The 144,179-nt window shown below is 43.6% G+C and overlaps 3 protein-coding genes, 1 long non-coding RNA gene and 2 pseudogenes across 4 annotated transcripts; 2 read left to right on the forward strand and 4 right to left on the reverse strand.

The window, feature by feature from the left end:
• Window positions 1-32,890: 32,890 nt before the first annotated feature.
• Window positions 32,891-33,634, reverse strand: LOC136469749 (uncharacterized). Its single transcript, XM_066467820.1, has one exon. The coding sequence runs from the start codon at window positions 33,632-33,634 to the stop codon at window positions 32,891-32,893; it is 744 nt and encodes a 247-aa protein (XP_066323917.1).
• Window positions 33,635-39,887: 6,253 nt separating this feature from the next.
• LOC136469750 (endoglucanase 21-like) lies at window positions 39,888-92,842 on the forward strand. Its single transcript, XM_066467821.1, has 3 exons — window positions 39,888-40,670; window positions 91,831-91,923; window positions 92,168-92,842. Exons 1-3 carry the CDS (start codon window positions 39,888-39,890, stop codon window positions 92,840-92,842), a joined length of 1,551 nt encoding a protein of 516 aa, XP_066323918.1.
• On the forward strand, window positions 52,622-54,351 carry LOC136473319 (uncharacterized). The gene is made up of 5 exons (XR_010762575.1): window positions 52,622-53,044; window positions 53,118-53,186; window positions 53,281-53,405; window positions 53,608-53,786; window positions 54,269-54,351. It is a non-coding gene; the product is annotated as an uncharacterized lncRNA (long non-coding RNA).
• On the reverse strand, window positions 66,432-81,773 carry LOC136475426 (uncharacterized; annotated as a pseudogene).
• Window positions 87,543-90,676, reverse strand: LOC136473317 (uncharacterized; annotated as a pseudogene).
• Window positions 92,843-110,480: 17,638 nt separating the features above from the next.
• LOC136473316 (chaperonin-like RBCX protein 1, chloroplastic) lies at window positions 110,481-113,661 on the reverse strand. The gene is made up of 6 exons (XM_066470984.1): window positions 113,348-113,661; window positions 112,304-112,398; window positions 111,340-111,457; window positions 111,206-111,222; window positions 111,054-111,116; window positions 110,481-110,812 (listed from the first exon to the last, which is right to left on the reverse strand). The coding sequence occupies exons 1-6, from the start codon at window positions 113,511-113,513 to the stop codon at window positions 110,732-110,734; spliced, it is 540 nt and encodes a 179-aa protein (XP_066327081.1). The 5' UTR covers window positions 113,514-113,661; the 3' UTR covers window positions 110,481-110,731.
• Between the last annotated feature and the right edge of the window lie 30,518 nt (window positions 113,662-144,179).

The following is a 144,179-nucleotide window of genomic DNA, read 5'->3' on the forward strand; positions in this document are numbered from 1 at the left end:
TGGGAGAAACTCAAGTGTTCGGACTAGATATTTTAAGAGACGCAGAAGAGCAAGTAAGGGTGATTAGAGATAACTTGAGAGTGGCTCAATCTCGATAGAAGAGTTATGTTGACACTCGGAGGAGAGAATTGGTTTTTGAAGTTGGAGATTATGTTTACTTGAAGGTGTCACCTATGAGAAGTGTTAGAAGGTTTAACATGGAAGGAAAGTTAGCACCAAGGTATATTAGACCCTTCAAGATTTTAGAGAGACATGGTGAAGTGGCTTATCAGTTGGAATTGAATGAGAGTTTATCCGGTGTACATGATGTGTTTCATGTGTCCCAATTGAAGAAGTGTTTGCGTGTACCCGAGGAGCAGATACTATTAGAGAAACTTACAGTTAAGGAAGATCTTACATATGAGGAATTTCCGGTAAGGATTTTGGAGACGGCAGAAAGGGTTATAAGGAGCCGAGTTATAAAGATGTGTAAGGTTCAGTGGAATCGGTATACAGAAGATGAGGTTACTTGGGAAAGAGAAGAGGATCTGAGGAAAACATACCCTTAGCTTTTTGAGTAAGCATCGTTCAAATCTCGAGGACGAGATTCATTTTAAAGGGGTAGAATTGTAACACCCTAAAATTTGCATGGTTTTAAAATAGGAGAAAAATATTTAATTATGCATTTTGTGAGCATTGAAATCTAGAAAAATAATAACTTTGTTAAAATTAAAATCAAATATAGTTCTACATACATGTATGTGCATTCATACTGCTGCATATTATTTTTGTATTGTGTGGTTTGAAATCAAACTTCAAATTGATTTGAATTTGCATTCAAAATTTGTTTGGAAAGTTGTTTAGAAAAAAGAAAAGGATTTCAATTCCCTCCCTGGTTTTCAGCCTAGTTGGCCCACTCTCTCCTCTGCCCTGCTCGGCTTTCCCTCTCCCGCATTCTACCCTTGGGCCATCCGCTCACCTAGTTTTTTTTGCGTGGCCCAGCAAAGCAAGCCAACAGGCTGTCCTGCGTCGACCGCGTTGTTCTTCTCTCGTGTCATGCGACACTGACAGTCTGGCCCCACATGTCAGCGCCATCTTCCTCACATGTATCCATGTCGGACTCCACCATCACCGCTGTAGCTACTGAATCCACGTCGCCTATGCCACGCCTAGCTTGACCCGCATGTCGGGGCCTGCATAAGTAGCGACCCCTGCACCTACCGCCCCATCTAGCAATCCACAACGCCTTTGTGCCCTAGCGCCACCAGGAACCCTAGCTCCATAGCCATCTTGAGCCGCCAAGAAGGAGCTGAAGTCGCCATGCCATTTGGCTGCTCCTTCGTCATGGTAAGCACAACTCAGAGCTTCGTGTGAAGTTCTTGAACCAGTTTAGCCCCGTATCCCTTTCTTTCTCCCTTTGTTGTGGCTTTCCTCACGCTGCAGTCGCTTGTAGCCACCATAGCTTGCTGGCCACAGCCTCTGCACATTTTTAGTTGCAATTGATCACTCAGATAAGTTCGCCGTGCCTCCCTCTTGCTCCCCGTCTTTTTCCCATGTCATATGGGGGTCGGATTTTCCCAAACCGACAACACTGGTGAGCTCCTCGTCGCCGTCCATGGAGGACCGCCGCGCCGGCCCTATTTTAGCTAGCTAGCTCTGTCTCTCCCCTCCCGCACTCAATCCAATCCGCGCCGCTCAAATCTAATCCAACGGCCGGTATCGCCCGATACCCCTTCGCCGGTTGTTTTTGCAAAAAAGGCCATTACAACTATTCAGATCTCAACCCGCCGTCCTTGTATTTTTTCTAAAGAGCCCCTCAGGTTTCTGATTATAGAACCCATAGTGCAAATCCTGAATGCGTTTTCTTCTTTAGAAAGCATAGTTTCCTTTGGATTAGATTCAAAATACGTTTTCATCTATTTACAATTTTGCCACTAATCTTGTTTTAGCCATAGAATCTCCGTTTTCACTCTGATTTGATCTGTTCAACTTGCGTTAGGTTTGTAATTCCATAATCTACATGTCCATACTATTGTGAGGTATGTTTTCAACTTTTACAATTCAAGGTTAGATTCAATCTATTATTTTACTAAAGGAAATCTTGTTTAATTCATAACTTCTTTATTTTAGCTCCGATTTTTTGTAATCTTCGCGTCTATGTGTTCATAGTGAGACGTAGATTCGCTTTACAAACTTTTCATCTTGATTTTATGCTGTTGGTGTACTGTTCTAATCTATAGCCTTTGTTTGCTATACATGATTGCTTCTGGATGCTTGTATGTTGCTGTGGTTATCGAGTATAGACGGTGAGCAATTCGTGGGGGATCAAGAATACTACTTTGACGAGTAGGATTAGCAGGAGCACTGTGTTCAAGGCAAGTATAGCATGGGATTATCCTTGTTTCCTATTAACTTTAATACCTATAATTCATGTTGCATGTGTCACTTTGATAGGGATTTCCCTAGAATTGAACTTATACCTTGTCTCCTATGGGATATGCATTGGGTAGCTTTGCTAGTGCTCAATTAACCATGATCTTGTGACTTGACTAATGGTATATGCAATAAACATTAAAATATAACTTTTTAGCAACATGGAAATAGGGGGCTAGAGTGTTTAGCTACTTTCTAAATGCTTCAGATTCCTCTCCCTAAGGACATATCTATAAGTGATCATCCGGGACTTACAGTACAGCTGTGAGGGCTACTTGGCTCTAGCTTGAGCTTAGTATGAGGACCTTTTATAGCTTGTTAGAGGTTACCTTTATTGGCGTAAGAATGGCTTGCCGAATTGGGTATAGGATAGCCTCTACTCTTATGTGTATAGCCATGATGGAATTGTGCCATTCGACAGGGGGGTTCCTATATCTGTTTGCTGAGTGAAACTAATGGCCCTAACTTGTTAGACAAACCTTTGAAAGGCTTCATAGTGACCCCTGCCTGCTCACCTTGGAAGTGTTTTGGGAGTAATTAACCCGGGCATATGGGTATCATGACTCACAGTAAAAGTGTACAACCTCTGCAGAGTGTAAAACTAGTATATCAGCCATGCTCACGGTCATGAGCGGCCTTGGAACATTTATGGAATAGATGATCACTAAGAATTATCCATTTATGCTATTCATTACTCATGTTTACATTGATCATGTGTTTTACTTTGGGATTGAAACAACTTGTTGCTACTCTTATGCTAAAATTGTGACAATTAAAAGCTGAATATTGTTAAACCTGTGTCAAGCCTCTTGGACCCCATGTTACACTTGTTGAGTACGACACATACTTATGCTTGTTTATTTTCATTATTTGGATAAAAATCCCAGATGGGTAACAGAGGGCTATGGTAATGATGACTTTCCTGAGGATTACTAGACTTGTGGTCAACCAGTTGACATCCCTGTGACATGGAGCTTCTGTGAGAGATCTTTTCTTTATACTTCGGCTACATGTGAAAACTATGTCTTATTATTCATGATGTAATAAGCACTTGTGATGATACTATTTAAAATTTGTCGACTTATGTGTGTGACTGATCTCTGGGCGCACATAAGATTTTGCATCCCATTTTATCCTTAAAATCGGGTGTGACATTGTTCCACCTCGGAGGCCTTATCATGTTTAGGGGATGAGGAGCTTGAGGATGAATCTTTCTTTTTACGCCATCTCTTTCTATTCTTCTTCTTCTTGACAGGTTTCTCCGACTCTTCAATCGGCTTTGGTTTCTTCATCTTGATTCTCTTTGGATGCTTCTTCTTTTCCTGTTTCTCATCAAAGAGGGGTTGTCTAGAGGCAAAAGAAAATATTTCTTTTCCTCTAGCAAAGTGGAATTAGATTTGCCTAGAAGCCACATATATGCAAGCATTTGCAGTATTGAGGAAAGGACGACCAAGGATTAAAGGTGTATCCTCGATGCTACCCATGTCTAAGATCATAAAATCTATAGAAATATAAGCACTTCTAACTTTAACTAATAAATCAGTGGCTACTCCCTCAAGATAATGGGTTGATTGATCAGCTAATTGCACGTAAACTGAGGTTGATGCTAGGGGAGTATAAAACAACTTATCATAAGTTTCGTTAGACATGATGTTAATACTAGACCCTAGATCACAAATGGCATTATGAAAAGTGTGGGGTCCTATGGAGCAAGTAATGATTGGGTTCTCTGGATGACCTTTCTTAATAGGAAATCCCCCAACCATTCTTAGAGAAGTCATACCTTGCCGTGATAAGGTTGGCTATCTCCATGGTTCCCTCAGGTTTGCTTGGAATTCTCTCTTTTTCATAGGATGGGATAGTAGCAGCAATTTGAGCTAATTGGGTTTCTATCATCTTATTAAAACTAAGTTGATTCTTTAAGATAGAAGAAAATTCATCCAATTTAGCATTTATGTTTTTTAACATCTTGTCATGAGCATGCAACTTTTTATTTATACTATCGGTCATTCTACCATTGCTATAAACAAGATCTTTCAAGAAAGCGTAACTATTATTACCTTGATTATTCAAATGAGAAGAAGAGTAATAATTGTTACCTCCCTGGTTGTTGGAGCACTAATTCCAGCCTTGATGTTGTGGATGGAACCCATTGTCAGTGTTGACGAAGTTGAGGTCCTCTTTGGTTTTAGGACAGGAATTGCCTGAATGTCCAACATCTCTACAGACTTCACAAGTCATGTGGGAATCCATGGCTTTGAGTGTCTCTTGGGCACTCACCTTCTCATAATGTTCCACTCGCTTCACGAGTAGATCCATCTTAGCTGCAAGCATGTCAATTTCTTTAATTGAATGCATACCTCATTTACGGGGTTGGAGTCGATCATCGCTCCATCCTTGGTTGGAGACTATCTTCTCGATCAGTGTCTTTGCACCTGCAACACTTAGCGAAAAGAATGCACCACCAGCTGCAACATCTAAATGGCTCCTATCTAACGGCACTAATCCATGGTAGAAGTTCTAGATCAAAAGCCAGTCTTCCATGCCATGGTGTGGGCATACCTACCTACTCTTGCATTTGTTCCTAGGCTCCAGGAATCGATTCATCTGCTAGTTGTTGAAAACTAGAGATCTTATTGCGTAGAGAATTAGTCTTTCCCATGGAGAAAAACTTAACTAGGAAAGCGTTGGAACACTTATCCTAGGTATCTACAGCATTGTGGTTAGAGTAAAACCATTACTTAGCCTTTCCTAACAAAGAGAAGGGGAAAAGGCGAAGACATAGCCTCTTGGCTCACTCCCTTAATTGTGAATGTCCTACAAATCTCAAGAAATGTTGGAGGTGAGCATTTGCATCCTCGTGGGCTTTCCCACAAAATGGACTAGCTTGAACAATCGTAATCAACGCTGGCTTAAGCTCAAAGTTAGTGTCCCCATTGATAACATTGGGTTCGATGGCTACATTAGCAGCCGAGGGTGCAGAAAAATCACGAATGGACCTATCACCCATGATCATGTAGGGTAGTGATAGGATATGAGGAAGAAAGGATAAACTACTTAGGATAACTAAAAATAACTTAGCTAACAAATTTAGCCTTATAAATTCGATACCAGTTGCCTTCCCCGGCAACGACGTTAGAAATGCTTGTTGATACTTCTTAACGACTATTGGAGGATTCCGCAAGCATACAGAACTATTGCGTAGCACTTCTATCGCGCCACCGATATCCATCCTGTTAGGAACCGATATCGAAGCCGATGGGGGTTGTCGAATTATCAACTTCGTGGCTCCCAGGAGCGCACTGAGCAACTCCTCTTCAGGATTAGGTTGAGTGGCACATAGTATTCCAATTATTAACCCAACATAGAACCAGTAAATGGAACTCAGTTGATATGGTTATATAAAAATTAATCAAACTTCCTTACACAAGTTCTACATCCCGGTCCACCCAATGGACCCGGGCACTCTACCCAACTTATGCTCATACTCATAGTTGCTCCATCAAGGAATCCAGAGTTAACTTGTAGCACGCTTGGAGTCATGCCCATTCCAGGTGCTACTATGCAGTGGTGGTCAAGCGATGGCTCGACATGGCCTACTGCACATACCTGCAAAACAACTTAAGGGCTACACCATGAGTATATTTCGTACTCACGGGACTTAATTCCAACATATAATATTTGGTGGATGCATAGGGTAATTATTGGGCATTTGTATAAGTGCGGAAAGCAATGATGTTCATTCAGAGTATGACATGCTATGCTCAACATAAAAGTAAAGGTATTTATCATTATAACAGAAGTGCTCATAATCCATCATTCATGCTACCATGGGTATAGAAAGAAAGAACAACCGAATAGATCCTTCCCGAAGGACTCCAGGCTTTCAAGACTCTGCAGAGGTGTACAACTGTACCCACATGGAGGTTGGGACTAACCACCATACCCGTGCTCGGGTAAGGGTTGCCTCACGCTTTCCAACCTTTCCCTAATCCGGCCCAAGTGTCACATGAAAGATTCAACTGGGTTCCCGGTCAATGTCCCAATCATTCCCGACCAACGCCACCCCCTTGCAAGTTTCATGGATAAACAGGTCGCAACTAGTTACTTGGCTTGTCGACCCCATACGTGGCATGTGGTCTATTCGGGTGGTTACTCAAACTTACGTATCCCAATACATGGTCCTTACTGCTCCATGAGCTATGTCGTCTAAGATCTCACACTCACGATGACCTACCCCTCGCATGAGCAAGATATCCAAGTTATCATCAGGATTATCATATTAGGAACATTAGTCCTTAGTCAGATTAGTTAGGTAAGTCAAGTTGTACCCTCATTGGTTTTAGTAGTTAATTATCCAGGTGTAGCATCCTACATGCGCAAGCATGAGTTCCCTTCTCATGCTCGACTTCTACCGTTTCCCAAGCAACTAAGCAATAAGCATTAAGCGTTCCCATTCCCATTGTTTAGATGAGAGGCTTCTATAGATGATTAAGCTACTCTAGGTGTAGTGTGAAGGTGATCATTATCCAAGACTACATGTAATGCATGACTCATAATGTAACTTGATAAGTATCCAAAGTAGGGTTCATAATAGTGGGGTGCCTAGCTGGTAGTGCTGCCAATCCTGATGACTCCAAGTTAGCGGAGATTCACACACGATCCTCATGAAATGAGACATCCGAGCCTAAAAGGAGAGGTTCCAAGGATTGGAGATGATAGCATGATAGATAGGGAAACTAGGAGTTCTACTTGGGTCTTGGGAGAGACATCTACTATGACCATATCGCCATAGGATGTAATCTAACCTTGGTGACCTATTGAGTATACTTGCTGACCGATCCTCACATTCATTGTGGCCATCGGACACTCCGTCCTACTGATGGACACTCCATTATGCCGGGTGCCGAGGTGGGTTGCCTCTGGTTTTGCTTTGTACTGATTGGCGGACGCTCGATGGGAATCATGGAGGCACCGATGGGAACTAGGTGCTCTCGGGTTCTCAGGTTATTGGTTCACTATAATTCATCGGACACTCCGATGTGGTGATGAACACTCCCATGTTTTCACTCAGTAAGAGACTTAGACTATTGGTGACTAAACTTCTGGTTTGGCGGACACTCCGTTCTACTGATGGACACTCCATTAATCGGGCGACAAAACCTATGCTCTTAGGTTCTTGGGTGAAAGCTTGGGGATCCATGTCTATTACTTGGGTAAAGGCCTTCATGCATGTGCAAGGTATTTCTAGGGTGACTTAGGTGATTTGCTAGACTCAAGGTAGCTAGGCTTGGCTTAGGTTAACTAGTGTACTAGTGATTCCCTAATGAAGAGAAATCCTAAAGATAAAGAGAGATTGGGATGTAGTATACTTGATCCTTACTCTTAGAGTATCTTTCCACCAAGCCATCCTCATGATCCATCCAAGCAAGAGAGAATACTTAGATTAGGGTTGGAGGATTGATCTCAAGATAATGAGAAGAGAGAGCTCCTAAGCTAACCATGGGATGAGAGGTTGTTGAAGCTCAAGTGCTTGGCCTAAGGCTGATCTAGTGGCCTTCTGGCATCTTGATTCTCTTCTCCATCATCATCTTCTTCTTCTTCTTCTCTTTCTCACTCTAGTTCATCCTTTCCTTCCCTTGTTCTTCCTTCTAGAGAGAGAGTGTGAAAGAGAAATGGGGAGAGGATGAGTGGAGCTGATGGTCTAGTGTTGGGAAATATCTCTCATTCATGCTGACTTGTGGGCCATGTCCCATAGTGGAGGACAACTCATTTCACACTCCACCTGCTGCCTCTGTATGTTTATCGGATGGTCTGGTACATTATCGGATTGTCCAGTAGTTTCTAGATTTCTTAACCAAGTTCAGATACCTGATCTCATAACTCTTGGATCCATTTTGAAGCTTATGGTGACCTGCTTGAGATTGTTAGGGAATTCCAATTAACAGGATCCCGGAGTAACCAAAATGAGAGTCTATGATGTAATGTGACTTGGGTCATTACAAGTCTCCCCCACTTGAATTCAAGCTCGTCCCCGAGCTTGTTAAGGGGTTGCTCGCAATTCCTCATGAAATTCTCTCCAAAAACCCTTTCTTTCATTCTAGTAGGTCTTGACCCTTGGGGCTTTCATTGTTATGCTTAGTCTGATGGATGATTCGGTCACCGTCACAGACTCTATGGTGTACCATTATATATAACTCCAACTATCAGGCTTAGTGACTTGGCGGACGCTCCACCGTTCTTTGCAGATGGTCCGATAGGTTTTGGCTATATATAGGCCGATAGTCCCTGTACAAGTCCTTTTATTTTCTCCACCCACTGGTCCCCCAAGCACACGCGCCCGTGCCGCCGCTCACTCCGCGATGACAACTCTTCGATGCTTCCTCATCAATTCCTTTGGTCACATGTGCACCCACGTGCCTTTCCAAGATGTGGGGTACCGAGTGAGTTCCTTCCCCTTTTGTGCTTACCTTTTTCACCATGGTTTAGAAGCTAGGGTTCGCCCGATCTAGGCAATGGCTAGGGTTCTTCCAAATATTTCTTGGGGATCTTGTAGAGCATGGTTAGGAGTACTTCTATATAGGGTTGTAAATGTTGACATTGGTTGAATCTTTGGATTTTGTCGATTGAGCATTGATACGTTACTGTGTCATTGAAATCTTATCGGATGATCCGTGACTATGTCGGGTGCTTCTACCATTCTTGAGGGACCTAGTAGATTTCTCTGTCTGGTTTGTGCTGGTCATTGGAATGACGGATGGTCCATGAACTTTGCGGTTGCTTTGTCAATTAGTCTGTAGCTGGTGAATGTTTGGTGTCATAGTCTGTATACTGTCGGAAGGTTCCGATGTCCTAACGGAAGGTTCTGATAGTGTCTGTCCAGTAGTGATCTAGCCTAACTTGAGTCAACCTACTGCTCCAACTTTGTGGGTGTCTTTCATATGTACTAGCGAGCTTATGTATATGTTGCCAATGATCTTGCCACTGGTGCTTATATCTGTGTTTGCACTTACTCCAATTTCTCTATGCTTAATCTCTTTTATCCAATACTTTTGCTTGTTTGCTCTTATCCGAGTCCTTGTCGACTTTTGCTGTTTTTCCTTTTATTGTAGGTGTTTGGTTCTTCATCTTCGTGGTGGTGGCTGAGAGAAAAAGAGGCCAAGGAGAGAGATTAGCAGTGGCCGATGTCCTATCCTTGATGATGATGATCCTTTGGACAGTGACTACGATATTGAGGAGAAGGTGGGCAGCAAGAAAGTAGTTCCACATAAGAGGATGTCCAAGAATGCCTCCAATGCTCAAATAAGCTGTCAACCATCTCCACATAAGCGTCATCATGAGCCTTCACCTCCATCGCCATCTTCAAGCTCAACTTCACAGTCTTTGTCTTCTTCTGGAGGTGACGATGGTGATAACAACGATGAGGATGAGGAGGAATGAGATAGAGATGAAAGTGATGATGAAGATGAGGAAGAGGAGGGTAATGAGGAGGAGAGAGAGGAGGTAGAGTCCACTGATGAGGGGTTGGAGTACAATCCAAGAACGGTCATGTATCCCATCGATGTGACAAGTGTGCCCAACAAGTAGAAGAGTTGGAAGGAAAATCACTACAAGGCCTTCCATGATGCCTATGACTTGAAGCAGTTTAGTCAGCCGCGGTCTTCTCAAATTCCATTCTTCCACACTCTAGATTAGTACGACCTCTTTTGGGGTAGATTCAAGCAAGCCTCAATGTGTACCAACTAGAAGTGGATTAGGTGGGATATCATGAGCAAACAAACTTCACTCTAGGGGCTGCTGTCCAAGATTGAAAATGCCAGGTTGAAGAACATTATGAGGTTTCGCCACAACTAGAATGAAGTCATGATCCAACAGTTCTATGCCACGCTTGAGGTGAATCATGAGAAAGAGACTATCAAGTGGATGACTAGGAGAGGCAAGTACCGAGCTTCCTTCGCTCAGTTTGCAGATGTGGTTCAGCCTGATTACAATGCTTGCAACTAGGGAGAGCTAACGGATAGTCTTCCCAAGGCTAACAAGAAGAGTGAGGTGGCCTGGTTCTATATAAATGCAAACTTCGAGTATAGCAAGTCCAAGTATCTGGCAATGGAACCAATGGTGCTGAACAAATTGCTTCGTTGTACCTTGCTGCCCAAGATAGGTAACACTGACGCTATCTGGGAGAAGTACTACGTGGCCATTAGAAGCATTCTAGATGGTACCAAGGTGAACTGGATTGATTTCCTCATTGCGGAGCTAATGTGGTGCAAGCATGAGGTTTGGGGTTCCCTAGGTTACTTGCCCTACATCATGGCGTTAGTTAAATGCTGGTCACTCTAGAGGGCATTGAGGGAGTTAGGCACAAATCCTTTAGTCCTTGCCTCGATGACCCAGACTTCTCTACCAAGGGCACGTCTCAGCCTCAAGCTCCTTTAGCTAAGGTAGGTGAGCCATCAGCTCAAGGTGGTGCTCGTGGTCACAGGAGGAATGCAGATGCTGCGATTCAGGGTTGGGTGCCTCTAGCTGGTTATTTTGAGCCATTCTTCGAGGGCATCCATGCTCAGGTCCAAGGGATAGTAGCATTATTGGCGGGAGACTTTGACCAAAGGTTTGAGCATGAGCAGAGATTCTTGCAGGAGAGCCTCATCAATTTGCTACAGAACTCCGTGAACACCTTGGCTGAGAAGATGGACTCGCTTGCCACCAGAGAAGAGTTACAGGGAGTCCATAGTGACATGGTGGCCAATGTCAAGAACATTGAGCAGATCAGGCAGTCATAGGTTAGCCTTGTCGCACACCTCCACCAAATCTTCCAGCCAGTGACTCTAGGTATTCCTTCGTTACTCGCTGCTCAAGTTATGTCCCTTGTGCGTTTCACACTTTAAGTTCCTTATTACACTTTTCTGACTCAAACTTAGCCTTTCTTGCAGGTGTGACCCTAGCATCTTATTCAACATCATACTCTAAGGGATATGTTGCGCCAGGCTTTGCTCCGGCAGGAATTAGCTCAGGTTCTCCTTTACCTTCTTGGATCTTACGAATTACTTAGTTCCCAACTCGAAGAACTCAATCCTAGCACTTGTTTCCTTGTCATTGTAGGTGTGTCTTTGACCGTGCCTACTATTGCCACTTTTCCTCAGGCACATCAGCAGGCGCCTCCATCGCCACACTTCTCGTAGCAATAGCAGCAGCAGCTTCCACCACCATAGTAGTGAAGCTCGTCTTGTGGTTCTAGTCATTCTATCGTGATGGCTTAGGAACTTTATGTCGGTCGCTTGCTTGTCGCTTGGCCACATCGGGCATGATACTTGTGTTGATACTCTTGCTACTTGATCGGTTGTGTGACCATCCATTGAGGTGACCAAGTCGCTACAATGGTCATGGTCGAATGGTTGAGAACTTGATGAACCTTTATGTCATGTTGGTGAACTAGGTCTATGGACCTCTTATGCTAGCTATGATGTTGGTTGATAGCTTTGCTTATGTGCATACTTGTCTGCTTGTTTTGTGATGGGGAGATGAGGCTAAGATACAGGGGAGATTCTACCGAAATTTCTAGATGAGATAAGGGATAAGAGCTGACTTTAGAGACAAAAGATTGGGATTACTACCGGTTCTCGGCTATTCTGCCGTTGCAATGTACTATGCATAGGGCGATTACAAAAGACAACTTGTCACTTAGGTCATCCTATAATCCCACCCCCATGTTAGCATTCTCAAGGTCATCGCATTTTATCGTTTTCTTTTCTAAAAACTTCCTAGGTGCTTAGCATTCTGTTAAGCGTAGGAGAAGGGCTAGAACAACTATTTAGATAAGGGTTACTTTTTAACCTTTAGGGTTTGGTCCTAAGAAATAGAAGTCCAGTTTTTTATTTCTATTTTTTTGAGTACCATGCACTAGTCAATGGAGGTTTAGTAAATGGATTACACGTACAAGACAACCATTGCTCCGATACCCGTCGGTCGTGCCACCGATATCCATCCCGTCAGGAACCGATATTGAAGCCGACAGGGGTTGTCGAATTACCAACTTCGAGGCCCCTAGGAGTGCACTGAGCAACTCCTCTTCAGGATCAGGTTGAGTGGCACATAGTATTCCAATTATTAACCCAACATAGAACCAGTTATATACAAATTAATCAAACTTCCTTACACAAGTTCTACATCTCGGTCCACCCAATGGACCCGGTCACTCTACCCAACTGATGCTCATACTCATAGTCGCTCCATCAAGGAATCTAGAGTTAACTTGTAGCACGCTTGGAGTCACACCCATTCTAGGTGCTACTATGTAGTGGTGGTCAAGCGACGGCTCGACACGGCCTACTACGCGTACCTGCAAAACAACTTAACGACTACACCGTGAGTGATAAGGACATGAGCTCCATGCATATGACCATGCTTGGAGATAGAGGACGAGGAGATCAGCGAGGGTGTCCTAACCAAGAAGAAGGCCCGAAGCTCATCCGGTTTGAGTCACCAAGGTGGAGGCCCAAATCAAGTTTGAGCCCATCTTGGGTTCTAGGACCAGTCTATCATAAAACTAGTCACACGGGCGTGTTCGGGCTCTGTTTTCAATGATCCACATATGGATGGAAATCTAATTAGATAAGGAAGCCAATGCAAGTGGTTTCACGTCAAAAGCCCTTTGGAATCAACGGGAATTGTTGAAACAATTCAGCGTCCAGAATCTGCCAGGGTGCTGCGACACCGTCTTTTGGTCTGTTGGACTGTGTATCATCTTAGAGCCCATTAGGGGGCACGTCCAGGGGGTGATGTCTGGGGCTCTATAATTAGCAGCCATCACTCTCCTTAGGGTTTGGGTTTTGTTTAGTTCTTGATTTCCTCATGAAACAGACATCTTTTTGCTGCAACTGTGCCGCCAAGGCCGCTTGTTGTGAACCAGGGCCCTAGTTCTCGATCTTGTTTGCCTATGGTGATTAGTCCTTTCAAATAAAGACCTGAACTCCTTCTCATTATCATAAGCCTCATATTTATTTGCAATTTTAGATTGCATTCATCCCATTCTTGCTTGTGTTCTCGATTTGCTTGCAGGAAAGCCTTCTCGGTGAGGTCAATCGAGTTCACGTGGTTGATAACTAACATAGCAGTGGTGTAATGGCTGCGAGGGTCCGAATCAATCTTGGTTCGAAGCCTAGATCATGAACGTCGAGTCTCCACCAATTGACGCTATCGTACCTATCGAAAGATTGGGCCTTGTCTACATCAGTGAGAATATTTCTTACTCACAAGACTTAATTCCAACATATAATATTTGGTGGATGTATAGGGTAATTATCGGGCATTTGTATAAGCGCAGATAGCAATGATGTTCATTCAGAGTATGACATGCTATGCTCAACATAGAAGTAAATGTATTTATCATTGTAACAGAAGTGCTCATAATCCATCATTCATGCTACCATGGGTATAGAAAGAAAGAACAACCGAATAGATCCTTCCCGAAGGACTCTAGGCTTTCAAGACTCTATAGAGATGTACAACTATACCCACATGGAGGTTGGGACTAACCACCATACCCATGCTTGAGTAAGGGTTGCCTCACACTTTCCAACCTTTCCCTAATCTGGCTCGAGTGTCACATGAAAGGTTCGACTGGGTTCCCGGTCAATGTCCTAAACATTCTCGACCGACACCACCCCCCTTGCCAGTTTCATGGATAAACAGGTCACAACTAGTTACTTGGCTTGTCGACCCCATCCATGACATGTGGTCTATATAGGTGGTTACTCGGACTTACGTATCCCAATACACGGTCCTTACTGCTCCATGAGCTATGTCATCTAAGATCCCACACTCATGACGACCTACCCCTTGCATGAGCAAGATATCCAAGTTATCATCAGGATTATCATATTAGGAACATTAGTCCTTAGCAAGATTAGTTAGGTAAGTCAAGTTGTACCCTCATTGGTTTTAGTAGTTAATTATCCAGGTGTAGCATCCTACACGCGCGAGAATGAGTTCCCTTCTCCTGCTCGACTTCTACTGTTGCCAAAGCAACTAAGCAATAAGCATTAAGTGTTCCCATTCCCATTGTTTAGATGAGAGGCTTCTATAGATTATTAAGCTACTCCAGGTGTAGTGTGAAGGTGATCATTATCCAAGACTACATGTAATGCATGACTCATAATGTAACTTAATAAGTATCCAAAGTAGGGTTAATAATAGTGGGGTGCCTGCCTGGTAGTGCTGCTAATCCTGACGACTCCAAGTTAGCAGCGATTCACACACGATCCTCATGAAATGAGACATCTAAACCTAAAAGGAGAGGTTCCAAGGATTGGAGATGATCGCTTGATAGATAGGGAAACTGGGAGTTCTACTTGGGTCTTAGGAGAGACATCTACTGTGACCTTATTGCCGTAGGATGTAATCTAACCTTGGTGACCTATTGAGTATACTTGCTGACCGATCCTCATGTTCACTGTGGCCATCGGACACTCCATCCTACTGATAGACACTCCGCTATACCAGGAGCTGAGGTGGGTTGCCTCTGGTTTTGCTCTATACTGATTGGCGGACGCTCCATGGGAATCACGGAGGCTCTAATGGGAACTGGGTGCTCTCGGGTTCTCAGGTTATTGGTTCACTATAATTCATCGGACACTCCAACATGGTGACAAATGCTATGATGTTTTCACTCAACAAGAGACTTAGACTATTGGTGACTAAACTTCAGGTTTGGCAGACACTCTATCCTACCGACAGACACTCCGTTAATTGGGTGATAGAACCTATGCTCTTAGGTTCTTGGGTGAAAGCTTGGGGATCCATGTCTATTCCTTGGGTAAAGTCCTTCATGCATGTGCAAGGTATTTCTAGGGTGACTTAGGTTATTTGCTAGACTCAAGGTAGCTAGGCTTGGCTTAGGTTAACTAGTGTACTAGTGATTCCTTAATTAAGAGAAATCCTAAATATAAAGAGAGATTGGGATGTAGTATACTTGATCCTTACTCTTGGAGTATCTTTCCACCAAGCCGTCCTCATGATCCATCCATGCAAGAGAGAATACTTAGATTAGGGTTGGAGGATTGATCTCAGGATAATGAGAAGAGAGAGCTCCTAAGCTAACCATGGGATGAGAGGTTGTTGAAGCTCAAGTGCTTGGCCTAAGGCTGATCTAGTGGCCTTCTAGCATCTTGATTCTCTTCGCCATCTTGTTCTTCTTCTTCTCTTTCTCACTCTAGGTCATCCTTTCCTTCCCTTGTTCTTCCTTCTAGAGAGAGAGTGTGTGAGAGAAATGGGGAGAGGATGAATGGAGTTGATGGTCTGGTGTTGGGAAATATCTCTCATTCATGCTGACTTGTGGGCCATGTCCCATAGTGGAGGATAACTCATTTCCCACTCCACCTGCTGCCTCTGTATGTTTATCGGATGGTCTGGTACATGTATCGAATTGTCCAGTAGTTTCTAGATTTGCTTAACCAAGTTCAGATACCTGATCTCATAACTCTTGGATCCATTTTGAAGCTTATGGTGACCTGCTTGAGATTGTTAGGGAATTCTAATTAACAGGATCCCTGGATAACCAAAATGAGAGTCTATGATGTAACGTGACTCAGGTTGTTACAACTTTGCTCGGTGAGTACCGAGTGTCGAATTTATATTTTTTTCCCATAGGAAGGCGGAAGGCAAGAATTTATATTGGACTAGGATTTGTTAAAGGTAGGTCTTAAGTTGATCCTAGGTAGGTGAACGATAGTGAAGGATGGGTGTGAACTACCTAAACTAACTACTAAATACAAGCTAACCAAAGATAGCTAGGTGGGAGAGCGAGCGATATATCTTTCTAGTAACTAAGGATAAACAAATAACTAGGAGAAATGCGATAGTACTTCGGGGCACAGCCCACCTACCAACTTGGAGAGTTTAATAGATAAGGTCTGCCATGAGCCCTACGATTTAATAACTAGACCTATCATGGTGGAATACAGAGGATGGACAAGGCTGTCACCACTTGCCACCTACCACAATCTATCTGGAGGCCTAGCCGTATCCATAGGTAATCTATAGCCCCAACACCATGCTTAATCTATAAACTTACTACTTTGATCCGAGCTTCGATGAAATGAGATCAAAGCACCCTAACCAGATGGTGGAATCGGTACTAATGAAAGACTACTAATGATAAGATAACCTATGCTACTAATGCCAAACAATAAGCATCTAAGCTCACTAATGACGAACACTAATGACTAAGTACTTGAAGTAAAGCAAGCAATACTAGAATAAAGTACTGAAATAAATACTAAATAAAGTAATGCAGAAATAAAAGAATTACAAAGGAGCGATACCAGACCTAGAAGACTCTTCCGGACTTCAAGGAGCTTCGCTCTTGCTCTACTCCACTACTAGACTACTACTCTATACCTAATGCTAAGCTAGAAAGCTAAGAGAAGCTTGGCGAACTTAGAAATCAATGGGGCATCCTTCCACCGAGCTCCACACCCACTATTTATAGTGTAGAGTGAGGGGATGGGTACTTGTATGCAGCAGGGAGGTCGGTGGCCATAGGGGGGCACCGGGCGGTGGCTAGGGGGTCTCGCCCGGCCCTTGGATGCACCACCGTTACATCCAAGGGTGCTGGTTGCTCCTCCAAGGCGGTTGTGAAGAGAGCACGTGGTGAAACTTGGTCGGTAAGTTGGTTGGTGAAGCTCCAAGTCTATGACAATGGGCCTATGGATCCATGGCCCCTCCATCGTGACCATCGGTTGAAACCAACTTAGATCAACGCTTCCTATTGGCTGTGGAAGAGCTCCCATGGATCGATGACATGGCAACGTGCCAAGTTGGCACCAGGTGGGGCCGGGCGCTGGCCTGTGGACCCAGGTGGCCCTGCCACATCCACTTGCTTCCTTGGTCCATGTTTGTCACCATTTTGGCCAAAATTTGCCATATTTCCTGCATACAAATAATTCTACAAGCACAAGTGGAACTAGGTGAAATTTAAACATAATTCTTCACATGTGATGATGATTTACCTCACTTTACCATGCTTTTGGGTGGAATGTTGATAATCAAAACAAGTGTTAGCAACCGTCGACAATCAGTACCCATCTTTTCCTCTTTTGCACACCGTTTCCGTAGCCGTTCGCCCCCTCCGGCGCCACCTAGCCTACACCACCTCCCCCCTCCACCCTCACCCCTCCACCCTTCACCCAACCCCTCCCTCCCACACACCAAAACCTCTTGCCCTGATGCTTCTGCGCCACAATGATCCACTGCGCCACGGCGATCTACCGCACCGCCATTTGTCAGCGCACCACTCCTCCAGCGAGCAAGCCAATTGAGATTGCCTTCTCACCTCAGCATGATGAGGTTGTCTATGATCTCCTCTTTTTTATTCATGAATTTATGGTGTTTGATGAAACGCATGTGTAATTTTTTTTGATTGTTGTAGATGGTGCGAGTTAAATCAAAGCGGGTAGAACTACCACATCGTAGAAAGAGTCCAATGCAGGCAACCATTCTCTGAGAAGCAGAGGAACAGGCACCACCACAGCCTAGAAAGAGCCAAAGTAAGGATCGCAGTGTCTCAGAAGCAGAGGAAAAAGTGCTACCATAGCCTAGGAAGAGGCAGAGGATGGTGGACAGTATTCGAGAAGCAGAAGAAGCAACCAAAGCTATGCTAGCCCTGGAGTCTAGGAATTCTTGCAGATGGACTCGAATGGCCCGCCGATAGGAGCAGTGTGAGGAGAGTGCTGAAATGGAACTCAGGGAGGAGGAGCTCACTAAGGAACAACTATAGCAAATGACCGAGTTCCACTCCAAAAACCATACCAGTCGCTTTGCACCTTCCTAGATCAAATTTGTAGCTACTCATGGGGCCACGCGTGCTCGCACTCATGAAGGTTTGATGTGTGCCACAATTGGTGGTACGAGGAGCAGTCGAGGAGGTAATTTGATGTTTGCCACAATTGGTGGTACGAGGAGCAGTCGAGGAGGTAATTTGATGTCTGCCAATGGTGGTATGAGGAGCAGTCGAGGAGGTTTGATGTCTGCCAATGGTGCTATGAGGAGTAGTAATATTGAGAGAAAGAAAGAGGTGGTTCAGTTCTATGAATTTTGGTATTATAGCTCAAAGAAGATACAGAGCATTAGGTTCTACGATATTGAGTTCTAGTTTCCACTACTCAAAGAGCCTATCACAAAATCATAGTTCTGGACTGTGGCTCAGGAGAGTTTCTTCAGGAGTTACTATGCTAGAGGGAAGACACTAGCAGACCAAAGGGTACTTGGTTGGGATGAGCTTGAGAGAGCAGCTGGTATACCCATCCGGCCCCTCTTTGAGCGGTTCCCGGGCTTCGTTCACCTTTTCAGTGAGGTTGATCGAATTGTGATAAGCTAGGTGCATCAGTTCTATGCAATAGTGTGGATTCATCTAGAGCATGACTACATTGATTTTATGCTCCATGGTCGGCCAGAGCGAATGGCCTATGACCGCCTATAAGAACTCCTTAGGGTTGACACTTCAGACAGGAAGCTCCACGAGATAGTCTATAGAGATGCTTTGCCTCCACGTCGTAGTAGGGCTGGAGGTACTTTTCCTATAGACTAGGAGATTTAGCCGCTCTTCATGGAGCCCTTTGCCGATGGCTCCTTGCATACACCAGATAGACTGCGTCTAGAGGCTTATGTTTTACACATGGCTTTGAGGAAGATAGTCCTTCCTTGTGGCGGCAACAGGGAGTCGTTGACTAGCTTGTAGTTGTGGCTGCTACTATCAATATGGAGAGGTGAGCAGTTTGACTTCTTACACTTTTTCATGTCTGAGATCGAGGATGTGATAGCTGATGCTATTAGTACTAGACGGCAGCAGATGTACCCTCACATCATCAGCTATCTGCTATGTATGATTGACTCTAAAAAGGATGGGCCGTTGTACAATGAGTCGACCTACGTGGTTATGACCTACATGCTAGCAAGTTCGGACAATCGTCATCATGGATAGCGTGCCCTTAAGTCTGTTCAAGAGCTGTTACCCATACAGGATAGAGAAAGACTTGAAACGATGGATGCAGCCCTAGAGCATGCAGAGCACCAGTCTGGGATTGGAGGAATCTTGAATGTACGAATGCAAGATTCAGACTTCGATGACATCGACTACCATGACCCTACATCAGATGACCATAATGAGGGAGGGTCATCCTCTAGTGGTGTGGTCGACAAAGAGATGGATGATGTTCCACCTACTACAGAGACATTATCCAAGTAGGCACCACCTCTAGTGTCCGTTCAGCAACCGTCGGAGCTTGGACAGATACTTGCTAGGCTAGTTGTCATCTAGGAAGAAAACTAGAAGCATATGGAACGTCAAGACAAGCATATGGAATGACAAGAGAGGTGTTTGAAAGCAAGTATTGATAAGCAAGCGAAGAGTGTGGTCCTTCTCAAAGAGTAGATGAGCCAGCAATCATCTGCTTTTTGTGAGGCCATCAACCAACGTGGCCAAAAAATTGACCTGATGTGCAATGTGTTCACCGGTTGCTTTAATCAACTATACATTTCCACAGGGGTTAAGGCCCTTGACTTTTAGACGCTTCCATTGCAATGTGGTAGTCAGGTCAACCCCATTGCTGGTTATCTGACTGGTCCTGATAATACAACTATCCACATAGAGTTACCCATTGCGACGATGCTACATAAGCAGAGTTCCACTTTAGGTCCTAATCACGCCGGTGATCCACCTTCTTCACCCCCTCAGGTCGAGGTGCAAGTCACCACAGAGGCACATATAGAGCCTCTCAGGGCTTCTTCAATGCCCAAGATACCTAAGCCAGCTTTAGGTTCTGATGAGGCAGGTGATCCACCTTCTTCGCGCCCTCAGGTTGAGGTGCAAGTGGCCACAGGGTCACATACAGAGCCTCTCGGGGCTTCTCCAGTGACCGAGATGCCTGAACATGCTAATGCTAATATTACTACAGTCAAACATAAGGAGAGTTCAGCTTCAGCTCATGAGGTAGCTGATCGACCTTCTTCGTCCAATTAGGCCGAGGGGCCAGATACTGTGTGTGACACCATAGGGGCACATACAGAGCCTCTCAGGGCTTCCCCAACAATCACGAAGCCTGATGCGACCACCAAGCCTACTAATCCTACCATTAATAGAGCTGAGTCAACCCAGGGTCTAACACTACTACTTCAGTTCAGCAGACCAGAGAGTCCACCATTCATCTTGGTAACCATGTCACTGAGCATGATGAGACATCGGGTTTGGATGATGAGATTTTAGCGTACTCACCAAGCGAGATGCACTCACCAGGCGAGTTCGACCTCAACAGCACCAACATGACTTCGATGCCTGCTTCGTCGTCATCACCACATCCTTCAGATGCATAGTCACCTTGATTCCCTACTGAGGAAGGGACGTACAAGAGATCGGTGATAGTTTGACAGTCGAAGGGAGGGATGCGGTAGAAGGTGAGGGAACGGAGGCATCAAAATTTGGATTTAGAACGATTCTTGATGTAATAATTGAAGTCTTGCTTACGACACAATGTCTATTTTATGGTTCTATAATAAGTTGTACATGTTGAACCCTTTTATCACTATGTTGCCACATAGGCATCGAAATTTGGATTTAAAATGATTCTTGATATAATAATTGAAGTCTTGCTCATGACACAATATCTATTTTACGGTTCTATAATAAGTTTTACATGTTGAACCATTTTTATCACTATGTTGCCACTATAAATTAAACCTAACATCTAAGTGCGATATGAGCGACATCTATCTAGTCTAACTACCTCATTGCAACTCGAGCCATTCCTCTTAAGAGAGAACTACAGGGTAGAACAACCCCATTGCAAGTCGAGGAGTCGCCCAGACACAAAATCTATTGTCCAACGTGTTACAATCATAGAGTAGGTGACTTTCTTTCGTGCGTAATCAAATCTTGCGTGCGCATTTAGAAAACAGTAATAGATATTGTTGGGCGCGTTACAATCACATAGCATCGTACTTTCTCATGTGTGCATTCTGAAAAGAGTAATACACATTATGCCGATGATTAACATTTACAATGCCTGACGTAGGTGGAAGCATTTAGAACAGAAATATGCGAAGTTACTAAGTTACCTATGGTGTTTTAGAAGAGGGAAGGAAGCTTCCCTAAAACCTAACTCCCTTTCAAGAGGGGAGGCAGGATCCGACCCATGACATCCTAATCACCTCATCCAGGCATGTCGGCCGCACAAGCCAATCGCATCGAAGCACAAGAAGCAAACACCGTGAAAGACAAAGCGACGCGCATAAGTTGCTCTTTGAATTAAAGTAACAAACTAGCCTTTCATTAAGATTGGAATGACCCTAGATACAATCTATGGCTCAAAGAAGGCAGTGAGGATGACGTCTCCTGCATGCGTGGCTGCCACAATGGCCTCCGCGGTGGCGGTAAAGTCGCCAGTGAGCTCCTCCTTCTCATCCTCATCGACGCCAACTAGAAAGCTAGGTCCAAGCAAGCGGAGATAGTGGCCGAAACAAAGCTGCGCCATGCCCAGGGCTAAGGCAACCCCATGGCGCACCCCGCTAAAGGCCACCATCCTAACCCAAGCTGGCATAGTCCATAGATGGTCCTCAAGCAGGACACCCCCTGTGTTCATGTCGTTGACGGCGATGAGGGCCACCACTCAAAGAGCGGCCAACTCCTCCTCTAGGGCTGATAACACTAAAAACCATCAAAACAAGGCCATAGACATTTGCACAGAGCTTCTCGATGAAGGAAACCTTACCAATCATCCTGGCTTGAGCACTAACAGCTACCACCTGGGCATCAGTAGTCTCCTGCTCTAAGGCAACAAGGGCAGTTTAGATGGCGTCAGTGTTATCCTAAACGCTAAACGGTAAACAGTCGGTCACCTACCATTTAGCCCATTATTTGGGCAAAACGGGTGTTTAAACGAGAAAACGGCCGTTTAAACGGTCAAAACAACTGATTAAATGAAAAATGGTGTACCACCGTGTAGCGTTTAAACGGTGTGTAAATGGGCTAAATGGACGTTTAGGCGAACAGTGGATGGCATCGAGGTAGAGCGCAAGCCGACTAATCTCGCCCCCGAGGTCGGAGCACGGGTCGCGAGCCGCATCCAGATTACGGAGGGGCTCATGGACTTCCCAGTGCCTAGGGGGAGAAGACCCCTCTAGTTTTCACAGGGCGCTCATCCGAAGAGCGGGCAGCACCAGATAACCACCCAACCTCTAGCATCGCAGTGTGAGAAATGGCCCTAAAAAGATTAAGGAGATCAGAACGGAATGACTCCAGCAACTAAGAACAAGACCACCTTACCCAAGGCACCGCAAATGGGAGCAAAGATGCTACGGAGGCCTGCTCCCCTCTAGAGGGTTCTCCACCGGGCGCTTCCCATGGTCCATCACTCTGGCCGAAGACGCGACTTACTCGAGGCTAGAGAGAAGGTGAAGGAGTACCATAGGAAGATAGAGAGGAGCAGTTGCCTCGCTCTTACCTCTCATAGATTTATGGCTAAACCAGACACACTGGGTTCTCTAGGTTTCATGCAAATTTAATACAGATTTAATTGTTGTGGATTTCCAAGCAACAGGTTGCAATGGGTGCAGTTAGAAAAAGAGTAATAGATATTGTTCGGCATGTTACAATCACATAGTATCGGACTTTCTCGCGTGTGCATTTAGAAAAGAGTAGTACACATTGTGCCAATGATTAACATTTATACAATGCCTGATGCAGGTGAAAGCATTCAGTCATTGTCCGACGTGTTACAATCATGTAGTTTTGGACTTTCTCGCGTGTGCATTCAGAAAAGAGTAATACACATTGTGCTAATGATTAACATTTACAATGCATGACACAAGTGCAATCATTCAGAACAAAAATACACTAATAAGTTACTAAGTTACCTATGGTATTTCATATGTTTCGTGGATTAGTTGGAGGCCATTGTGCATTTCACTGTCAATGGCAAGCAGATCTAGCATCAGGAGCTGCATCCACTCCTGGCACCAGGCCACGGCCTCCTCCTTTGTGGGTTGCGCATCGAACAACCAGCGGCATAGCCCATCGGTCCATTTCTCCATGAAGTGCTTCAGGACCTTCTTCATCATTGACTTCGGAGACACGACCGGCTTCCACCTAGTGATGAGCATGTGAAACACGTCGTACCCTTCATTTGGTGGGACGACACTAATGGCAACGAACCAGGACGCCAAGCGCGGTACAATGAGTTTGTCGACGAATGGCGTCCACCAATCGGTCCCACCGAAAGTGAGCTCATACTGTAGCACCATCTGCATAGGAGCACCCTACCAATCTTTTCTAGGGAACTCACCTTGTAGGAGGTCAAGCATTTTCTAGGGCAAAATCTCGGACGCCCACCTCATCTGGTGGTCAACCCATGCGTTCATAGCTGCCATTCCTCCCGGCGGTGGTTGTTGCAGACATTTCCAAGTCCACACTTCAGGTAAGGAATGATGACACCATCAACAAACCCGTTCCAAATGTTAGGCCAAGCCGCTTGCTTCCATGGCAGCACAATGTCATAATTTTTGTGTGTGTGTTCACTAGTACACTTCAACAGGAATTTCTGGACCACGGTCAGCACCTTGGTGAGCATTGGCTGTAGCAAGTCCTGGTCGATGGTCAACATCCATGGCTATAGAAATACGTTAACTGGAACAATCTCCTAGGAAGCATCATATCTATTAGTAGCACCGAAAAGTCTAGGCAACACTACATCATGCAGGAATTCTCTAGCATGAGCGAACTCTGGCGATAGGTCATGCAAGAACTGTACTAGTTGTTCCTGCTGTGGGAACCTGGTGGGAGTCTATGTCTCCTTCAACCATTTCATAATGGGGTCAACCACCAGTTCAATGAGTAGTCTAGCATACGACGAGGAATCAGACCTGTCATCGAAGAGTATGTACTTAAGCTTGCTCAACGCCTCCATATTCCTGTTCGGCTGCTCCAGCGGATCATACCATCTCAACCGCTTGAACGTCTCCTGCACGATAGGGACCAACATCTTACGCGCTGTGTCCGGTAGGGACATCTCCTTGTAATAGGAGGGATACTCAGTTAGCAACTTCATGAACTCACTGATAACCATATCCAAGATGACTTCAGTGTGGCTCTCCTACGGGCTTGGTGGTTGCATGACCTCATCATCATGAGGACTCAAATTGCTTGCGCCCTCGTCATCAGATGAGGTTGAATCATTGGAGGGATTATTGGTTGCAGGGATGATGTAGGAGGTGTTAGCATGGTCGATGATGAGATCTGAGTACCTATGGTGCAGTTGCACCTAGATGAGGTTGGCGTCCCCTTGGTGGTGTAGTCCAAGGCTGTGGCCAGCACTTTAGCTCATGTGTTCCATTATTCGGTGAACCACTAAGTTGTTCACAGCGGTCGTCGTCGGTGCCGTCGGACAAGGAGACACTCGATGCACATACAGCGGAGCAAAATGGCTAGACCACAATGCTAGGCCCCCGAAGAGAAACGGCGTGGGTTGCCTATAATCGATGATAGCAATGGGCATGGCATCCTCATCGGCAATCGTGGCACCATCACCATCGACAACTGTGGCGCCATCAGCATCGGCAACCACTGCGCCATTAGCATCGACAACTATGGCACCAGGGACAGCGCCAGTGTTGTGCTCTGCTAGCACCATATGCTAGATGTTGCCACTGGTGGGCTCGTTAGAGGCCATGGGAAGTGGTGACAGTTGTGTGGATGGATGTCACAGCAAAGTGGGCAGCGAAACAAGTTGTGCACTACTAACTTTTTCACTTAAGTATGGGAATGTTTTGTGGCAGTTCCAAATATTGGATGGAGGATGACATGTAACTGTTGCATCAATGCGGTTGAATTGAGATTGGGCCACGTCCATCGCATCGCCATGGGCATGGCAACTATCAAAGTTTGCCCTTTCTGATCGAAGGACGTGGGTGTACAGCTATTGAGATTTTTGGGACCCTAAGACAGTCCGACCCTATGAAATATAGATGCTTCAGATCACTGCAAGTCGATGAACAACAAAATACAGTGCTAGAAACTATTAGGGGCTATCCAACTAGTCCATAGAACCCAACTATCAGGGGCTAACAACTAGTTCTAGTCTATAGAACCCAACAATTAGTTCGCTTTTTTTTAGCCATGGCTAACTAGTCATAGTCCATCCAAATAGGGCCTAAGACAGTCGAATACTAGGAAATCTTGATAGGCTGGATAATAGTTCTAATGAAACAACAAAATACAGATCATGTCAACTCTTGCGCCGAGTTCACCGCAACCATCCGTCATTCATCTTGCGCACCTCTACCCTGAGCTTAGCTTCATCGTACTCCTGCACTTCCTCCCATTCCTCATCCTCGTCATCACCATAGGTGGCCTCGCGGATCACACTAAAGAAGCAGGTGTCAAGCCCATTGGCTAGATTAGGGTAAAGGACATCAAGGATAAAGCCAAAATCAATAAGCTAGCTTGGTATGTGCTTAATAACTGCAACGAGGTTGGACCATATGTGCAGTAAGTATGATTTTTATATGCTAATTTGTTATTTCCTATATTATGTATGAAATGTTACCAATAATAATGCTTATATGTGCTACAGAATATACAGATGAATTTTAGAGGAACAAGGGGCAAGTGATGATGTTGATAGTAGACTAGCAGCAGAGTTTCTAGCATGGTTTAAGTCTCATGTACATGATTAGCATATTTTAGTTCTGTTAGGCCGATCATTAGCAGAATTATACATCAACTTAGCGGTGACGGTGGTTTCATATTTGTGTGTAGATCGAGGAGCTACGTAGAGAGAAACCAATAGAGGTTAGTGAAGGTTTGTATGCACTATCATGTGGTCCTGATACCCGAGTATGGGTCTATGCAGCTTGCAGTATTAATGGTGTCAGGTATAGCACTGTTGACCTCGAGAAATCCCCGCATACACAAAACAGTGGTGTCATGACCATCCATCACACATGAAGGCCGATCAGTGGAATTTTATGGTGTCCTTAGACAAGTTATTCAGTTGATGTATAACTCCAACGTACAAAGCCATAGGACGGTGGTTCTTCTATGCTATGACTGGTACAATCTAGATGGCACTGCGAAGTCTGTATGCATTGACGATGACAAACATTTCAGATCCGTTGACATTAAATCATTCTGGTACAAGGATGACCCTTTCATTCTCGCGACACAGGCAAGAAAGATTTTTTATCTACAGGACACATCCTTGGGCAAAGATTGGTGGGTCGTGCAGAAGTTCAAACTTAGGGATATGTATGACGTGAATGAAATAGAGCCTGTAGTCCACCAAGATAATCACTGTTCTGACAACGAGCATGAAGTCCTGCTGGGTGATGGTGATTAGGTTATGCACGAAGCTAGTCATGATGGAGAAGACACTATCATTAAAGCCAATTTAGAAAACCTTCTAAGAGATAAGAGGGAAGCAATTGGCATACTTGAAGGCAGCAAGGATGAAGATGAGGATGAAGATGATACTCGATACCATTATTGCAGTGACGACAGTAACTGTGGCGACAGAGATCACATGTCTAGAGGTGACGATGACTTGTAGGAGATTTCATATATAATCTTTGGGAAAACATGTATTCTAAAGCTGCACTTTGCTTTGGATTTCTAGCTTTGTATTCTAAACATGTTCGGTATGCTTAGTTGTTATAAACTTGTGCTTCAGCGGACACATAGGATTTGTCCACCGGGTTCAGTACTACACTATGCGGATTGTCTATTGTGTACATGACTATTCCATTTAACTACAACTAGTACTTGTTATAGGTTCATATACATTGCATAAGCCATTGACATAAAGCATTCCTTTCACACAGCATGCTTCAACCACTATGGCGAGATCATTAATCAGTTTGACTAGCATGCCAAGTACGTATACTGATACGTGTCTAGTTTACCAAACCGAGGCACAAAGCAACCCTTGCGCGGTTGCTAATAGTGAATTGAATGCGGGAGGAAAGCCTCTATGGTTATTTCACTCTAAAAACACAGTCACAATAGTCCTAACCCCAGTTATATTTTGTTTTAACATCATCCATGAACCTCTCCCAAAATGCCAATGTCTCACTTTCTAAGTAAGCCTCCACAATTGATCCTTCCAGCCTGGCCCTGTTTCTTAATAAATTCTTCAACGTGCCTAGTCGCCGTTCTATTGGGTACATCCATCCATACTGTATGGACCCCCTAAGAAGTGCCTCGTTAGGTAGATGGACAGCTAGGTGCACCATAACATCAAAAAAGGCTGGTGGAAAAATCTTCTCAACCTTGCATAAGATGAGTGGGATGTCCTGTTTCAGCTTTTCCATGACTTCTTTCCTCAGAGTTCTACTGCATAGTTGCCTAAAGAAGTTCCCAAGTTCTGAAATAGCTTCATATACATCTTTGGGAACAAAACCTCTTAAGCCTGCAGGTATGATCCTCTAGATAAGGACATGGCAAGTATGCGTTTTTAGCTTGCCAACTACCTTGGTACCATCTGCACTTATGGATTTTGGTAGGTTGGCTACATAACCATCTAGAAACTTGACACCTTTAAGGAACTTGCAAAATTCTACTCTGTGTTTTTCCATCATGACATAGTGAGCTTCCAAGAATTTAAGCGAGGTGCCTTGCTGCACGCCTTGATATTGAGGCCTTATATTCATATCATGCAAATCTAGCCTAGCGTTCATTGTGTCCTTTGTCTTGCCCTTCACTTTCAGCAATGTCCAAAGAATGTTTTCACATAAGTTCTTCTCAATGTGCATGACATCAAGATTATGTGGCAGCAATAGGTCCTTCCAATACGGCAGCCCCCACCAAACAGATTTTCGATTACAAATCACTGGCTCTTCTCCAAGCTTTCGTTTCCATTTTCCACCATGCTTACCTGGGCAGACATCTTTCACCTTCTCGAGTTCCTCAAGGACCTCCTATAAGGTGAACTTTTCTGGCGCATCTCGGTCTTCAGTTTCTCCATCAGAATCCAAGCTCTTCCTCCAAGGGTGATCCCTAGGAAGGTAACGATGGTGTCCAAGGTAGCCTAGTTTCTTTCTTAGGCTCCTTGACAATGGATTTTTGTCACCATAAATACATGCATAATAACCTTTTGTAGTTTAACCTGACAAGGTGCTCAATGCTGGAAAATCGTGTATGCACCAAAGCACGGTAGCGCGCGCGTAGAGTGAAGCCTTTCTTATTATCACGATGTATTACATGAAAAGTGTCGACACCCTTCCATAGTTCTTTTAGTTCTTCTATAAGAGGCTCCAAGAATACATCAAAATCCTTTCCTAGAGAGGTTGGGCCCAGGATCAGTAAAGACATAAAGCAATTCGATGGGTTCACACATTCCCATGGTGGCAGGTTCAGAGGCATTACAAGAATAGGCCACATACTATATGTTGAGCTAAAGTTACCAAATGGAATGAAACCATCTGTGGCGATGGCAAGCCTCAAGTTCCTTGGATCATCTACAAAAGTTGGGTGCTTTCTATCAAAGTCCTACCATGCCTCCCCATCTATTGGATGGCTCATTTCACTGGTATTCTTCTCTCGCTTAGTCTCGTGCCATTCGGCGTCCGTTGTTGTTCCTCGAGCATGGCAACCTCAGTATTAGAGGAAAATGCCTCAAAACCTTATGAGGAACTTGCCTGCTACCATCTACATCCTCCCATCTAGACTCTTTGCATTTTGGGCACGCTTGCAATTTCTCACGATCACCCTAAAACAACACATAGTTGTTCTTGCATACATGGATACTTTCATAACCTTGTCCCAATTCTTGAATATATTTGTGTGCCTCCTCACATGATTTTGGTACACTACTACTAGGGAATGCATCTAACAGCAATGCCAATAGTGCATCCAAATAGCTATTGCTAACTCGATAGTAGGACTTGATATAAAGCAACCTGACAAGGAAGGAGAATCTTGAGAAGGTAGATCTAGAAGAAACTGATTGCTTCAACTCATCCAACACTCTTTCAAACTTTGAGACTCTTCCATCCCGCTCTTCAGATGTCAATAGGTTTTGAACTAAATCATCAAAATCTGGTAATATGTTATCGTCACGGTCCTCCTACTCCTCCTCTGTAATCCAACCATCATAATGAGATCCATGCACAACTGATGGCTCTATAATGTTAGTACCTCCTCCCTCTTCCCCATGATGAATCCATATGGTGTATGTGGGTGACATTTTGTGTATAAGTCAGTCATCCTTCACCTCCTACCAAGTTTTAACCACCTAGTTAAGACAATGTGTACATGGGCAAGGGATCTTTTGCTTTGGGTATTTTTGTTTAACCATATCCATGAACTCTTCAACTCCTGCGATGAACATCGGCGAGAATGGTCTCCCATTAGGAATCTAGGATCTGTCCATCTGTTGCAGCAAAAGTATGCAAAGTCCGTTAGAGTTTTGACCATTAGGTGGACAATGGCAAAACTAGCATTAGAACAAAGCATACAGTGTTTAAGATCACTAATCTGTGCATTTGTTCATATCATACTATGGGACAGTCTGATTTTCTAATTTTGTGTGACAAAAGCATTGATTTCATTTGAAATTCATACATAATAGCCTTTCTTTATGTGTTCTTTACTTTATCGTGTACAGAAAATAGAGTTCTATAATCACAGAAGAAGGTACTCATACCTTTGTTCTATGAACTGGCATGGCTCGGCTGCAAGCTGCCTCTGCCATAGCACACACCTAATCACATGGACGCCAATGCCACCACGCTCCACCGAAAGAGCCCTGCCACGCCACCAAAAGGACACCTGAGCCACCATAGCAGACCGGGGATCCTCCACCTATGCCTCTGCCGTCGCTGTCGCCCCCGCAAGTCCAGCGGGCATAGATTTGTTTCCACTTGCAGGGGACATAGCCAATTTACATCAACCTATAGGGCATCCACACAGCCAATAGGATACTATAGCTACTCCAAAGAGATGTCAGCAAAGCCAGGCATCTAGCGCAATGGTAAAGATGTTCCAATCCTTGGTCCAGATCCCGTGTTTGACTCCTAGGTATCAGACCTTTTTTGAGAAATTAAACCCCGATGGCAAACATGGTACAAGTGACACGTAAACCGTCGGGCCTCACAGGTCGAATGGAGATAAAGAAAGGTCCCACAGGTACACATGACACGTAAGCCGTCGAGTCCCACAGATCAGATATAGAAGGACCGAGCGGAGACTTTTATGATGAATTACAAGTGTCAAGTGACACGCAAGCCATTGAGTCCCACAGGTCGGATGGAGATGGGCCGTCGGGTCCCATAGGTCGGATGGAGATGGGCCGTTGGGTCCCACAGGTACATGTGACATGTAAGTCGTTGGGTCCCATAGGTCAGATACTGAAGGGTCCCGCAGGTACACGTCGGATGGAGAAAGAACCGAGCGAAGACTTCTATGACGAATTGCAAGCGTCACGGATGAGTAACTACAGGTCCCACAGGTACACGTCGGATAGAGAAGGGTCCCATAGGTACACGTCGCATGGAGAAAGGATCGAGCAGAGACTTTTATGATGAATTGCAAGCATCATGGATGAGTAACTGTAGGTCCCAACAGGTACACGTCAGATGGAGAAAGTACTGTATGGAGATCTATGAAGAAGCGTCGTTTGTTATAGATCGAATATTGTTCATCACAGATGTGTAATTAGTTCAATGATGAAGCCCTGTTCATCATAGTATTAAAGGAGATCATCATAGATGGGTCATGTGAGTGATCTATGATGAAACAATGTGCTCTTCTATGACGTTTTTTGTGATGATGCCTGATTTCATCAAAGATAGGGAGGGTTGGAGGATCGTCACCACTGATCTATGACGAAACTAAAATATTCGCCATAAAAAGCGATCTTCTATGATGGTTTTGGATTTGTCATTAAGATTTTCATCATAGAAGTGGATATTTCTATTAGTGAAAATTAGGAGCTGATGTTTTCGGATAGTTTCGGGAAGTTATGTTTGTTTGGCTGTTGATATAAGACTTGATTTAAACTCTTGTGGTTTAGCACGCAGGTTCCTGACGCGGAGCCTACGCAACCTATGGATATCTATCCGTTAATGATAAATTGCAACAGTTTTTTTGTTGGAGGTGCTTCTTGGTCTCGCCATTGCGAGAAGTTCCCGGCTTCTAGTATGACCGGTTTTTGAGGTCACGCTTCCGCCGCATGCTTAGAAAAGAAGATTTTCTTAATAGATTTTTCTATTTAGAGTTTGACTCGGCAGTTTTGGAGGAGCGAAAGGCCCGTCGCGAACAATCTAGGCGAGGCCATAGGGAGCCCTCGATGTCTGGTCTAAGGGATCCCAAAGAAGAGTCTGCCAAAGAATGACGCTAGATTTGGAGAATCGTCAATACAACTTTTATGTTTGCCCCGCTAGGGGAGGAGCATAGTTTAGTGTGTGGGCAATGCGCCTTGCTTGTAACCTCGCCTTTCTTGCTACTGTGTAAAACTATTTGTGTATATAGAATATTGGTCTTGTTACATACGCACTTTCGTTAGTTGTCTGTCTTGGAAAACAAGCGCCATCTTTTGCTTTTCAAGTGGAGAGCACCGTCCCGTCACTCTTGCAAGGTGAGGGGATGGGCGAATAGGCAGGAGCGCGATGTACTTCTATGCCAGCCCCTCAGGACATTTTGAATTGAGAAGACGCCGTCCCCCCCCCCCCCCCCCCCCAATCTTATGTGGCAAGGGGATTGCGAATAGGCCGGAGGGTGATGGACTTCTGTGCCAGCCCTTCGGTGCGTTTTGAATTGAGAAGACATCGTCCCCCCCCCCCAAACCTTGTGTGGCGAGGGGATTTGGCAAATACGCGAGCGCACGAGAGATTTCTATGCCAGCCCATTGGCACATTTTGTATCGAGAAGATGCCATCCCCCCAACCTTGCATGGCGAGGGGATTTTGCGAATATGAGAGCGCACGAGAGACTTCTGTGCCAGCCCCTCGGCGCATTTTGTGTCAAGAAGATGTCGTACCCTCGGTGCGTCCGTTAGCGAAAAGATGCACGCTCATTAGTGAAAATACGTCCCTGAATCAAAACTGGATTATTGCTTCATTCGTATTTGAAATATCGAAAGGATGCTTTTACATTTATGGTTGATGCCGAGTGTATTGGTAGATATTCGCAATCGGTATCTTCCCTTCTACTTCTTGGCTAGCAATATCTAGCTTGTCTTCTCTTCATCATCAGGGTTCAACCATATTTGGTGGTATCCCGAAAAACAATCTAGTAGACTCATCACTTCACACCCAGCCGCGATGCTGACTAACTTGTCGATTCTTGGGAGCAGGTACGTGTCTTTTGGACAGCACTTTCTTAAATCAGTAAAGTGGACACACATTCACAATTTGCCGTTCTTCTTTTTTACCATTACTACATTAGCTAGCCATTTCGGATATTGTACCGGTCTGATCACACCCACATCGAGTAATCTCTCTACTTCGGCTTCGCTTCTGCTCTTTCTGATGACATTTTCCTCAGCTTCTGCTTCCTTGGTTTTGCCCCTTTTGCTACATTTGGGTTGTGCTGGGCGAGCTCACGACTGACGGCTTGTAGATCTTTTGCCGACCAGGCGAATATGTCCTGATTCCCACGAAGAAAAACTAACAGGTTGTCGTTCTCCTCTTTTATGAGGTCAGAGCCTATGTGCATGCACTTTTCTGGCACCAATTTTGATAAGGGGGCTTTTTGGGTGTCTTCGGTGGCTTCTGCCCTTGGCTCGATTGCCTTTTCATTGTTTGTTTCTTCGGTAGGTGGTTTCTTCGCTACTTCATTTATGAGGATGTATCCTAGAATCGGGTTTCCCTCTATTTGCCTAGACGCAGCTTGATCTCTATGTACTGTAATTATCCCGAAAGGTGATGGCATCTTCATGCACAAGTAGCTTTGCTTTATCACAATCTCGAATTTGTTTAGGACTCCCCTGCCGAAGATGGCGGTGTACGGGTAATCCATGTTGACTATGTCAAAAGTTATCGTTTCAGTGTCGACCTTTTTGCCTTCTACAAAAGAGACCGGGATTGCTTTCTTCCCTAAGGCGTCTATCTTTTTTCCACCAAAACCGAACAATGAGTTCCCAGCTAGTTCTAGTGTTCGTCTGTCGAGGTTCATTTGCTCAAAAGGCTTTATGAAGAGAATGTCTGTAGAGCTTCCATTGTCTATGAGGATGTTATGTACCATAAACCTAGCTATATTTGCTGTCGCTACGAAGGCGTCTGTGTGTGGGAAATCTCATACTTGGAAGTCATTTTCATCGAAGGTAATTGGTACCATGGACCAAGCTAGCCTGTTGAGTAGTACCCTTGGCGAGACGGTGTGTACTCTCCTTTCATGGTCCCTTCTGTCCCTCTTGCTTTCATGCTCTTGATTTGATCCGCCTGTGATCATGAATATGTGGTGGGATGGGAGGATATTGTTCATGGCCTGATGCTCTTAGGCATTTTCTTGCTTCACGAGCTGAGGTTGGCTTGAATGTTGTTGCTCTTGCTGAATTGGTGAGGACATAGCAGCTGATTGCCTAAAATGCTGGGCGAGATGCTGATACATCAGGTATGCCGGTTGTTGCTAGATATATGGGTGCTGGGTATACCCATGCGAAAAGCTAGGGTGCTAGAAAGCGTTGCTGCTTGTCACCATGTAGGGGCCGTCGTAGCCTTGGCTGTTTAACATTTTGCGACTAGTGTTATGGAAAACATGGTTGGATGTTTCGCTGCTTTTCGCAACCTCATCTTTCTCCTTTAGCTCTCTTGCCATTTTGTTGTATATGCAGTCTTTTGTGAAATGACCCACGTTTTCACCACACATGGCGCAATAAGGTGTCCTCTGGTTTCTTCCCCTTCCTCTGCCATCATGTCCACAATGGGGGCCTCGTCCCGCTCGCCCGCCACGCGAAGCTTGATCAAAGCTTCTATACTGCTGGTTTGGCGGCGGCCCAGGGAAACCTTGCTCTGCTAGATTATGCTCCGGCTGTTCTTACAAGTTATTGATCGCACGAAAAGGCTTCATGTTTTGCTGCCCTAGGGGCGACGGTGTCCTAGGAGCCCTGCCTGCTTGCCTCCACAAATTGTGTGTTGCCTTTCGCTTCTTTAGGTCGTCATCTGACCTAGCGTATTGCCTCATTATCCTGAACAACTCTTTGATAGTTGTGGGGTAAGTTCTAGCAAAATGAGCTACGCACTGGCCTATAGCCAAACCTTCGACAGCCGCTGCTATCACTATTTCTTTTAGTGCATTCGGCACTTGTGCTTTGAAATGGATCAGTCTCTCTAAATTGCCAGACTTGTTGTATGCAGTTTAGCAGGTCCCTTGTGGTTTTTGTTCCTAGGTGATACCCCTGGAATGTGGACAGGAGTTCCGCTTTGACCTGGCTCCATGAGTGGATGGAGAGGGGCTTCAAGGAGGTGTGCCAATCATGGGCGATATCTTCAAGTGCCATAATAAGAGACTTGGCGAGAGTCTGAGCGTCCCCTCCTACTGAGGTGACGACGGTTTCATAGACTGCGATGAATTTCCTTGGGTTTGTCTTTCCGTTGAAAACTGAAATGCGTGGCTTGTAGCCCAGAGGCCATGGATGCAGCTAGAGCTCCTTTGGCAAGGGCGAGGTGGAATCGTATGCTTGTTCGTCTTCGTCTAGAAGGATAGTGTCTGGTATTATCGTGTTTCCACCTCCCCGACCAGCGTTCCCGCCTGCTGCTGCTCTGTGCGGCCCCTGGATCTCGCGTACCGGCCTTTCTCTTTCAATCTCAGCTTGCCTGATTGCTCACTGCGTTTGCTCTGCCCTGTTTCATGCTACTGCCTGCTTCAGCAACTGTTCCTTTCATGTTGCAGCCTGAGGATGTCCTGTTGATACTAGTCTAACTTTTTCAGGTCTCTTGCCTGCTCGGTGATTTTGCCTTCTTCATCTTCTTCGATCTCATTTCCGTTTTGGTCAAGCTCGACCTCTTTGACGTTGCCTTCTGGCGTTTCCGCTCGTGCTCGGTTCGCTGCAGCACCATCCAGCCGTGGCTACGGCGCAGGCGGCTCCATTGCCATTGCCGCTGCCGTATCGTTTCACACGGCTGCTTCGGCCGCCACAGCGGTGACTGCTGCCACGGATGGTTCTGCTCTATCCATCAATACCTTCAACTTCTTTGGTGGCATGATAAGCTCGAGCAACAACCACGGTGGGTGCCAATGTTGTTCTAGGCCCAAGCCTTCGAACACCGGGCTGCCGCATGGGCAAATTTAAATGCGAAATTAGTTGGAAACGGCGCGCATGCGAAATAGGAGAAATAGCTTCATTGATCTTGTACACCTCCCCCTTTACACTCCCCCGATGGGGGCTATTTATACACGCCCGTAGGCTTTCCATCGGACAATAATGCCCCTACAACTACTACACATTCGGGGAATATTCCCCACCGCTTTGGGTTTGCACGCCATTTGGAGTTGACGCCCGCCTCGGATGACGCCGACCCTGGGGGACCTGACCGGCCCTGCCTCATGTCGCTCCCTGACTAACCGTATGGGCCCTGGCGGTCGGAGACTGTCGGCTCCGCAAAGGCGGCTGACTCCTCTCTCGGCGAAACCTGCAAAACCTATAAAACGGATGAATGGCCATTCGCCTAGGCGAATAGCCTGAGTCGACTCAACGCCTCTAGCCGCATTGATCCAGACTGGGTCGCTCTTTTTGCTGAGGCGAAAAGACCTATCCCTGCTCAGCAGCGCTGTCGTCCCATTCGTTGATGCGAATAGGCGGGGCCGACCGCGAATCGCGGGCGATATGGCGGCAAGGGGGCCTAACATTTCGCATCGACGAGATGAGCCCAAGCCTACACGTCGTGAAGTGGTGCTCACGCTGCCGCCGTCATTCCGCCTTGGCGAAATGAGGGTCCTGCGGCACGAGCTCTCATCCCCCTGCTCATGCATGCTTGCCATTTCGCCATAGCGAAACGATGGATGCACTTTCATTTGCGAAATAGGGCGGCGTCCGGGACCCGCCGGGGTGCCTAGAGGCCGGTCCTGCCCCCAACAATACTGTTACTTTACTGTCACAAATATTGTGTTGTGAAAATAAAAATGCGTAGGAAGCAATATATGGTATAGATAAAAGTATTAGCAAAACTGTGATATAAACTTATGTAATAATTTCATCTCCTTATCTTTACAATATTATACCTATGTTAAATTTGAATCTTAGCAAGGATCTGAGGAATGGAACTAGTGGACAAGAAAACGAACAGATCTACTACATAGGTATTTTGAAATATATTGATCTGAATAAATTTATTTTGAAAATTAATTTATACTATAAACACATTCTAATAAATTCTACTTGTGATGCCCTCAGACGCTAATAACTGTGTTTTTCTAATATATTCTTCAAAACCAACAACTTCATAGGTCAACATATGCCGTTCAAGTCCTCTTAATCTATACCAATGTGAATCACTTAATTAAAAATTTGGAAAAAAAATTATTTGCATATGATGATTAAAGCTTCATATATAGCTGTCCATTAATTACTAAAAATATTATTGGACGATAGGAAATCTGTCATCATTTAAACCACAAAAAATGTAACTTACACTTTTGTGGTATACATATAAACAAATGCATGTATCTTCACATTTTTCTAATCAAGCCATGCATTTTGACTAAAAATTAGTCTCACAAGAATTCGCTTGTCTCCCGAGAAGTTGCCGTAATAATAATTTCAAGTTGTGATTGATCAAGGATGGAATAATGATCATCGATTGAAAAATTGTTCAATCGAAGCACTTACTCGAAATTTATATTTTTACGCATCTCTGACAAATGATCCAGCCAAGATTCCATGCATGTCGGGAAACGAACTTATTAGTGAAATAAAGTAATATGCATCGCAGTTTTGTCAATGATAGCATACATATATCTGCGATGGTTATGCTCCTCCACTTCGCTAGCTATGGTCTTCGTATATATGTGTACTACCTCTAGGCTGCAACAAACGCTGACTGGTTGCATCCTTCTTAGTGTGCACCTGATCGACGATGAAGACGCTCAAACCAACTACCGGTTTTTTGCAATATGGTGCTTGCATCTAGGGAGCAGTATACCACTTGGATCAATCCCCTGCTGCCTATTGGATTCAATGCATATTTGTAGCAGAACAAATACTTTACTAGGAATATGTTAAAACCCAAGGTGATTTGTTGAATATTATGAAATCAGAAGTCAGAAATAGCCCTTGTCATGTGTGCAACACAATGAAAGTAATTTATGCACCCTTCACTCCGAAAACAATGTAATTCTAGCGTAGTCGTACCGTACCAAGTCAAGTCATTTTAAGATTGATAAAGTTTCTCTACAACTAAAAAGTGGCAAATGTCCAGATGTACCTAGCAGGATGAACGAAGCCCGTCGTGAATTTTTCGTCCGACCACACAGCATGCATGCCACTACTCGGACTTCCCCAACCCTCCATATGCCACTCGTGGGACAATTGTTTCCCCACCCCGCACCATGCCACTCCCCGGCAATCATGTCCGCGCGCACATGTTTCCCTCTGGCCCGTCTGTTGCGCACCCCCTATTTTTCTAGTCAGATTTTCCTTCCATGTTATATTTTCCCTTTCCATCAAATTTCAGATCGGTAACTACACCATGTAAGGCACAACTGCACCACATCAATGCCACTAAGAATTTCGTTTCTTAGTCATGCCATCGATTAATAAGGATGTGAACAAGGGATTTGTTTTTATTTTGACTAAATATTGAAAGAAAGAAATTGTACGGTTGCCGCCCCCTCCACCTAAAAAAATAAAATTGCATTTCTGGCTCCGCCTCTAATCACGGTATGAACCAGGTTGTTTGCATTTCATATTAAAACTTGAATTATATTCTAATTGTTCATCCTTCGCAGAAACTCATGTAATATTGATGATTAACTACAGACTGAATTGCGAACCCTATGTTCAACGCATTATTTTTTATTAGTACAACACATGTTCAAACTCGAATTATCGTGAATTATCGTGGAATCATATAATCATTTTTTCCTGTTGCAAGACACGGGCATGATCCTAGTATATTAAAATGTCAATATATATGATATGTGCTATTTTTATTCATTATGTAACATAATTTTATAGTCTACCTATTTGACATCATAAATATTATATTGGTAGTCTTTTCTATTAACTTTGTCAAACTTTAGATGATTTGACTAAGAACACAACTAGAATTGCATACTTATTCAGACAGAGGTAGTAATGATCTAGCATGAGGGATGCCAAAAGGGAAAATAATATTGTTTGATGCCACATCAATTTGATTGCAATGGTCTTTAAACTTCAACGTAGAGTGCCATTCAGACCCATGCATATTCAAACGTGTAAAGTTCATAAACCAGAATGACAATCGATCTCTTACAAGTTTAAGGAACTGTTTAACTTCACTCTTGAAGTAATTATGAAAGGTTGATGGCACACAAGTTTAGCATAGAAGCGACGAAAGGAACTATGATCTTTTTACTTTTGGAGGGCAAGCTGTGAGTGCTGAGTTTGAGTTCTCTAATATGTAAGAGCAATTCCAAGAGATTATCTATATCCTTCCTAATTGTTAGGAATTGATATTTTGATGGAAAAATACCCTCCAACAACTTCTTTAAGTGGTTATCCAAATATAGCCATCATCTATTCTGGATTAAAAATGGCTCGCTACCGTGTACACAAGATGAAATGCTGTCGGAGAGTGGAAACATATATATGAAAACGGTTTTTTATGCAGATGACCCTCTAAATAATGATTTAGAGAGTGAATTTTAGAAAGACTCTTGGATATGCTCTAAGAATAAAAAGAATAAGTTTGGAAAGTGCTGCTTCAAAATAAAGAAAGGGGTTTGCGAAGCAAAAGGCTCCCCAAAACTGGACACGTGTTGATCAACAGATGAACGAGCTCAGCTCTGTTGCATGCTGTAGGCACCATGTACCTAGACTAGATGTGCATAAACATATTTGACCCAAAGAATGTGTCCAGCCGTGCAAGGCCTGCTGATGCAAGTCAAACCCTACAACCTACCGAGCACTGGTGGCACGTTCTTCCCAAACTTCCCATTGACAGACAGCCAGACACTACTCATGCTGTCATGCAGATGCACGCATCAGTTCCAACCTGACAGTGCGGCCCCACCACTGCATGCTTTACACTAGACTAGATCCCATGGACAGTTGTAAGCACCTGCCATTAAGACAGGCTTAACTACCAAATCACTACTAAAAGAGGTGTGGTGTGGTCTGAGTCTGACCAGATAATAGTCAACGAGGAGAGAGCGAGGGGATGGACAGCATGCATAAAAGGAGCATGACAGGATGATTGAGACGCGCGCACAGATCGAAGGGTAGACCGGACAAACTATAGCACGCAGAAAACCTTGCTGATCAGCGTCTGCGGCAACGGCGAGAACCATGACAAAGATGATCGCTTCTTACTGCGCCGTGCTCACGCTCGCGCTGCTCCCGTTTGCGGCGGCCGCCGCCGGCGGCGGCCAAGGCAATTTCAACTACAAGAGGGCGCTGCACAGCAGCCTCCTCTACTTCGAGGCGCAGCGGTCGGGCCACCTCCCCTACAACCAGCGCGTCAAGTGGCGCGGCCACTCGGGGCTCGCCGACGGGCTGCAGCAAGGCGTGGACCTGGTGGGCGGGTACTACGACGCCGGCGACAACGTCAAGTTCGGCCTGCCGATGGCGTTCACGGTCGCCATGCTGTCGTGGAGCGCCATGGAGTTCCGGGACGAGATCGCGGCGGCCGGCGAGTGGCCCCACGTGTTGGAGGCCATCAAGTGGGGCACCGACTACTTCGTCAAGGCGCACACCCAGCCGGACGTGCTGTGGGCCGAGGTCGGCGACGGCGACACCGACCACTACTGCTGGCAGCGGCCCGAGGACATGACCACGTCGCGGCAGGCCTACAAGGTCGACCGCGACAACCCCGGCTCTGACATCGTCGGCGAGACCGCGGCCACCATGGCTGCTGCCTCCATCGTCTTCCGCCGCTCGAACCCGCACTACTCGCACCTCCTCCACCACGCCGAGCAGCTGTTCGAGTTCGGGGACAAGTACAAGGGCAAGTACGACAGCAGCGTCAGCGAGGTGCAGCGCTACTACGCGTCGATGAGCGGGTACGGCGACGAGATGCTGTGGGCGGCGCTCTGGCTGCACCGCGCCACGATGAGGACGGAGTACCTCGACTACGCCGTGGCCATCACTGCTACACAAGTTAACTGTAGGGACGGCTCTAGAGCCTTTGTAAAGGCGGCTGCGCCAGCCGTCCTTCCCAGGGTGTTTTTATAGAGGATGTATTTGTAGGGACAGTGCCCTCTGTAGGGGCGGCTGATGTTTTCAGCCGCCCCTACAGTGCCCTCTGTAAGGGCGGCTGGTAATATCAGCCGCCCCTATAGTGGACTTCTCTAAGGACGGCTGTATCACCAGCCGCCCCTGCTATGCGTATTTGTAAGGGTGGTTCAATCAAGAACCGCCCCTACAGTAGATTTTACAGTAAAATAAATAAATAATTCAAATTCAAATCAGACCATATATATATATATATATATATATATATATATATATATATATATATATATATAATTCAAATTCAAATCTGACCGCCACAAATATACATACATATATATATATATATATATATATATATATATATATATATATATATATATATATATATATATATATCCACAAACACAAGACCATTATTTAGAACATCATCACAAGTCATAATTCACAAAAGTCCATAATTACAACATAGTCCATTATGAAGTCCATCATTATAACATAGTCCATTAAGAAATCCACAAGTCCACATGCAAAACAAAGTCCAAACCGTTCCAAAGTCTGATCCAAACCATACCACAAGTCCACATTGTCATCAACGGCCTAAGGCTAGCCTATCTGTCTCCCGAAGGTGTTGGTATAGAGGATTACTACCTAAGTCGGAAAGAAGATGATGGTAAGTGCCTTTATGATACACAATCTGGTCCATTATGAAGTTGCAAAGGTCACCGACCATCTCTAAGAGCTCGTCATCCTTGTATGGGTTCCTTCTCGTGTCTTTATCTTTCTCCAACTACAAGAGAACAAGTTTAGGTTTACTATATCACAACATATGCGAACTTTTCATACTACGAGCGAAGAGATTCAAACTTACCAGATTGGGATTTCTGTTGTAGCCACCAATGGTACTCATCATAATACATGTGTAGTATCCACAATGTAGACTCTCAGGCTTCTGCTTGGGGCACTGTGTGTTTTGCATATGGAGATGTTAAGTAATGCTATTGACAGACACGTAATATATGGAGTACCAAAGTAAATGACACTTACCACACATAGAGTTTTAACATACAACTTTTCCTTTCTATTTGGATGATGCCTCCCCTTATGTTCCTGGACATAGTGCCTGAATGCCCTGTTCCAATAGTTTTAGCAAATGTAACTTGTTAGTATCCCACATTGAACCTTACAAGTATGTATACAAACATAGTAGCTAAAATGAGGATTGTCAATATGTATACGTCTTGACAATCGCTATGAAGTCTTTGTATGTCTCAACTGGAAAATCCGCTGAATCAAAGACACATGCCATGTTTTGTGAGAGCCAAACGCCTATGCAAATCCAGTGATCGCTGCATGAATTTAGTCATAGAAGGAACACCTAAGCTCTTTTGCATCGAACAAAGTATATTGAACAAAGCTAAGTATACAGTTGAACTTACTTGAAGTGGTATGGTATCCATATATTATCGTGTTGTTGGAGATTTTTAAAACATAGGGCAATGTATGCCTCAACCTTGAGGGACTCTTCCAATATTTTCTAGTTCTTGATGTCCTCTTTCTTTTTAAGTGTCTTTTCAGCTCCTAGTTCTTTGCAATCTAGTTTCCACTCTTTAGGGTAATTAAAATTTGTTGATGCTATAGGTGAAGGGTCTATATACCCGTGTTTCAGAGCTGGCCTCTTTTTCACAAAGTCCACTTGCATTCTACAAATCACGGCGCGGGTTAGTTACAACAAAATTAAAAGATTATATTCATATCATATCGAGATGGCAAGGACTTACAGGCACCATATGCGAATTAGATTCATTTCCATTCGTCCGAGGTGGAAGCATGCTTGGATATCCTTAAACTCAACGGCAATTTGCCCACCTGGGGCTCCAAATGTGCCGGTAGGGATCCATGCTTATAAGATTTCTAGTTCTGTTATCTGAGCACGCAAGTACCAATCGTGGAACTTTCTCATTCCACGTGGCAAGCACTGTATGACTCGGTTTGGTAGGAAGTTCTTGTCTTTTTCATATTTATCCGGGCAATCATTTGACCATTTGAGGTTATCAACAGCTGGATACTTGTTAAACCCTTTATGCAGTTTGCTAGTGGTGCCCTCCTCAGTGGTGCCCTCCTCAGAAGCTGGTGCTCTGAATTCTTTTACTTGGTTCTTAGGCTTGAACTGGTCATGGGCCATCCACTTGTGCACCGACGAGACGTCATTAATGCCCACATACGATGGCCTTATCTTGATTGGGATTTTGTTTCGAGATTCCCATTCGGGCACGTCCTTGTCAACTTGTGCATCACCTGCTCCAGGGGCCACTTGTTCTTCACGTATCGGCTGTTCATGAGGCAATTGCTGTTCATGAGACACTTGTTGTTCATGTATCGGCTACGCTTGTTGAGAAGGATGTTGCATCTCATCATGCCTTTGCTCGGTACGAGCTGGAGAAGGACGTGGCATGTCATCATGCGCATGCTCGATACGAGGTGGAGAAGGATGTGGCATGTCATCACATCCTTGCTCGGTACGAGGTGGAGAAGTCTCTAGCATGTGGTGGTCATGGTCATGGGCCGGTGAGTATACCTCCCCGTCTGAAAGGGTCGAGATGGTGGACTAGAGGGGGGTGAATAGTCCTTTCTAAAATTAATCGCGTCGGCTAACCAAAACAAGTGTGGAATTAGAACTATCGGTCTAGCTAAGACTACACCCCTCTATCTATGTTCTCTAGCACCTTCCAAAGATACTAATTAAGCAATAAAGGTGTCGGGCTAGCTAGAGCTCACTTAACCAATTCTAGGAGCAAGGTCACACAAACCTATGCCACTAGTACTTTAAGCAACAAGGGAGCTCCTACACATGCTAGTAAGCAAAATCACAAAGCCACCTAATGCTTACTAACAATGCTCAATAATAAGGCAACCAATCCCAAATTAGAGAGCGCAATTACTTAACTACACAAATTAAGCAATGCGACTAACAAGGTTACACAAACCAAATTAGCCACGCAAGGGAGCTACTTCTATGCTATACAAGCAAGAAGATAACTAGTAAGCTACACAAGCTAACTAATTACAAGAGCAACTACACAAGCACAATGTATATGAAAGTAATTACAAGCTTGTGTAACGAGGATGCAAACCAACGGGAAGAACAAGGTTGACACGGTGATTTTTCTCCCGAGGTTCATGTGTTTGCCAACACGCTACGTCCCCATTGTGTCGACCGCTCACTTGATGGTTCGGCGGCTAATTGGCATCACCCGCCAAGCCCACACATCGGGCACCGCAAGAACCTACCCCAAAAGTGAGGGTAGCTCAATGACATGCTCAACTAGAGTTGCTCTTCGTGGCTCCTGTGGGGTGAGCACAATGCCCCTCACAAAGCTCTTCTTCGGAGCACCGCACAAGCTTCTTGCGGGCTTCGACGGAGACCACCACCAAGCCGTCTAGGAGGTGGCAACCTCCAAGAGTAACAAGCACCACCGGCTTGCAACTCGATCACATAGTGCCACTCAATGCAACCTCACGATGCAATCGCACTAGAATCGCTCTTTCACATAATCGAATGATCACTATCAAGTATATGTGAGATGGAGGGCTCCCATGCACTACTACACAAGCCACCAAGGCTCTAATGTGTTCAGCTACCGGCCCAATGCTGACCATGGCTTCTATTTATAATCCCACGAACAAATAGAGCCATTACCCCTTCATTGGGTAAAAGTCGGGACGATCGGACGCTCCGGTCTGATCGACCGGACGCTGGACCTCAGCGTCCGGTCGTGCGATGCACACCACGTGTCCCCTTCTTCAAATGCTGTTCATCCGATCTCAACGGTCATCTGACGACCGGACGCACCAGCTTGAACTGACCGGACGCAGCAACCCTAGCGTCCGGTCGTTTCCAGTAAGGTACCAGGCATGACTGGATGCGTCCAGTCGGTCGTGATCGGACACAGCACCAGCGTCCGGTCACCTCCAGCAACACTGCTCTGCCTGCGTCATCACACGTCACCTTGACCGGACACACCCTGTTAGCGTCCAGTCACTTCCAGCGCCAGCGTCCGGTCGAAGACCGACGCCTGCCCGCTGACTGCCACAACTGACCAGACGCTGGAACCCAGTGTCCGGTCACTACGTGACCAGTGTCCGGTCACTCTATAAGATTCTATCTTTTTTGAACAGGGCACCGGTGGCACCGTCGGACTGTCCACACTCTACGGGCGGACACTCCGCCGGTGGAGTTCCGAACCTTTCTCACCTCCGTTTTATCGCCGAGTTGATCCACAACAACTCTAACTTTATCTCCTTTGTAAATATGCCAACACCACCAAGTGTACACCATCATGTGTATGTGTGTTAGCTTTTCACAATCATTTCCCAAAGGATGTTAGCCACTCAACTTGTCACGCCACTCAATCCTAGCAACGATGCAAAGTTAGATCACTCGAGTGGCACATAGATGACTGATATGCAAACAAGTTTGCCCCTCTTGATAGTATGGCCATCTATCCTAAACCCGGTCACAAACTTCTCTACACACCTATGACCGGTGAAATGAAATGCCCCAGGTTATACCTTTGCCTTGCGCATTCCATTCCATCTCCTCCAATGTCGATGCAACACATGCACCAACACGATCAACAATGATATGATACACTTCATATTATCACGTGATCATATTGGTTCATCGATCTTGACTTCACTTGCTTTTCACCGTTGCCTTCATCCATCGGCGCCAAGTCTTGCTCAAGCTTCACCGCCACGTGGTCCATCGCTCCAAAGCCTCCAACTTGCCCTTCACGCTTGCAACCGGTCCATCAAGCCAAGTCTTGTCTTGATCTTCTCCACCTTGATCACATGACTCAATGTCATGTCTCATGTGCAATGAGCTCCTTCATCATCGCATGTGTGAGCTTTGCAACATTTCCAAGCCAATTTTCACCTTCATGGCATATGTTGCTCACACACATATATCTGTGGACTAATCACCTGTGTATCTCATATAAACACAATTAGTCCACCTAGGTTGTCACTCAATTACCAAAACCACACAAGGACCTTTGAATCTCCCCCTTTTTGGTAATTGATGACAACTCTACAAAGATATGGAAATTAAGCTCTTTTGGATTCATGTTGCTTGCCCAAGCAATTTTACCATGTGAGAATGATTTTTGGACAAGTACCACAAACCTGAGATAGTAGTATTAGCTCCCCCTACATGTGTGCTAGAGTGGTTGATTTTAAGCTTGCACATATGCTTAGATTAAAATTGTGGGAGAGTAATTACTACTAAATGATGCTAAGGTGTATAGAATAAACCTTTAAAGCGTGTACCAATCGGAGTAGCACCTTTAAGTTCATCCTTAGCACCATGGTTAGCTAGATATCACTTGGAAATAAAAGCACTAGATACCTTTGTGAGATCAACATTAAAAGCAAGGTACTAGCATTACTTGAAAAAGCATACCAAGTGTCTAGCTATCATCCTATGCATGCTAGTTATCAATTCATCATTCAAGTTTTACAACTAGCATACACCACACAAGCATGCATATTGAATTTGAAAGCTTATGCAATGCAAGCAAGCACATGAATATGCACATATCAAATGCAATCAATCAAAGTTCATGAGCTTGCTCCCCCTACTTGTGTGCTTCTCTTGTCCAAGAATTTTGATCCATCTCTTTTCTTCAATGTTGCTTGTAACACCTCGGGTGTTAGCCTTGCATAACTTGACTTGCATAACATGAACATGAGCATCAAGCATTCATAAACAAGCATTTGTAATTGAAACATTGGATTGAAACGTATGCAGCATTTGCTTGTTATTGCATGTTTCCTTGTACATATGCAAATGACCATGAGTGTACACATGTACTTGGTGGATGTGAGTCACAAAAACATGTAGCAACACCTAGGTTAGCAAATAGGACATTGTTCATGAAGGTCACCTTTCATGACCAAACACTTAAGATTTCATGTGATTAAACTAAATAGCACTATGAGTGACTAATACATGAAATGATTGTATGACCTTGCAATTAGCCTAAACATGTTTAGAGTATCATTATGAACAACTTTGATATTCATGGTTAGGGGTAAATAGGTCATTAAGCCCTGGTTGAAGGTCTACCATCCTTTAAATGTGACATGTTTGACCAAGTTTGAACTAGGTGTTAGAGACCTTGCATGGAGGTGGTCACTAAAGCAAAGTTGTAGTATTTGGCAAGGAGAACAACTTTTATTTTTGGGTCATTGATTGATTTATCTGCTAACATGCTTGAATTTGGATCACAAGAATCAGCAAAACCAACATTTCAACACTTAGCAATTTTACTAAGTCCTTGTTAACTGAACAGCCTGACAAGCTGAGCTTCAGGGTGTTGTAACTTGGTTTTGGCTGTGAATTAGAGCATGATTCCTTAACAAGAATTGGAGCTAGTACTTCGGGCTACAAAAATCATGTAGATCATTTATGCTTTGGAGCCACGGATTAGCGGTTACATCGACTTGAAAACACGCTGTCAGGCCACCGTCGCGCGACTGAATGAACTGCAACGCCGTTTCAGTGGCCGACCGACGTCAGTCTTCGCGTGCCGCGTGGTGGCTGGCAATGGCCGCGCGTCACCAGCGCCCCTTCGCGTGTGGCCAAGGTAGGCCAGAGAGCCCCTAATACCGCTAGCACCCGCCCGCACTACCCCGCGCTCACCATTTGCTTTGCCTCAGCCACCTTCTTCACCCACCGTAGCAGCCGCAGCACCGAGAGCCTCCGCCGTCGCCATCGCCGATGCCAGCTCGCCTTCGCCGCTTCTCCATCACCACAGCAGCTCCACCGCCACCCCAGCAACCCACTGCATCCACCCGTGCCCGCTGATAGCACCCGGTAAGCCACAGCACCACGCGCAAGCTCACCGGAGCTCCGCCACCACCCTCCGTCGCCGTGGTCCGACCAAACCCGACCATAGCAGGCCACAATAGAGCGCGCAATAGGTTCGACATAGTTCATAGATGCTCGTCCGAGCTCTAGGTTGAGCCGCAGTGGCCTCCTCCGACGTAGCGCCGTCGTTCCGCCCCGCTGAGCCGCCATGGCCACCGTCGTCGTCGTTAGCGCCGACGAGAAGGCCAGCCAAGTAGTGCAATCGACGCGTTAGGTCACGGGGATCACGTAGTGAAGATGTCACCGCCGGCGAACTCACCGCTGGCGAGCTCTGGCCGCGCAACCGTCGCGCAGCGCCGCTGCCCTGTCTCGGTGTCACTGACGCGTGGGGTCCTCTGTTAGCGGGTCCCACCGGTCAGTGGCAGTTAGAGAGTAGGATAGTTCATTTGATTCAGGGTTTCATGCTGTTTTGCAATATTTAGATCTCTAGTTTGGTAGCTTCAAAAGTTATGAAATAAACTTAGTAGTGTCCCTTAAGAAGTGTAGTATTTAGGAAAAATATATTCTTGACACTTACAGTATAAATTTTGGAAGATTTAAATGGAAGTTTGAAATGTGTTTTTGAATGCATGCAAACTTGTTTATTTTATATCTAGAGTTCCTGTGCTCCAAAAATTATGAAATTTTTGTGGAAATCTAGTATTAACATGTATGAGCTCTGGTAAAAATTTGAGGATTAGTGCATGTGTAGATTTGTAGTTATAGATTTTTCTTTTATAAATAGTTAGTCATTGTATGAATTTTTATAAATTATTTATGAATCCAAAATTTATGAAATTTGTTGGAGGTCATCCTAGTACCCTAAGGATGCCAAGAAAAATATAAAATCTATTACTTGACACTTTTCACTAAGGTTTTCTATTTATGCTATTTTAAGACTTTATGCCTTGCCTTTTTTGTATAGAATGTTTTACTATATAAAATGGCATGAAACTTTTACAGTAGTCTTTTGGTAGCATGAGTAAGGCACGGTAAAGTTTTTAGAATTTATGATGCACATTTGGTATATGTTTATTATTTAACCTATGTACCTAAGTAAAATAATAAAGGCATTTAAATAAATAGTTTTAGCTTCACCATTAAGTTTTCTTGAGTGTAATTGGTATGCTTAAACTGTTGGTAAACTTTATGTTGTCAAACTTTAAGTGATTACATAAAGTAGAAGTATTGTTGCTTCATAATGCGAATTGGAAGAGTTTCCGGACAGATTCTGTAGTTTGATAAGTTGCATGATAAAAATGATGTTTGCTATAAAAATAGTTAATAACAAAGTTGTAGATAACTTCATCATATGTCTTGTGTTAAAATTTTAGGACCATAGGTCAAACAGTTTAGTAGTTATAGCTGTTTAAAGTTAGCATTTCTGAATTGCTTGCTCTCTGGAATTTCTGGACAGCACTAATATGATTGTCTGTTTTGGCTAAGATAAGTTGTGAATTAGCTTTTGTGAATTAAATAAGAGTTGTAGATAATTTTATAAGCTTTCCAGAAAGTCTAGGATCACTGCATTTGGATAATTAGAACTCTAGTTATGAGTAAAACAAGTAGCTGCTATTTGTGATATAGTAGATGCATTGTTGAAGTAGTTAACTAAATAATCAAGAAGAGATATGCACCTACTCAGTAGAACATGATGCACTTGTTGTTACTTCAGCACCATGATGTAAAGAATATTTGTAAGAATGCATTCTTCATGTATCATCATACCATACCTGTTAACATATATGCATTCACAATATCTTATGCCATACTCATGCATCTAGGATCGACAGGGGAGATCACGTTGCTGGAGTTCGACGAAGTAGAGGAAGGGGACCAGCAGGAGAATCCTCAAGCCACAGCTTCCGAAGGCGAGGAGCAGAACCTTGAGGAGCTTCCGGAGTGCCCTGATCACCGCCCCACATCCTTTCTGAGAGGCAAGCCCCAGAGCATTCTAAGTCTCCCAGTATTTTACAAAATATTATTTGAGTCCTTATGATTGATGCATTAGGTATAAGAGTTGTCTGGAAAGACTTGATGCATGGAACTACCTTGTCCAATTATATACACCCTTAACCCTAAGTTGGTCCAGGATCGAATATTTGCTTAGCCCTGCTTAGACCGGTAGAAGTCGGGTGATTTCCTGTCACCTGCGAGATATAGGTGGATACTAAAGCACGGTCAGCTATATTTGCTATCATGGAAAAGAACCATGGGGTAAAAGTAAATTGAGACCGGGCGGGATATCGATAGAGAAGCAACAAGGCATGGAGGTCTTGGGTGTGGATCTATCCCCGTCTATGTCGATCAAGGACCATACCGTTGTTGGAACTTCTGACAAGATTGAACGCATGCCTATCACTTAGCTGGCCGGATAACTCGTTCCGACCGCGAAGCCGAGTAGCTCAACTCAGGCCGGGCCTCATTCTGTTGTGCGCTCCTTACGGGGGTGATCAGACTGAGCCCAAGGGCAGGCTAGGCTTGAACGTCCTGGCATTTGATGTCCCTGATTGTGCAGCGCGGTACGAACCCACGAAATGTGTACCTGAGTTGTACCAAAGGTGACCTAAGGCTACCTTCACGCGGTATGCCTGGGTTTGTGTTAGGAATAAATTTCCAGCTGGTTGAAATCGATTCGAATCGCCGTCTCTCCCGGATAGTGAGAAACTTGGCTAGCTCCAACATCGTAGCAACTGTGTTATTAAAGATATGAAGGCACACCGAATCGGCGGCCTTCTAGGATGTCCACGTTAGTCTTTTTTATTTGGTGCGTTAGATCAAAATTCCACGGCTCACATGAGATGCGTCACAGCCGGCCTTCATCCGTGCATTCCGCAGTAGATAGATGAAGCAACTGCACGCATTAAATGAAGTACGGCTTCTTCTGATTGTACGCGGCACGTAAATGGATGTTGGCGCATAGCATGGGACGGTAGATTCTCGACATGCTGATCGGTGCCTAACTCGGTGGTCGGCACGCATCCGAATACGCGTGCATCCATGCTGCCGGGACTGGCTTGCTTCGCAGAGCTAGGCTCCATCTCGGTCCTCTCATGTAAAATAAAATGGTGCTCTTCCTCTTTCTCTCTCTCGTGTAAATGGTAGGCGGCAGCAGCTCCGCTCCTCCCCTCCTCTCTCTCTCTCTCTCCTCTCCGTGCTCTCGCTCTGTCCCTCGCTCCTCGTCGCCACCGCCGAGGCTCCCCGCACCCTGTGCGCGGCGCAGCGGAGTCCCCTAGCACGGCGCCATGGTGCGTCGTCCAACGCCGGTGGCCGCAGCCGCGTCCGAGCCCCTGCTCTCCCCCGGCGCTGCCTCGTCCCACCGGTCCACGTGTGGTCGATGAAACCCTAGCTACCTCTTCCTCGTCGTCCCCGATGCGGGCCGCCCCCAGAGCGGCGGCAGGCGTCCTCTTCTTCTCCTCCCCCGACGCTGGCGGCTCCGGAGCGGCGATAGGCCACCCGGCCATGTCAGGCCCCTGCGCAGGTGGCGCACCGCCGTGGGTGGTCCCTAGAGTGATGGCCCCCAGCACGGTTGCCCCCTGCGCCACGCCTGGGCATAGGACCGGCGCTGGGCAACGGCGGCGGCTTTGTCCGCGGTGGCGGCGGCCGCGTGCAGCCGGCTGTGGCAACTGCCTGGTTCTCCCTGCTCCGCACGCCTCGACGCACTGCTCTCGACTTCTCCCTCCCTTGCCGTAGTTGTTCGTACTCCGCCCTCGTCTATCGCTGTCTTTGCCGCGTTCACCCTCGTCGCCGCCCCTCATCCATTCGCAGGTGAGTCTTCTTCTACTCTCCCTCCCTCCCCCTCTATCGCATATGTCTCCCTCAAATGGTTGTGGGCTTGGTGGGCGTCGATTGCGCGGCGAGTAGGCGACACTGCGAGCGCGGACAAGTGCGTCGTGGAGCAGCGGCGCGGCGGTGGGCGCGAGTAGCAAGGCGATGAGGTGGAGCGAGGTGGTCTACGCGTGCGTCCGACGGTGCGCGGAGGTGACGACGGCGTCGAGGGCCGTGACGGCGGCCGGGGCAAGACACTGCCGTGCGGCGGGCACCAACGTCGGCATGGGTAGGATTGGGTTTGGGATTAGATTTTACTGGGCATGTGGGCCAAGTGTAAAAATGAGTGGATTAGTTTATTGTTTGAGGTTTAGTGTTTCATTTTCCCTGATTGTTTGTTCCTGGTGTTGATGATTGCTATCCGTGTTGTGAATCTGTCTTCTTCAGAGCAACCTAGGAGGCATCTCTTTCAGACTTCAGAGTGGTTGGAGTGTTTTTGTTTGTTCCAAAAGGTTTGTTGCTGGAGACGCCTTCATTCCCCTCAGGTCTGCTGTGATTCCTGCCTACCTACCATGAAAGCAATTCCCGATCTGTGGTTCAATTTTGCTATTTTTTCAGTATTTGTTTTGCTGAAGTTCAGGTTAAGTTTAGTGTTTCCTATTTTCATTTGAAGTTCAGTTGAAGTGTAGTAGAATTTATTTTTCAGTTTTACTTTAGGTTCAATTCAATTTAGAGTTTAGTTTGTCCATCAAACAAATCTTTGTTTGACCATTAGATGATCTGCAGTTTGGCCATTCAGTCATATGTAGCAGGCTTCTATCATTGAGTTTGACGTTTCATAGTTTTAGATTTTACGGTCTTGCATCATTTTAGGCTTGCATCTCACCACGCTGCCTACTCATGGATAACTCTGATAACTGCTGCCTTCAGTATGGTTACATTTTTTCCTCTAGTGCTCAGTGCAGCAGCAACTTGATAGTAGACACTGCCCAACTTCATGTTCTTTTCATCAATTTCTAGAAGGAGAAGGGGCTGCAGCTCACTTTGTTTTTTTTTCCTGTGCAGGTAAAGCAGGTTAGCAGCATGCAAATCTTGTGGTATGTGCACATCCTTTTCATGATCTAGAGAAGCAATTTCAACTTATCTAATACATTTTTTTTGCTTCAAGTACAGTTCTCAGTTTAGGTCACCATGTGTCTTGGGTCTTATGTGCTGGATCTTTTTTAAGCTAAGCTAGGGAGCTTGAGTGCTTCATGGTTTTCAGAATTAAATGAAGTAGTCTTAGTCTTGTTAGATTGTTTTTTTGCTGGATCATTCTTTAATATTGTGTTAGTGATTTCTGGCTCTTTGATCTATAAATAGTTAGCTTGTTTCCAACTAAACGAAAAAGAAGGATGACTTGCAATTCTTCCCAAAAAAAACTTTTTGTTTAAGGTTAAGTGTTCCAAATTTTGGCGTGTTTAACCAAATTATTGTTATCTACATTCTTTTAGAAAATGAATCAGCATAAGAAGGTTGCCCAAGAAATCAATGGAATTTGTAATGATTAAGAGAAGGGCGTACCCAGTGCAGAGAGCTCCCGCTTTGTAATGATCAAGAGAAGGTTTGTTTTTTTATATCCTCATGTATTTGTTGATTTTAGGCAGTGTTTAACATTATATATTTGTACAAAATAGGCCCATGGTGAATCAACTGGATTCAGGGAGAAGCTTAACATGTACTTTGGTGAACATTTGCCTGCAAATGTAAAATATTTTCGTTCTTTTTTCTTTATCTGTTATCTTTTTTACTTGAGTATTTCTTTATTTGTCAATTTTTTTTGTATACCCTTTTGTTTAGGTGATCGATGAGTTATGCAAGCTTGTGCAGGAGAATTCATATGGCAAGTGCAGTTTATGTATGATGCCTATTGACGGTGGACTGAAATTTCTGTTTATGATATAGAGACTACTCTATTGTACCTGGTTAGTGCACAATGAAATCCAATAGGCTTCTTGCTCAAAGTTTTTCAAGGGCTTCATGCTCAATAGTTCTTTTTCTGGGCACTGGAATCTGAATTTGTTTGATTAAAACTAAAATTATTATCTACTGCACTAGCCTTAAATGACTGTACTTTGTACGACTGCTTCTTGTTTCTCAAATGTCCATGTTTATCTCATCTTTCAGATTACAAACAAGAGGGACCTCTGGTGCTGATGCTTGATAAGAGGACAGTAGTGTTTGGTAGGTTTCCTTCTGCTGCTTGCTGCTACTATCTAGTTCCCACATTGTCTTTTTTATGCAGACTTGTAGATAACACATGGAGATGCATATTTTCAATACATCACCTTTTTGTTGGACGGGAGGTATGTCTATCCTCCATGGTAACAAAAAATATGTTATATCACTTCCTAACATGCTCTTCTGTGTCAAAGAGTTGGGAAATCCATAAAATATACCCTCATTACTCCATATGATCTTTTGTACTCTGTATTCATTGTTCTAGATTCGTGCAGTCAACCTTCTAGAAGCCATAATTACAGATAAAAGGGTTTCTCAGTTTTCACGTAAAAATGGTATTTTGTACGCTTGCCATAAAAGTACTTTGGCATTGTTATGCTTCAATGGTTTTTGTTAACTACAATAAGGAAACTAATAATCGAAAGTTGTTATTGTTAAGCTAAATTTCTTCTATGTCTTAATGAATTGTGTAAATGATTGCCCTCCATGATGGTGTCCGTACATCACTTGTGAAATAATATACCATGTCAAATATAATGCAACAGTTTGGTTTATTCTCTTTCTAGAATACTGACAAATTTGTTTCTTCTCAGTCCCTTTATTATAGGGGAAATACGTTACTAGCCGAAATCTCCGTGACAGGTTGTATCGCGAGCTCGAAAGGAATTTGGCTATGAAAGTAGAAGATGGGGAAACTATTGATACATTTCTTGTTAGTGGCAGAGGCACACTGCATCTTACAATATTGATAGAGAATATGTAAGAACTTAAATTTGGTAGTTTCATTAATTCAGTGACTTTTGGTTGTCTTAAGAACAATGTGAGCTTTGCAGGAGGAGAGAAGGATATGAATTTATGATTGGACCTCCAAAGGTCATAAACAAGACAGTGGATGGAAAACTACTAGAGCCTTATGAGGTAGGTCTATACAGTCTCTTCTCTTTGGAAAGAGAAAATTATTTCTTACTTTATTAGGGATGTCTTGGATATAACTTGCAATGTATAGCTATGTTTTTTGTTGGCAGTGCCTCACAATTGCACGGAAACTACCTGATACAAGTGATGAAGCGATTTTAAAATCTTATGGTTTGGTCAGGTGCATGTCGCTTTCTGCAGGGACTCGTGGCCATCACATCACCTCAACTCGCTCCTATATATGCAGAGCATATTTCATCTTATTATATTATTTTTACTATTTTAGTTTAGGTGTAGATTCGATCTACATTTGGTGTAAATTATTTGTTCATAACTGGAAATGGCTAGAATTACTTCGAATAGTTATCTGTTTTTTTTTGCCTTGCCTTATTTTCTATGTGTTTAATTTTGGTTGAATCCGTATGCCTACTATGTAATCTTGCTTTGATGTTCTGCTAATGTGCCTTTCATAGAACCTATCTGTCAAAACTGTCAATTCTACAAAAGACTCCAGCTCTGTTCTCGTGACTTGTTTGATTACGAACCTTTCATCCATCATCTTTGCAAAGTAAACATTGTTTTTTCCACCCTGCGCATTCCATCTCTTGCAGCGACTTAGAGAACGTATGTGATCAATATCTTTGGGACAACATTTCTTTCTGAGCGCAGAAAAATGCTTTTCAAAATAGCAGATCACAGAGAACTTTGTTTTATCTGGAGAAATCGGTGAGTCATCATCAAAGGAAAACTTAAAATGAGTTCCTTTCGAATGCAAATGGTCTTGTTGAGAGGGTGAGGCCACCTCAAGTCCATGGCTGCTGATCTCAGTAGTATTTGGTAGATGAGAAAAACTCAACTAGAATTCAGTCTGTGTGTTACTTGTTGTACATATTCTTCTAATGTCATGGCATATGATATAATACTGGTGGGCTCATCATCATATACTGCCACGACAACATCTTCATATCCAATTTGGGGTAATAGTAACCATGCCCCATCATCGATCATATTTGAAGCAGATGAGATGTATGTGGGTGTGCGTGCAAGAACAACATTTAATTTCTCTATCACCCCAGAAGACCTTTGAGAACAGGCCCTTCATATATTTGCCATTGGGTCCTTCAGGATGCTTGTCATACCCCCAAAGTACTCAGCAGATTTGAATGATGGTACATGCAAAGAAGCTGGAGCTAATCCAATTCGTTCTCTCTGTCGTAACCCCAGTGTAGAATTAAACGAGTGAATTCTAACAGGGGTTACTATATTGGTGTAGTTTGGACTATCCAAATTAAAGGATACATTGCCATCAGTTTTGGTGAAAGCTTATGGAAGATCATGCTGCAAATCACAAGACCCAGTCCATGCCAAATCGATATTATCAGAAAAAATTGATGCAAGTGAGGGTAACCTCTCAACAGGTTCCAAACCATCAGTAGATTTAGATATAGGCCACTTTTTTCCTCCATTGAATTTGTTGTAGACTTTGTCAAGATCCTGTGCATCATCCATAGGATGACCCTCCAAACAAATCTCTAAATTTGTATCAGCAACACTGTATTCATTATCATTCAAATGGCCCTCTCTAGATAACAAAGATTTCCTTGGACTTCCTAAAGATTTCCCCATCTCAGTATCCCCAGAAAGCAAATCAGCTTTCCATTCCTTCAGTCTGGTGTATAAGAGAACATCAAGGTTGTCTGGATTGGTTTTTGAAACATGGCCATGTGTTTTAAGAACTGAGTCTACATGACAGCCTCCGATCCCAAATGTAGGCATCAAGAAGAAGACCATGCCTCAAGCGGTTGAGCTCTAGAATATCAATTGATGTCTGCATGGGGTGATTACTTTCACTCATGACTGGTAAAAGGAATATCTACAAGAAAAGGGGCAATAAATCAACATAGAATCACTCTAACTGTAGCGTGGGTGAGTGGCCACTGCCGGTGCGCGTGGCTTTAATTTGCATGCGGTCTTAGGTCAAACATACAACTTGAAAATGAAAGCCTACACTATGTTAGTGGGAGGTCTTTAATTTGTCAAAAGGCGGCTTTAATTTGTTACCTCCTTTGCGATTCATTTCCAATCATAGCTGGTCTGCTTGCATCTGAATGGTTGCTTTTCTTGTAACCCGTTTTTTTTGCCTCGAGAACCCTAAGTAGGTCTAACAAGGTCTAAGGGCAAATTGACATAACAAACACAACAGATAAAGCAAAATGCATGTCCAAAACGCTCTTATACGAGTACAACATACAGGCACTCCCTCTCCCATTCTCGACACATCGTTTGGCTCCTACAACCTGACGATTCTTAACATCTACGGATGAAATACAATGGAAAGATTACACCACTAGAGGATGGCGATGAAAAGCACTACTAACTATGGGTACATGTCCCCTAGGACAACTCATCTACTTCGTCGGACCAAACGGCTTCATTCCTGGCCTCGGTTGGTTCTTCTTCTGCACTGGCTAAGGATCTGTCTCCTCTCATGGTAGTGGCTGAGTGAGGGGAAACAAGGACTCTACTTCTGATACCTTCGAGGGTGGAGGTGCTGGTGGTACTGCAACACTGGTTCTCCTTCTTTCCGGTGGGTGGACAGGGATTCCCTCCAAGACCAAGGGTTCCTGCCTTTCTGTGTCAAGCGTCCTATGCTTAGCCCTTGTGACCAGATAAGCGTCCTCCAGCTGCTAGGTGTGCCGATCTTCAGCCTCCTTTAGGGCTTCCGCCATGGTAGTCTCACGACTTTCTGTGGCTGCCACATTGGCATGCGCCTCAGTGAGTTGCACTTCAAGCATCCTAGAGAAGATCTCGGCTTCCTCGGCTCAGTGGAGGCACTTCCTCATCTCCGAGGCCTGCCCGTCGTACTACTCATCCAGAGCAATCAAATACGTGGCCAGATGTACCACAGTTGGGCTGTCTTCTTGCGCGTCCCGCCCTTGCAAAGCCTCCATGCGAGCCCTCCATACCCATCGATTCTTTTCCAAAGGTGGAAAGAACTTCATGGGGGTATGAGCAATTGGCTCTTCATGGATCTGTCAAAGATGCCGCAAGGCTTTGCGGGCCACAACTTGGTAGGTGTCGACAAAGCAAAACTCGGTTGCGGTCACATTCCAGGCTTCAGTGATATGGAGGAACTCCTCGCTCTTCTCAATGTAGATGGTGATCTCACATCGCTCAGTACCATGTTTCTCATACCCACGACCCTCATACTCGGGGCGATCCTTGACTCTGAGTTTTTGCAAGGTGGCATATAGGATTTTGGGAAAACCCTCAGTGTTCAGGCAATAGCTGCAAACCCAAGCTCCTGCCATCCTTGGTGGATGATGGTTACAAGGAAGGATCGAGCGAGAAGCTTGCTCGGGAGAAAGGCTAGGTGAGCTGAGACTCACCGAGTGGTGGTACCAAGTGGCTAGGCTAGGCCTTTTGTAATGGAGGAGCGGTCATTGGGCCTAGCGCAGTCCACCATTTAGTCTAGCGCAGAGAACAATAAAAGGAAACCGGTAGGATTTTTACGCGCATGAGACGAGCAGTGTCCGAGGTCATTCCCTAAGCTATCCAGAAATTCGCTCAGTAAATTTAAAAACACTTAACATCTTCACCTACGTAGGGTGGGTCAAAAGCAAGTGGACACATTTAATGCCTCCCCTCCATGCTACCATCAGATAAAAACAAGTCGGGCAGGTGGACACATTTAATGCCTCTCCTCCTTACCATCAGATAAAAATGATTCATCGACCATGCAGGAACATTTGTACTTACACATGCATCCATGCATCTAAGACACGGAGGTGGTCGGTGGTTGGGGTTGGTCGCCAACAGGGAGAGAACGATGTGCCAAAAAGCTAAGAACGGTTTCCCTATATGTTGGCAACAGTGCAAGGACGTATAGGACCTGCATTCATGCATATCCTGTTTGTGCATTATACTATCGCATTGCTAGCAGATACGCCATCCATACGTGTCACGTGTGTCGTATTGTGCATCACCTACTTGTTCCTGTTCTAGAGTTAGGTTTGCATTGTGGCTTCGTCCTTCGCGTTCGCCCATGGTTCATGCCTGTAGGGACCCACATCTCCTCATACCCCTTTTCTGTGCTCTTGTCGGACCCTTGCCCTACAGTCGTACTACTTAGTAATGGCACCGCACGTCGCTCGCCTCGAACACGTGGAATTTGGTCGATTCATTCGTACTGATCCCACGCAGAAACCCTAGTGAATCGCATCAGGACCACTGACCGCTCTGCCTTTATAAGCAGAGCCTGGCTTAGCCATTGGTACCACCACTCGGCGCACTTTAGCTCACTAAGCTTTTCCTTTGAGCCAGCTTTTCGCTCAGCCTTCCTCACAACCACTGCCAGAAATGGCAAGAGCCTAGGTTAGTAGTTACTGCCTAAACGTTGAGGGTTTTCCCAGAATCCTGCATGCCACCCTGCAAAAGCTCGGAGTCAAAGATCATCCCGAGTATGAGGGTCGTGAGTATGAGGAGCAAGGCACCGAGCGGTGTGAGGTTACCGTCTACATCGGGAAGAGTGAGGAGTTCCCCAACCTCACTAGAGCTTGGAGTGTGACCACAACCGGGTTTAGCTTTATCGACACCTACTAGGTTGTGGCCCACAAAGGCTTGCGGTACCTCTGCCAGATCTATGAGGAGCCCATTGCTGGTACCCCCATGCAGTTCTTTCCACCTTTGGACAAGAATCGGAGGACATGGAGGGCTCGCATGGAGGCTTTGCAAGGGCAGGCTGCGTAAGAGGATAGTCCTACCATGGTGCATTTGACCACGTACCTTCTTGCCCTGGATGAGCAGTATGACTGGCAAGCCTTGGAACTGAGGATCTGCCTCCGGCGGGCGGAGGAAACTGAGATCTTCACCCGAATCCTCTAGGTGCAGCTCGCCGATGCGCATGCCAATGCTACAGCTGCTAAGAGCCGGGAGAGTACCATGTCTGAAGCTCTAAAGGAGGCTGAAGATCGACATGTCCATCAGCTGCGGGAGGCCTATCTTATCACTAGGGCCAAGCAGAGGACGCTGGCTACTGAAAGGCAGGATGCCCTGATCTTGGAAGGGATCCCTGTCCACCCGCCTAAAAGAAGGAGGACCGGTGTTGCAGTGCCGCCAGCACCTCCACCTTCGGAGGTGTCAGAAGTAGTGCCCTTGATTCCTCTCACTCAGGCATCACCAAGAGAAGATGTAGATCCATAGCCAAGGCGGTTGAAGAATCCGCCAAGCTCGGGAATGAAGATGCGTAGTTCCAAGTAGATTAGTTGCCTTGAGATGCTGTACCCATAGTAGTAGTGCTGTTTTTCGCTGTCTTCCGGTATTGTACTCTTGTTGTTGTTTTTGTCTGTACTGTTGAGATCGTCCATCGTAGGGAAGGTGAATGTTGTGTCGTGAATGGGAGACTGAATGCCTATATGATGTACCCGTATAAGACCGTTGGAATATGCATTTGGTTTATTTCCCTGTGTTTATTGCCTTTTTTCATAGATCTTTTTCATACAAGCAAAGAGTGGTGATGCCCATGTTGCATATTATCATAGTGTCCTATCAATTCTGAGCACCTACTTCAAACAGAAATAATAAGGCTTAGATTGTACCTACTATAGATAATGTGTTCATAGGCGATTTTGACTTTTTAATGATTTCTATTTTGTAATACTTTGAACATTAATTAGTATTTCGATTACAGAATATATATTTATGTGTTTGTTGTTCTGATGCTCCTTTTACACAATAATAATGAATGAATCAATTCTTCCAAGATGACCAGTTATTTGTGCTTAGCGCTCGCGGCATTTGCCGTGGGGTTCCTAGAATAGGCACCATGTAACATTGAGACCAACCTTCCGTACCAACAAGATGAGAAAACATATTAGACATGAGCCTCTTTTCTATACCAAGCAAATCACCCGTAGCGAAGTGCAGGCAGTAGTGGCTAGTGGAATATGATGGTTCGAATGAATATGGAATTACAATACCTGCTATGGTTACTATTGTATGCTTTTAAAATGACATACCACATGTTTGGCATAGGATAGTTGCTAATTTAGATGGATAGTCATAATTAATTGATAACAGAATTATAATTGTATAATTGAGTTAATCGCTTTTTATGCAAAAATGTTGTCAAGCTATCCCCACTTATACAGCCTTGCATAATCCTTGGAGTCGAATTATTTCTGGTTTATGACGGGTAAGTCTAGCTGAGTACCTTCACGTACTTAGGGTTTATTTCCCATTGTTGCAGATGGCACTGTGTATGATGGGTATTGCAAGAGTTGCTTCTATCCCACCGTGGATGAGGAGTGAGCCTGGGGCGGGCTTCTTTATTAAATCTTCTATATGCTTTTGTGGACCGTGATCATAATTTGGCACTGTATCAAACTATGTTGGAAACTTTATTTACGAACTCAAATTGCTTCCGCTTTATCTATTGAACTTGGTTTGTAATAACTTTTATTAATACTCTGATGATGGAAATGTATCTATGAACTTTATGTGATATGTGGCATGTATGTTGAATCATGTATGATCTTGGTTGTTGTAAATCGTTTATCGAGACCCGTCATGGTACTCGACGGACTACCGGGTTTATATGGGTTCAAGTATGACAGCTCGACCGCTTGTGGGACGCCATTGTACTTGTACTCTTATAAATTGGTCGGTTCTGCGATAGCTGGCATCAGAGCAAGATTCAACGTTAATTGTCACATGTGTATTTAAAACAAAAGTTTTTGTTTTCTAAAACCCTTTCTAGCAACTAATAGCTATGTTAATAGGTATTTGAAATCTAAAGTGTGCCAATGATCACTTTCCTTATGCCCAAATTAAGGACTATTAGGTGGCTATTTAAGTACTAACATGGGGGTTTTTACTTCGTCGTCCATACGGCGTGCTATTGTATGGATGCCATTCACTTGAATGGTAATGTATGGATCAAATGCCTCTACGCCAAGGTAAGATGATGAGTGGTATGACCGCAAGATGTGAGCGTGCGGTCGGGGAGAGTTAGCTTTGGTACGGCTATGTATGCATGCTTGCATGTGTATATGGTACGTATTTAATTATGGGTATGAACTGCTTTGGGTAGCTTTGATACGGAAGTATATGTATGGGTATACATATATGGAAGTATTTAAATTTACATTCTACATATTTCATTATGGGTTTGGGCTGAAATGAAATTCTTATGCAGGTACACTAACAACGAAACGTGTAGCTCGACTAGTTATGCTATATATGAGAGAACATATGTATGCCACCGTGTCTACCGTTAGAAATAATTTTCCTAAGTTTGTGAGGACATACGAAACAATGCATCATGTTAATTATCATTCAAATAATTACATTGTTCCTCCCCTTATAAAATTCTTACTCGGTTATGTAACTCTTATCCATTATGGCCTTATCTCACAAAGTTGTACGTGTTAAATGGTACAAATGGCAGCACCAGTTGGATGTGAGAATTTCCTAATGGTTTTCGGAACACCTACCCTATTGTGGAGAGTTCTGCACTTTGCGGGGTACCATGAACCGCCCCTTTATCATTGGATTGAAGAGTGCGTGGAAGGACAGCCATGGTATGAGGTGCGGCTCACTATACCAGCCCGCACACAACCGCCCTTCTGGCAGGAGTGGAAGGCAGAATCAGAAGGGAAGACTTCTTGGGAGGCTGCCCAAGTTGTAGCCTTTGAGGTTTTGAGGCAAATCTACCAGCAGCATGGAGATGCACTGACCGGCAGTGCAGCATGTATGTTTCCTTGGGTGGATCCCTCCACCACTAATTGGGAACAACATAATCCAAATGCTTTGATCAGAGATTGGGATGAGCGAGCAAATAGCTCTAATCCCTCCATGAGTGCAATGTTTGCGGTGATAAAGATGTTTTGTACATGCCAGGGCACTAGAGATTTCTGGCAGGAATCATACACCACCTGCATGGACAAACTCATGAGAGCTGAAGCCACGCAAAACAAGCTCAAGAAATGTGTGCGCAAGCAAAAGAAAGCCGCAAGTAAAGCCCGTTGGGAATCTGACAAAGCTTATGCAGCTTTGGGCACTCTCCATGCCCAAATGGAGCAAGTGGATCAACAGAGAGCAGCAGCCCAAGACGCTTGAGCCGATGATCAAGCTTTGCTTGCAGGACTAAGGGAGCAGTTGGAGACCGCTCGTGCGGAGGTGTCCACAGCTAGACGTCAGCGTGATGCAGTAGAAAACCATGTCGCTAACATAAGGATAGAGCGAGATAGGCACCGCGACATGAGCCACGCTTAGGATCGTGCTGAAAGGGTCCTACGTCAATAGCTTGCATGAGCTCAACTTCAAGTAATGAACCTTCAGCATGAAGTGCACTATTTGAACAACCAGCTAAACCCTATCCTTGATGGGGAAGAGGATGGTCCAAATATGGAAGAGGACGATGATGAGGATGATGAAGAGGAAGAGGTGGAGCCTGAGGAAGGAGATGATCCTATCTCTGACCTCGATGGTGATCATGATGAGGATTAAATCGCTTAGTACTTAGTATAAGTACTTAGTGTATCATCGTTGGTTATGTAATGGACCTGTAGTTTGGATTTGGTGTTGGTGTTTTGAACTATCATGTAATATGGTTATTTGCATGACTATCGCACGTTTGGTTAAACGCTAATGCGAATTCCAGTTGATTTATCAGAGATCATGATTTGAACATTGACGTGCTATGAGTCCGATAAGTGATAAAATTGGTGGTGTCATGTTATGAGAATGGATTATTATGCCTCTGTTTTTATTGTATGAATTTGAGATTGTCTCCAGTAATTTCAGTTTGGCATGATTATAAATTCATCTGCAATCTTGTGGCATCCACCAATAATCGCTTATTGTTGCAACTTCGCAGATGACGCGCACCCGTGCAGGAGCTAGTAGCAGTCATGATGGCAATGGTGATGACTTACCACCACCACCACCACCGTCTGCTCAGGAGTTCTTTGCTAATTTCTTATTTAGCCAAAGGACAATGGAAGAAGCTCTACACCTCATCGCGCAGAACACTGCTCGTGGCCACCCACAGCAACAAGGGGCCGAGCCAAATTAGCACAGTACATTCAAGGAATTTCTGGATATGAAGCCTCCTATCTTCAAGGTGGCTGAGGAACCACTATAGGCTGACGAGTGGCTCAACACCATTGAGCAGAAGTTTCGTCTGCTAAGGGTCACCGAGCATCTGAAAGCTGAGTATGCTTCTCATCAGCTGCAAGGACCAGCAGGGATCTGGTGGACACATTTCTTGTCGTCTCTACCTGCTAATGCGCGAGTGACATGGGAGCAGTTCAAGCTGGCTTTTAGGGGACATCATATTCCCCCAGGCCTAATGTGCATGAAAGCGGCTGAGTTTATGAGGCTCACTCAGGGGACAAAGACCCTCACAGAATATATGCACGCATTCAACAACCTATCTAGATATGCTCCAGGTTTTGTGGATACTGAGGAGAAGAAGATAGAGAGCTTCAAGAGGGGTCTAGGCACCAAACTAATGAAGACCATGGCCAATTCTAGGCGTGCCACATACAACGAGTTTATTAGTGATGCTTTGACCCAAGAAAACCACAATAACATGCATGCGGCTACTAAGGGTCGCAAGAGGGCATTTGAGGCAGGTGCCTCCGGATCTTCACATACTAGAGCACCTATCGCAGCTAGGCCACAATTCCATCCATCTGCATCCAAGTTTAGGCCTCCACCACCTAAAGCTCAGAATAGCAGGCCACAGAAACCATTCCGTAAGGCATTCACTATTGCCTTACCGAAAGGAAATGGCAGTCAGGACAGCTCCACTGGATTCAGGAATAATCAACCATGTTTCAACTACAATCAAGTGGGTCATTGGGCCAAGGAATGCCCCCACCCCAAGAAGAATGGCAACCAGAATCAGAACAATCAGAGGCAGGCGAATACCAGGGCACGTCTAGGATACGTGCATTATACCGCTGTTGAGGAAGTGCACACCGGAGAAGTTGTCACGGCTGGTATGTTTCTTGTCAACAAGCATCCCGCTATTGTTTTATTTGATTCGGGCGCTTCTCATTCATTTATGAGTCAAGCATTTGCATCTAGACATGATTAGGAAATAATTGAAGTAAGCAAAGGGGGTTATAATATAAGTTCAGCAGGGGCTACTATTGCTACAAATAAGATAGTCAAAAATGTGCTCATCTCTATACAAGGGAGGGAGTATACCACAGATTTGATAATATTGCCCGAGTTATCGATAAGTATAATCTTAGGCATGAATTGGATGAAGGACCATGGTGTTCTCATAGACACCAGCACTCGTACTATTATGTTGAGAGAACCCAGGGGAGGGAAGGCTTTTCTAGTACCACTCTCCCGCAACTTTGAACTCCAACACTTAGCTTGTTCTATCCAAACCACAACCCTTTGCGATATCCCTGTGGTTTGTGAGTTTCTAGATGTATTTCTAGAGGAGTTACCAGGTGTACCACCTGATAGGGATGTGGAATTTAAGATTGAGTTAGTGCCCGGTACATCACCCATCTCAAGAAGGCCCTATAGAATGCCATCCAATGAGTTAGCAGAACTTAAGATTCAATTACAGGATCTGTTGGACAAGGGTCTTATTCAACCTAGATCATCTTCGTGGGGATGTCCCGCATTATTTGTGAAAAAGAAGGACAAGTCACTAAGAATGTGCGTAGATTATAGACCACTCAATGTTGTAACCATCAAGAACAAATACCCATTGCCTCGCATCGACATCTTGTTCGATTAGTTGGCAAAACCAAAAGTATTCTCCAAAATTGATTTGAGATCAGGCTATCATTAGATAAAGATCAGGCCAGAGGACATACCTAAAACTGCTTTTTCTACTAGGTATGGCTTATATGAGTATTTGGTTATGTCTTTCGAACTAACGAATGCTCCAGCCTACTTTATGTACCTGATGAATTCGGTATTCATGCCCGAACTCGACAAGTTAAGTGGTCGTGTTTATCGATGATATATTGATTTATTCGGAAAATGAGTCAGATCATGAAGAGCATCTGAGGATTGTCCTATCCAGATTAAGGGAGCATAAGCTATATGCAAAGTTCAGCAAGTGTGAATTTTGGTTAAGTAAAGTACCTTTCTTAGGTCATATCTTATCAAGGGATGGAATCTCTGTAGTCCCATCAAAAGTACAAGAGGTCATGGATTGGAAAGCCCCAACTTCGGTTCATGAAGTTCAGAGTTTTCTAGGGTCAGCAGGATATTATCATTGTTTCATTCCAGATTTCTCAAAGATAGCTAAGCCCATGACCAGACTACTTCAGAAAGATGAGAAGTACAAATGGACACCAGAATGTGGAGCAGCTTTTCACACCCTTAGAACTTTGTTAACTACAGCACCTATGCTAGCACAACCAGACATTGAAAAGCCTTTTGATGTATTTTGTGATGCATCGGGAATAGGTTTGGGATGTGTGCTTATGCAAGAAGGAAGAGTTATTGCATATGCTTCTCGGCAATTGAGAAAGCATGAAGTCAACTATCCTACACATGATTTAGAACTTGCAGCAGTTGTTCATGCATTAAAGATATGGAGACATTATTTGTTGGGCAATGTATGTCATATATATACTGACCACAAAAGTCTCAAGTATATCTTTACCCAACTAGAGCTGAACATGAGACAACGAAGATGGTTAGAGTTAATTAAGGACTACAATTTAGAAGTGCACTACCATCCGAGAAAAGCTAATGTAGTAGCAGATGCACTCAGGCGAAAGTCTCATTGCAACACTATAGAAGCATTATTGGAAGATGGATTCAACTTGTTACACCCTGCTGTACTACACAATATCACGATCAGTTAATCACCTGAGAGCAAAATCATAGAGCTGCAGCAAACAGATGTAGGAATAAGTCACATCAAGAGAAAAATGCAAGAGCAAGAGACCAAGCATTTCAGATTGGATGAAAGAGGTGTGTTATGGTTTGAGGACCGACTTGTGGTACCAAAAGACCGTGACCTGAGGAACCAAATTTTAGATGAAGCTCACTCGTCCAAATTGTCTATCCATCTAGGTAGTAGTAAGATGTACCAAGATTTGAAAATCCGTTTTTGGTGGACTAAGATGAAGAAAGAGATCGTAGCCTATGTCGCTAGGTGCGACAACTGCAGCAGAGTAAAAGCTATTCATATGAAATCTACCGGATTACTTTAGCCATTGCCTATTCCAGGTTGGAAATGGGAAGAAATCAGTATGGACTTTATCACAGGCCTTCCAATGACACCACAAGGTCATGATTCAATATGGGTCATTGTAGATCGTCTCACCAAGTCAGCACATTTTGTACCAGTTCACACAACATATCACGTGGGGAAGTATGCCGAGATGTATGTTTCTCAGATCGTGAGACTACATGGAGTACCTAGGACCATAATCTCAAATCGAGGACCACAGTTCATAGCTCATTTCTGGGAGCACTTACATCAGGCTTTGTGAACTAAATTGATTAGAAGTTCGGCATACCATCCACAAACTTCATGACAGACGGAGCGAGTAAACCAAATCTTAGAAGATTTGCTAAGAGCTTGTGTTATATCTTCCAAAGGTTCATGGGAGAAATGGTTACCTTTGGCTAAGTTCTCCTATAACAACAGTTATCAAGCAAGTATCAAGATGGCTCCATTTGAAGCCTTGTATGGCAAAAAATGTAGAACTCCGTTGAATTGGATTGAGCCCGGTGAAAGGAGATACTTTGGTATTGACTTTGTCAATGAAGCTGAAGAGCAAGTACGTGTTATCCAACAGCATATGAAGGCAGCTCAATCGAGACAAAAGAGTTATGCTGATAAAAGAAGAAGACCACTGACGTTTGAAGTGGGTGACTATGTATACTTGAAAGTATCACCCATGAAAGGCGTGAAGAGATTTGGGATGAAAAAGAAGCTTTCACCTAGATATGTGGGGCCATACAAGATTTTGGAATGGAAAGGAAATGTTGCTTATAAGTTACAACTTTCACCAGAGATGAGTGCAATATTTGATGTCTTCCATGTTTCTCAGTTGAAGAAATGTCTTCATGTACCTGAAGAAGCTATTGCACCCACCAATGTACAACTTCAATCGGATTTGACCTATGAGGAAAAGCCAATTCGCGTATTAGAAGAGATGGAAAGAGTGACATGGAGTAAGATTATTAAGTTCTATAAGGTGGTGTGGAACAATCACAGTGAACAAGATGCCACGTGGGAACGAGAGGATTATTTACGAGAAGTTTACCCCACCTTTTTCCAAGAATGGTAGATCTTACAAATCTCAGGACGAGATTTTTATAAGGGGGAGGGGCTGTAACACCTCGGGTGTTAGCCTTGCATAACTTGACTTGCATAACATGAACATGAGCATCAAGCATTCATAAACAAGCATTTATAATTGAAACATTGGATTGAAACGTATGCAACATTTGCTTGTTATTGCATGTTTCCTTGTACATATGCAAATGACCATGAGTGTACACATGTACTTGGTGGATGTGAGTCACAAAAATATGTAGCAACACCTAGGTTAGCAAATAGGACATTGTTCATGAAGGTCACCTTTCATGACCAAACACTTAAGATTTCCTGTGATTAAACTAAATAGCACTATGAGTGACTAATACATGAAATGATTGTATGACCTTGCAATTATCCTAAACATGTTTAGAGTATCATTATGAACAACTTTGATATTCATGGTTAGGGGTAAATAGGTCATTAAGCCATGGTTGAAGGTCTACCATCCTTTAAATGTGACATGTTTGACCAAGTTTGAACTAGGTGTTAGAGACCTTGCATGGAGGTGGTCACTAAAGCAAAGTTGTAGTATTTAGCAAGGGGAACAACTTTTATTTTTGGGTCATTGACTGATTTAGCTCCTAACATGCATGAATTTGGATCACAAGAATCAGCAAAACCAACATTTCAACACTTAGCAATTTTACTAAGTCCTTGTTAACTGAACAGCCTGATAAGCTGACCTCAGGGTGTTGTAACTTGGTTTTGGCTGCGAATTAGAGCATGATTCCTTAACAAGAATTGGAGCTAGTACTTCGGGCTACAAAAATCATGTAGATCATTTACGCTTTGGAGCCACGGATTAGCGGTTACATCGACTTGAAAACACGCTGTCAGGCCATCGTCGCGCGACTGAATGAACTGCAACACTATTTCAGTGGCCGACCGGCGTCAGTCTTCGCGCGCCGCGTGGTGGCTGGCAACGGCCGCGTGTCACCAGCGCCCCGCCGTGTGTGGCCAAGGCAGGCTAGAGAGCGCCTTAATACCGCCAGCACCCGCCCGCACTGCCCCGTGCTCACCATTTGCTTTTCCTAGGCCACCTTCTTCACCCGCCGTAGCAGCCGCAGCACCGAGAGCCTCCGCCGTCACCATCGTCGGCGCCAGCTCGCCTTCGCCGCTTCTCCATCACCACAGCAGCTCCACCGCCACCCCAGCAACCCACTGCATCCACCTGTGCCCGCTGATAGCACCCGGTAAGCCACAGCACCACGCGCAAGCTCACCAGAGCTCCGCCGCCACCCTCCGTCGCCGTGGTTCGACCAAACCCGACCACCGCAGGCCACAATAGAGCGCGCAATAGGTTCGATGTAGTTCATAGATGCTCGTCCAAGCTCTAGGTTGAGCTGCAGTGGCCTCCTCCGACGTAGCACCGTCGTTCTGCCCCGGCGAGCCACCATGGCCGCCGTCGTCGTCGTTAGCGCCGACGAGAAGGCCAGCCAAGTAGTGCAATCGACGCGTTAGGTCATGGGGATCACGTAGTGAAGATGTCACCCGCCGGCGAACTCACCGTCGATGAGCTCTGGCCGGGCTACCATCGCGCAGCGCCGCTGCCCTGTCTCGGTGTCACTGACGCGTGGGGTCCTCTGTCAGCGGGTCCCACCGGCCAGTGGCAGTTAGAGAGTAGGATAGTTCATTTGAATCAGGGTTTCATGCTGTTTTGTAATATTTAGATCTCTAGTTTAGTAGCTTCAAAAATTGTAAAATAAACTTGGTAGTGTCCCTTAAGAAGTGTAGTATTTAGGAAAAATATATTCTTGACACTTACAGTAGAAATTTTGGAAGATTTAAATGGAAGTTTGAAATGTGTTTTTGAATGCATGCAAACTTGTTTATTTTATATCTAGAGTTCCTGTGCTCCAAAAATTATGCAATTTTTGTGGTAAGCTAGTATTAACATGTATGAGCTGTGGTAAAAATTTGAGGATCAGTGCATGTGTAGATTTGTAGGTATAGATTTTTCTTTTATAAATAGTTAATCCTTGTATGAATATTTATAAATTATTTATGAATCCAAAATTTATGAAATTTGTTGGAGGTCATCCTAGTACCCTAAGGATGCCAAGAAAAATATAAAATCTGTTGCTTGACACTTTTCACTAAGGTTTTCTATTTATGCTATTTTAAGCCTTTATGCCTTGCCTTTTTTGTATAGAATGTTTTACTGTATAAAATGGCATGAAACTTTTACAGTAGTCTTTTGGTAGCATGAATAAGGCACTGTAAATTTTTGAGAATTTATGATGCACATTTGGTATATGTTTATTATTTAACCTATGTACCTAAGTAAAATAATAAAGGCATTTAAATAAATAGTTTTAGCTTCACCATTAAGTTTTCTTGAGTGTAATTGGTATGCTTAAACTGTTGGTAAACTTTGTGTTGTCAAACTTTGAGTGATTACATGAAGTAGAAGTATTGTTGCTTCATAATGCGAATTGGAAGAGTTTCCGGACAGATTCTGTAGTTTGATAAGTTGCATGATAAAAATGATGTTTGCTGTAAAAATGGTTAATAACAAAGTTGTAGATAACTTCATCATATGTCTTGTGTTAAAATTTCAGGACCATAGGTCAAACGGTTTAGGAGTTATAGCTGTTTAAAGTTAGCATTTCCGAATTGCTTGCTCTCTAGAATTTCTGGACAGCACTGATATGATTGTCTGTTTTGGCTAATATAAGTTGTGAATTAGCTTTTGTGAATTAAATAAGAGTTGTAGATAATTTTATAAGCTTTCCAGAAAGTCTAGGATCACTACATTTGGATAATTAGAACTCCAGTTATGAGTAAAACAAGTAGCTGCTGTTTGTGATATAGTAGATGCATTGTTGAAGTATAGTTAACTAAATAATCAAGAAGAAATATGCACCTACTCAGTAGAACATGATGCACTTGTTGTTACTTCAGCACCATGATGTAAAGAATATTTGTAAGAATGCATTCTTCATGTATCATCATACCATACCTGTTAACATATATCTATTCGCAATATCTTATGCCATACTCATGCATCTAGGATCGACAGAGGAGATCACGTTGCTGGAGTTCGACGAAGTAGAGGAAGGGGACCAGCAGGAGAATCCTCAAGCCGCAGCTCCCGAAGGTGAGGAGCAGAACCCTGAGGAGCTTCCAGAGTGCCCTGATCACCGCCCCACGTCCTTTCTGAGAGGCAAGCCCCGGAGCATTCTAAGTCTCCCAATATTTTACAAAATATTATTTGAGTCCTTATGATTGATGCAGTAGGTATAAGAGTTGTCTGGAAACACTTGATGCATGGAACTACCTTGTCCAGTTATATACACCCTTAACCCTGAGTAGGTCTAGGATCGAATATTTGTTTAGCCCTGCTTAGACCGGTAGAAGTCAGGTGATTTCCTATCACCTGCGAGATATAGGTGGATACCAAAGCACGGTCAGCTATATTTGCTATCATGGAAAAGAACCATGGGGTAAAAGTAAATCAAGACTGGGTGGGATATCGATAGAGAAGCAACAAGGCATGGAGGTCTTGGGTGTGGATCTATCCCCGTCTATGTCGATCAAGGACCGTACCATTGTTGGAACTTCTGACAAGATTGAACGCATGCCTATCACTTAGCTGGCCGGATAACTTGTTCCGACCACGTAGCCGAGTAGCTCAACTCAGGCCAGGCCTCGTTCTGTTGTGTGCTCCTTGCGGGGGCGATTAGACTGAGCCCAAGGGCAGGCTAGGCCTGAACGTCCTGGCATTTGGTGTCCCTGATTGTGCAGCACGGTACGAACCCGCGAAATGTGTACCTGAGTTGTACCAAAGGTGACCTAAGGCTACCTTCACGCGGTATGCCTGGGTTTGTATTAGGAATAAATTCTCAGCTGGTTGAAATCGATTCGAATCGCCGTCTCTCCCGGATAGTGAGAAACTTGGCTAACTCCAACATCGTAGTAACTGTGTTATGGAATATGATGGTTCGAATGAATATGGAATTACAATACCTGCTATGGTTACTATTGTATGCTTTTAAAATGACATACCACATGTTTGGCATAGGATAGTTGCTAATTTAGATGGATAGTCATAATTAATTGATAACAGAATTATAATTGTATAATTGAGTTAATCGCTTTTTATGCAAAAATGTTGTCAAGCTATCCCCACTTGTACAGCCTTGCATAATCCTTGGAATCGAATTATTTCTGGTTTATGACGGGTAAGTCTAGCTGAGTACCTTCTCGTACTCAGGGTTTATTTCCCATTGTTGTAGATGGCACTGTGTATCATGGGTATTGCAAGAGTTGCTTCTATCCCGCCGTGGATGAGGAGTGAGCCTGGGGTGGGCTTCTTTATTAAATCTTCTATATGCTTTTGTGGACCGTGATCATAATTTGGCACTGTATCAAACTATGTTGGAAACTTTATTTTCGAACTCAAATTGCTTCCGCTTTATCTATTGAACTTGGTTTGTAATAACTTTTATTAATACTCTAATGATGGAAATGTATCTGTGAACTTTATGTAATATGTGGCATGTATATTGAATCATGTACGATCTTGGTTGTTGTAAATCGTTTATCGAGACCCATCGTGGTACTCGACGGACTACCAGGTTTATATGGGTTTAAGTATGACAGCGCGACCAGTTGCGGGCCGCCATTGTACTTGTACTCTTATAAATTGGTCGGTTCTGCGACATTGCTCCCTCTTTGTCCATGTCCATGTCCAACCTCTACTTCTTTGAGCTTTTATATCTTATCTCTCCCCCTTGTATAATCTCAATCTCAAAGCTTTCATATCTTTGTACAATCTCTCCCCCTTTGTCATCAATTTTCATAAAAGGTGTGTTTCTTATTGATGCAAAGGTATGCATTTGGGGTAGATGGTTGAGGCTTGAATCTTACAATTTTTATGGACATCATTTGATTGGTGGAATGACACCACTTGAAGATACCACCTGTAACTTATACCACTTGTATCTTGTGTAGGGCTTCTTGAGATACCACACATAGGATCTTTGATCTTGATATCAATTTGTGGTACACCTCCCCCTATGTGATAGCATGGGTCATCCATTTGATACACTTGAGCTCTTGTAGGTGAGGGATGCATTCTTTATTTGATAATCACTTAAAGTTGAGGATCACTTGTGGAACCATTTTCTTGCATGATTGATATTATGTGTAGATGTGATATTACTTGAAAGAATCTTCTAGTATGGAACCACTTGTTGGATTTTTCAATAAAAAAACATTTCTTGAATATTTGCTATCTTCATGAGTACCACTTATAGGATATCACTTGTGAGTTGATCTAGATATCATTTGTAGATTCTTGATAAAATACTTTGAGTCTAGATACCATTTGAAACAAACAAACTAGATAACCATTTGCATTGTTGTCTTGTGCTTGTACTCTTATCACTATCATGAGCTTCTATGATTGACTTGAACTAAATTGATTTTCCTAAACTTCCAAGTCCGGTTTGAACCAATGACAAGCTTCTTCACACCTCTTGCAAGGGTTATCTTGACAATGTTGTACTTGTCACTTGTTAGCAATCAAAATTGAATCAAGCACTTGGGTTCACTAGCTCATGAACAAATTCATGTACTAACCACTAGATCAAGTAATCATTCAAACAATAGTGGTAGGCTATGAATTTAAACATTTCATTTGTTATGCATGATCCTATGAAGCATGTACTATATACACTAACCGCATACTAGTAAGGGATGAAATGATCATGCACATCACAATGGTACCTTTGCTATGTTGGAGTAGAGGATAGTCACATAGATTCCAATTCATTACTCTAATAGCAATGTGAAGTCTCATTATAAGCTTGGTGAAGACCAATAGATACCATGTTGAATTCCATTCTTTACCCATATGAAATGAATACCACTTATTATCAAGTGCATTTTCTTGTTGTGGTTGGCTTGCTCTTTTGATCTTTGCTTGCATGAGAGCATCAATTTGAGAATACTACTTGAAATATCATGACTAGCTCTCTTTTGGGTGTTGCTTGCTTTTCTTGATCAATCCTTTTGATTGCTTCAACTAAGCATCTCAAATGTTCCTCGGATCACCACTTCCATGTTAGCCTTCCAAGTACCACACTTGGTTCACCTACACATAGGTGGCAAGCCCCTACACTAGGGAGAAGTGACATCTCTCCAAGAATCATTCTTGATACTCACTTGAAATGACTTGATTGATTGATCCAAGTGATGGACTTAACTTGGTGAGTAACCTTGATTCCTTCTTTAAGTCCTTTTCTTTCTTCTTGTTTAAGTCATTTTCTTTCTACCAAATGATTTCCAATAGTCACTAGAACTTTAAACTTCAACTTCATCTTGAGTTTGATCTTGATCTTTCAATTTGAGTACCGAATGTGTGCAAAGTACACTCCACAATCAAATAGCCTTGTACTCTTTGCTTGTCATGCTTCTAGATCATCTCAAAACCAAACTTAGGTACCTCAAACACTTATAAACATGTTTCCAACTTGAGGACCTTTCAATCAAAGTGACTCTAGATCAATCCAACATTTGTCACTTTTTCTGACAGATTTTGTACCCTTTAAAGGAATGAGCATAGTTTCCAAAGTACAAATCCAAAAACCACGAAATTTGGTAGAGATGTTCTTTACTAAGTTATCTATCAGCTCCATATTTCAATTCTTCCACCACTGCTACATGCTGAAAACTGATGCACTATAGCTGACAAGATCCACTCCAAAACTAAAGCATTTCTTATCCAATTCTCATGAAAATTTTACATAATCTTATACCATAAGTCTAGAGCATGTACATCAATTTTTATGCCAATCAAATAAGTGTTGATTGCTCAAACATGGCTAAGATCACAGCTAGCTCAGATTTTGCAATATAGGACAGATTTCAACAATTGAGCTATACTTCATCAAATATGAATCAAACTTGAAGCTAACTTGTTTGAATACTTCCATAAGACATATATCCATTCAAACCACTTACTAAATGTTATCTTATGAACTTATCCAACACAAATCAATCCAAACTTGACTACTAATCAATTATCCATTCAATCATCTCATAGCAAGCAACATTGCATATTTATCCAATTCAATCAACTCATATGCACCCAAATGAAATGATCAACAAGAGATATACCTTGGTTAGCTCATGATCATCCAACTTGCAAGCTTCAACTCAATTATTTGTAAACCATCAAATATATCCAATAAATTACCAACAACTTGAATTTGACACTTGTATGTTGTAGCACATTTGGACTTCACTCAATTTATCATGACATTGGGACAATAATCATCACTTAGCAATACTTGGCTCAACTACATAATCAACAAGATGAATATCATTTAAACCAAGCCTCCAATGCTGATGGTACCTACAAACAATCATCCACTTTTTGATGGTACCCAAACAACTTTGGGTCCTCTCAAGTTAGGAGCAACATACTTAGGCAACGCCTTAGTATGAGTAGCGGGATGTTTTGCAATAGCAAACATAGAGGTACCATTACCATCCTTTCTAAGCACATTATTATCAACAATTGAAATAGGCTTAGAAATGTCACCTAGGGGACATGAATGTGCCATGTGTCCCCTTTCCCGGCATGAGTAGCACTTTCTCTTTGCTTGAGCCTTCTCTTCTTTGCTCATGTGGTGCTTCTCATTGCCTTGCCTCTCATGGATTGCTTGAGCCTTCTTCTCAAGCTTGGTAGGATACTTAGAGGCAAAGTGTCCCACACTTCCACACTTGAAGCACTTGATCTGAGCATGATCTTTCTTCTCATCTTCATTCTTGCTCATCATCTTGGCATCTTGAGTTTGCATTGGATGCCTTGCCTTTCCACCCCTTCTTGTTTTCTTCTTCTTTATCATCAAATCACCACCATCTTCATGGTTGATCTTGATTTGAACTTGGGGTGTCTTCTCTTGCTCAACTTGTGGCTTTGGTTGAGGCTTCACTTGTTGCTTCACCAATTGCTTGGTTGGGCACATTGAGGTAAGATGACCCCAAGTGCGGCACTTGAAGCACTTGACATGCTTTAGCCTCTCTTCTTCTTTTATATTCTTTAGGTTCTCAATGTTAGGGCAACCATTTGCAAGGTGTCCTGTTTCATGACACCAGTAGCACATGGTATGAGAGAGCTTTCTTTGTTGTAGCTTCTTCATCTTTCTCTCTCTCTTTCTTTCACCCTTTGTCATCTTCTTCTTGAAGCCAAGGCCACACTTGTCACCATAGTTTCTTTGAGTCTTCAACATATGCTCAAAGGTGACTTTTGAGTTGTAGCACCTCTCTAACTTGTTGCTCAATTTCTTCACTTCATTTTTGAGCTCATTGTTCTTCTTCAAAAGGTTAGTCTCACAAGACATAGAAGTAGAACAAACATCTATTTGTGAAGAGCATGGCATTTCTAATAAATCATCACAAGAGGTGGATACATGCTTCTTGCCTACATCACAAGGGTTAGCAACATTTTGCAATTTATCATTTGATCCATGTGATGAGCTCTCATAATTTTTAAGTTTCTTTGTAAACACTTTAATGAGAGAAGCATGTTGTTCTAATAATTCATCATGAGATGCAAGTAGTGTCTCATGATTCAATTTTAGCTCATCATGTGAAGATTTATAAGCATCAAGTAATTTCTTATGTTCTTCACAAGAGTTCTTTAGAAATGAGTTTTCATTTTCTAAGTTCAATGTTTTAGCTTTCTTATTTTCTAAAGACATGGTCATGCTAGCAAGTCTACTAACAAGCTCATCATATGAATCAACATGATCAACCACATTATCATTTGTTACCTTGGTGTCACCTTGTGACATGAAGCAATGTGGTGATGTAGTTGGAGAGCTTGTAGTAGCATCTTCATCATGGCTTGAGCATGAACCATCATCACCAACAAGTGTGCATGGGGTAGCATCATTACTTGCAACACTTGTGGCATCATCATCAACCTTGTCAAGTGAACTTGTAGTGGATCGATCATCATCATCATCACTTGACCATGAGGTGGAGCAATCTTCCACAATCACCAAATTGTGATTATGCTCAACACACTCATGTGCCTCCTCCTTGGGCTCACATCATCATCGGAGACCGTCCCATATTTCTCATTGAGATAACTCCAAATCTCATGGGCGGTCTTCATGTCCATGATCTCTCCAAATATGCAATCATGCAAAGATCTATACATGATGTTAGTAGCATGGATGTCGAGATCTACGCATTTCTCTTGTGCTTGAGTTAGATTATCTTCATCCAACACATGAGAAAAACCTACATCTACCATCCACCACATTTGAGGGCATACATACTTAAAATTACATATCATCCAATTTTTCCATCGTGCAAAGTGTGTGCCATCAAAAATGTATGGACAATCATCTAGCCCATTAGACGCCATCCTCTCGGGTCAGTGAAGACCACAAATGAGAGACCTCGCTCTGATACCAATTGAAAGGAAAGGGTCGAGATGGCGGACTAGAGGGGGGGTGAATAGTCCTTTCTAAAATTAATCACATCGGCTAACCGAAACAAGTGCGGAATTAGAACTATCGGTCTAGCTAAGACTACACCCCTCTATCTATGTTCTCTAGCACCTTCCAAAGATACTAATTAAGCAACAAAGGTGCCTGGCTAGCTAGAGCTCACTTAACCAATTCTAAGAGCAAGGTCACGCAAACATATGCCACTAGTACTTTAAGCAACAAGGGAGCTCCTACACATGCTAGTAAGCAAAAGCACAAAGCCACCTAATGCTTACTAACAATGCTCAATAACAAGGCAACCAATCCCAAATTAGAGAGCGCAATTACTTAGCTACACAAACTAAGCAATGCGACTAACAAGGTTACACAAACCAAATTAGCCACGCAAGGGAGCTACTTCTATGCTACACAAGCAAGAAGATAACTAGTAAGCTACACAAGCTAACTAATTATAAGAGCAACTACACAAGCACAATGTATATGAAAGTAATTACAAGCTTGTGTAACGAGGATGCAAATCAACGGGAAGAACAAGGTTGACACGGTGATTTTTCTCCCGAGGTTCACGTGTTTGCCAACACGCTACGTCCCCATTGTGTCAACCGCTCACTTGGTGGTTCGGCGGATAGTTGGCATCACCCGCCAAGCCCGCACATCAGGCACCGCAAGAACCTACTCCGAAAGTGAGGGTAGCTCAATGACACGCTTAACTAGAGTTGCTCTTCGTGGCTCCCGCGGGGCGAGCACAATGCCCCTCACAAAGCTCTTCTCCGGAGCACCGCATAAGCTTCTTGCGGGCTTCGACGGAGACCACCACCAAGCCGTCTAGGAGGTGGCAACCTCCAAGAGTAACAAGCACCACCGGCTTGCAACTCGATCACCTAGTGCCACTCAATGCACTCTTTCACATAATCGAATGATCACTATCAAGTATATGTGAGATGGAGGGCTCCCAAGCACTACTACACAAGCTACCAAGGCTCTAGTGTGTTCAGCTACTGGCCCAAGGCCGACCATGGCTTCTATTTATAATCCCATGAACAAATAGAGCCATTACCCCTTCATTGGGCAAAAGTCGGGATGACCGGACGCTCCGGTCCGATCGACCGGATGCTGGACCTCAGCGTCCGGTCATGCGATGCACACCACGTGTCCCCTTCTTCAAACGCTGTTCATCTAATCTCAATGGTCATCCGACGACCGGATGCACCAGCTTGAACTGACCGGACGCAGCAACCCCAGCGTCCGGTCATTTCCAATAAGGTACCAGACATGAACGGACGCGTTCGGTCGGTCATGATCGGACGCAGCACCAGCGTCCGGTCACCTCCAGCAACACTACTCTGCCTGCGTCATCACATGTTACCTTGACCAGACACACCCTGTTAGAGTCCAGTCACTTCCAGCGCCAGCGTCCGGTCGAAGACCGACGCCTGCCCGCTGACTACCACTACTGACCAGACACTGGAACCCAGCGTCCAGTCACTACGTGACCAGTGTTCGGTCACTCTATGAGATCCTATCTTTTTTTAACAGGGCACCGGTGGCACCGTCGGACTGTCCGCACTCTACGGGCGGACACTCTGCCGGTGGAGTTCCGAACCTTTCTCACCTCCGTTCTATCGCCGAGTTGATCCACATCAACTCTAACTTCATCTCCTTTGTAAATGTGCCAACACCACCAAGTGTACACCATCATGTGTATGTGTGTTATCTTTTCACAATCATTTCCCAAAGAATGTTAGCCACTCAACTTGTCACGCCACTCAATCCTAGCGACGATGCAAAGTTAGATCACTCGAGTGGCACATAGATGACCGATATGCATACAAGTTTGCCCCTCTTGATAGTACGGCCATCTATCCTAAACACGGTCACAAACTTCTCTACACACCTATGACCGGTGAAATGAAATGCCCTAGGTTATACCTTTACCTTGCGCATTCCATTCCATCTCCTCCAATGTCGATGCAACACATGCACCAACACGATCAACAATGATATGATACACTTCATATCATCACGTGATCATATTGGTTCATCGATCTTGACTTCACTTGCTTTTCACCGTTGCCTTCGTCTATCGGTGCCAAGTCTTGCTCAAGCTTCACCGCCACGCGGTCCATCGCTCCAAAGCCTCCGACTTGCCCTTCACGCTTGCAACCGGTCCATCAAGCCAAGTCTTGTCTTGATTTTCTCCACCTTGATCACATGACTCAATGTCATGTCTCGTATGCAATGAGCTCCTTCATCATCACATGTGTGAGCTTTGCAACATTTCCAAGCCATTTTCACCTTCATGGCATATGTTGCTCACACACATGTACCTGTGGACTAATCACCTGTGTATCTCACATAAACATAATTAGTCCACCTAGGTTGTCACTCAATTACCAAAACCACACAAGGACCTTTCACTGTCCTCGACGGGTCGCTCTAGAGGATGAACTTTAGTCAGAGTTGGCGAAGACTCGGTCAATACAATGTCCCGTCTATGCTAGAGGATGAACTGGTTCATGACATCTCCGAGTAACACGAGCCCCTCGGGAGTAGGGTGTTCTATCTTCCAAGTCATGAACTCAGGCTTCACGGTATGCACCTCGACCCGAGTGTAGTCCTGCGGGATGTCCCTATTGTGCCACGTGCCACCCGGAGGATGTGCCACGCCCGTTGCCACCTCAATGATCACATTTTGCCTACCCATCAGAACCACCAATTTGCAACTGGTTGGCGCCCGTATGTGATCAACGGGGGTTACGGTTGCATTGGAACCTTGACTGCTGGGAACATCCGGAGGGCTACCAACTACCGCCAGTTCTCTGGGCGGCCTCATTGGTGTCTGTGGCTCCATCGTAGATAGTCCTTTCTCCACCAACATATTTTCAACTAGAGCCTTCACTTGGCGCTCAAGATTAGACTCTCGGTCTCTGCCATGTTTCTTGTACATGTGCCTCTCCTCTACAAATCCGTGCTTTCAGGACATCCTCTTCCCTAGCCCCCTGGTGCGTCCTGTGTGCTTGGGGTTTCCCAAGGCAACAGTAAGCTCGTCCCTCTCTCTAGAAGGGTTGAATGCACCCTTCTCCTTGTCTTCAGCAAGTTTCAGTATCTTTGATACTACCTCTTCGGTCTCTGGCTTAGCAAACTTGAGGCTACTACCGGATGAATCCACACTCCTCACGTATATCCACTGTTTGAGGCGTGGCTTCAACTTCGGCACTTCCATATTCCCGGCAGCTTCGGCCTCTGCGTCCATCTTCCTAAAGACCTCTTGCTTGCCAGCGTAGCCACCGGGGCCTAGACGAGGGTAGTGTTGGTTCTTCTTCGCCTGCTCGCTGTTACGGGCACTGAAGGCCAATGATGCCTCTGAAGTCTTCTCAGCCACGAGCTCCTCCCATTGACTAGGAGTTATGTTGCCATACTCGTGGAAAGGAGTTAACTTCTGTTGGATAAAGTTCTTGTTCAGATCTGACCACCAACGTCGAAAGCTCTGCCCCATTATCTTAAAAGCATTTTCTTGTACCAACTCGTGCGTTCCCTCCGGAAACCTGAAGTTCTGCTTCAGCTTCTCCCATAGGTCTACTTTTTGGCTCATAGGTACAAGATTCCAACCACGGATAGCTGGGTTCAACTTATCTCTAACTACAAACCTGATGTGATTACGGAATTTCACCCTGTATGTATATGGCTCAAGGATCTGCCTGTCTGGCCCGACCTCCGTTATCACATAGCATGCCTTGTCGTGATATTGGTTTAGCTTTCTAACCCCCCCTCGTTTCCTCTTTGGCTGGGCAGTCTCAGTCGTGGTTGTGTCCCGAGGTTGTGGAGCGGAGGCCTCATTGTGAGTATCTGTGGCTCCTTCCTCTGATCTCCTTTGCCTAGCTACGTATTGTTTGGCAAGACGAGCCGGAGGCCGACGTCGTCTTTTCAGAGGTTGAGTAGAGACGACCTGTGTATACGGCAGGTCAAAAGTGTTAGCAGAGGTAACATATAGCCATAGCATTAGCCAAATTTACAAGCTACTAAGGCTTTATCCGTACCTCGTCGTTCGGATCAAAATCCTTGTCCAACTCATCCTCCGTTGGCCTCCGTCTGGGTTCTCGTGCGAAAGTATCCTCGGGGCTTACATATCCCCCTGATGAGGTGTCGTCATCCTCATCCTCATCCTCATCATCATCTCCTTCTTTGCCTTGGGCATCCTCTCCGCCTTCTCTTCTCTGGGCTCCCCCCACTAGATTCTCATCATCGATAAGGTCCTCCTGAGTAAGCATCACTTCTAGACCCTTTTCTAACTCGTTATCGAACTGCTCCTGAGTAAGCTGGTCATCTAGTTCTTGCTCTCCTTGGGATGACTGCTCATCATTCATGGGGCATCGGGATGCACTCTTTGATGTTCGCGACATTTCGTGCCTTGTTCTAAGAGATGCAAGAAAAAAAGTAGTAGAAGTAGTAGTACTAGTGGTAGAAGTAGTAGTACTAGTAGTACAAGTAGTAGTACTAGTACTAATAGTAGTACTAGTAGTAGTAGTACTTGTAGTAGTGCTTGTAGTAATAGTAGTACTAGTAGTAGTATAAGTAGTAGTACTAGTAGTAGTAGTACTAGTAGTAGTAGTAATAGTAGTACTAGTAGTAGTAGTAATATGCTGAAGAAAACAAACTCGCTACTGGAAGATACATATTGGCATTCACCAGGTCTGGATCTCGCTACTGAAGAAAACAAACTCGCTACTGAAGAAAATAAACTCTCTACTGAAGAAAATAAACAAGTGCAGTGCTGCTAGTGAAAGCATATATCAGACTTGATCAGTACTGTAGGGATCGCTGTTGGCACAGCAACTTTGAACATTGTGCTCATGATACATGTGTTGATTGCTATGGTAATAATGACAGGAGTGCCAAGTGTGTGCTTCTTAGAGGCTTGTCCAATGCTAAAAATTTGGAGCTGGCAGTTCATTCAGTCTACATTCAGAATCGTGCAGCCCGGGAGAAGCCTCTCAAGGCTGCTCAGAGTCTTCCTCCGACATTGCCGCCGTCGAGAACTTGTCGATCAGGAAAGACATGGATCTCCTGGTAAGGTCGCTCAACACTGCAGAGATGAACATCGCCATATTGGGACGGAAACCTCACCAGGAGTTAAGGGTAGCACTTAGCAGTAAGCTCCTCACCACCTGCTACAAAGGTAGAGTTGGTGCCTGATGGCTCCTGACTCCTGAGGGGTTTTCCAATACAATGTTTCAAAGGTAGAGTTGGTGTGGAATTCCAAGTCAAGACCGAGAGAAGAGAAGGCATACACTTCTCTTTGCGTGTATATACAATTCAGTTATTAAGAGATAAGAGGTGAACAGAGTATGTCTGTCGCAATCGTTCTTCTCCAACAAAACAGGTTACTGCCACTCTTTGTATTGGTCTATTGGACAAACAAAGTAGACTGGTTTGTGTCTTTTTAGCGTGTCAAAAACGTCATGTATATTAATTATTACTACTATTAGATAGAGGGAGTCCAAAACCAACCAGTGAGACAATTCGCACTGCCGCATGCCTTTATTTCTCCTCTTCTCCTGCATTGACTAGAAAATTTGTTGCTTCTTTTTTTCAACATAATGGAAAGAGGTTTCCGGCTTCATCCTCTTTGAAGAGGATTAAGACCAACTTATTACAACTCAACGCATCAAAGCAAGTAAAGTTTTTAAGACAAAAACAAATCAAGACTCAATTCCAAACGACGAAGGCCATCCATGGACTGCAGAGTCCACTGCTGCAGTGTGCCATCGAACTTTAGAAGTTCTGACTAGATGAAAATATTTTTGAATTATCAGATATAAAATATTTCTGACAGTTCAAATTGCACAATGAGGGTAAAAGATGACCAGTAGAATATGGAAGATAATTTTGATTTGATTCAAATAAAAAGTTTCAGCCCAGAGGGCATAAAATTTTTTCCTGCAAGATCACAAAAGCAAAATTCAAGCTGAATGAATGCATGATCATAAAAGTTTCAGCCCAGAGGGCATAAATTTTTTTCCTGCAAGATCACAAAAGCAAAAAAATTTCCTGAAAGTTTCAGCACAGGTAAACATCTGCTGAATGAATGCATGATAAAGGCTCAATTCAAGCTGGAGTGTAGCACACGATCGAACAAAAGCAAAATTTCCAGGCGGTGATTCAGCGCTGTGGGTGTGGTGCAGACTGCAGTGGCAGGCCAGCGGTCATTAGCGCCAGCCAAGAAGAGGAAAGACACAGACAGACAGGCCGGGAGCAAAGCAAAGAAAAAGGAGGCTTAATCTTAGCTTTAGCTTCACCTGTTCACCAGCTAGCATAGCTAGCTTTATTTAGTGTAGCTTGAGGTTTCAGGGCCATGCAGTGCAACTACTCCTACTCCTACTCCTACTCCTACAGTCCTACTGCATACAGATGTAACCAAAAACAGAAAGCAAAGCTTGCTCAATCGGATTAAAGTTGCTATTTGCAGTACAGTACTATATATATGGTCTGAAAAGCAAAAGTTCAGTTCTGTTTGAAATCAAATCAAATCATCATCACGAATCAGCAGTGACCCAGGGGCACCAGTAATTAGCAAAGCGGGTCCGATCGACACCCGAGCCCAGCTTGGTTGCTGTAAATTGTCGGTCGCCGGGCGGTCAGCCAGTGAGCTACTCTACTGCTTTTGCTTGTATTGTACAGGACCACGACTCATTCTTTTTAACTCATATAACTATGGCATTGTTTAGTTTGCAAATTTTTTGGTGAAATGGTACTGTAGCACTTTCGTTGTTATTTGGCAATTAGTGTCCAATCATAGTCTAATTAGGCTTAAAAGATTCGTCTTGTGAATTTCGTCTAAACTGTGTAATTAGTTTTATTTTTTATTTATATTTAATGCTTCATGTATGCGTTTAAAGATTCGATGTGACGGAGAATCTTAAAAAATTTTGCAAAATGAAGTGGAACTAAACGGTACCTATGTAACAGTGGGTATTTTTCTTAAAGACATGCACTGTACATTCAGTAATCATTGGAAAGCACTTTGAATTTTTTTTACTGAGGGATGTAATATATGGAGGAACAAAAAAGGGTAGGACCTACCCATCTGTAAATACATATTTACACTACAGTCCAACAAGAACTAAACAAAAGGAAAAGAAAAACAAAAAACTAAAGTAAAAATATTCTCTATGAGAAATGAAAAAAAACTAATTTAGTGGCAAAGGGCATTCCAGTTGAATTTGCACATGAAGAATAACATAGGATATCACTTTTACATGACTCCTTCAGAATATGTGCCAGAGTAAAGAGTCTGCAATCAACCGAATATGTGCCAGAGTAAAGAGTCTGCAAGCAACCACCCATCTAGTTCTCGCCGAAACCCCAATCCAACCAAGCTAAACCAATAGCCGGCCCATAGTCCCATTGCCCACCCTGCATCCGGCCATCCGGCCGCACTCGCCGGAACCGAATCGAGACACGGGTAAAAGCCTCATCGGCCAGCGGATACCCTACGATTGCCAATCCACGAACTATCGTGCCAAGATCAGGGGCGGCGCGGCCCTGGGAGCGCCGGGAAACCACGCAAGTCGAAAGCGATCGATAGGGAGGAGATATTAGTGGGAAGTCATCTGGTGATGAGGGCGGACTGACCTCTGACTATCGGAGCGCCGGGGATCGACGGCTGCGAGATCAGCGGCGGCGAGACGGCGAGGGGCGTCGAGGTCGGAGAGGATGGTGAGGATGGGGCGGGGGCAGCCGCACGACGAACCCTAGCCGCGCGCCGTGGGAGCAGACGGACGGGCTGCGCCGAGGAGCGCTCCCAAACCCTAGTCACCGTTGCGGCCTGGGGAACGGTGGTGGATGGGGCGGGGGAGGCAGTTGGGATCAGGGAGACGGTGGAGGAGGCGGTGGAGGGGTCAGGGAGGGGCAGGCGGCGAAATTGGGCAGCCTGACGGTGTATGATTTCGCCCAAAGCGATTTCGCCCAAAGCGACGGTCACATGTAAATACCTCAGAGCCGCGGTAGGGGCGGCTGAGGTTATAAGCCGCCCCTATAGTTGAATTTTTTTTTTCAAAATTCTAAATCAAAATTAATTATTCACATGTAAATAATAAATAATACAGTAAAAAATTTTATAATTATTTTTATAGATATATTTACATATACAATAACTAAAACAACTACAACAGTTTAAAATTGCAAAATTAAAACTTTAAAATGGGAAAAAAATAAATTTTAAAAAATTAAAATCAAAACTACTAAAATAATTTTGAGACACCAAATGATCTAAAATGAAAATTTGATAAATATCAAAGTTGTAGAGGTCATGAAGATCTACAACTTTTATTTTGGTCATCTTGTCATTTGACAAAATTTGAACCTTTCAAATTTGAAATTTTAAAAAATGACAAGTTCGAACCAAAATTTGAGACCCAAAATGATTTCAACATAAAAAGTGATGAATACCAAAGTTGTTCAACTCATTAATATCTACAACTTTTATTTTAGTTATCTTGTCATTTGACAAAATTTGAACCTTTCAAATTTGAAATTTTGAAAAACAACAAGTTCGAACCAAAATTTGAGACCCAAATTGATTTCAACATAAAAAGTGATGAATACCAAAGTTGTTCAACTCATGAATATCTACAACTTTTATTTTGGTCATTTCTTCATTTAACAAATTCTTAGCACACATTGTTCACTAATCTTACACATGTCTCATATAGTTTATAAAACCTTATGAGAGATGGTGTCACATTTGTGAACAATGTCATTACCACTTTGTCATATAAAGGAATGACCAATACAAAAGTTGTAGATCTTGATGAGTTATTCAACTTTGGTATTTATCACTTTTTCAGTGGGTACCAAAATCTTGTCTTAAGTTGCATTTTTTAAAATTCAAAATTTAAATTGCTCAAACTTTTCATATGTATATATTGACAAAACCAACAAAATAAATTGATAGAGAATGATTTTAGAAAATTTTAGGAAAAAATCATCAAATTTGGAGTTAGTATGAGGAAGAAAAACTAGTTACAAAGTTGACCCATAGATTAAAAAAAGAAATCACACTATTCACTATGATCATGTAAGGATCATCTAGAACAGTGTGATTTCTCTTTTTAATCTGTGGGTAAACTTTGTAACTAGTTGTTCTTCCTCATACTAACTCCAAATGTGATGGTTTTTTTTCCTAAAAATTTCTAAAATCATGCTTCAGCATTTAAGTTTGATCAAACTTGGATGTGACAATTTTTTACACATTTTAAAATTTGAAATTTAAAATTTGACATGTTCAAACAAAAATTTCAAACCCTAAATGATTTCAGATGTAAATGTGATGAATACAAAAGTTGTTCAACTCATCAAGATCTACAACTTTTATTTTGGTTATCTTGTCATTTGACTAAATTTGAACCTTTGAAATTTTGAAATTTGAAAAAAGACAAGTTGAAACCATAATTTGGACCCCCAAATCATTTCAACTGAAAAAGTAATGAATACCAAAGTTGAATAACTCATGAAGATCTACAACTTTTATTTTGGTAATTTCATAATTTGATAAATTCTTAGTACACATTGTTCACACAAACATACGTGAATGTAGTCTCAAAGACACATACACATAAATGTAGTTTCAAACACACATACATAAATGTAGTCTCACATACATGAATGTAGTCTCGCACACACATACGTGAATGTAGTCTCACACACACATACATGAATGTAGTCTCACACACACATACATAAATGTAGTCTCACACACACATACATGAATGTAGTCTTACGAACACTGACACACTTACATAAACTAGCTAGCCCACCGTGACAACTTTCCCCTTGACACATTTTCGTTCTCATGGCAATACATCTTTGGGCAGGTTCTTTTCCACAGCCTCGATCTTCTTACAAAAGTCTGTGAATAGCGGCATCTCATCGCACTTATTATAAGCTTCAACATCGTCCACGCCATCAACTCCGATGATATGTTGTTTCCCGAAGGCCACCACGTGCTTTGTCTTCTTCTTTGGGGGGAGGTTACTTTGCGGGTCGGACATATAGAAGACTTGTGCGACACGTTCAGCGAGCACCCAAGGGTCGTCCTGGTAGCCTACATTCTGGAGGTCGACGACTCTCTGTCCGATCTCATTGAATTGATGTTGCTTGATCCAGCGGCATCGAAACAGGGCCACCTTTATATCCCTTCCATAGTCAAGTTCCCATATATCTTCAATTATGCCAAAGTACAGGACCTTTCGCCCCACTCCGTCGAGAGCCTCTATTCGGACGCCGCTATTCTTATTCATAGATTTCCTATCCTTTGTGTCGGTATAGTATGTGTACCCATTGATGTCATAAGCATTCCAAGACGTCACCTGTTTCGATGGCTCGGGCGCCAGCCGACTGATGGTAATAGAATCTATGGTTTCTCTAGGCTGTATGTTCTGGTCCTTCAACCATGATGTCAGGCGTTGCTTATGCTGTTTCATGACCCAATCATCTGAATGACCATTCCTCTCGGCCATAATGATAGCCATGTGTTCATCAATGTACGGTTGCATCACTGCCATACTCTGCAAGACACTGTAATGCGTCCGACTCACCTCTCTGTAATCATTGTCGAGGAACACTTTCCTACCACTTGTGCCCTTCTCAGCTAGCCTTCCCTTGTGACGAGAATCAGGATTACCAATCCCTCTCTGTACTTTTAGCCACTCTTGGCAGCACTCGACGACTTCTTCGGAATTGTAACCCTCTATCATGGAGCCCTCTAGGTGTGTTCGGTTATGCACGTATCGGCTTAGAACCGACATGAACCGCTCATAGGACCACATTTCATGCAAGAAGCTAGGGCCCAGCGCCTCGATCTGATGAACCAGGTGAATCATGAGATGTACCATTATATCAAAAAAAGTGGGAGGTAAACACATCTCTAGCTGGTTCTGGGTCTCCACCATGAATTCATGTAGGTCACTCAGCTCTTGCCTGCGAATCGTCTTCTGTGAGATCTTCGAAAAGAAGTAGCACATGCGGGTGATGGCCATCTTTAGGAACTCTAGCTTTATAGCCCTGATTGCAATTGGTAGGAACACTGTCAGCATCACATGACAATCGTGAGCCTTGCAGTATGTTAATGATAGGTCCTTCATCGACACTAGCTTCTTCGGGTTCACTAAAAACCCAGTCGGCACTCTGACCCCCGAAGGAAATTGCATATAGCTCTCCTCTCCTCTAGGGTTAGGTTGAAGCTAGCCACGGGAAGACTGTACTTACCATTATCCTACTGTACCGACCAAAGCTCCCGCATCATGTTCAGCTGCACCATGTCTTTCCGTGATCTAAGACCATCCTTTGACTTGCCCGTGTCCATCAAGGTAGCCATGAGACTATCAAAGACATTCTTCTGCACATGCATTGCATCAATGGCATGGGGGACCTCTAAGTCTGGCCAATAAGGCAGGTACTGAAAGAAGATCGATTACTTCTTGAATGGTGGTACGCCTTTGATGGGAGGTGTGCTTCTATCTTTGATCGTTCCATCCAGATTCTTCTTTCGATAAACGACATGTATGTTTTGGACCATTCTGAACACATGTTCTCCATTACGACGTCTCTCTAGAGGGGGTTCATCCTCCGGGATGTTGCCATAGTATCTTAGGTACAATTTGCCGCGGTACTTGTGACCTATCTTTAAGAAACGCTGGTTCCTTATGTAAACTATCTTCCTGGATCCATCTAGGAACACCCATTTAGTACCATCCAAATAGACTAAGCATCCAGTCTTGCCTTTGAACTGTCTAGACAGGGCAAACAGCGTGGGGTAATCATTGGTAGTAACAAATATTATTGCTTTGCATATGAAGTCCTCCCGCTGGAACGCATCGTACATCGGCTCCCCATACCTCCATAGCCTCTCCATTTCTTGCATCAGAGGCTCTAAGAACATGTCTATATCAATGCCTGGTTGTTTGGGACCGGAGATAAGAATGGTGAGAAGAAGGTACTTCCTCTTCTAACACAAATACGTTGGGAGGTTGTACATGGTCAAGATGACTGGCCATGTGCTGTGGTCGGTCATCCTCTCATTGAAGGGATTCATTCCATCGGTGCTCAAGCCGAACTATACATTATGTGGGTCATCACTGAATTCTGCTTTGTATTTGGCATCGAACGCTTGCCACTGGCTACAATCGGTTGGGTGTGCGATCGTATCATCATCCACCTTGCGTTCATCATCCCACCATGTCATCAGTGCGGCTTCGTTAGGGTTTAGGAACATACGCCTCAAGCGGTCGGTCACTGGCAAGTACCACATAACCAGGGCAAGAATTCTTCTCTTATTTGCATCGTTGCCTAATGGAGTTTCCTCTGAGGGCTGAGATTCTTGCACCACCTTCTTCCCACCCTTCTTCCTCTTTCCTGTGGAGGCTTCCACCCCACTTTGAAGGTCATTGTTCTTGTACCGACTAGCCCCACACCTAGGACATGTATCTAAAGTCTCAAACGATGTGCCATTCCAAAAAAGGATACAGTGGTTGGGGCATGCATGGTTTTTTTCAACCCCCAATGTGAGTGGACTTATAACCTTCTTCGCTTGGTATGTGTTGGCGGGAACTATGTTCGGCTGTGGGAGCAACCGTGACATGAGGCACAACAGATCATCGAAACTGCAGTCCGACCAGCCGTACTTAGCCTTCAGGATGAGTAGCTCAAGCACAAAACGTAGCAGTGTGAAGTATGTCGGACAGCCCTTCTCAGCATCATACACAGTCTTCTTCGATGCTTTTGTCACCCTCTCAAGATTTTCTAGACCTCTCTTACTCTTTTCTAATATTTCTGGTCCAAAGGCCCTAAGCATTTCGTCCAAGTTGTCACCGTCATCTGCATCCCCCTCACGTGCTTCGCCATCATTGCTCTCACCACCAGCATCATCACCACCTTATTCATTGCCAAAGCCATCACCTTGTTGATTGTCATAGTCACGATCCATTTGTTGCTCAAGATCGTCTGTGAATCGGGACAAGTATGCTTGGGTTTCAGCTTCATCAGCTAGATCATCGTCGCTGTCATCAACAACCACTGTTTCACCATGATGAATCCACACTGTGTAGTCCGGAACAAATCATCTCCTAATCAGATGTTCTTTGATGGTACTCACATCTCGAAATGCAATATGGTTCTTGCAATCTTTGCAGGGACAAATAATCGTGTCACTATTCTCTTTCAACGTCACTGCATGCTTCTCTACGGCTTTGATGAATTTGTCCACCTCATCACGGAAAAGAGCGTCGTATCTTAACGAACCATACATCCAAGAGTTCCTGTAGTCCATCTTATAGAAACAAAAACAACCAAAGAAAGAATATTACTCGAGAATAATTGTATATACCTGAGACACGCACCATGATAGTAGAGGATAGTTAATTAATTGACTATTAATGCATAAATATTTTAAAATATAAATTAATTGGTTCAAATAAATAATTTCAAAGAAAACAATTAGCAACATTTAATATTTCATCCACTACCTTTCATGCAAACTCCATTCCAATTTTATGGTAGAGGATAATTAATTAATGGTCTATTTATCCATAACTAATTAAAACACACATTATAGAAAGGAATAAAAATAAATATTAAATGATAATTAGTAGTCATGGTAGAGGATATTTTACACATTAGCAACAATTAAAATCTTACACATTCACCTACATGCAAACCCTAGTCACATAAATAAAAAATTGAAAAAGAAAAAAAAAATAAAATCCTAGATCTAGATCTAGATATAGGGTTTCTTGACACATGCATCAAACTTCACTAATACTACACTAAAATCAACAAAAATGTATTAACAAAGGGTGCAATCTTACTTCCCTACCTAATTTACCCTAGTATAGTGAAAATTAGGGTCCAATTTCACTCATAACTAGCTCAAAATCCATGGAAGAGAGAGAAAACCAAAAATCAAATTACTCACTAACCAACAAATTAAATTTCAAATAAAGAGTTGGAGAAGCATTTCCTTACCTTTTAGAGCCTCTCCACCAAAGGATTTGAGATCAAAACCTCCCCCCTTAGTAGAGCAATTTTTAGGAGGAGCCAAATACCTCCCAACCTTTTTTTAGAAGAGTATGTCCCGAGGTGGAAGAAGGAGTGGCTGCTATTTATTCGTGCGCCATCAGTAGGGGCGGCTGGTGATTCAGCCGCCCCTATAGTCGAACAGCAAGGGCGGCTGGTGACAGCCGCCCCTACAAATGGGTACTGCAGGGGCGGCTGGTGATTGAGCCGCCCCTACAGATCAGCCCCAACTGTAGGGGCGGCTCAGGTTACCAGCCGCCCCTACAGTACCATCTGTAGAGGCGGCTGGGCTGCTGGGGCCCGAGGACGCCTACTGTAGGGGCGCCCCCAACTCCAGCCACCCTACAGTAAAAATGCCCCCGTTTCTGCTGTGCGAATCTGACGTAGTGCATGGCCGATGAGTTCGGCGGCACGAGCTGGGCCATAAACGAGTTCAGCTGGGACGTCAAATACGCCGGCCTCCAGATCCTCGCAGCCAAGGTACTATACGGCCGGTGACCTTAGCTTGCTTGATCACTGTCATTAGCTCGTTAGGCGTGCCCTAACAATTCCCAGATAGCTAACAACTGACGTGCCTGCTACTAGTATGTGTAGTTACGAATGGCACGTAGCAGACACACTTGATCATATATATGTTCAACAAAAAAAGTCAGATTGACAAGGAATCTGCCTACAGTAATCTTGAACACGTTCTAATAACGTGTGCCACGCCTTGCATTTTCAGGTGCTACTAGAAGGGGGGCACCGGCCGGAGCACCGCACGACGCTGGAGCAGTACAAGTCCAAGGCGGAGCACTACCTCTGCGCGTGCCTCGGCAAGAACGGCGCCGCCGGCAACGTGAACTGCACGGCCGGCGGCATGCTCTACGTCCGGCAGTGGAACAACATGCAGTACGTCACCAACGCCGCCTTCCTCCTCACCATCTACTCCCGCCACCTCGCCGCCTCCGGAGCTTCCACGCTCCAGTGCCCGGACGGGCCAGTGCGCGCCGGCGAGCTGCAGGCGCTGGCGCGTGCTCAGGCGGACTACGTCCTCAGCGCCAACCCGGCCGGCGTGAGCTACATGGTCGGGAACGGGCAGCGGTTCCCGCGGCGGGTGCACCACCGGGGCGCGTCCATCGTGTCGCACCGCGCCGACGGCCGGTTCATCGGCTGCGTGCAGGGGTACGACCACTGGTTCCGCCGCGCGGGGTCCAACCCCAACGTGGTCCTCGGCGCCATCGTGGGCGGGCCGGACCACCGCGATAGGTTCAGCGACCGCCGCAGCAACTACATGCAGACGGAAGCGTGCACGTACAACACCGCGCCCATGGTTGGCGTCTTTGCTCATCTCCACAGTCAGTCAGGGCCGTCGGAGGCCGGAGGCGAAATGATCCATGACGGACGGGCAAATGGTTAGGATTTCTTAGGAACCTTTTTGTTATTAGGTCATGCAAAGGCCGGCATCGGAGCCTGCATGCACGTAGATTTTATTTGTTCTAGTCTAGTAGTCTCTAGAGTGTGTACGATGTAAATTTGTCAGATAAAAATTGAGTTTTTTTTACTTTGGGTTGAAAATGTCCACGTGAGCATCACTACGTCAGAATACCCCATCACTGCCGGTTCAAAATACCCCATCATTGTCGGATTTTGAACCGGCTCAACCATACCGGCAGTGACGAGGATAAGCTATCACTGTCGGTTCCTACAAACCGACAGTGTTCTTCAACTTCACTGCCGGTTCTTTACACAACCGGCAGTGTTTATTTCAACCAACACTGTCGGTTCATAAAACCACCCGGTAGAGCTCAGTTCTAACAACATTGTCAGTTTGTGTTTCAACCGGCAGTGTTGTAGTAAGAATCACTGCCGGTTTTGTTGCTAACCGACAGTGATGTTTACGACAACACTGTCGGTTTTCTGATAACCGGCAGTGATGTCACGTTCGCAATTTATTGTTTTATAATTGATTTTAATTTATATTTTTTGTGAAATCGGGTTTCGCTTTATATATGCTACGTAGACGACAGGTACATCAATATTAAACATTACAAATGTTACGGTTATAATTCAAATGTTTTTATCCACATCTCGATCCCTTAAAATAAAAAAGAAATGTTCTAAGACTTCGCACATGCTTCTCGGACTTCTTACAATAATCTGGTGAGCCGCTCTAGGCTATACTGGTCCTTGTACTTCACGGATTGTGCAATGAAAAATACTCCATCTTTTTCCAATACCTCGGCTAGGATGAATTTTGTCAGCTCCGATTGCAGTGCGATGATCTCTATGTCTAACAGCCTTTCGTGGTTATATTTCTTGCGTTGTCGTTCAAAAAAAATGATATCCAAAGAGGAACAGTAAATCATTTTGTTGAATTATTAATAGACATAAATGAAATGGGGATTATACACACCAACTTATCGGTTTTTTCCGATTTCCCGCTGATGTAGCGAAGCATTGCCCACATTACATAAACCCCGTATTCATTGTTTCCCGCCGGCTGTGATAGGTACTTTTCCTCCATTTCGACAACCTTGAATGGGACCGACGTCCCACCGATATGTCTTATTCGGACACTGAGCAACATTAAAAGGAGAAACATTAGAAAACGGTATGTGTGATTAGAAAATAATATGTTATTAGGATCGCTTACTAATTTATCATTGCCACCCGTGCATCCAGATGATGAAATGATTTTTTCTTTGAGTCCCACACCTCGAGCAGATTTTTGGCAAGATTAACACAAATGAAGACGAAATAGTTGCTGCAATCACAGAATCCTAATTATCGAATAATCTTAACGAAAAAAGAAGCATAAAATTAAAAGCCGAGAACACATACTCGCAGTTGTAGGCTAGAAGTATGTGGGTTTTCTTCTTCATCGTAAATTTGTCGAAAACAGCAATCAATCTCTGTTTCAGGTCTTCCACATCACATCCATAGAGGCCTAGACATGTCCTCTCATTGACTCGCATGGGGTCCAAGAAGCCTATGTAATCCCATTTGCTTTTTAGAATGCAAAATTTTGCTATACAACTACATAAAATCATGAGAAGTGCTCCAAAGTTAACAATTTATGTCTTGAGAGAGTAGTTAATTATAAAATCGTGCGTGTAGGGTACTTACATAGTCCACAGCGTCAACATTTGAACATCGAGAGAGCGTTTCTGGTATAGCTGGAACAAGCACTCCCACTCAACATCGAACTTCTCTTCTTCAGGATAATGGAAAACATGTGGCGAACGGATAATAACCTCAAAATCAAAGTCGTCCGTCTCTGTTGCTTGAGCCATGTAATATTCATATAACCGGCGCATATATGTTGTCAGATTTTTATACTCATGATCGGAAACCAAAAGATTGCCCCTTTCATACTTCATTGCCGGTGTTGTCATCCCTTGTACATCATAATAGATGGTCGCGGCCTCTTCCATGGTTAATCCTGGGTTGTCTTCGACGTACTTCTGTATGTTCCTTAAATCTTTATTGTGTATTTCTTTATCTCTTGTTGTAGCGTATTTATTCTATGTTTGCCTTTCGAATCCGAAGTTCAAAAAAAATAAAGGCAGTGAGGCACATAGATTGAAGAAACTAACACAATCTTCCTTCGAGATGTGTGCTGTAAATTTTTCTTTCATCAAGGTGGTAACGCTGCCACTGAACGGCCTTTTTCTTTTTTGTTGGTCCACTTTGGGAGCATTAGCGATCGAATCCAAGGACCTTTTCTGTGACTACGTGGATGTCCTTGATCTTGTTTTGGGCTGAGGTGGAGGAGGAGGATGACGACGAGAATTCTGTTTTCCCGACGCTGATGAAGATGGAGGAGGAGGAGGAGGAGTCTCTTTTCTCGGGGCTGATGAAGACGGAGTCGGACGAGGAGAAATAGAAGGAGACCTCTATCTTCTCAGGGGTGATGGCTCCAGATGAGGAGGGGAGTGATCTCTGTTAGGAGATGGTGAGTGATCATCGTGGGTGGGCGAAGACTCGCAGTCGTCCTCAACATCAGAGGATAATTGATGGTCAAGCTTAATGAAGCGCTTGCACCTGGCCACTTGAGAGCCCTTGTTTTGACCAAGTTTCAGCATGTCTTCCACTACGGGGTACTCAATGGGTATCTTGTTATACTTCTTATCAAGTATTCTGTTAATGGTGACTCGAGCGTACCCTAGTGGAATTGGGCGGCCATTAATTGTCCCATCTCCCGTAGGCCAGCCCTGGCCGAGCGCCACCTTGTCCTTTGTCCATTCCTGATGGATGTACAACCTGACATTGACGGGTTCAGTGATGTCATCCACCGGATGAGGCACATTCGCCTCTTCTTCGTCGAGCGGGGTCGATCCGCAGCTGCTGTAACCCCTAAACTGTGGGCTAAAGGCAGTAGGAGTAGGGTTTTGTGGTACTACTGACCTCTTGGACAGCAAAATTTGCTCGACTCACGCTTCAACGGTCGCCTCAATCTGTGCTTCCATTCTGTCTTCTATCTCTTTTACTCTCCTCAAATACTCTGCCTCCTGTTCTGCTCTACCTCTCGAGCGGCTCCGGTAAGTGTTAGATTCTTGGGGGAATGCTAGTTTCCAAGGAACAACACCGGTTCCTCTAGTGTGATCAGGGTGCTCCTTGGTTTCGAGTGCTTGGGTGAGCACATCTTTCTCCCTATTAGAAGTACGAGTCCCTTGCCTCACCTCCTCAGTTACCTGGGAGATCCTATGGATGAGTTCGCTCATGGGTTGATTTGAGGAGCTAAAGCTCCCATCCTCGGCATGCCGTACATTTCTCCCCATACAGTATAATACCAATCTAGGCTCCCAATCGGTGGTCTGAACGCCTTCCTCCATAAGGCGATCCATCTTCTGAAGTTCTGCTTCAAATTATGGCATCTTTTTGGCGTAGCCACGAGAGCCAAGATGATGAGGATTCGTCGCTTTCTGCGAATTCTCCTTATTCTTCCTGCTCAGTTCTAAGTACTCCTCAGATAACCTGTATTCCTTGAAATCCTACTAGAAGTCCTTCTGCTTGCTAAATTGTCCACCATCAAAATCTGACTCTTTATTTTGGAGGACAAAATTCTTGTACAATGTCCCTTTGAACTTCTTGAAGCATGTCCCCATGATTTCTTTTGCTTTTTTCTTGACTAACTCCCTATCATACTCGACTGGGAAAGTGAAATACTCTAGGATCTTGACATCCCATATGTAATCCTTCTCACTTTCGGAAACCCTCCACTGGTCATCATCTTTCCCAATCCACTTCCTATACTTAATCGGGATGAAGTCCTTAACAAGTAACCCGAGGATAGTCTTGTATTTGGTCAAAGCTATAGGCGATGAGAGTAGATCCCCGAATTCATCGAACTCAGTAATGTGCCAGTGTGTATTCCTACCAACAGGAATCTTTGACATGCCTCGCTTGGATCTGGCCTTCCTGCTACCCGAACCCTCTGGCTCCTCGACCGGTGGAGGCTCATGCTAGAGACACCAAGTAAGCTATGACCCTCTCAATTGATTAGTGTGTGTGGCTACATAGTCACATTATACCAAAGTTATCTGGCCATCTTGGTCATTTTGACCCAGATCGAGCAGGCCAGACGGGGTCCATGGCTGCTCGTTCTCACTGACCTGATTGACACCATCACCGTTTGTCGGATCATGTGGCTCTCCCGTCCTAGCGATATCAGCCGCTTCTTGTTGCTGATCTGTTCTTCGGCGACGGGGTAACAGGCGACGATGAGTCATGGCTGTGATACGATCGTGGTTAGTTTTGGATGCAAACAACTACTAATAGCATATGTTCATATATATATATATAATATGTTTAATGCAAAGTCTAATAATAAGTCCACATACAACAAAGTCAAATAATAGCATATGTTCACCTAGAACAAATTCATTGTTTGATTGACCACATACAACAAAGTCCACCTACTGTTCTACGAAACTATGCCTACATCAACTTCCAAATAAGAAAAGCGATGACCACAGCCATAAATAAAAGAATGATATCTTTCCAAGACCAAGGAGCAATTCTCCTAATCTTCACATCTCCGGCGAGTGGCTTCTCTTCGATCTCCAATGCCAGCAGATGGACATGGTTTACATTCATTGGACCATAGTAGGCCGGTTGCCCATGGTTTGCAAGGTAGGCCGAATAACTATAGTAGGCTAGGCCCTCAAAGCTTCAGCTTCTGTGTTGTATTTTTTGTGCAAATTACCAGGGTAGCGATTGACTTGAGCATAGTAATCTTCCCAGGTTCGATAAATCCCAGGGATGTGACCAACATGCACTATATACCATGCCATGGTTGCCTATACATTTAAGTAAATTAGGCATGTGCTAAGTGGTAATGGTAACTCACTGAACAAGAGTTATTATTCAAGTTATATGACCAAACTAAATCTATTTAATGTTCTTTATCCTTGACATGATAAAAAATTACCTCAATAATTGGACTGTTTATTATTCGGAGATCAATGTGGTTTAGTAATCATACTTGCTGCTGCTACCGAGCCAATTTTAAAAGTTGTTTTTAACTTTTTTTCTGGAACAAACATCTATAGATGCCTTTTTTAAGCATGCTATACATTCCATCAAAATCAATTGACACTCTACCTATAGCGATTGTACCTGTACACATTTGATAAGAATCCATCATTGCTTAAGCAAGAGCAGAAATTCTTATCTAACTCTTACACAAACAGAACACTCCCTACCGTCACAAATAAGACGTCCATAGTCATTAACGTGTACCTTTGACTGCTAGTTTCCATTGCTTGCAATAATTACAAAGTACAGAGATAGCATAACATTATGCAACTACTATTCAAGACAGATATACTCATATCATTGTCACATATTCAATCTAACTATGTCAAGAGGTGTTGATGATCAATGTTTAAATACTTAGACTGCACACAGCGCAAAAAGGTCACTTAGCTGTGACTCGAGGGAATAACTTGTTGCGACAACATGCAAATAACACCAATGGTTCTTAAACAGTTTAGGGCCATGATTACTAGGTCCTCAACAAATCAGTAGGTAGTATAATCTCTTCAGGGAAAATTAACTGGTTTATGTAATAGCATGTATATACAAGGATAGCTAAACGAAGGAGTAACATCATGTAACTCACTCGAATAGGAATCGGGTGCTATTGGGAAGACAACAACTGTGGGGCATTTCATCAAACACTTAGCGGGTAGTGAGCCGTGCACTCACCGTGGGGGTGGGAAAGCAGCTGCCCGCGTGCTCCTGAAGGCCTCGGCGGTGCTCTGGTGTGGGGCGGTGGATGGCGTGGGGAGTGCTCCGGCGTGGGGCGGTGCACGAGCGTCGGTGTCGAAGAAGAGGAGCGTGGGGCTGGGAACGGTGGCACGGGGGGCGGTGGACAGGTGCTCCAGTGTGGGGTGGTGCACGGGTGTCGGCGTCGAAGAAGAGGAGCGCGGGGCTGGGAACGGCGGCGCGGGGGGCAGTGGACGGGTAATCCGGCGTGGGGCAGTGCACGGGCGTCGGCGTCGAAGAAGAGGAGCGCGGGCTAGAAACGGTTGGCGTGGGGTTGAAATTTGGATAATTTCAACCCACGTCGGGCTTTTATACCAGACCTCATCACTACCAGTTCTAATTATAAAATCGACAGTGATGGGGGTACATCACTGCCGGTTGTAAGTATAAATCGACAGTGATGTAGAAATATCACTGTCGGACCATTCTTTAAACTGGTAGTGATTGTCGTGTAGCGGTTACAGCATAAGTACGTTATCTTTTCCACTTCTTTCGAATACCTCCTACTGGCTCAACGGTTAAGACCCCGCAACTTAGCCCCCGATACCCGTGTTCGAATCCTGGGCGGCACAAATTTTTTAGTATAATTTTATAATTTATTAAGCGGTCTAAAGGCCAAAAATAAAAAATAAATAAACCTTGGCACACATCCTATAATAGCATCACTGTCGGTTTTCAAAATAAACACTGTCGGTTTCTTCTCATCACTGCTGGTTTTTTGAAACCGACAGTGATGTTTATATATATTAAAAAAATCTTTTATATACTGAATAAATAGAAGCATATGTATTCCTATGTCGAAATGGCTTGAATTTTTTTTGGCAAGCTTGTACACCCAAATTAAGATCCCACACAGAATCTTAGGTTTTTCTAATCATTTTTTTATTTATTATATTTTTCTGTGTGCTGAATGAGACAAAAGAGGGTTCATTTTATCTTGGACCCAATAGATTTTTTCATCCACCTCCACAAAATTCTTATCCCTAGGGCACATTAGAGCCTATGTAAAAGTTTGGCACCATTCCGGATTTTTTCGTGGGTACACTCAGTTCAACCTATAATTAATAGGTGTCGTCGCGCGGAAATTCAATTAAACCTCAAAAAGTAGCAAACCATCTCCGAAAAATCACAAACTTGGTGTTTCCTTCACACGTGGCACGTGTAAGCCTGAGAATAATTTTGAGACCAATACGACACCGGAATGCCTATGAACCATATAAACCTTGATAACCTATGTGTATAGTCATGGTTCGATGAAAAGACAAATGTACTTTTGTGAAGCATGTATACTCCGTCTATGTCGAAATGGCTTGAAATTTTTTTAGCAAGCATGTACACCCAAATTAAAGACCCCACATAGGATCTACGTTTTTTCTGATCATTTTTTTATTTATTATATTTTTCTCTATGCCAAATGAGACAAAAGAGGGTGAATTTCATCTTGGACCCAATAGATTTTTTCATCCACCTGCACAAAATTCTTATCCCTAGGGCACATTAGAGCCTGTGTAAAGGTTGGCACCATTCTGGATCTTTTCATGGATAGACTCAGTTCAATCTATAATTAATAGGTGTCGTCGCGCGGAAATTTAATTAAACCTCAGAAAGTAGCAAACCATCTCCGAAAAATCCCAAACTTAGTGTTTCCTTCACACGTGGCACATGCAAGCCTGAGAATAATTTTGAGACTAATACGACACTAGAATGTATATTTCTAGTTGTCTAACAAATGTTACACGAATTATATGCATGACAATAATTAAACACGCAAAGCCGTACATATTAAAATTAGAACCCAATTAAACTACGACCTTGAAAACCTAGCTAAATAAACATTAATTACTATCGGAATCACTGTCGGGATCGATCGGGCCACGCACACTAACATGCTTCTGTAGCCATATATGGTAATTGATGTCACGGATTATGTATCCGCTTGTATCGATGAAGTCCAATGCCCATATGAGTGCACTCTCTCATGCCTCATAATACTGAAAGAATGGTCAGACATAGATATAACCTACTAAAAGACCACTGCCCCTGTTAGTAATCCTTATGCAGTACTAGCGTCCTTCTATAGTGAGCTGGCCGAGGTTTCCATTACAGAAGTCTCAATCGTACCCGAGTTGCTCCGTAGCTTGGTCTAGAACGGCCCACAAGCCATATGCAGCATAGGTAAGGTCCTGTAGCGCAATCTGCATGCGGAGAAAAAGAAAAAAATTAGAGAATGTTATTACAATAATAAACAACAAATAACCACGACTCATGTATAAGTGACCATTTTACCACATCCGCATGGTTGTAGCTCGCAAACCATTCGCTTGTTGCGGGACGGGGATATCATCAGCATTCAAAGCAAGTGCCTTGAAGTGCGAGAAATTAGGCACATCATAGCAAATACGTCGAAATGCCTCTAAACAGATGCGCACAACACTTAATTGGGCGCTTATCACGTCCGGTCTCTGTATTCCTGTCCCGTGGATATGGTTCCGATGATTTGAACCCCTCACAGGGATGAAAAAACCGAGTTCACACATCCATAGCTGACCACTTGCATTAGATGTCGTGTTCTCGACGATGTCCGAGATAAAGAACTAGCTAAGTGTTGTTCGTAGCCAATCTATTGGGGATATAGTCTGCGACATATATGCATGCAACATTGATATTAAACTAATTACACTTATTTGTTAGCATCAAAAAACAAAAGATGTTGGAAAATATTTCATACAATAGATGGAACAGAGAACCGTGGAATGGCCACATTAGGAGCGAATGGCTCATCGCCAGGGTGGAAACCTGGTTCTTGTAGTGGGGGAGGTCCGTTGTTCATACCACCTGATCGATAAAATGCAAAAAAAAATGAACATAAAATATATGCATAAAAAATTCTTCCAAGTAAAATATGGCAACATAATTAAATATAGATCGAATGCAAGGAATAAGAATATAAATAAATGTAGAATGCAAAGAAACATGAATATAAATATAGATCAAATGAATATAGATAGAATATTAGAGAAGACAACATATCAATACCATTGAAAAATGTAGGAGTCATGACCAAATCACGTAGAGAGAGAGTGAATGTCTTCAGAAGTGAGAGTGAAACGTGAGAAATGAGACGAAGAGAGTTCGTGGGTGGGTGGGATCGATGTATGTAGCCGACAGTTTGTTTTATATAGGGGGCCATGGACATCACTGCCAGTTTTTAAATAGAACCGACTGTGAAGGTGGCCTCATGTGTGCACCATTTTGATGGACTATGATGCATAACGATATATGTGGTTTGTTGTGAGAGGAAAACATTGTATCATGGCTGATAAGGCCTGGCTGAAACCAACATGTAAGGAGAGGCTAGCTCCTGGCCGAGGGCCATTTTATAGGGGCTAGCAGTCGTGGTACATTTTTATTTCTGAACTAAAGTTGTCAGGGTAGGTGGGAGCAATGTTCCAACTGTTGTGGTCATGTGAGTATTGTTGGCATGTGAGGAGTATCTACACATCACTATCAGTTTTAGTTTAAAAACTGACAGCGAATTGGGCCTTCTGTGTCAGTTTGAGCAACCGACTATAATAGAAGCTATCACTGTCGGTTTTAAAACCAAAACCGACAGTGAAGGGCCCTGCCGCCATCGCAGCCTTTTAGTAAAAAAATATAAAAAATGACTAATGGTTTGGAGCCTGCCATCGCAGCGCTATCACTGTCGGTTTTAAAACCAAAACCGGTAGTGAAGGGCCCTGCCGCCATTGCAGCCTTTTAGTAAAAAAAATATTAAAAAATCATAGTCTCGTAGCCTTTTTATAAAAATATAAAAAAAATCAAGCCTAGGATTCGATCCCAGGTCTCAGGGTTCTTAGTTTGGAGCCTTAACCACTACGCTAGAATAGGGATTACGTTAGAATTAGTTGTTCTTTTTCTTTTGTCCTGTCGTAATGCACTACTAAATAATAAATGCAAAATCAAAAAAGTTTGGTCCGCTTGGGATTCGAGCGTGGGTCTCAGAGTACAGAGTGCGCGGCCTTAACCGCTGAGCTAGGATAGGGAGTTCGCTTAGTTTGCTTTTCTTTATTTATTTATTAATAGAAATAATGTAGTTAATTTATATTCTAAAATAACACAAAAATTTATGTCTTGATTATTTAATTCTATGATAATTAATAAATGGTCTATAATTATCAAATAATAGTGTTTGTGAACATCATCTTAATATTTGATTATATAGTCAATAATTCAATTATAGAGATGCGCACAAAATATAAATTAAATATTCAGTGCAAATTACTGATACAACATCAGTATAATGATTACATAGTTAACAATAATCTAACTATCTTTAGGTGCATCAACAACGAGAGCCTCATTGTGATCAATTCATACTTAAGCAGGTTTGTCACCCTCTTGAAGGATAGGTAGGGGTACGTTCGCTCCGAATTGAGGTATTTCCTAATAGCCCCTTGTAGTCTTCTTCGTCCGTCACTCCATCAATACCGACAATCTTCCTTTTTCCTTCTAGGACTACTTTTAGCCTTCTTTTTATCTTGTTGTCCCTTGCATAGAAGACTTGCATAACATCTCTTGCAAGGACGAAGGGGTCGTCTCTGTATGCGGTCTTAGTGAGATCAACGGTAGTGAACCCTTCGCTATCATTGTTGATTTCCTTGAGCCGGACCCACTGGTAGTGAAAAAGAGCTGTCTTCAATGGACCGTAGGCTAGCTCCCATATCTCCTCTATGAAACCATAATATGTCGTCTGCATGTTGCCGTTTTCATTGTGAGCATCAAAACGAACACCACAATTTTGGTATGTGCTCTTTCCATCTTGCTTTTTTGTGTAAAATGTGAATCCATTGATCTCATACCCTTAGTACTTAAGATATGTACTCGAAGGTCCCTTGGCTAAGGCCTCCAGTTGATTACCCAACTTTATTCCAAGCAAGCGACGTCGCAACTAGCTGACAAATTTCTCCTTATGTTTTTTATCCAGCCAAGCCTGTGACCTAGTCGGATACAGAGTTTGCAGCGATTGCGTGTGCTCATCAATGTATGGCATCACACCCTCGGCTTGCTAGAGAATAGCAAACTATGCCTGTCTGAAAGAAATAGGGTCGTCTACTGTAACAGATTTCTCCCCGATCGTTCCTTTGCCACGTAGTCTTCCCTCGTGATGAGATTCTAGAACTCCGACCCTTTTGATGTCCAGATAATATGTGCAGAACTCAATGGCCTTCTCCATTGACCATCCTTCAACCATGCCCCCTTCTGGCCTAAATCTATTCCTAACATACCTCCTGAAAACTTTCATCAATCTTTCAAAAGGGAACATCTGATACAGGTACATTGGGCTAAGGGCTCTAATTTGGTCAACAAGATGAATGAGCAGATGCAATGAGATATCAAAGTAAGTCAGCGGGAAATGCATCTCAAGCCTAACAAGAGTTTTGGCTATGTCCCGCTGCAGTTGTTCTAGCGTGGACACATCAATGACCTTTTTTGAGATCGTGTTGAAGAACGAGCAAAGCTTTATGATTGAGGCTCGGAACTTTGGGGGGAGGATACCATGTAGGGCAACAGGGAGCAGCTGAGTCATAATGACATGACAGTCATGGGCCTTCATAGGGCCATAGTTGAACTTGAGTTATCTCATGTTCACTAGCCACTTCGGGTTTGCACAGTAGCCCGTCGGGACTTTGAGTTCATTGAAGAAAGAAATAAGCGCACGCTTTTCTTCCTTCTTCAATGTCCATGACGCAACCGGAAGTTCGAACTGGCCATTCTCTAGCTCCACAGGATGCAGCTCCTTCTTGATTTCCAAGTGTTGCATGTCCAGGCGTGTGGCTAGTGAATCCTTCGATGTCCCCCCGGTGTCCATCAAGGTGTTAAGAGTGTTAGCGCACACGTTTTTAGTGATGTGCATGGGATCAAGATAGTGGCATACACTCAGAAATGGCCAGTAAGGTAGTTTCTAGAAAACCAATTTTTTCTTCCAAACGCTCCCATCAGGCGCTGCTACTGCATTGTCCCCCTTCCCAAGGACAACCTCCAGTTTGTTGAGTTCTCGAAGTATCGCAGGTCCATCTCGATATTTTGGAGCTAAGCGTTTCTCAATAGTACCGTTGAAATCTTTTCTGTTCATACGGTAAGGGTGATCCTTAGGTAGGAACCTACGGTGTCCCATATAAACTATCTTTGAGTTATTTGGCAGATTTATCGCATCGATGTCGTCTAAGCACTCGACACATCTAGTATAGCCTTTTGTCTTCTCTCCAGATAACGAACCTCGACCTGGTAGGTCGGTGATTGTAGCGATAAGTACTCCCTTGATCATAACATGTTCCTTTTTGTACTCGTCCCAAACATCTGGCACACCCCTTTCAAACATCTCCACTAGTTCATCGATCACTGGTTCCAGAAACACATCGATGTCATTCCCAGGTTGTCTTGGCCCTTGGATCAGTAGTGGCATTTGGATGTACGACCGCTTCATATAGACCCAAGGTGGAAGGTTGTATATACAGAGCATCACTGGCCAGGTGCTATGATTGCTTCTAACCTGGTCAAAAGGATTCATCCCATCTGTGCTCAAAGAAAACCAAAGGTGCCTTACCTCTCCATCGATGTCCTTATAGAACATAGTATTGACAGTCCTCCAGTCACGCCCATCGGCGGGGTGCCTCATCATTGTATCTTTCTTACGCTCTTCGCCATGCCAGCGCAACAGCTTGGCTGACTTTGCACATGCAAACAGCCTATGCACCTGGGGAGCTATAGGGAAATACCAAACGACCTTTACGGGACCTCCTCTGGTCTTGGTACCCTTATCTGACGGCCCTTCCTTGTACAGTGGAGCTTCACACTTGGGGCACTTGTCCAAGTCTTTGTATTTTTCTCCATGGTACAATATGCAATCATTGGAACACGCGTGGATTTTTTCAACCTCGAGGCCGATGGGACAGATCATTTGCTTGGCCAAGTATGTCTTTTCTGGCAACTCATTTTTTTCTAGGAGCATTTTCCTTATTACACCTAACAACTAATCGAAGCCTTTATCGCTCAATCCGTTTGTCGATTTGAACTCTAACAGCATGATGTCGGCTTCCAGTTTGTTCATTGGACAATTCCTATACAATGGTGTTTTGCCATCTTGTCTCATTTTCTCTAGCTTTCTTAGCTGTCTTTCACTAAGACATCCGATCTCTATATTACGTAGCAGCTGAGAAATGCCATCGTTATCCTCGGTGTCGTCAGCTAGCTTGTTCCTAAACATATTATTAATTGTGGCCATAGGTTCTGTGTTGACACCGGGTTCCTCGTCAGCATCGTGGATGGCTACGTTAGGCATATCCACATCATCATCGTTTCCCAGAAGAACATTCACACCAACCTCGCCATGCATAGTCCATATCGTATAGTTTGGCATGAACCCCCTGGTAATCAAGTACGATCGTATAGACTCAATTTGATGAAAGTTCCTATGATTCTTGCAATCTTTGCATAGGCAGAAGACAGGGTTCCCATTCCCAGCATGGGCTTTGGCATCGGTGATAAACTAGCTGACGCATGCATGTACCACTTGTCCATTCGGGACAGATGCATCCACTCTCGATCCATCTCTGCACAAAAAATACTGAGACAATAATTACAAAGAATTAATAAGAAATCAAGCTTCATGAACAACAATTGTAGCTCTAAAGTACCATTTTTGGAAAACATTATTGTACACTAATTATTGAAAAATTGAAATTGGTAGCCCCGGCCCTGTAAATTAAAAATCGTAGTAAAAACAATTATTGCACAATATTGAAGAACAACTATTCTACTCTACTTCTAAGAACTAATTATAGCATCACATACTAACAATGATGATCTTGACCACCATGGAATAATTAGTTAGGAATTTAAATGTGTTTATAGACACCAACCTTTTGGATGATGGATTCACCACAATTTGAGCCTTGCACAAATGTCCAATTGGAAAAGTGCTCTCTAGAATGGAGAAAGAACTAGAATGAGAATCAAGCAATGTAGCCATCAAAACGAAGCTAATTAAGCAACAAAATCAAAGGAGTGGATGTTTGTTACTAACCTTAAAGCAAAAAAATCAAGCCATTCTTCAAAATCCAAGCACTAGCTTCATGGTGAAGAGCAGCCGCAACAATGGAGGGAAGGGTCCAAACGCGTGCCTCTGTTCTCGGGATGGAAGAGAGGAGGAAGGAGAGGACGGCTGCAGCCTTTTTGTGTTGTAGGCTTATCACCGTCGGTTCCTGGCTAGAACCGATAGTGATAGAGCCCAATCACTGTTGGCTCTTGGATTAAACCGGTAGTGATGAGTGTCCGCCAAAACACTACCGGTTCAAGCCATAAACCAGCAGTGATGTGGTCCTTCACTACCGGTTTTAGCCCAGCCCCAATCATTTTTTCATTTTCAAGATCATAACCGGCAATCCGGCAGTGATGATGCCGGCAGTGATGTGCAAATCTGGCGTAGTGCATCCACCGTAGAGGTAAATTGGGTGGCTAATTTTAAACTTATAAATTCTAGGATTCAATTTACACTACCATTAAAGATTCATAAACTATTCTAGCATGATATGCAGTGTTTAAAGGTTTTTCTTGTATGATCCACTACTAACAAACCGTTTTTAGCAAACTGATGTCCTTTTTTTCATAGGTGGCTCAATAAAAATCCATCTCTAAAAATAGTTTCTGAAACGAACTGTCTCTATAAATATATTTTTAGAGGCGGCTTTAGAGAGAGGTCTCTAAAAATATGTGCAACATGGTAAAATTCATAGCTTTTACAAATGAAGTCGGATGAAGACAAACTTTATTATAGTTGACAACATTTTTATTTGAAATCATTTTAATCCCACAAATTCTATTTCAAGTTCTCACATTTTAAAATTCAATTTTTTTGAGTTTTCCAAACGATTGGAGAAACAACCAAAACCTAAGTTATAGATCTTAAAAAATATATAAAGTGTTGCAGTTAAGAACTTTTTTATTTGAAATCATCGGCAGTCAGCAATGCAAATGAACAGTGATTTCAGCATGCCACACTGGCCACATATCTAAGGGCCTGTTTGGAACGCGGGATTTTTTTCTCTGTTCCTGCGCTTTTCCTGTGAAATTAAATTAATTCATGTGAAATTCCTACGTTCCAAACAGACCCTAAACTTCATTAGATGATCCAGGTCCTCTTCATTGTCTAGCCAGTGATTGTGGTCTCGTAGGCATTGTCTGGCCTTATAATCAATTATGACTTAGACGTCGAAAATTGGACACATGGGAGCACTTCCTAACCTAGGTAACTTTGCACATCTCAACGAAACATGCCCATAATGTTATCATAGTTGTCTCTCCCTCCTTAGTCAGACTTTTTTGTGAGCGTCAGTGATGAGGCTTTAAATCACTCTCTTAGATCCATATGCTACAAGTGATTCTCTATTGATTTCTCCATTGCAAGGCGTACTGGTTACATGAACTTATGCACTGCACGCCATTTAAGAATAGGATTGCTATTGATTTGTTGTCATATTTTTATGCTTAGGAAAATGGGAGAAGCACCTATAGACAAGACAATATAAGTCAGATAGACCTCAAGATAATTTCAACTTAGAGAAGGAGTTGGTTCAGAATCAGCATATAGCCTTGTACTAAAATAGTCATAACTCTTTCATACGCAGTCCAATTGAGGCGCTGGCATTCTTTGATGCATTTGAAACTTAAGATGGTTAGCTTTGTTTTGATTCTAGTTCTAGTTTTAGATTCAAGAACATTTTACATCATCAAAACAATGTGATGTGCCATAATTTAGGCCATATCATGCCCTAAAGGGGTGTGTGTGGGTTGGGGGTAGGGCATAACCCCAGTTGTGGACACCCCATCTCCCCCTCTGTCACCCATCAATCCTAGGACTCAACTTTCATATGCTCTTTGGATTTCATGTTTCTAAATTTGCTTCCAGAGATTAGTCTTTTTGGTGAGTTACAATCATGAGTTGCGGGGTTGATAACTTACTACTACAGAAAACTTTTGTAGAGACAGACGGGTGGGAAGCATACTTTGTAGAGGCCCAGCTACCTCTAGACATGAATCTACTTCTCCGTCTTCATAAATCGATTTGAGGTGCTTCTCCAAATCGATTTCTAGGGGTGACTGGAAACAAGAGTCACCTCTAGAAATCAAGTTTCTAGAGAAGGCTTGAAATACTACCGATCCACAGATCAGTTTCCAAGAATAATAATAAATCAGGCATAAAAATGGAAAAAAATTAATCCGGGGAGGCCCCCACCCGGCAGCCTCACTGTCACATGTCGCAAGTCACGCATTTTTTTCATGCGCACGTGCGGCTGTGGGGGCTCAAAAGTCAAACCCATGAGTTCAGGCCTACTGTGTACCTCCCTTAACCACTCCACCTCAAAGTCACTTGTTAATAAAGAGCAGAAACATGAATTCATATATGTGAAAATGATAAGCATGGGATTGAGCAGGATAGAGTTGGCCTTGCCAGAAGCCTACTTTCTTTGGAGAAAAGTGCTTATAACTCGCTTTTACTACCTCAAGCGTATAATCTAATCTATCACGATCCTACTATAAGAGAGGGAAATTGACATTTCTTTAATAGAAAGAAGTTTATCCTAATGTGGTGTCTAGTGCTGAAAGTAAATAGAAAGGTACCATGGCCAATTCGTAGCTTGATAGAATGAGAAGATATTTCCTACACTACACCATGGCATTCTATTGTTAGAGTTGCTTAAATATTCCCACTCGTATTCACTTTACCGGATTTAGACATGAATATTTGGGCCCCTAAACGAATTTAAATAAATTTTTTTTTGAACTGCCAACTTAATGATAGTATCGAGTACTACAATTTTGGTTTATTTTGGTCATTTCTCGATCCGAGGTCGTTTGAAAATTTTGAATTTTAAAATGTGAGAAATTCAAACATAATTTTTCTTGGATAAATGATTTCAAATGAAAAAGTTAATTACAATGTTGTATAGCTCTTTGAAATCTACACCATGGTTTTTGTCGTTTCTCCATCTGAGGACGTTTCAAATTGTGAGCATTTAAAACTAAACTTGGGACATATTAGATTATTTTGAATGAAAAAATATGAAATGCAATATTTTAGATCTTTTTGATATTTATTATTACTCTTGTTTTGGTCATTTCTCCACCGAGTTCATTTTGAAAATTAGAAAAAAGAATTGAATTTGAAAATGTGAGAACTTCAAACTAAATTTGTGGGATTAAAATTATTTCAAATTAAAAGGTTGTCAACAATAAAGTTGTGGATCTCTTTGAGATGTACAACTCTAATATAAAGTTTGTCTTCGTCTAACTTTGTTTGAAAAAGTTATAAATTTTCATGTACTGCATGTATTTTTAGAGAAGGTTGTAGATCCAGATGTGAGATTGCTTTAGATTTAGCCGTCTTTAGAGATAGGGACATTTCTAAAGGCGTCGTACCCGACCGATTTTTAGAGGCGAGTTGGCTTGGGAACCATTTTTAGAGGCGATTTTGGTTGAGCTGCGCATACTAAAAAATGCCTTCGTTGCTAAAAATTTGTAATAGTAACTAATGGAGTTGTGGTGCAGTAATTGCAACGGTTTCGACCTCGTGATAGGAGCTGTTTTGATCACCAGGTTCAGGTTCTCTACCAATTTGACTTGTCTTTCAGAAGATGACACCTAATACTCTTATTAGTTCGTGAAATCGATCTTTGCCAGTCGTGTGGAATAGCAATGTGTATGGATGATCGAGGAAGTAACATGGTGTATGCGTGCGGAGTTTTATTCCAGTAATGTTAACCATCTACGTACATGGCACTGCTAATCCGCTATGCTTAGTATCTATGCTATATACAAAGTTCCAAGAGCAAGCTAGCGCTTCATAACCTATACATCTTCTATAGACATACAAGCCTCCTATAAAGTATTATAGGCAAGGCTCAAGAGAAAGCATTTGATGTTATAGTTTGCCTATAAAATAGGCATTAGGCAAGGATCAAGAGAAAGTCATTTGATGTTATATATGGTTTTCGTCTTCAATGTGGCTAACCTCCACGACATAATCCCTCATGAGCTTTGTGTTGGCCTCATCAACCATCTGCAGACAGTGGAAGACAAAAGAGCATAAAAAAGAGAGCACTAAATAGTGCTACTTTTCTGAAATTCATACAGACTGTGACCTATCTCTTGGAGATAATTGAAAACATTTTGCTGGAGCAACTAATTTATGGATACTACAGGTCATAACTGAGACACCTTAAAAAGTCAGTCTATCGTAATTTATTAGCAAGTAATAGACCGATCAATATATAGTAGAAGGGGCAGAAGAGTAAGGCAACCTTGAAGGATAACTTCTTCAAATTGTCCCACTCGAAATCGTTCTTCACATAACCAGATCGGACCTGCAGTTGCATTAGTTCATCTGAATCCCTTTGAAATGCAGGTTGATGTTTAGAATATGGCATCAGTTATGAATGCTCTGAGTACGCACCTCTAGAATCCTCATGGCTGTTTGTTTCCAAGCCGAAACAAGAGAGGAAACCACACATACCTCAGTAATTTCATACACTGTTTCATAAAAGGATCAAGCAAGTAAAACAGTGTGCGGTTAAAAACTAGACTTACCTAGTCCCTTAAGCCTTGGAGACTCGCGCATCAGCTTTTTGCAGAAAAATTCAGCGTCATTCAGAGAGGTGCGGCTGATGAACTCCTTCAGCTCAAAGTAAGCTTCCCTGTTGTAACTCTTTATCGATGATCCAGATAAAAGAATAAAAATAAATCAAAATCTGATAACAGTTTCGAGTCCCTTTGGCGATCAAGACATCAAGTCTCAAAGATGAGAACAGTTCTGATATCTATAGTCCTGCATGGTTCAAAATTTCGACGAAATTTTGCGAATTTCGGTAATTTCAGTACGTGGTGGCCGAAAGAAAATTTCAAAATTTTGTAATACACGTACTAATACATGTGCTATATAACTCTAGACTCATATTTTCTATTGTTTATATTGCATATTTATTTTTTATTCAATAAATGTGCAGTCATAAATCATACTAATATTTATTTAGGTCTAAATTTTTTTTAGAAAAAAACATACTTCATGTACTAGTCTCTAAAAAAAATTGGCAAAATTTCATGAAATTCAGTGATTTCGGCGGTGGTCGAAATTTTTGCAATACCGAAATTAAAAAACCCAGTAGTCCTGTCCTGTATACATGACAATATATTGAAGAACAAATTCGGAACAGTATATCAACCAAGGGCAAGGGTACATAACAATTGAAACAGTGCAACAAGGATGCTATTATCTTTTAGTGTAGCACTAGCTACTTCTTATCTTGTTTGCGGTTGAAATTAAGATACTGGATGTATAAATTAACGCTTCTCTCCTTTGTTTGTTTTTCTGCTCATATCAATATGCTTCGACGACATACGATACGATTGCTTTGTTACTAGGATTTCCATGGAAAATACCTTAACAGTACAATATTTTATATATTGATACAATTTTCCTAAAAATATTTGTAAAATTAATGGGAGTGCTGGTTGAATAGGAAGGAACAGCCATTCCAAAAGGCAAGGAAGCAACCTCAAGCTGAGCGAGGACAACCGTGACGGCGATGTAGTTAAAGAAGTGCTGGAGGATTATTGCTGCCTTCCGCTCCGGTGAACCCTCCCCGAAGCCTGAATCATCACAGCCATAAGCGTGGTGAGGACAACATAGAGAGTGTTTGGTTGCTGGCCACACTTTGTCACACTGCACCGGATCATTTGAGCAAGACCGGCTCACGCACTACTTACGATAAATTAAAAGTCGTTCCTTGAGAAGTTTGTTACAATCAATCCTACGTGCATAGTTTGCAAACAAGGCTTCGGGCGGCTTCGCTTTACACGGTGCAGTGCTGCAGTGCAGTCGCTTAATACACCTAGCTACGTCCAGGCACCAACGAGCAAGCACTGCTACTACTGAGGAGTTGAGAAACGTATAGATAGATAGCTGAATGCTAAACACCACACGGGTGTTTTAGCACCTATAAATACATGATTTTTTCCGTGTCTTTGACATGATGCTCCGACCGACTCCTCCTCTTCGCGCTCCCGTCCTCCCCTCCACGTGCTCTCTCTCTCACCGGCGACGAGACCGGCGAGCTCCTCCCGGTGCCCGTGCCTCCTCGCGCTCAGGCGACAGCGCCACACGCAGCCACCGACCGGGCTGGACCTCCGTCGCCACCATCAGGCCGGACCTCCGCTGCCGCCTCCGCCGCCCCCAAGCCAAACCTCCGCCACTGCCCCCACGGCACGGTCGTGCCGGGCCCGCTCCGCCGCGATTTATTGCTTGTGATCTTTGCCGACACAGCCATGATTTGTTTTTGTCCTTTCATAGAAAAAAATTATTTTATGTGATCTGTGCCAACGAAGAAGATAAACAGTGCCGCAGGCGGCGCGACAGGTGGTCGAAGGTAGAAGATGAACAGTGCACGCAGGCTTACGAAGGTAGAAGATGAATAGTGCCAGAAAAATTCAGGTGTGGAGTTAGAGTAAAACACCCCAGTGTCAACAGACAGACTCTAGCTAGAAGGAGCAGAGTAGATGCAGATGTAGAGTCGTCGTCGAGAGGCGAACGGTTACCTACCGGGAACGTACATCTTGCTGCACCTCGCCGGTGCCACGGAACTCGCGAGCCGGCGCCGCCACTCCGTCGTCCTCCTCCTCCAGAACGACTGCACCTGCACGGGGAGGACGACGCGCCCAACCCCGGCGCCCTGGACCGGAAGCACGACGGCACTGCTACACTCCATGACCAAGAAGCGCACGCTCACTCTGCTCTTACGTTGCAACGTGGACTTGCCGGAAATGCCAGATAGGCGCGGCGCGGCGCGGATAGAGTCAAAAAGGGCGCCGGAGATATTTATCCGCGACTGGTGGGTCAGCGCCACAGCCACACCACATGTCGCGGCAGTGCCTATGGATAAACCTGGGTGCAGTGCCCTCTGAGTATGTGAGATGTTAGCCTGTCCAACAAAGGGTATTTCGGGCACTTTAAAGGCGGAGATATTTCTATCTGTGATAAGTACAGCAACACCCTGGACGGGGTTCTAGAATAAAAAAAAAAGTTGGTTTCAATAATTCATGTCCGGACGGACACGTGCGTCTGCACTTCGTTTTGCGTGTCTACATGGGTCCCACGTCTATCCAAATGTCACCCACGCCTCTTGACTCCACACGGAGACTGCTCGCGCCCCCTCTACTTCTCTCACACAGACTGGGGTAGGTGGGTCTCCAGCAAAAATACCCGATCTACCTTTCGAAACAATCAGATGAAACATTTGTAACATACGTCTGAAGGTAGATGAAACACTTGAAACATGCGTCTGAAACACTTGTAAAAACACTTGAAAAGCCATTGCAAAAAGCATGTGCAACATCCATATAAAACACTTGCAACATATGCGTGAAACATATGCAACATCCAAATAAACACATTTACAACATACGTCTGAAAAAACAGATAAAACATTTAGAACATACTCTTGCAACATATGTGTATAACCATTTGCAACATATGCAACATCCCGATCTACTTTCGCACCATCCATATGAAAACACTTGCAACATACATATGAAACCATTGAAACACTTGAAATATACGCTTGCAACATGTCTAGTGCGACACTAGTGGATGGCGACCACCATGTCTGGCAAGCTTCAAGGCAGTCACGAAGTATGGCACAGCCACAATGCCCTTTGCTATCTCTAGCCGCGAGAGGAGGTGATGACGAGGACGCTAGCAGATGTGTGGGAGAGGGACCTTGTTCTAGTACCCGAAGCGGAAGCCATCCAGGGATATGAGTAGCACCATGGGCTTGGGAGAGCTTGGAGAGCGGCCACATGGTAGCGGACGCCGCGGTCATGACGGTGAGGGGCGGGTGGAGCAGGATGAAGGTCGTGGCAGCGCCGAGGGCCACGGTGAGGAGCAGGAGGCGGGAGGGAGGGGACGAATAAAGGCTGGGTGCGGCCATGGAGGAGGAGAGGAGAGCGGCGGTGGGCTACGGCAAATCGCTAGGGGTCCAAACCTCGATTAAGGCTGGGGTGCGGCCATGGAGGAGGAGAGCGAAACGTGTGTGCGGCTTGAGGCTAGTAGCTTGTGGAGTGGGGGATGTTTCTTGAAGGTGGAATACGTGGACGGCGTGAAGCCACGTAGCTTCTGACATCCAGACGCTCTAATCATAGTGTTACCGATAATTCAATTTCATCTCTGAGTTGTTACTTATAAAAAAATAAAAAAAACAATGATTTTCATATGATAGCTCTTCTTTGGTTCAATCGCCCACATGTAAACGGGACCAATTAGCAACCACCTGCGAGAGCAGCGTCTTTCTTCTCTCTAGATCTCCTCCTGTCTGGAGTCTCTGAACCATGCAGTTCAGCACATGATAAACAAACAACGGAGCATGCAAAAGGACACAGGACGAGTTCTTTGCCCTGTTTGTTTGGGCTTGTTTGGCTGATAAGCCATAGCTGAAAGTTTTGTTGGCTGATTTGGTGTGAGAGAAAAGTACTCGACGTGTTCGCTTGTTGGTTTCTGGGCTGGTTTGGGCTGGCTGGTGCTGGTTTGTTGGTTGGTTGAATAAGCCTGGCTGAAACCAATAAACGAACAGGGTGACTGTTCGTTGGCTGAAAAAGTACGGCTTATAAGCCAAACAAACCCAAACGAACAGGACGCTTGCATAGGGGCGTCAACGGAGGCTATCGACAGTGTTCTGCACAAACACATGCCTTCCGAATTCATTGCATTTTGTTTGCTTACCCTCCACGGCCTTTCAACATCGTGACAGCATTATCAACAGCAAACACTAGTAACCCTGTTCATTTATGCTCAAATTTAACTTATGTTGATGCTTATGCTGATTTGGTGTGAGAGAAAAATATTTTTCGTTTGCTGAAAAGTAGTTGAAGCGAGCAGGGTGAACTATCATTTTCTTCACCTGCATCACATAATAAGTAATTAGGGCATGTACAACGCATCTACATACCCCATCTGTATATCGTATATTTTACAAAAAGAACCCCGGTTGTGAGGAGACGAGCTCGCCCCGTCGTCTCGACGACGAGCGTGGCTCATGGTCCAAGAAGCCCTCGTCTCTCTAGAGTCGTGTTGTACGGGGGAGTCGACAAGCGGGAGGATCCACTGCGGATGCGTGCGCGCACGGAGGAAGTTGAGGGCGCGCGGGAATGGATTTTTGCGACAAATCCACAGTGGTGGCAGCGGCGATGAGAGTGGCAGCGGGGCGGAAGGGTAAGGTCGGCAACGGGCGGGCCTCTTCCTCCATTGGTCGATCCAGCAGGGCTGCGGGCCTCTTCCCCATTGGAGGCAGATCCGGCTTGGCGGCGGGCCTCCTCCCCTTTAGCCACATAACCAGCCTGGTGGTGCCTCTCTTCCCCATCACCAGCGGCAACGGCGAACATCAGCATCGTCCTCATCCATGGCTGCATCCGGCACAGCCGAATCCTCCCCTATCGGCACTAGCCACGGCGGGGGCGGCTTTGATTATCAGTAGATTTTTCTGAAAACATATCTTTTTGAAGCTTTCTGAAAACAGATCTGAAGTGATTGGAAATGTGGGACTAGCAGTAGCAGTGGATTTTTTTATCAGTCTTGACAAATACTAGCAGTAGCAGTGGATATTTTTACTGAAGATGGAACTCACAATACTAGTAGTAGCAGCGATCTTATTTTTATTTTGCTTAAACACTACTAGTAGTAGTGATGTTATTTTTCTTAAATAATACTAGCAATTGTTGTCAACCAATACTAGCAGCAACCTGTTCTAGTCAATGACGAGAACGAAATGGTTAGGACTGAGAAGCCTAATTAATTTGTCATTAGCACATGTTTATTGTAGCACCACGTTGTTAAATCATGGTCTAATTAGGCTTAAACGATTCGTCTCGCAAATTAGTCGCAAGTTGTATAATTAGTTTCATAATTAGTCTATATTTAATACTCCATACATGTGTCCAAACAATCAATGTGACAGGAAATTTAGGAGCGCCTAAAGAAACAAACAGAGCCTTAATAAGGTGCAGCTCCACAATGTTTGTTGCCTAGAAAAATGTTGTATAGAAAAATGTTGTATTTATTGTTTATAAGGCTAACTTTTTTAGCACATTGTGGGTGCCCTTAGCGTTCTCTTCCCCTTCCACCCATTCGTGTTACCCAACTCATGTCCAGCTTCCACATCTACATATCTCAAATCCAACTTCCTCTCAATTGAATTGGCATTAGGGGTGAGCAAATCAGATCATTAAAGCTTTAAAATTGGCACAAAATCTCATTATCCTTCCCGTCTGTCCCCCCAGGAGACATTGGAGCCCTTGGAGTTCATGTGCATGACATGGAGAAAACTCCTCTTTGGAATAGCCCTACGCCATGCTAGAAGTAGATGTATCGCGCACAACATTGGAGCTTTTTTTTCTACCAACGCAATATGAAGGGGAGGGGTTACAACAAACTTGTGCCTACCACTTATAGTGTTAGAGAGTGTAGCGAGAATTCGGCCCAGCTCGCAATACCCATGAGCTCAAGCCTAGGTCCACCAGAGCTCACAACAAACCAAGGCCTCATACCTAACTCAACCTAAAAGACCAGCTTCATATGTAAGGGTGGCCCCTGTCTTATATGTTGTGTTTCTCCACCATCAATTTATGATGTGGGACTAAACTTAACCGATAACACTAGGTGAGAGGGCTTCAGATCAACCATTAGGGTGGATAGGACAGGTCTTCATACTTCCGTGCAGCACCTCCATGCTCCGATGGACATTGTACACTGGCTTCAGCTAGACAGAGGAAGCATGAGGTGGTATGGAGCAACAAACTTATGCGTTTAACTATTTTTTTTATTCTCCTGTGATGGAACTGAGTTTGGTGCTTGATTTTTAGGTATGACACTATGGATCCACTGCTCTGATGTGCAGTGTTTGATTTCTTCTGGCCACTATTCAATTTGGAAACACAACCCTAGAGCTGCTCTAAGTAGGTGAAGGTGACATAACACAAGCAGCTAGCAACCTCATTTATCATCCGCCTGCATATATAGGAGGTGACATGCCACACATACAACTATACAAGGAAAGTAATAATACATAGCATAAGAAAACAGACAAGGAAAACTACAAAATCATAACCAACAATGTGTCCTTATCTAGGTGACAACTGACAACAAATTCCTAGCATATTGAGTATGTTGATTTCTGATGTCATCGGTGTGTTAGGCACAAGCGTATGGAATGGAGCGTGTCTTTCGACGTGCATAAACAAATAGTCCTCCACCCCACCCCAACCTAGGGTGCACGTCTAGAATTGGTGGAAGTCAACAAAGTCTTGACATCAATGCCCAGTATTATAATATAAATAAAGGGAATACGTAAACTGAACTTCAATGAGAACATAGTATTCCCAAATAAAAAAAGGACTAAGTTTTTTTGAAACTAAAAAGGACTCAGTTTTACTAAAGCTTGATGACTATGATGCATGAGAGGATGATTCCATAGCGTCGCAAGGATATGATGGCGTACATGGAAAATGAGAAGAGGGCCACTAGGAAAGATAGAGGTTTATATGGCTGTGGCATCTGACGATCATGCTATTGGTGTGAATATCCTTCATTTTGAGAGTAGAGGGATGAAATTAAGTAGATTTTGGTTATCATTTTATTGAATAAAAAATAATTTTCATGGTACTAAATGTAATAAGAACATTCACTAGTACAAAACACCATGTAGGCACTGGTTTGCAATCCATATTTGTGCTACTTTTTATCCAATAGTATGAAAAGAGCAATACTCGTGAGTATTTATACTAGTTGGTAATGCAACCTAGCATGACTTGTCATATCGAGGTATCGATGCATATTTAAAACATTTGGAAGCTTATCATTGCCAATTAGAATTATGATCCTACGATGATGCCTTATTTGTATTTTTTGTAGTTCTAATTATTATGAAAAAAGGAGTGCAATGGTGAGTCAAGAGTTATGTGATTAGTAGAAGCAATTGTGATGGTGATGTAAGATTGATAGTCTCCAAGTCATGTTAGCATACAACCTGGAGGCAATAAACCAATTAGTAGATGGCGGAGGCAGGAGAATGTGATTTGAAATTATTCATGAGGGAATGCTATCTTAGGAAAAAAAATATGTCAACGAAGGTTATGTTATTGTTGATAGCGGTGAGCTCAATACTCATGATAGTGGAATCGATGCAATGAAGGCTAGAAACTAGGCTACAATGTGTGGAGGTTGTTATCAAAGAGATTGGGTTATGCAAGCACTTAGTCATTAATCGCTAACTATGCTAGACTTGTAATTTGATGATATAATGGTTGAGGAAGGATGCCCAAAACAGGGCATGTGGGTGGATATATACCTCTATTGGCATGTTCCATAGTTGCCAACACACTTGGTAAGGTTGCCTAGCGTCCATTACCTCCATCATGATGGCTATGACATTTGCCGTCGTCATGATAGTTACAGTAGTCATAGGACATGACTAAGGTAGTTAAGGGCAGATATGGGCCCTAGGTTGGGAGCTGCAACACGGGGAGAGCCCAAGACTGTGTGAATACCCCCTTAAATTCTACCTCATCACCCCATGAAAAATTCAGCCTCGAAGGCCTAGCCTCACCCGACCAGGCGCCCTAAGCCCCTCACAGGCACAAAACCAGCTCCTCCCCGATTCCAGTCTTGCCTCTCTCTCTCTCTCTACCACTGAATCTCCCGTCGTCACTACCTATACTCATCTCGCCACTGCCTCTTTGCTCGACCAGGCCACAACCGGTCGCTAGCCCCCTCCCTCACTTCCACTATGGTCAATGACCGTCAGGGCTCAGTCCCAGCTAGCCAGTCGTTGGCCTCCTAGGTGACTAGGTGTCGAGGCCACCCGCTAGTAGAAGCCCTCACTGCTACTCAACCACTGGCCCCTGTGAGCTAAGGGCGTCTACCGGTGGTTGATGACATGGGAACCAAGCACAGAGAGTAGAGAGGGCTCGACAGGGCAGAGCACTCTCCAATCTACATTTGTTGATTTGTTAATCTTCAATATTTCAACCTTTTTAGTTGTCAATTATTATTTTTATTATATACTTTTAGTTGCATTGCATATGGTAGGAGACTAAGATAGAATGGAGGAGTATTAAGAAAAGATGTGTTGAACTACTATGAATGCCATTAAGATTTAATGGAGAAATTAAATTGGTGATGAATTGATGAATAATATCATTATAAGCTACATTGAAGATGAAAAAAGTTCTAAGGCACTTTCAAGCCATAAAAGGTCGTATATTATATTTGCCCCATGAGCAATAAGTGGTGTGTATTATATTTCTTCATTTCATTTCAATTCATAATATTATTTTTATGTGAAGAACTATGCCACTTTTAACATTTTTAATGTAGATCTGAATGAATATGTCGTCCGAATTGATGTCAAATTGTTAAGACATATATGAGCAATAGGAACTATTATTTCTCTTAGTTTGTTGCTACTAAGGTTTCTATGCTTCAATTATTTGCCCCCGCACCCCTCCCTCATTTATTGACCCACCATTGAAGGCAGTGTGAATTAACTAAAAGTACACAGTAGTGCCCTTGGAGGGTTTCAACGTAGAGCTAGACAAGGCATGAATGACATGGCATTGAAAGAGCGTGTCAATCAAGTACTATGACAAACAAGAATCAGTAAATGATAGGAACATCTTTTTACGGTTCGGAAGTACAGAGAATAGGTAGGAAAGTTTCTCAATCAAGCCACAACATGGACTTATGAGATAACCTTCATTGGGACATTTCTCTATATCATCCAAAGTAATAGCGAAATTATTCACCTTACTGCACTAATTGGTGATGGTGTGATTTCCATTGATGAAGTTCTTGGACTTGACCTAAAGATAAAGAGCCCATCTCTCTTTGTTGTTCTAGAAGTGACCCTAAACGGATGGCTATGGAAGTTTTGTCTAGAACCATAATCAACAAAACCTCGGATATTGGAGGGTACTCATCCTTAAATCCATGACAACAAGATGGTTTTCATGTTCTACCATTTGTCATCATTTCATAGCCTTATCTGATACCATGAAGGTGAGATACCTCAAGTGGTTAATATACATACCTCATTGATCATGCAAGTATACAGGATGAGGCCAAATGCAACACGCAATTCCAAATTTACAGCCAGCATATGAAGCCAAAAAAGTTTACAAACCATAAATAACTTGTTTCTTAGTTTATCATCGTGAAGGAAGATTCTTGGTATCATTGGCACACTGAATAGATGACTCTTGGGGCACTGTTCTTTTCTTGAGTACAAATGGAATGTGCATGGTGCAGCATGGACATATATGTGCACCTAGATTGACAATTGGATTGCCTTGTGGATGTAACTTCATCTCGCCGTTTCTGTATGTTCATTTGTCATGGTGTCACCATTAGTAAAACAGTTGTTGTCTAGCGCTTGTAATAGAATCTTTTATGACATGACATCATGCTATGTTACTCATATTAGTACAAGGATACCCTCAATGAGAGCACATTTTACATACTACGTTTGAGGAAGAACATTCACACATGACATTGTGACGTGTAGAGGCATAAAAGTACACTTTCAATACGAACTCCTAACATAGTCTTGTATGCTTTCCACGTGTCTATTGATGACATTGGTAGTTTGGAGAAGAATTAGCTGGCAACCAAGAGAGAATTCCCTGTGCCATTAAAAACATGCTTCCATCTGTGCCACTAGAAAATTCATATCTTTCTTGTACTGTCTTTTGAGTTGTTTGTTGCTTTCCTCATCACTTTTGACATGAAATATCAATTATGGTCATGCCTCCCTTTGTAACCAACTCTTCTCATCCTTCCTCCTCTCATTGCTAAATGGGTCCACATGTCAGTGTTGTTTTCCACCTCTCTCCCTATTGAGGTGGTGAGTGAGTAGGGTTGACTGTAGGTGCTTGGGAGGTTGGTGTGGACTATGGAAGCATTGGTGACTCTGTCACTAGTAGTGTTGATGCAAGAGATCGGAGGTAGTATCATGGCAAGCGCAAAGGCATCCATGGCTAGCATAGAGGCAGTTTCACACAAGCAATACCGCATATCCCTAGCATTCCTCCCCCAAATTCGACACCAGCGGTGCAAGCGAGAGAGGAAGTAGACTCTAGGGCACAAACAAGCACTATTGTGTTAGCACCTCTGAGGTGAGCCATTCCAGTGCATGGATAGTCTACTATCCTGACCAAGCACGTGGAGCACCTCCTACTCCTTCACCTACATCGGCGCAACGACTGCTCAACCCAAGGACATAGCTCACCTCCCCCATGGCACCCTTTTTCTCCACAAATGCAATCAGAGCTGTAGAATGGCACCCTTTTTCTTCACAAGGAGGTTTCCTCGGCCACCATTGAGATGACAATGCCATGGACTGCATTGGAAATAGCAATGAGGTGGTAAGATTCTTTGGATGTTGCATAGGAGGATGAAGCTGATGGATCCATGTAATGTTGCTAGATGTTGAGGTTGACAAGAGGGTGCCACATGCCATTGACATGAAGATATTTGTGGAAAGAATTTGAAATAAATGGCCTAAAAGGGACCACAATAGAACCAATGCCACCTGTGTCACAAGTAGGGCGGCACCTGTCCCTCTCATTCAATTCATGACAAGATGACGAGGAATGGGAAGGGAGGGGTCTATTGTTGGCACTTTTAACATCTTTGTTTTGAAATACCCTAGACATATAATGCGAATTACTAGGACTACTGACATGCCTTTAGTCATTTTAGATGCCTTTAGTCATTTTAGATGGTCTGCTTGTCACATCAAACCTATTTGTGAGGCATGCATATGTGTTGCCATTTTAGCTTTTATTTTGCTTGTTAATACGTATTTACTTACCCTTTTAGATCAAATCATTTCACACAAAATGTGTAAAAACTTAGAATAACGTAAAACATTTTCATTGATATTGGAAAAACACATGTTAAGCTTGTGAAAAAATGAGCATACACATGTTATCGTCAAAATATACCCTTTCAATTCTGAACATAAGTATCAACAAATCATGTTACCTTAATCAATATATCATGTTTATTACTACTCCCATGTAAGGATTTCATAAATTAATTGTTTTGAAGATGCAACTAAAGTATATATGGATCTATAGCATGATGCTATGGTCATGCTTTGGGATTGACGGTTTTGGTTTTAATAGTTTTGACAATGAATTAGAATGAAGGAAAGCTTCAAAAGCCTTGAGTGTACCACCAAGTCACTAACACTACTACAACACAGGGATATAGTAACACCAACCCAAGTTACTATAAGCCTAAAAAATTGTTACTAGCTCTCTTAGTAACACAATTTTTTTATGTTCCAATTGGCTATGTTACTATAGATTGATCTATTGTAACACTTTTATTTATCTAGTAGAACATTTGTCAAGTGTTAGTTGTAACACTTTTTTTAGTTGTAATAACACTTCCATATTATGTAGTATATTGTTTGTAACACCTTTTTGAGCTCTAAGAACATTTTGTCTAGTGTTAAAATGAATCACTACGGGAGAGCCTGGCTTTGCCGAGTGTCGCCGGCTTTGCCGAGTGCTAAATGTCGGGCACTCGGCAAAGAGCTCTTTGTCGAGTGCCGGACACTCAGCAAAGGACGGCCCTCGGCAAAGAGCTGACGGGGGTACTTGCCGTCAGCTTTCGCCGAGTACCCCCCGTTAGGCACTCGGCAAAGAGTCTTTGCCAAGTGCCAGAGTTGGGCACTCGGCAAAGTTTTTTTTGCCTCCAAACTTTTTCTTCAACCCTTACACATTAAGTTGAAGTACATCCTCAAATTTGGCACATTTCTCGATCTTTTTGCTATATATCCTTAATTTATTTCATTTAATTGTATTTTTCCGGGAAATATAAGTTTGAACTGCGGGTGCATCGAATCATGGAATTCGACGAGTGGAAAAATGATATTCGCGTTACTTATTGTATTTTGAGGCCGTTTCTAGGAGCACGCCCGAAGTTTCAAACATCTCACGCATGAAACATAGCGAGAAAATTGCGGGTGAAGTGTTTTTTAATTATATAAAATGCAAACGAAGTTCAAAAATCATGAAACTTGGTGACGTGTCTTTACATCACATGTGGAGGCTATGGTAAAAATTTGAGAACATTTCGCGCATGTTGTCACGTAGGATGGTTAGAAACCTAGACATCTCACGTGTTGTTCTCCGGATACACACTCTCCCTGCCAGGACGTGTATCTGGAGAACAGCGGGGAGGTGCTGCCGAAATTCTATCTCGGCTCAGAGTAGACCATGGAAACTAACCTCGTCTATGCATCCGCGGGTGGGATTAGGACCTATCCTCACCTATTAGATAGTAGGAACACCACGTAGATGCAGTTGATGGTTACGTTACTCGTTGATATCTATTTTAGAGGATGGATGACCGTGAGTGGATGTACACGGGATACAGAAGTCAGAGTGATTTCAGCACTGAATGGGGGCAGAAGACCAAGGCTTTCTTGGACCGTGCATTCGGCAGGGGTGCGAATAGAGCGCATCTAATGAAGTGTCCCTGCAGCATGTGTGCAAACAGAAAATGGCAAAAGAAGGACAACATGGGTATACATCTTTAGAAGCATGGCTTTATGTCGGACTATACCCGGTGGATCCACCACGGTGAAGCCCATCGGATGAGAGAGGAAGTGGTGAGACCACGCCTCGAGCATGTTGATGATGATGGCGGGGTTGCAGACATGTTAGATGACTATCAACAAGCATAGATCCCTGATGGACGTGCGGAGGAGACGGAGGCATCTGCAAAGGTGTTCTATGACATGCTGTCTTCGGCACAGAAACCCCTTCATGATCGAACAACGGTTTGTCAACTCGATGCCATTGGACGCGTGATGGGGTTCAAGGCCAAGATCAACATGGGTCGACAACACTTCGATGGTATGTTGGCCTTGATTGCTAGCATGCTTTCGGAGGGCCACGTTCTGCCAAAGAGCCTGTATGAGTGCCAGAAACTCCTTGATGGACTCAAGATGCCTTACGAGCAGATACATGCTTGTCCGAATGGGTGTGTCCTCTTTAGGAAAGAACATGAGCATGAAAAGTACTGTCCGAAATGCAAATCCTCCAGGTACCTGGAGGTAGACTCTGGGGATGGCCACAAGAAGCAGCTTACCGTCCCGATGAAAATCTTACGGTACCTCCCGTTCATGCCGAGGATCCAACGGCTATACATGAGCGAGGAATCCGCTAAGCAGATGACGTGGCACAAACAGGGCACACGATACAATCCTGACAAGATGGTACATCCGTCCGATGGTGAAGCATGGAACCACTTTGATGGCATTCATCATGAGAAAGCATCAGAGCCTCGTAACGTACGTGTTGCGCTGGCAATAGATGGGTTCAATCCTTATGGTTTGATGGCTGCCCCTACACATGTTGGCCCGTGTTCGTCATCCCCCTCAATCTCCCCCCCCGGCGTCGCATTTGAACGTCAGAACGTATTCTTGTCATTGATAATTCCTAGACACCTGGGGAAGAAGATGGGTGTCTTCATGGAGCCTCTGATTGATGAATTAGTCAGTGCTTGGGAGGATGGGGTATGGACATACGACAGAGCTACAAAGACACCCTTCAAAATGCATGTTTGGTACCAGTACTCCATGCATGACTTCCTAGCGTATGGGATATTCTCCAGTTGGTGTGTCCACGGGAAGTTCCCATGTCCATTATGCAAGGATCGTCTGAGGTTCATCTGGCTCAAGAAGGGTGGCAAGTATTCGTCGTTCGACAAACATCGTCAATTCCTCCCTCCTGAGCATCCATTTAGGCAAGACACAAAGAACTTTACGAAAGGTGTCATAGTGACAGAACCTGCACCACAGATGATGACTGGTGCCGAGGTTCATGCTCAGATAGATGCTCTCGTGGAGAATCAAGAAGGTGATGGCTTCGTGGGATACATCGAGGAACACATGTGGACTCATAAGTCGGGCTTGACGAGGCTCCCTTATTTTGATGACCTTCTTATGCCACATTACATTGATGTCATGCACACAGAAAAGAATGTCGCCGAATCACTCTGGGGAACAATCATGGAAACTAAAAAGTCAAAGGACAACCCTAAGGCTAGAGTGGACCTAGCAGAGTTGTGTGATAGACCACATCAAGAGATGCGCGCTCCTGGAGGCGGCAAGACATGGAAAAGGCCTAAGGCAGATTTTGTCTTGACCCCCAGACAAAGGAGGGAAGTACTCCAATGGATCCAGATGTTAATGTTCCCTGATGGGTATGCAGCAAATCTAAGGAGGGGGTGAACTTAACTACTCTCCGAGTGAATGGGATGAAGAGTCATGACTACCATATATGGATTGAGCGGCTTCTTCCGACAATGGTTTGAGGCTTTGTCCCTGAGCACATATGGACAGTGCTGGCAGAGTTGAGCTACTTCTTCCGCTAGCTCTATGCCAAGGAGTTATCTCGGACTGTGATTGCTGACTTGGAAAAAGTGGCACATGTCTTGCTTTGCAAGTTGGAGAAGATCTTTCCACCCGGCTTCTTCAATCTGATGTAGCATCTGATATTGCACCTCCTGTATGAGGCACGAATGGGGGGGCCGTGCAGGCCTATTGGTGCTATCCAATCGAGAGATGCCTAAAGACACTTCAGAAAAAGTGTAAAAACAAAGGCAAAATTGAGGCTTCCATTGCAAGTGCATTCACTATGGAGGAGGTGTCAAACTTCACAACATTGTATTATTCTGACAACCTTCCAAGTGTGCATAATCCACCTCCTCGTTACAATGCTGACGAAAATGCCTCGAGCTTCAGCCTTTTCCGAGGGCAACTTGGAAGAGCAGGTGCATCGACCAATAAGCCCCTGACAAATGTGGAGTGGCACAAAATCATGTTATATGTGCTGACCAACCTTGAAGAGGTGGACCCATATATTGCGTAAGTTCTCAACGGACTTGTTTCAATAATCCCGCACTATTCTACATCCAACCCCCTTGTTTGTCGTTACAGGGAATTCATTCATGAATACTGGCCCCATTCAAGGGAACCAACCCCGCCGGAATGTGATACCCTTCTTTCCAAGGGTGCGGGACAAGGGAGCCCCGATTTTATTTCCTGGTTCAAAACCAAGGTACCATCCAATTTAGCCCTGATTTGTTGTTGCTCGTACATCCGATTAATATAACGATGTATCCTGCTTGAGCTTGCAGGCCCGAACCGATGCGTCTATCAGTGCCGAGTTGAGACAGGTTGCCAACGGCTGTGACCAACGAGTCAAGTCATCGGATGCCTACGACGTGAATGGATATCGATTTCACACAGGAAGCTACGAGCGGAGGTGGCCCAATCGAAGAACCACAAATAGCGGGGTTTTTACGCCCGGCACTGATGGCGTAGACTATTATGGAAGAATTGAAGAAATATACGAACTTTCATTCTATGGTAGCACAAATCTTTATCCTGTCGTATTCAGATGCCATTGGTTTGATCCAATAGTAACGAGGAAGACCCCTTATCTTGGTCTAGTCAAAATTTGACAGGATTCCGTCTATCCAAGAGACGATGTGTACATTGTGGCGCAACAGGCCACACAGGTTTATTATACGTCATATGCTTGCAAGACTAGACCGAATCTTAGTGGTTGGTTTGTTGTGCACAAGGTCTCGCCACACGGCCGACTACCTGCCCAAACGATGAAGATTACAACTTCAACCCAAGCACGTATGACGGAGAGTTCTATCAAGAAGATGGGCTACAAGGGAGGTTTGAGATAGACTTAACCGGCGAGATAGGAATGGATGTAGACAATGTAATGGTTGATGATGATGATGATGATGATGGAGATGAAGTGCAAAATGCAAAGGACTTACAAATGCTTGAGCGATTACGTGTAGGAAATGACAATGAAGACAACATTCCTCCATCGGATAGTGTTGATTATTTCGACATGGTTGATAGTGATGATGAGACTTACGATCCAGCTAATCCCGATCATGAAGATTATTTGTAACATACATGTAATACTTTGTAATTTTGTAATTTTGTTTTGTTTTGTTTATTTTGCATCTATTTCTAATTACTTCTTTCTCCTTTTTAATTGCAAGTGACTGAACAAAAATGTTGGGTGGCCGGCAGAGGAACCTGAGCTCGTTCTACCATGGAGCCTTCGGTGTAGGAGCCTCCGGCAGAGGGGGCGAGGAGGAGCAGGGGACATCTTCGACGAGGCGGAGGAGCACGAGGACCATGACCAGGAGGAACAGGAGGACCACGCCCATGGTCCAGCAGTAGCAGCAGCAGGAGGAGGAGGAGGAGGAGGAGCAGGTGCAGCAGGAGGCGGGCGAGGAGGAGGAGACGCCGGTCCAGGAGGAGGCGGACGAGGACAAGGACGAGGATGGGGGCGGGACGGGAGCTACCGCTTCCTCTAGTTCGTCAGGTGTCTACTTGCGAGGACCCTCCACCCTCCCTGACCGACTGCATACTCATCTACACCCAGTGATTCGCCCAGAGGGGCAAAGGTAAGTGCCTGTGCATGTTATCACTTTTACTTCATATGCTATGTTCGATATCGAAATAGAGACTAATATGTTTTCTTAATCACTTCTATAGGGGGTGGGAGATTGTGTCAGGGAACACTGCCTCCCGCCATGTCAATGGCATCCTAGGTCTCCTGTGTAGGACCCACTTCCCTGGCATGGTCATGCATGCTGGGAACCTTGAGCCCGCCTTCACGTTTGCCCACTACAAGTCCACCCCCCATGTGGAAGCAGGCACCGTGGCTGCGCTCGTCATTCAGGAGTTCTGGGTAAGTCTTCATCGCTCTACATGGCTCAATACAACGCATTCATTGGACTCTACTTGAAATAACTAATGCATACATCGTGTCTGTATATGCAGGAGTACTTCAAACTTGACGACGGATTCGAGGGCATGGCGGAGGCAGTGGCTAAGCGAGCTTGCAGGAAACGCGTCATCGACGTCCATCATGAGGCGCGACTCCAGGCCATCATAGATTACTATGGGACGAAGCTCGGACAGAAGGTCACCAAGAAGGACATCCAAGAACAAGGCTTGACGTTGACCAAACCCTAGTTCCTTGAGGTAGCTAAAGAACATTAAAATTGGTTCCTTTTGAGATTAAGTACGAATCACTTGTTTTTCTAATATGTCAACTACTTGATGACGTGTAGGCACTGTTCGCCTAAATGGTCGTTTAGCCCGTTTAAACACCGTGTAAACGCTACACAGTGGTGCGCCGTTTCGTGATAGACACACATCCCCAGAGATGCGCGCTCCCTGGAGGCGGCAAGACATGGAAAAGGCCTAAGGCAGATTTTGTCTTGACCCCCAGACAAAGGAGGGAAGTACTCCAATGGATCCAGATGTTAATGTTCCCTGATGGGTATGCAGCAAATCTAAGGAGGGGGTGAACTTAACTACTCTCCGAGTGAATGGGATGAAGAGTCATGACTACCATATATGGATTGAGCGGCTTCTTCCGACAATGGTTTGAGGCTTTGTCCCTGAGCACATATGGACAGTGCTGGCAGAGTTGAGCTACTTCTTCCGCTAGCTCTATGCCAAGGAGTTATCTCGGACTGTGATTGCTGACTTGGAAAAAGTGGCACATGTCTTGCTTTGCAAGTTGGAGAAGATCTTTCCACCCGGCTTCTTCAATCTGATGTAGCATCTGATATTGCACCTCCTGTATGAGGCACGAATGGGGGGGCCGTGCAGGCCTATTGGTGCTATCCAATCGAGAGATGCCTAAAGACACTTCAGAAAAAGTGTAAAAACAAAGGCAAAATTGAGGCTTCCATTGCAAGTGCATTCACTATGGAGGAGGTGTCAAACTTCACAACATTGTATTATTCTGACAACCTTCCAAGTGTGCATAATCCACCTCCTCGTTACAATGCTGACGAAAATGCCTCGAGCTTCAGCCTTTTCCGAGGGCAACTTGGAAGAGCAGGTGCATCGACCAATAAGCCCCTGACAAATGTGGAGTGGCACAAAATCATGTTATATGTGCTGACCAACCTTGAAGAGGTGGACCCATATATTGCGTAAGTTCTCAACGGACTTGTTTCAATAATCCCGCACTATTCTACATCCAACCCCCTTGTTTGTCGTTACAGGGAATTCATTCATGAATACTGGCCCCATTCAAGGGAACCAACCCCGCCGGAATGTGATACCCTTCTTTCCAAGGGTGCGGGACAAGGGAGCCCCGATTTTATTTCCTGGTTCAAAACCAAGGTACCATCCAATTTAGCCCTGATTTGTTGTTGCTCGTACATCCGATTAATATAACGATGTATCCTGCTTGAGCTTGCAGGCCCGAACCGATGCGTCTATCAGTGCCGAGTTGAGACAGGTTGCCAACGGCTGTGACCAACGAGTCAAGTCATCGGATGCCTACGACGTGAATGGATATCGATTTCACACAGGAAGCTACGAGCGGAGGTGGCCCAATCGAAGAACCACAAATAGCGGGGTTTTTACGCCCGGCACTGATGGCGTAGACTATTATGGAAGAATTGAAGAAATATACGAACTTTCATTCTATGGTAGCACAAATCTTTATCCTGTCGTATTCAGATGCCATTGGTTTGATCCAATAGTAACGAGGAAGACCCCTTATCTTGGTCTAGTCAAAATTTGACAGGATTCCGTCTATCCAAGAGACGATGTGTACATTGTGGCGCAACAGGCCACACAGGTTTATTATACGTCATATGCTTGCAAGACTAGACCGAATCTTAGTGGTTGGTTTGTTGTGCACAAGGTCTCGCCACACGGCCGACTACCTGCCCAAACGATGAAGATTACAACTTCAACCCAAGCACGTATGACGGAGAGTTCTATCAAGAAGATGGGCTACAAGGGAGGTTTGAGATAGACTTAACCGGCGAGATAGGAATGGATGTAGACAATGTAATGGTTGATGATGATGATGATGATGATGGAGATGAAGTGCAAAATGCAAAGGACTTACAAATGCTTGAGCGATTACGTGTAGGAAATGACAATGAAGACAACATTCCTCCATCGGATAGTGTTGATTATTTCGACATGGTTGATAGTGATGATGAGACTTACGATCCAGCTAATCCCGATCATGAAGATTATTTGTAACATACATGTAATACTTTGTAATTTTGTAATTTTGTTTTGTTTTGTTTATTTTGCATCTATTTCTAATTACTTCTTTCTCCTTTTTAATTGCAAGTGACTGAACAAAAATGTTGGGTGGCCGGCAGAGGAACCTGAGCTCGTTCTACCATGGAGCCTTCGGTGTAGGAGCCTCCGGCAGAGGGGGCGAGGAGGAGCAGGGGACATCTTCGACGAGGCGGAGGAGCACGAGGACCATGACCAGGAGGAACAGGAGGACCACGCCCATGGTCCAGCAGTAGCAGCAGCAGGAGGAGGAGGAGGAGGAGGAGCAGGTGCAGCAGGAGGCGGGCGAGGAGGAGGAGACGCCGGTCCAGGAGGAGGCGGACGAGGACAAGGACGAGGATGGGGGCGGGACGGGAGCTACCGCTTCCTCTAGTTCGTCAGGTGTCTACTTGCGAGGACCCTCCACCCTCCCTGACCGACTGCATACTCATCTACACCCAGTGATTCGCCCAGAGGGGCAAAGGTAAGTGCCTGTGCATGTTATCACTTTTACTTCATATGCTATGTTCGATATCGAAATAGAGACTAATATGTTTTCTTAATCACTTCTATAGGGGGTGGGAGATTGTGTCAGGGAACACTGCCTCCCGCCATGTCAATGGCATCCTAGGTCTCCTGTGTAGGACCCACTTCCCTGGCATGGTCATGCATGCTGGGAACCTTGAGCCCGCCTTCACGTTTGCCCACTACAAGTCCACCCCCCATGTGGAAGCAGGCACCGTGGCTGCGCTCGTCATTCAGGAGTTCTGGGTAAGTCTTCATCGCTCTACATGGCTCAATACAACGCATTCATTGGACTCTACTTGAAATAACTAATGCATACATCGTGTCTGTATATGCAGGAGTACTTCAAACTTGACGACGGATTCGAGGGCATGGCGGAGGCAGTGGCTAAGCGAGCTTGCAGGAAACGCGTCATCGACGTCCATCATGAGGCGCGACTCCAGGCCATCATAGATTACTATGGGACGAAGCTCGGACAGAAGGTCACCAAGAAGGACATCCAAGAACAAGGCTTGACGTTGACCAAACCCTAGTTCCTTGAGGTAGCTAAAGAACATTAAAATTGGTTCCTTTTGAGATTAAGTACGAATCACTTGTTTTTCTAATATGTCAACTACTTGATGACGTGTAGGCACTGTTCGCCTAAATGGTCGTTTAGCCCGTTTAAACACCGTGTAAACGCTACACAGTGGTGCGCCGTTTCCGTTTAATCACCCGTTTACCCTGTTTAATTGGCCGTTTAGCCCGCTTAATGGGACGTTTTGCCCGAATAATGGCTAAACGGTAGGTGACCGACTGTTTACCGTTTAGCGTTTAGGAAAACACTACGTGTAGGTGATTCCTTGGTGGTGCAACGGGTGCCCTGTGGCTTGGGCGAAGATGGTGGATAGGTGGTTAAGCGCGGAGTGGGCCGCTCAGCACGCGGCTACCCGGCAGCGGCGTTTGTTCATGCTAGGTGTATCACACCATCAAGGCAACCGCAACCTCTCCAGATACGCCCGAGCATGGGTACATGGTCATGTTTCTATTCTTCTTGCTTTCATTGAACTCGGCAAAGAATTCTAATCATCTTGTTTTCATTCTTGCTGTCGGTGGCACATCAAGGCCAAGAGTGCTCCAACTTCGCCGCATTTGCCATGGCACACAAGGGCAAGGCGTCGTCCGACGTCTCCTTCAACCCGGACGACCCGGCCGAGGCGTACACAAACTCGAGCGCCTACGAGAAAATCACGGAGTACACGGCGGCGGCAAGGTCGATCCATGGACCGGAGTACGATCCACAGACCGACAACATTGATGCAAACACCATCATGAGGATTGGACAAGGCAAGAAGCATGGCCGCTACTGGATTGGCGACAGCGTGATCGACACGGCCTCTACTCCCACTCGCTCCCAGATCCGAGCACAGAGCACGATCGCCTCCTCACTCTCGGCGATACGCTCATGGCCAAGCATTTCACAGCACCGGGTCAACACACTCTAGGTTATTCATGTTTTACTCGTCGTACATTGATCTTTACACAACTCTATTTCCTTTACATTATTGTAACATTAGCTTTGCAACAATTTGTAGGCCCAGGTGGAAGAAGCAAACAGGAGGGCCCAGGAGCTGGAGCTGGGGTTGGCGGTCGAGCGGGCCGCGCGGGAGGCCGACAAACTCGCCTAGGAGAAAAGGTTGATGGACATTATTGCCTAGATGCAAACTACGACGGGTGCTGCTATGCCTCCTGGGTTAATGGGTCCACCTCAGCCTCCTCACTCTGCTACTCCAGTGAGTAATGTCACACATGCAAGGAATTGCTACAATCGCTATTCAACTAATCTTGTCTCATGCAATCTCTTCTCCTGTGTGCAGCCTCAGTAGGCGGGTTCGAACAACCCAGCTCAGGACACTCTGAATGAGCAGATGTTTCCTTCCCCGTCATCAGCAGGATGGCCACATCAAGGGCCGCTTCAGTGAGTAGCGCTTGTAGTTTCATGTCTTGTTCTCTTCGCAATGGATTTCTGTCCGAGACAATGTTGTTGTCATGCATGTGTTATTGTGACATGTGGTGATGGATTTGAACTACTTGTTGAATGATGTGGAATCCTGTCGAATAATGGATGGAATTACTGTGACATGCGGTGAATGGATGTGATTCATGTGGTATGTGTGATGGATTGTGACATATAAGGTGCTGGATGTGGTATATATGTGATGGATGTGATATATATGACATATGTTGTGTTTGCGGTGATCGAAAGCAAAAAACAAAAAAAAACAAAAAATTTTGGTCACTTTGCCGTGCCTTTTGCCCTGGCACTCGGCAAAGCTGCCAAAAAATGCACTACCAGGTCTCTTTGCCGAGTGCCAGTACCCTGGCACTCGGCAAAGCTGTGTACACTACCATGTGTTTCACAGCTTTGCCGAGTGCCAGGGCTCTAGCACTCGGCAAAGAATTTTCCAAAAAAAATATTTTTTCTTTGCCGAGTGCCGTCTTAGCTAGGCACTCGGCAAAGGATTTTTCAAAAAAAAAATTCTTTGCCAAGTACCGGGTCAGGAAGGCACTCGGCAAAGGATTTTTCAAAAAAAAAATTTCTTTGCCGAGTGCCAGGTCAGGAAGGCACTCGGCAAAGGATTTTTCAAAAAAAAGGAAAAGCTTTGCCGAGTGCCTTCCTAACCCGGCACTCGGCAAAGACGCCGTCAACGGCTGACGGCCAATTTTCTTTGCCGAGTGCCGTCCTGGCACTCAGCAAAGCCTTTGCCGAGTGCCCAACAAACGGCACTCGGCAAAGAACCCTTCGCCGGATGCGGCTTTGCCGTTTGTTCTTTGTCGAGTGTGGCACTCGGCAAAGCCTTTGCCGAGTGCAATAGGGCCTTTGCCGAGTGCCCCAGGCACTCGGCAAAGAGTGCATCTCCAGTAGTGAATAGAACTAATTATCAGACAGTTTGTTCCGCTACAATATGCAACGAAATAGGTGTTGCAATAGACTATATTGCCACACATCAAAAGCATGACAATAGGTGGAACCCTCTATTGCCACAGTTGTTGTTTGGTTGCTATAGGTGGAACCCTCTCTTGTCACACTAAATATTTGGTTGCTATAGATGAAAGCCTCTATTGCCACACTCGTTGTTTGGTTGCTATAGGTGAAATCCTCAATTATCACACTAAATATTTGGTTGCTATAGGTGGAACCCTCTATTGCCATGATGAATATAGTTGCTATAGGTGAACCCTCTATTGCCAAACTAAATATTTGATTGTTATAGGTTGAAGCATCTATTGCAACGCTTAATGTTTTGTTGCTATATTTAGAGAACCAATTATCACGCACAATATTGGCATGCCATTAATTTCGTTAATGAAACTATCCAATGTCAAACGCAGCTTAAACACACACATTGCTCAAACACATGAGGTATCTAACACACACTTGTTTGTACGCATCCAAATCTAATGAGATATATGTCTACCACTGTAGGAAAGATTCGCTTGACATTGACCGTCCCATCACTTTGTACTCCACTCAAAATCTAGCTTCTTCCTGAAAAGAATCATTGACATTGTGCATGAGTTAAATTGAAATTGGAATATTGGCTTAAAAATTTGATATAAATTTTAAACCAATTACTGCATATATACAGAACATCATATTGGCTCAAAAACAGTATGGGCCACCGAATCAACCACGTATAAATGAAAAATCAGTTGAAAGCATATAGGTGTACAAGGAAAAGATGGGACCTATGTGACAAAAATCATTACGTTATAAAAGACTAATGTTGCTGCGTGGGCAACCATTCAGCAGCTGAAAATGGATACAGTTAAAATTGCTATCACTGGTACAGACTAATCAACATAAACAAAGAAAAAGATAAGGCCGACTTTTAATTGGACTGAACTCTGGAGTAACAGCTATGCGGAAGGCTGCATCAGGAGCTTAGTGCAAGCCACATTTTAAGTAGACAAATATTGTCAATAAAACTTGTTGTATTGTTTCAAATGGAATTTCGATAGTGAATAACAAACTTTATTTAATATTTCACAGATATCTCACAGCTATTCATGGAGGCAAATTTGGAACCAATCATCAGTTATGAACACTACAGAACATACAATGGTTTTCGAGAAGGCAAAATGGTGACAAGTCTCACCAAGAAGTCAGTGGTGCCTGTGATTTCCTAAGATATTATAGAATGATTAAGTGTATAGTCGCACTATCAAAGCATGATTAATCTTGCTACAAGTTACTGTAAATGTAATTTCATTTCTACGTTCCAATTTAATCAGTGGTTAATCATACACCATACCACTCTTAGATTATTCTTTAAGCAATCCCAAGAAAGATAAGTTAGATATATCATCTAGAAAAACAGAACAATATATCCACATGCAACAAGCCTCCAATTGATCCAACCTCTCTGGTTTCTTGGGTACCTTGGTTAGCCTGCATTTCAAAAATCCATTAATACATTGAACACCTTATTGCAGTTCAGCATCAATTAAAACACCTAACTTTTAACTGAATTCTACCAATTTGTCTTGTAAGAACAACTAATTTGCACCAATTTGTCTTGTAAGAACAACTAATTTGCAGCTGCATATTCCAATTTTGCATGACGCTACTAATTGACCATGGAATATTGAAGTAATTATCAAAGTTACATATCTATTAGCTACAACCTCTAGGTCATTGTTCTGCGCTCTTGGACTGGTTAGAAAGGTAATCTGCTAGAATGTGGAATGCAACCACCAGGAAACGGCAGTATCTAAGCCGCATTTCATACATCAACTCAAGAAAGCATATAGGAAAGGGGTGGACGACAGGACTGTGTATCTTTCTTGACTTAAATATAAAGGACTGTGTATCCTGCGTCCAAACCTGTCAAAAGGTATTGAGTGTATGGGTAATAGGAGCAACCATTTGATAAAAAATTTGCAATAGCCAAAATTTAAAATGTTGATTACTAATAATTAGCTCTCATGAAGTTTACTGTAATTACAAATGGTCTCATCATACTAATGAAGTTCATGGAAACCATACTAATCAATAAGTCATTGCAAGGCAGGAAGGCAAATATATGTTTTTTTGTACTAATCAATTCCTGTTTTGTGGCAATTCGAGTATATCAAGCGGCCAATTCTTGAACTAGTTAACCGGCTAAAGCATACAGTGATTTATATAAAGAGTTCAAACTAAATGCTGCAGTCAGGAAGATAATTGATTAACCTTCTTATATGCCCTTTTAGTAATCAAATTACGCCTTCTTGTTCTTATTTAGAACCTTGTTAGTCAGGCTCTGGCTCATCATCGTCATATCTTCTCTCCCAGCAATCCTCCACTAATCATATGAAAACGACAACACAATCCATCAGCCAATCTCATGGTGATCGAGACATACATGCACAATCTTATGGTGATGGAGACATAAATGCACAAGCAAAATGAGGGATGCACTACGCCAGATTCGCACTATAGGAACGGGGGCATTTTTACTGTAGGGGCGGCTAGGGTTGGGGGCGCCCCTACAGTGGGCGTCCTCGGGCCCCAGCAGCCCAGCCGCCCCTACAGATGGCACTGTAGGGGCGGCTGGTAACCTGAGCCGCCCCTACAGTTGGGGCTGATCTGTAGGGGCGGCTCAATCACCCGCCGCCCCTGCAGTGCCCATTTGTAGGGGCGGCTGCCACCAGCCGCCCCTGCTGTTCGACTGTAGGGGTGGCTGAATCACCAGCCGCCCCTACTGATGGCACATGAATAAATAGCAGCCACTCCTTCTTCCACCTCGGGACACTCTTTAAAAAAAAGGTTAGGAGGCCTTGAGCTCCTCTTAAAAATTGCTCTACTAAGGGGGAGGTTTTGATCTCAAATCCTTTGGTGGAGAAGCTCTAAAAGGTAAGAAAATACTTCTCCAACTCTTTATTTGAAGTTTAATTCATTGCTTAGTGAGTAATTTGATTTTTGGTTTTCTCTCTCTTCCATAGAGCTTGAGCTAGTTATGAGTGAAATTGGACTCTAATTTTCACTATACTAGGGTAAATTAGGTAGGGAAGTAAGATTGCACCCTTTGTTAGTACATCTTTGTTGATTTTAGTGTAGTATTAGTGAAGTTTGGTGCATGTGTCATGAAACCCTATATCTAGATCTAGATCTAGGATTTTTTTTTCTTTTTCAATTTTTTCTTTATGTGACTAGGGTTTGCATGTAGGTGAATGTGTAAGATTTTAATTGTTGCTAATGTGTAAAATATCCTCTACCATGGCTACTAATTATCATTTAATATTTATTTTGATTCCTTTCTATAATGTGTGTTTTTAATTAGTTATGGATAAATAGGCCATTAATTAATTATCCTCTACCATGAAATTGGAATGGAGTTTGCATGAAAGGTAGTGGATGAAATATTAAATGTTGCTAATTGTTTTCTTTGAAATTGTTTATTTGAACCAATTAATTTATATTTTAAAATATTTATGCATTAATAGTCAATTAATTAACTATCCTCTACTACCATGGTGCGTGTCTCAGGTATATACAATTATTCTCGAGTAATATTCTTTCTTTGGTTGTTTTGTTTCTATAAGATGGACTACAGGAACTCTTGGATGTATGGTTCATTAAGACACGACGTTCTTTTCTGTGATGAGGTGGACAAATTCATCAAAGCCGCAGAGAAGCATGCAGCGACGTTGAAAGAGAATAGTGACATAATTATTTGTCCCTACAAAGATTGCAAGAACCTTATTGCATTTCAAGATGTGAGTACCATCAAAGAACATCTGATTAGGAGAGGATTTGTTCCGGACTACACAGTGTGGATTCATCATGGTGAAACAGTGGTTGTTGATGACAGCGACGATGATCTAGCTGATGAAGCTGAAACCCAAGCATACTTGTCCCGATTCACAGATGATCTTGAGCAACAAATGGATCGTGACTATGGCAATCAACAAGGTGGTGGCTTTAGCAATGAACAAGGTGGTGATGATGCTGGTGGTACCAGCAATGATGGCGAAGCACATGAGGGGGATGCAGATGACGGTGACAACTTGGACGAAATGCTTGGGGCCTTTGGACCAGAAATATTAGAAAAGAGCAAGAGAGGTCTAGAAAATCTTGAGAGGGTGACAAAAGCATCGAAGAAGACTGTGTATGATGCTGAGAAGGGCTAGTCCGACATACTTCACACTGCTACGTTTTGTGCTTGAGCTACTCATCCTGAAGGCTAAGTATGGCTGGTCGGACTGCAGTTTCGATGATCTGTTGTGCCTCATGTCACGGTTGCTCCCACGGCTGAACATAGTTCCCGCCAACACATACCAAGCGAAGAAGGTTATAAGTCCACTCACATTGGGGGTTGAAAAAAATCCATGCATGCCCCAACCACTGTATCCTTTTTCAGGCGTGGCACATCGTTCGAGACTTTAGATACATGTCCTAGATGTGGGGCTAGTCGGTACAAGAACAATGACCTTCAAAGTGGGGTGGAAGCCTCCACAGGAAAGCGGAAGAAGGGTGGGAAGAAGGTGGTGCAAGAATCTCAGCCCCTAGAGGAAACTCCATTAGGCAACGATGCAAATAAGAGAAGAATTCCTACCCTGGTTATGTGGTACTTGCCAGTGACCGACCGCTTGAGGCGTATGTTCCTAAACCCTAAGGAAGCCGCACTGATGACATGGTGGGATGATGTGCGCAAGGTGGATGATGATACGATCGCACACCCAGCCGATTGTAGCCAGTGGCAAGCGTTCGATGCCAAGTACAAAGCAGAATTCAGTAATGACCCACGGAATGTACGGTTCGGCTTGAGCACCGATGGAATGAATCCCTTCAATGAGAGGATGACCGACCATAGCACATGGCCAGTCATCTTGACCATGTACAATCTCCCAACGTATTTGTGTCAGAAGAGGAAGTACCTTCTCACCATTCTTATCTCCGGCCCCAAACAACCAGGCATTGATATAGACATGTTCTTGGAGCCTCTGATGCAAGAAATGGATAGGCTATGGAGGTATGGGGAGCCGATGTACGATGCGTTCCAGCAGGAGGACTTCATATGCAAAGCAATAATATTTGTTACTACCAATGATTATCCCACGCTGTTTGCCCTGTCTGGACAGTTCAAAGGCCAAGACTGGATGCTTAGTCTGTTTGGATGGTACTAAATGGGTGTTCCTAGATGGATTCAGGAAGATAGTTTATATAAGGAACCGACGCTTCTTAAAGACAGGTCACAAGTACCGCGGCAAATTGTACCTAAGATACTATGACAACATCTCGGAGGATGAACCCCCTCCAGAGAGACGTCGTAATGGAGAACATGTGTTCAGAATGGTCCAAAACATACACATCATCTATGGAAAGAAGAATCCGGATGGAACGATCAGAGATAGAAGCACACCTCCCATCGAAGGCGTACCATTCAAGAAGCAATCGATCTTCTTTTAGTACCTGCCTTATTGGCCAGACTTGGAGGTCCCCCATGCTATTGATGCGATGCACGTGTAGAAGAATGTCTTTGAGAGTCTCATGGCTACCTTGATGGACATGGGCAAGTCAAAGGATGGTCTCAGATCACGGAAAGACATGGTGCAGCTAAACGTGATACGAGAGCTTTGGCCAGTACAGCAAGATAATGGCAAGTACAGTCTTCCCACGGCTAGCTTCAACCTAACCCTAGAGGAGAGGAGAGCTATATGCAATTTCCTTAGGGGGGTCAGAGTGCCGACTGGGTTTTCGGCGAACCCGAAGAAGCTAGTGTCGATGAAGGACCTATCATTAACATACTGCAAGGCTCTTGATTGTCATATGATGCTGACAGTGTTCCTACCAATTGCAATCAGGGCTATAAAGCCAGAGTTCCTAAAGATGGCCATCACCCGTATGTGCTACTTCTTTTTGAAGATCTCACAGAAGACGATTCACAGGCAAGAGCTGAGTGACCTACATGAATTCATGGTGGAGACTCAGAACCAGCTAGAGATGTGTTTACCTCTCGCTTTTTTTGATATAATGGTACATCTCATGATTCACCTGGTTCATCAGATCGAGGCGCTGGGCCCTAGCTTCTTGCATGAAATCTGGTCCTACGAGTGGTTCATGTCAGTTCTATGCCGATACGTGCATAACCGAACACACCCAGAGGGCTCCATGATAGAGGGTTAGAATTCTGAAGAAGTCGTCGAGTGTTGCCAAGAGTGGCTAAAAGTACAGAGAGGGATTGGTAATCCTGATTCTCATCACAAGGGAAGGCTAGCTAGGAAGGGCACAAGTGGTAGGAAAGTGTTCCTCGATAATGATTACAGAGAGGTGAGTCGGGCGCATTACAGTGTCTTGCAGAGTATGGTAGTGATGCAACCGTACATTGATGAACACATGGCTATCATTATGGCCGAGAGGAATGGCCATTCAGATGATTAGGTCATGAAATAGCATAAGCAACGCCTGACATCATGGTTGAAAAACTAGAACATACAGCCTGGAGAAACCATAGATTCTATTACCATCAGTCAGTTGGCGGCCGGGCCATCGAAACTGGTGACATGTTGGAATGCTTATGACATCAATGGGTACACATACTATACCGACACAAAGGACAGGAAATCTATGAATCAGAACAGCGGCGTCCAAATAGAGGCTCTCGACGGAGTGGGGCGAAAGGTCCTGTACTTTGGCATAATTGAAGATATATGGGAACTTGACTATGGAAGGGATATAAAGGTGGCCCTGTTTCGTTGCCGCTGGATCAAGCAACATCAATTCAATGAGATCGGACAGAGAGTCATCGACCTCCAGAATGTAGGCTACCAGGATGACCCTTGGGTACTCGCTGAACGTGTCGCTCAAGTCTTCTATATGCCCGACCTGCAAAGTAACCTCCCCCCAAAGAAGAAGACAGCACATGGTGGCCTCCGGGAAACAACATATCATCGGAGTTGATGGCGTGGACGATGTTGAAGCTTACAATACGTGTGATGAGATGCCGCTATTCACATACTTTTGTAAGAAGATCGAGGCTGTGGAAAAGAACCTGCCCAAAGATGTATTGCCATGGGAACAAAAAGGTGTCAAGGGGAAAGTTGTCATGGTGTGAACAATGTATATTAAGAATTTATCAAATTATGAAATTACCAAAATAAAAGTTGTAGATCTCCATGAGTTATTCAACTTTGGTATTCATTACTTTTTCAGTTGAAATGATTTGGGGGCCCAAATTATGGTTTCAACTTGTCTTTTTTCAAATTTCAAAATTTGAAAGGTTCAAATTTAGTCAAATGACAAGATAACCAAAATAAAACTTGTAGATCTTGATGAGTTGAACAACTTTTGTATTCATCACTTTTACTGTTGAAATCATTTAGGGTTTGAACTTATCAAATTTCAAATTTCAAATTTTAAAATGTGTAAAACATTGTCACATCCAAGTTTGATCAAACTTAAATGCTGAAGCATGATTTTAGAAATTTTTAGAGAAAAAAACCATCATATTTGGAGTTAGTATGAGGGAGAACAACTAGTTACAAAGTTTACCTACAGATTAAAAAGAGAAATCACACGGTTCTAGATGATCTTTACATGATCATAGTGAACAGTGTGATTTTTTTTAATCTGTGGGTCAACTTTGTAACTAGTTTTTCTTCCTCATACTAACTCCAAATCTGATGATTTTTTTCCTAAAATTTTCTAAAATCATTCTCTATCAATTTATTTTGTTGGTTTTGTCAATATATACATATGAAAAGTTTGAGCAATTTAAAATTTGAATTTCAAAAAAATGCAACTTCAGACAAGATTTTGGTACCCCAAATGATTTCAGCTGAAATAGTGATAAATACCAAAGTTGAATAACTCATCAAGATCTATAACTTTTGTATTGGTTATTTCTTCATATGACAAAGTGGTAATGACATTGTTCACAAATGTAACACATCTCTCATAAGGTGTTATAAACTATATGAGACATGTGTAAGATTAGTGAACAATGTGTGCTAAGAATTTATCAAATAAAGAAATAACCAAAATAAAAGTTGTAGATACTCATGAGTTGAACAACTTTGGTATTCATCACTTTTTATGTTGAAATCAATTTGGGTCTCAAATTTTGGTTCAAAATTATCGTTTTCAAAATTTCAAATTTGAAAGGTTTCAAATTTTGTCAAATGACAAGATGACTAAAATAAAAGTTGTAGATATTAATGAGTTGAACAACTTTGGTATTCATCATTTTTTATGTTGAAATCATTTTGGGTCTAAAATTTTGGTTCGAACTTGTCATTTTTTAAAATTTCAAATTTGAAAGGTTCAAATTTTGTCAAATGACAAGATGACCAAAATAAAAGTTGTAGATCTTCATGACCTCTACAACTTTGACGTTTATCAAATTTTCATTTGAGATCATTTGGTGTCTCAAAATTATTTTAGTAGTTTTGATTTTAATTTTTTAAAATTTAAATTTTTTCCCATTTTTAAAGGTTCAATTTTGTAATTTTAAACTGTTGTAGTTGTTTTAGTTATTGTATATGTAAATATATCTATAAAAAATAAATATAAAATTTTGTACTGTATTATTTATTATTTACATGTGAATAATTCATTTTGATTTAGAATTTTAAAAAAAAAATTCAACTATAGGGGCGGCTGATAACCTCAGCCGCCTCTATAGTGCTCTGAGGTATATTACCGTCACTATGAGCGCTAGAAGCTAGAAGTTGGGCGAAATCACATACAGACGCTGTCAGGCTGCCGGCGCTCGCCCCACCGCGCCGCTCGCCCGCTCCGTGCCGCCGGCCGCTCTCCCCTTCCCCTCCGACCACCACACCACTCTCTCCTCAGCGCAGCTACGAGGTCTCCCCCGGCGCAGCTACGAGGTCTCCCCTGGCGTGGCCCCATCCACCGCCGTTCCCCAGGCCGCGACGGCGGCTAGGGTTTGGGACCTCGACCTCCTGAGAGCAAGCAACCGCCCCCGTCCCCTCCCTCCTCGCTGGTACGCACGCCTCCTCTCTGATCCCCCACCTCCCGTCCCGTTCCTTCCCTTCTCTTCCCTAATCAACTGTGAGAATATCTACATAATCCTTCGTCTGGATGGTCGTGTTAGAAGATCTGGAATAGTAATTATTCTATGTTCTCAGTTTTACTTTGGTACAAAGAAATTTATTACTTGGTTTTGTATATGTAATAGAAGTACTGAAGTAGGGGAATATAATTCCATAGTTGAACCAGACAAAGAGGGTCCAAATGACATTGAATCTAATATACCATAATAGTAGAAATAATAATAACTGACTATGTACATGTGATATTTGTTATAGGGTATGCCAAACTGGAATGACATATTACAGGAACTGCCACGACTTGAAGATCTGATGACCAAACTTGAACGGTGAAAAAGTTGTGCGTGCAGCTAAAATTTTACCATTACTCTTTTCTCCATTTCATTGTCTTTGCCCTTATCTATTGAAACTGGACCATTGCAGTTCTTGTACAAGATAGTGAAATTCTGCTATTTTGTTTATAGCTTGCCAAAGTTCTTTTGTTGTTTGCTAACCGCAATATAGAGGATTGATCTTTTTAAGAAGTAGATTTATGTGTCAGATGAAATAAGAACCAAAATGTTAAGAGCAGAAGGAAGAAAGTACGAAATTTATTGCGACTAGCACTATTCATTTTCAGATGGTTTACAATAATGCACTAAACGAATTTCTTAAGTGATGTTA

The sequence above is a fragment of the Miscanthus floridulus genome, chromosome 8 (genome assembly GCF_019320115.1).
Source record: "Miscanthus floridulus cultivar M001 chromosome 8, ASM1932011v1, whole genome shotgun sequence".
NCBI classification, from domain to species: domain Eukaryota; kingdom Viridiplantae; phylum Streptophyta; class Magnoliopsida; order Poales; family Poaceae; genus Miscanthus; species Miscanthus floridulus.

Coding starts and splice junctions, on each gene's coding strand:
- LOC136473316 (XM_066470984.1), bottom strand. CDS start 113,513: ATGGAGTGTAGCAGTGCCGTCGTGCTTCCGGTCCAGGGCGCCGGGGTT. Junction 112,399..113,347: donor CAGCAAGATGTACGTTCCCG/GTAGGTAACCGT, acceptor GTGATGATTCAG/GCTTCGGGGAGGGTTCACCG. Junction 111,458..112,303: donor TTGTCCTCGCTCAGCTTGAG/GTTGCTTCCTTG, acceptor TCATCGATAAAG/AGTTACAACAGGGAAGCTTA.
- LOC136469750 (XM_066467821.1), top strand. CDS start 39,888: ATGATCGCTTCTTACTGCGCCGTGCTCACGCTCGCGCTGCTCCCGTTT. Junction 40,671..91,830: donor AGTACCTCGACTACGCCGTG/GCCATCACTGCT, acceptor AATCTGACGTAG/TGCATGGCCGATGAGTTCGG. Junction 91,924..92,167: donor TCCAGATCCTCGCAGCCAAG/GTACTATACGGC, acceptor TTGCATTTTCAG/GTGCTACTAGAAGGGGGGCA.
- LOC136469749 (XM_066467820.1), bottom strand. CDS start 33,634: ATGGTACATAACATCCTCATAGACAATGGAAGCTCTACAGACATTCTC.